This window comes from Alligator mississippiensis, chromosome 7 (assembly GCF_030867095.1).
Source record: "Alligator mississippiensis isolate rAllMis1 chromosome 7, rAllMis1, whole genome shotgun sequence".
Taxonomy (NCBI): Eukaryota; Metazoa; Chordata; order Crocodylia; family Alligatoridae; genus Alligator; species Alligator mississippiensis.
In genome coordinates this window covers 2298667-2440761 of record NC_081830.1, presented here as the reverse complement: position 1 = coordinate 2440761, position 142095 = coordinate 2298667, and the positions used below count along the sequence as shown (strand labels likewise).

Here is a 142095-nt window from a genome sequence, read left to right as displayed (position 1 = left end):
GCAATCTCTTGCCTCCCTGCATCCTAAGGTGCCCAGTCTGGCTCACTGGGACAACTGAGCAAGACAGAGAAGCTCAGGGCCTTCTCAGAGATCCCATAACTTGTGTTGTGAGGGGGATTAAAGCACAGCACAGCTCTGCTGTTCTGCTAACATCTGTACAGCTCGGACTGTTTACATCTGGGCTTCTCCTTCTGAGCTGTGCAGGACTCCAGGGAACGAGTCCCAGGAGCCTTCAGAAGAAAACTACTGAAAAATTGCCGTCTTCCTTCACTCCTTTTCTACAAGGCGGGGTTGAAGTCAGCTGTGCATTCAGAAACCTGGTTGGATTCACTTCAGTCGTTCAGTGACAGAGGGAGCAGAGAAAGACCTCCGAGTTAGCTGTGCTGCTGGGGACCTAGACTAGTGGTTGGTGCAGAGGAGAGCTGAGAGATCAACTGGACAAGAGCAAAGGATCTCGGCAGGGGAAGCCTGAATGTGACACAAGACACGAGGAAACTTCCACAGAAACAATTTCAGTAAGTTTTCTGCATTGGTGAAGTGTCCTGTCTTAGTAAGATGCAGAGGAGATATTAAAACATTAAAAGTTGGAAAACCTGGCTACAGAAATCATTCTGCATTTTCTGTATAATAGAGTCAAAGCTACAAGAGCAAACAAAGATATTTTCAATGTTTTTGCTATTAATGCAGATAACGTTATGTAGCATATTGGAAGTAGGGTGGGAAAAGGAGAGGGGTGGGATTGGGACCTCTAAGGAATTAATCTTTTTTGTATAATATCTTTTATTTCATACATATTTGTTTCCAGCATACATTTTCTAGGTGAGATCTATTGAAAGCAATAGATTTTCAGATTTAAAGCAAAGGAAAAGAATCCGGAGTTGTGGCTGGGTTAACATTTTCTTCACTTTCTAAAGGAATATCAAAATATTTTATTTTATGTAGGGTCTTGCCATGAAAAAATCATTTATTAAAATCAAGTATATCATGGGAAGAAAACTGGAATATTTCCATTCTTAGCATGAAATTTGGAGACATTATTGATGGGAATATCAAAGCCACTGAGTTTATTACTCTCCTCCTTACCCCTGCCCTTGTTCTATTATACCCAGGACTTGCACGGCGCCCTGGGAAGGAAGATGCCCAACTGGACCACTGTAACCGAGTTCCTCCTCCTGGGCTTCTCGGACACTCGGGAGCTGCAGATCTTATACTTTGTCATCTTTCTGGCAGCGTACCTGGCAGCTCTGGTGGGGAACCTCCTTGTCCTCACTGTTGTAACTATGGACCACCACCTCCACAGCCCCATGTACTATTTTTTGGCAAATTTGTCCATCCTTGACCTTGGGACCATCTCCGTCATTGTCCCCAAGTCCATGGCTAATTCTCTCTTAAACACCAGGACAATTTCCTATGCTGGATGTGTGGCCCAGGTCTTTCTCTTCTTCCTCTTCTGTACAGCCAATCTTGCATTCCTCACCATCATGGCATATGACCGGTACGTTGCCATCTGCAAGCCACTGCATTATGAGATAATAATGAACAGGAGAGCTTGTGTCCAGATGGCTGCCAGTGCTTGGGCTGCTGGTGCCATGTACTCTGCAGTGCACACTGGGAACACCTTTAGTCTCCCCTTCTGCCACTCAAATATCATCAACCAGTTCTTCTGTGAAATACCCCAGCTGCTCAAGCTCTCCTGCTCTGACGCATACCGCAGGGAGCTGGCAGCTGTTGCCTTCAGTGTGTTTTTAGCTCTAGGCTGTTTTGTTTTCATCGTTGTGTCGTATGTTCAGATCTTCACCGCGGTGTGGAGCATCCCCTCGGAGCAGGGCCGGCAGAAAGCCTTCTCCACCTCCATTCCTCACCTTATCGTGGTCTCCCTGTTTCTTTCCACTGCCGTCATTGCCTACACGAAGCCCATCTCTGACTCCCCGTCCCCTCTGGATCTCCTGGCAGCTGTTCTGTATTCAGTGGTGCCTCCATTGATGAATCCGGTCATCTACAGCATGAGGAACAGGGAGATCCAAGCTGCCCTGAGGAAACTGCTCCACAGGCTGATCCACTCCAACAACAATATGTCCATCTTTCTTTCATGACTTTCCTTCTCTTATATTTTTGTTTTCTAATTTACACATGAAATTAGTCTTTTTTCAAAGTATTGTGTGAATCTTGCATATTAAAAATGAAGGTGGTAGGTTAATTCTGTAACTTTGTAAGGTCAATGACTTGGATTTTATCATTTCGGTTGACACTGTTGAAGTGGGAAAGTAATGTTTCACGCATCAATTTTACTCTCTTTGCACCCTCTAAAATATATCCCATCAATTGCAAGATAATGAAGAATTAAAGAGTTTTGTTTACTAATTGATACAATCAATTATTCAGATGACAAACTATACAGGCAAATCTCCAGATGATGTGAAACTGGAATGAAATGCAAACACTTTAGGGGGCAGGAATAGAGTTCAGATGGATGCAGATAGATTGGGGAGCTGGGCTTGAAACAATAAGATGAAGGCCACGAAATAAATGCAACGTTATGCATATAGGAGAGAAGAATCAAAAGCACGAATACAGCCTGGGTTACAATTCCTGGGTGGTATCATGGTTGAAAAGGTGGGTCACAGACTCAATATGAACATGGAATTTGATGCAGCTACAGAAACATTAATGCAGTTTTGGGTTGCAACAACCGGAGTATTAGATGCAAAACAGGGGTGTAGGTTGTAGCCTTGTGGGTCTAAGGACACTGAGAACGAAGCATCTTTAGCTTGCAGAAAAGGCAGTTAAGAGGGAGTTCATAGCAGTCTTCTAATATCTGAAAAATTGTCATAAAGAAGTGGATGAATAACTGTTCTCCCTTCCTAAATAGGGAAGGATGGAGGGGGTTGGGCCATATGAGTCTTAGGGGTATTTCCAACACTATGATTCAATGATGATGCTCAGCATTATTGCTTCTGCTCTAGACTCACAGGTCCAAACATCTGCATTAAGCTAAGTATGGCATGAGTAAGGACTGAAGCTTCAATATGCCCCCTAACAGTTGTTTAACCTACATTTAACCTTTAGTTTCATTTAAATGCAAGTTAGGTAAAAATAGGATAATAAACTTCATGTGTGCACAGAGTAGGTTTTTGAAAACAAATTGGGAGGACGTTAGGAAAGTAAAGACTATATCATTACGAAATCCACCACAATTATGCAATTCCAAGTCACTGATGTCAATGCCACTGATAGTGATGTGAACAGATAATTAATCAATAAAATGTGGGTGCCGGCTCAGGTAGGAGAAGGGTATATATGGAAATACTTACACTGGAACAATTCCTAGTTCTTGGTGCCAGATTCTACTTCACTTTATGAGACGAAACTGTGTATATGCAGCCACACACGTACAGTTTTTGGCATTTGCACACAGTTTGGGCTTTCATTTCACTCTGTGATGAAACAGAATTGGCTGCCATTAGTACCTAGTGTAGGACCTTCCTAGTCTTTAGCCCTTGCATGCCTTCACACCCTGCCTCTCTCAAAGCCGACCTGCTGTACCTTGGATTTAATACTCTTTGGTTAAATGGAAGAACAGCACCTATCGGAATAGCTGTTGCTCTGACTAGCAATAAAGGCCTAGGGCAAACGCTGGATAGAATAAGCAGAGAGACTCTGGAGGAGTTGAGTTGGGGACCTCTAGACAGTGGTAGTCTCTGTAAGACGTTGGATCAGAAAGCTCAGAAACAGTGGCTGAGTGACTTTATTCAATTCATAGACTCAGCTGAGGCTGGGGTGTGTAGAAAGTTCAGATTTGTAGTGTTTCAGCAACTTGAGATTTTTCAAATCAAAAGCTCCTGGAGGCTGCACTTTTACACCAAATTATCCCTCCACCCCGGTACTGATAGTGCTTCTTCATAAAATGGTGATTTTGAAGAAAAGACATGTATTGTGAAAAGTATGTGTTTAGCAGAGGACATTTTTATAAGAAACTCTTTTTGAGGCTTAAATTCTAAGCCCCACGGCAGAGATTCAGTCTTGCCCAGCAACACCAGAATTACAATCCCACCTCAGTCATTGCATCCAGATTTTGTTTTATGTGTGTGTGTGTGTGTGTGTATTTATATATATATAACTGAACTTATGCCCACAGATAAGGATTTTTGTGGAATTTCTTTATAATCAAAACCCCATATTCTCAGCAAGAATACTTTCCACTGACAATTTTACAGCACTTAAAGACAGACAGTACTGACCACTTGTTCCTGAGCTGTTTCTGATGTGAGATTCCCTCCTGTTATATTTGTAACTCTTATTCTGGCCATTATCCTCCTCCTTCCTTCACAGGCCTTGCACAATGTATTGAAAATGTCCAACCAAACCACCATGACTGAGTTCCTGCTCCTGGGCTTTTCTGATATTGGGGAGCTCCAGATCTTACACTTCGTTATCTTTCTAGCAGCGTACTTGGCAGCCCTGATGGGGAATCTCCTCATTATCACAACTGTGACTCTTAACTATGAGCTTCATTCTCCCATGTTCTTTTTCTTGATTAATTTGTCCATCGTGGACCTTGGCTCCATCTCAGTGACCGTGCCCAAATCCATGTCTAATTCCCTATTGAACACCAGGTTAATCTCCTACTCTGGATGTGTTGCCCAAGTGTTTTGTCTCTTCTGGTTCTTGGGAGCAAACGTACCCCTTCTCACGGTTATGGCATATGACCGATATGTTGCCATCTGCAAACCACTGCATTATTGGATAATAATGAACAGGAGAGCTTGCATCCAGATGGCTGCCTGTGCTTGGGCTGCTGGTGTTATCAACTCTGCAATGCACACTGGGAACACTTTTACCATATCTTTCTGCCACTCAAATATCAACCAGTTCTTCTGTGAAGTGCCCAGCTGCTCAAGATCTCCTGCTCTGACACATACCACAGAGAGCTGGCAGCTCTAGCCTTTAATGCGGTTTTAGCTTTAGGCTGTTTTACTTTCATCGTCGTGTCATATGTTCAGATCTTCACCACGGTGTTGAGAATCCCCTCTGAGCAGAGACATCAGAAAGCCTTCTCCACCTGCATTGCTCACATTACTGTGGTCTCCCTGTTAGTTTCCACTGGCGGCATTGCGTACACAAAGCCCATCTCGGACTCCCCGTCCCCTCTGGATCTCCTGGCAGCTGTTGTGTATTGTGTGGTGCCTCCATTGATGAATCCTGTCATCTACAGCATGAGGAACAAGGAGATCCAAGCTTCTTTCAGGAAACTACTGCAAAGGTTTTGAGGAAACTACTCCAGAAATAATAGGTCCATCATTCTTTCTTATAAAAAATAAGGTGGTGGTCTAAATTTTGTAGCATTGTAAGGACAATGATACTTGATGCAAATCATTTTGCATTGACACTGTTGAAGTGGAAAAGTATTATTTCATGCATCATTTCATGTTTCTTTGTCCCACCTAAGATAAATCCCACCAATTGCAAGGGCATCAAATGATAAAAAATCATTGTAATTAGCATTGGAAGGGACCTCTGGGGGGGACCACAGTTTGCCTGTCTGGTGGTCTGTGGCTACTTCCAGTCTGGCATCCGACCATACCGCAGACTGGCGGCCAGAGCCCTGGGACTGAGAACCCCTGAATGAAGTCTCAAAATTATGAAGAATTGTAGAAATGATTTTACTAATGGACATAATCAATTATTTGGAGACACAATGGATAGGCAAATATCCTGATGAGGTGAAGGCGGGATGAACTGCAAACACTTTATAGGATAAGTATAGATATGGGTAAATGGGGAAGATGGGCTAAAAACAACAGGGTGAATTGTAAAGAAATAAATGCAAGGTGCTGCACCTAGCAAAGAATTATTAAAAGCCAATATATAGGTTGGATTATAAATGGCCGGATGGCAGCAGTGTTGAACAGGATCCAGGGAGTCTGGTGGATTACGGACTCAACATGAGGCAGCAATTTGATGTAGATGCAAGAAACTGAATGCAGTTTGGGGCTGCCACAACAGATGCACTAGATTAAAACATGGGAGGTGGCAGTGGCCAGTCTACATGGTGCTGGTTAGGCTTCATCTGAAGTCTTTTGCGAAGGTCTGGGCTCCGCATTTTAAGAAGGAATATGGAGAAGTTAGAGGAGTTCAGAGATAAGTGAAAGAATGATAAAGGGCTGGAAGGCAAGTCATGCAGGGAGAGGTTAAGGGAACTAGGCATACTTAGCTTGCAGAGAAGGCAATGAAGGAGCAGATCATAACAGTCTTCAAATATCTGAAAACCTGCCATGAAAAAGAGGGTGAACAACTATTCTCTCTTGCTGCATAGGGAAGGATATCTAGCTTCAGATTACAGCCAAGTAGATGTAGCTTAGACTTTGGGGGAAAAGCACCCTTGTTTTTAGAACAGTGAGGAAGTGGAATAGACTTCCCGGGGAAGTCGTGGAGTCTCCATCATTGGAGGTTTTCAAACAGAGGCTGGATAGGCATTCATCAGGGATGTGTTAGGAGTGCCATTCCTGCATTTGTACAGGGGGTTAGAGCACATGACCATCGAGGCCCTTTCTAACCCTTTGACTTTATTATTTTAATATAATAAAAGGCGTTGTCTCTGTCTGTCTGCAAAGACTTTGCCCTATTTCTCATGTGCCGGTTAGCTGGGCCGGCTGGGTGGCCAGGGGCAGGGCCAGCTGAGTTAAAACAGGAGCCCCTTTGCTGTGCCACCTTTTCCTGAAGCCCCTGGTGCGGTGGCTCCCCCGACCCCAACTCCACAGAAGCAAAAAAATAAATCAATTGACGTGAGCACTTTAGATATGGTGGGGCCAGCTGAGGAAAAGTGGAAGCCCCTCTGTCATAGTGGGGCTGGAGCTGAAGCAGGCGGGGGAGCGGGGTTCGACTTGAACTGGGGGAGAGGGGAAGCACGGTCCGACCTGAAGGGGGCAGGAGGGAGCGAGGGGGCGGGAGGGGGTTGGACCCAAAGTGGGGGAGAGGTGGAGCAGGGTCAGACCCGAAGGGGGTGGGAGGGAGGGGATAGTGTGGGGTTGGACCTGAAGAAGGGGGGAAGGGCAGAGGCGGGGAGCAGGGTTGGACCCAAACTGGGGAAGGGGAAACTGTGTTGGACCTGAATGGTGGGGTGGGGGGCAGGTTTGGACCCAAACAGGGGCAGAGGAGGGTGGGGCTGGGTTGGATACAAACTGGAGATGAAGCGCGGGTGGGGTCTAACTTGATCCAGTGGGGAGGGGGGAAACTAGGTTGGACCCAAACCAAGGTGAGGGGAGTAGGGCAGGGTTGGACCCAAATGGGGTGAGGCAGGGAGTGGGGTGGTGTCGGACCCCCATCATTCTTGTTGGGCAATTTGCTAGTTATTATTTTAAATGAATTATTTAAAATTGATGCATGCCAGCATATTGTTGGCCCTGCTGGCTACAGCATCGCACTGCCGGCTCATGTTCATACTGTGGTTAATTATTACCCCCGGGTCTGTGGTGGAAGTGATGGGGGATATTCAGTCCTGCTGCCTGATGAGAGGCAGCAGTTGCACAAGCACCCATGTCACGAGTTTTGCCTGTCAGCAGCTAGGGGTGCAGGGCCCCAGAGCCCCCCTGCACCGATCTCCTTGCCAGCTGGCAGGTTTCATGGCCTCAGCAGGGGCTGGCAGGCCTGCAGCTTTCACCCTGCTGCGCCCTAACACAAACGGTGTCACCCATGTCATGAGTTTTGCTTGTCCGCAGCTAGAGGTGCAGTTCCCCCAGACCCCTGCACCTATCTCCTTGAAACATGGCAGGATTTGTGACCTCAGCAGGGGCTAGCATGCCTGCAGTTTTGACCCCGCTGTGGCTTAACACATACACATGACATGAGTTTTGCTCTCAAGACTTTGAGGTGCAGTTTCTCTGAACTCCCTGCACCTATCTCCTTGAATTTTGGGACATTTTATGACCTCAGAAGGGGCTACCACTCCTGCAAGTTTCATCCAAATCATGCCATAAATGACAAGTTATAGCCTGTTTCAACCTTCCCTACTATATCTTATGGGCGAAACGTTGAAAGAGGGTTGAAACAGCCAAACGTTTTGACTGAACGGAACGGAACAGTCATTTTGACTCGAAATGAGTATCGAAATGGAACACTGTTCCATCAAAACGCTGGTCGAAATGCAATGCTGCCACTTCGCAGAGCCCTAATATTTAGTAGAACTGGATGCAGCTCATGATCTTTCGGGCCTGATCCCTCAGGGAAGGGACAGACTTTGAAAAAGCCTGAGCCTGAATTGACTCAATCTTTGTGGGTTAGTGTAACCTGGCTGAACTAAATCAGTTCGTAACCCAGACAGACCCCCCAGAAGTGGCTCAGGCTAGAGCAGCCCTCCCTCTCTTCCACAGAGCTGAGCTGAGGGAGGCGTGGCCAGGCTCTGGCAGGACACGCCGATTATTTCCCCCTGCTCCTGAGCTGCCCGGCAGGCAATGTTTATCACCCTAACGCTGTGTTTCTCAGACCATTAAGAAAACAAAGCCTCTCTCCATTAACTAATGCAGCTCTTCTTAAACAGCTCTTCCAAGGCAGGAAATTAAGCTACTTGTTGATTAGCTCCTAAAAGCTTGTCTGCCTCTGTCATCTGTTGTAGATTCAGTCCTGTGGCTCTAGCAGTGAGCGGGCACAGGTTTCTTTCTTCTTAGCTCAAAAAAGTATATATAAAATTAAACAGCAATGCAGGTAGCAGTGTACGTCTCCAGTGCTATATGCAGTGCAGTATAGAGATGCACAGGCTAGCTATAAATGAAGTAAGCAGGGCACTGTGTCACCTTAGAGACTAAAGCAGAGAAGCATGGGCTTTTGTAGGCTACAGCCCACTTCATCAGATGCTATTCATATTTGTAGTACATAATGAAGTAGGCTGTAGCCTACAAAAGCTCATGCCTCTCTGAATGAGTTAGTCTAGATTCAAAACCACTACACCAGTAGATACCTGTGCAAGGTTATTCTGTTTTACATCAGGGAGAAATAAAATCTTCAACTGTAAGTGCCAGAAGCTGCAATTACACAGCCGTTGACATGCCATCTAAGTGAGTAAAGAGACATAAATTTAGCCATAAGCCTTCTTTTGCCTACCTTCTAGGTGCCTGGCCTCTTACCCAGAATGCACAAATCTATTATAAAAGTACTAAATTAAATGTGCAGTAACCACTGTGCATTAACAACTGTAGCCATGTCCCAGTGTGGCCTGTTTTGGTCAATGCTGTAGCACAACCTTTGTACAATTTGGACACACACTGAGCAATAGTTGTATTAATCTATAGTCCAGTGAGGCCTACAGCAGGTGGTCAAACTCCTTTTCTCCTGCTTAGGCTAACATTTGCCAAGCTGTTTAAGGGATGTGGACAATAAGCTCTCATTAGCTGTCATGGTACTTGGGCTTCCAACTCTCATAGGTATCTCAGAAAAATCTTAGCTTTCACTGTAACAGCATATTTACTTCTAAAATCTGCATGAAGTTTAGGAGGCCTGCTGCGTAGCGCTCTCCTCTACTTATACCCAAGACAAGGAGCTCTGACTTCCAAGTCTTATCACTTCTGATTTAACAACTGGGCACTAGCGCATTTTTTAATGGGGAGTTTAACACAGACATCCCTGACTTCCCATCCTGAACCTGCCCTAACCCTTCAAACTCAACCCTCTACCATAGGTCACGGTGGAAGCCAGGGCTCCTGGTAGAGAACGCCCCCATTTCTAGGGGACGGCACGTACTCCTCTCCACAAGCTCAGTATGGATACCAGACTAGCTCTCTCTTGCTCAGGGATCTTGTTCTAACTCCTCATCAGACCCATAAAACAGGAGTTTACTCCTCCACCCTCCTCGAAGGCTGGCCAAAGGCTGTAAATACCCTGCAGATGTCAGTTCCCAGCCCAAGGACTTTTCCAAGGTGTGTTGTTTCTGCTTATGTTTAAAACTTGCTACCTAAATAATAATGGTAAGGAAGATGTATAACTGCACATGTGTTGTCAACTTTTAAATGACTTCTTGAGACTGAATTATCATGGTCTATTAGTATGGAGATTGCAGAGATAATTGTGAGAAGTTACAAGTCAAGAACCAAATGCCGAACTGGGGAACAGATTAAAAAATTATGAGTCTAGTTATTATGGCAAAAGAATAATTCACAGGTATGCACCAAGAGCAAGCCAAACCAGGGTCAGGAAACAGATCTGCATGGAAAATTCAAAGCTAAAACCTAGAAACAAGTCAAAAACACAATCAGGAACCAGAACAGGCATTGATGTTGCTAAAACAAAAGCTACTCACAAACTGAAAACTAGAGCAATGACTAATGAGGCTCAGGTGCTGGAGGGGTTTCTTAAAAGCAGCCCCATAACCAATCAGAGGGGGTCAGCTGACCGTGATTAGTAGTAACTGGGTCAACTGCACTATAAAAAGGCTGTGGGGAAAAGCCTCTGTAAGCTTTACAGAGGTAGCTTACACTGCAGGGCAGGGTCCTTACATGAGTGATCTGCCTTTCAGAAGTAGTAGCTTTATTCATCTTATCTAGGAAACCTTGGGAGGATTTTCAGCATCAGAGTTACTAGGAGAGTACCAAATAAGAGGAAGAATAGGGAAAGATGTCCAAGGCTTTACTGCTTGAAATTTGACCCACTTTCCTTGCCTCTTACAAAAAAAAAAACCACATGAAGAGGTCTGAGATGGGACTGGCTAAGGATATATTTTTCAGTCAGAGGCACCTACATTTGCAGTTACAGCCCAGGCTGGTGATATGAAGTCATGAGTCTTGGAGCATAAATTGTGCCGTGTTCTGCTAGAGATGCACGATTGATTCATAAGTGTGGAGGAAGATGCTGTGTAATCCTCTTGACGATGCAGGAGAGATTTGGTTAGGTAGATAATATTTAGTGTTACAAACTTTCTAAAAGGCTTTCCAAATATTGGCTGTGGTTTTTAGAGGAGCCTGGAGCTGTTAGCTGCCCACCTCCATTGCAAGTCAGTGCAAACCTGTTCTCCAAGTCACTTAGGCTGTTTCAAAAACCCTAATTGGTCTCCTCCATGCTCCAACACCTGGCTGATTTTAATCATTGCTTCTAGTGCAGGAAGCTTGCTTCCCAGGTCTCTGAAGAAGCTACAGACACATAGTGTTGGACTGATCTCAGTTTAAAATTCAAAAGTATGTTGAAGTGCAGAGATGATTTAGGATTTTATGAGCTGAGAAAACTCATCTATGAACATTTTGGATGCCACAGGAATGCAAACTTGCACTCCGCTATCCAAGCTAGCCCTTAGCTCTCTAAGGACTAAGGTTTGCAAAACTACGTAGGATTGCAATGGTTGGACTAAGTAGGAAAGGATCACTCAAAGCATCTGTAATTGCACTGATTACCTGATTCCTTTTAATGGCTAGCTCTTTCTCTCTCCTTCTCTCTGCACTTGGCTTCCCATCCACTGAGCAAATCCAAACTAGAAACAAAACTGGGACTGCTTTCTAAGACCAGAGGATCGCACTTAGGTTTATATCTTTCTGCTTGCATACCCCATGTCTATCTGCTTGTACACCCTTTATCTGTCTGAATGCATACCCCTTAGCTAATCATATGAAGAATGTCAATCAATCCAGACATCATAAAAGCTCACTAGAGGATTTCATTAGGAAGGGTTTGCTGAAGGAAAAACTCTAAAATGTAATGGCCTTTGATGTGCAGATGTAAGACTAAAAAATCTAGCAGCCTTTCCTGAAGAAAATCCAGCCTTACACCAAAGACATCAGTTGCTGGGAATCTACCATTTACCTTGATAGTGTATTTCAGTGCTCAATCATCCTCTTAAAACACATATACCTTATTTTTAATTTGAGTTTCTCTGAATTTAATTTCAGTTTTCAGCCATAGTTCTTCCAGATGGGTTTTTCTCATGTGTTAACATTGCCTCCCTCTGATGGTGTTCAAATTCTGATAACAAGCCTCTTCTCAGTTTTCTTATAAATGAAAGTCATTTGTCTCTCAAATGCAAATTTCTGGATAATTCTTACACCTGCTTTTCTATGCACTTTCTAATTTTTCACTACCCCTGCAAACAACTAGCACTCGCACACCCTTTAGATGTTTTCAAAATCTGATCTCCCTTTAATAACCTTCTTCTACTTGCAAATACAGCCAAGCATTTTAATTGATTCCAGCCTCTCTGCTTAAAAAGATAGCTTCTTGCTCAGTTCACCCATTCTCCATGTTGTATTCAGAGTGTGATTTTTTTTTCTACACTGAATGATTTTTTTTTCAAATTTTTTAAGCATGTAGGAATAAGAGCCAGCATTACTCCATTTGACATGTATGCATATATGCAATGAAAATAAATGTTCATTCATTTCCAGTCACTCAGATTACTCCAAATATTTTGCATGAGGGTCACTGGGGGCTACAGTGGGAAGCAGGTAAATCTGCAAAGGGGTCACAGAGAGCAGAGATGGCCATGCATATTCCTGCCCTGGAGTCACCACTGCAGAGAAGGAAGGCAAGATGTTTGCCCGTAGAAAACAAAGTAGATTGTGTGGGGATGAGACTTTGTCCTCAGTACTGACTTTGTGAGTCTATAAGCAGGAAACTTGGTTGCTGGCAATGATGAAAAAGAGGAGGAGACACGGCTCTCTTGGATCTCAGTCTGAACTCACACTCTGGGTTTGGACTAGCACAAAGGGTTAACAATGTATTTTCATCGATCACGTTTAAAGGATTTTAACATAGACCTCAGAGACTATCCTGCACTCAGTTCAGGCAGGGTTTCAAAAGCAGCCTCAGAGTTAAGTGATAGGTCATCTAGTCAACCAAGTATTGAAAGCCTTGCATTTGAAAGCTTTATTCCAATTGCATAGTTGATCCAATAAAAGATACCAGCCTAAGAAATCCTTGCCTTCCGAACAAAAAAGCAGTTGCTCCAAATGGAAATGTCAGAAGTGTCTAAGAGAATTAGAAATACGAGTTCTTTCAGCTCTCAGCGAGACTTGATCACCTAGCATCCACACGGTTTCAAAAACCCTACCATCATCTTCTTCTATATTATTGGTGACCAGCCAGATTAGATAACTATATTGGTAAGAGGTTTGGATATGGGATGGATAGACAGACCGACACAAAGACCATGTAGATAAATTGGCATGAAACCAGCCACACTAAGTTGACAGCTACAAATTGTTTCTACCCAAATGTAACCTAGTTTTAGAGTCCAGGTAGCTTTCCCCCCACAAGTGCCATGTCAATTAAAGCTTGGACATTATTTCAGATGCACACCTTCACATTTGCTCTCTTTCTACTGGGCCCACATAGCTCTCGGTCTCAGTTCCCCAGCTTCCTGGGGCCAGCTTCAAAAGGAGAGACAGAGGGTCCCCTGGAAAATGCCTGATGTGTAATTACTAAAGTGCTATATGAGAAGTTAGGTCTATGTGGGTTCAAACCTCATCGGGGCCAGGGGGCTTTAAGCCTGTCTCTGGCTTCCTAGGTGAACCTCCTAACCACTTGGCTTTCCTGGCTAAAACATGGGACAGTCCTTGCCCACTTCTAGCTCTCCAAAGTGTAACACCAGCTGCCTACAAGTTTCTGATTGTCTAATTTCTCAGGCTCGGGCACTGTCTCAAGGGACATGCATGTGCCCAGCCAATGTATAGCCTGTTGCTGGAGAAACAGAACTGCAACCTGCACACAAGCACATTTCTGGAGCTTACATGGCTAAAAAGACTGCTAGTTCGATGTCCAAAGGGAAACAGAATTACACTCTTCATGTCCTGGCAACACCCCCACCCCAAAGTTGATTCATCCAGAAGTATAGCATATTGATACCTCATTGATTCCTCCAGAAGCATAGCACATACATTCAGATCCTGGCAATGCTGAAATCCATGGTGCATCTGGGCTTTGATATCAGTGGGACTACATTTTGGAGTCCATCCTTTGGTGTTGCTATATCTCTGTGGGTAGTGAAAGGCTTCCATTTTCTGTGGTATCTGGTTACTCCATAAACAGTATTATATATAACTTCATATAATTTTTTTCTAGATATTTGCATAGCCCTCCTCACCCTAGTGTTTGCTGCCTTCTGTGTCACAGCACCCTACAAGTTTAGCTTATGCTATTTTACACATGAAGAAACTGAGGCACAAGATTTGAGAGAGATTAAGATTTGAGATTAAGAGTCTAGTGAAAAATTACAATGGAAGATAATGACTTCATTTGAGCTACACATATCCAGCCATGTGGCCTTTTAGACTTTAATACATTTATTGCTTATATCCATCTATCTCCTATGGCTTTTGACCACCATGTATATACTGGAGCTATTGATTCCAGTATTTACACCAGTCAAGTTACCTAATTCCCTTTGGTTTATGTGGAGATTTTTGTGAAGCCTAAGATCCTTGAGCACCACATTTCTAATACATTTATTTTGAATCTTACTTTTAATGGTCATTGGACAGCTTTCATTCCCAGGGAGTTCATTGAGAAATGTGTTTGTATGTCTATTTTATATACGGCATATCTAGAATAGCTCTGAGCTTCCTAATAACTCCGAAATTATGACTCATCCTCATTCACCACTCACATCACCAGTATCTTTCCCATTCTAAAGCAATAGCTCCTTCCATCCAGTTTCTATTCCAGTTGCTTATGTATCATTTCTTACCCTTTGCTGCCATCTGGGGATCCTTCAAGGCAAGAAAAATATGCTTGATATTATCTATATTTCCTGTCTTTTGTCTGTACTATTTCTCTGTGATCAGTTCCCAAAAGCTTCCAGTTGATCTGTCCACATGCCAGACTAGTGGGAGCTCACTACCCACTTGGAGTCGGGAAGGCTCCCTGGTGTTACCGCATCCAAGGGTTTCGCTTTATTCTTATTAATTCATCATCAAACATCGCATGTAGGCCCAAATCTTGGTAACCCCACACTCAAAGGAAAACTAGCTCTGATTTCAGTGGGATACGGTTTTGAAATTGTTTGGGGCTGCAATATTCTCTAAGTATCAAAATGCTTCCCATCACAGGTATCTCTATAAACAGTGATACATTTAACCACACATCATTCACAAGACGTGGGAAATATCTTCACTAGGGAGCTACATAGGCTTCCTCCCCTGCAATAGCTATGAACTCTCTTGTCACAACGTTGTGCTATGGTAAAGTGAGGCTACTGTCCCTTGTCATAGATGGAGAAACTGAGGCACAGGCAGATTAAGGGACTCCTGAAAAAGACCAATGGAACTAGAAAGCTTTTAATCAGTTGGTGATCAGGCCTATTGCCTCCACAGAAGCCAAATCTACCTATACCATATGCAGATGCGCTTCCACTGATTGCAGTGCAGCTGGGTCTGATTTACATCCACTGGGGACTTGACCCATTGATCACAACTTGACATGGCCAATTTAGACCAGCTAGAGATCTGCCTTGCAGCCATGAATGCCAAATGTGGTCATAACTACTTAGGGGGTCTAAGTACATACTTCCTATTTATTTTAATGGGAAAATATCAACCTGTGCATCATGTTCAGACGTAAATATTATTACCATTGAATTAAAAAGAATAGAGGAAGCTCAGTAGGATGACCCATACTACCTTACCCATCGGGGGCAACTTGACATGCGAGCTGTTCATTTCCTTCCTTCTCAAACTTTAATCTATACTCCCTGACTTGCTTTTCATACCAGCCCCAGAAGACTTCCTCAGACCTGCATTTCCCAAATTACTTTTTATTCTAACGACTCCCAGTGGGACCCATCAAGAACAATCGATAGCTTTGTTTCTGTCACAGCCCTTAATGCCCAGAGATTTGCCAGATCTCCCTGCAGTGCCCCTGGCTCCTCGCCCCAGCACAGTATTCCTTGGAGCGCCCATTAAAGCGCATGATGTTATAATGAAGGATGTGGGCTCCTACAATTCTCTGGAGCAGCAGGTCCTTCACTGCTAATTAGAGAGATTTCTTTTTAGAAGGTGCGCTGCTGAAAGCGTTGTTGTTAATGATAATTGGAACTTTTTTTTTTTAACTGAAAATTTTATTAGTTTTATCCAAATGAAAAAGTAAAATTAACATGTTTCAAATGAAATGGATGAGAAAGCTTTCCAAGTAGGGGTCTGTCACTCCAGATCTTTGATTAGATAGATAGAAACAGATGCAACCTGTTGGCCAATATGTTCTTGCCACTTCCCTTGACCAGTGACAAGGGGCTAGGAGGCTTTGCTTGATCTTTAACACTCTTCTGGGGATGGCTATGGTAGTGGTTACAGTTGCATTGCAAAACCTTGCTAGGTTCATTTCCCATTTGCTTTCTCTCTAAACAATTAGCTATACCGTCATGAAAACTTTTCTTTAGAACTAACAAAACAAACCAATGATATTTAAAAAATGAATGCAGTGCTCCTGACATTGAAAATAGCCGCTCTGCAGCCCCTGCCCAATGAAGTTCACTGTGCAGAAAGAATGTGTTCATAAGCCTTGGGTGCAGAGACATGAAGAGAGAGAGACAGATAAACAGAGAGAGAGAGAGAAAAAAAAATTTTTTTTACATCAATGCAAACTATTAATAACAAAAAGTGATGGCCCTCCCAAAGAGCCAAGAATGAAATACTTGTCGGTAATAAAAACACTCATTTGACCAAACATTGAAACCTGAATAGAAACCACTTAATATACAGAATACAGAATTCTTCAGTATCTGCTTAATGAACTCGAACTGCACAAGAAGTGGGTTCGTTACAAAATTGGAACGATACAGAGAAGATTAGCATGGCCCCTGCGCAAGGATGACATGCAAATTCGTGAACGCAAATTCTTTCTTTCTTTCTTTCTTTCTTTCTTTCTTTCTGTCTCTTGCTTCCTGGTCTGGGCACATTTGGATCTAAACACTTAGCTTTATAATAAAATGTGGACTAGTTTGTGTGATGCTGGGCCACTGAAGAGGCACTCTGCAACCCAAGTGGTGCACAGAGGTGCCCATGGCCAAGACCCCAGCTGCCACCGGAAGCCACTGGTTCTCTTGATGATGGTACCCTGCACAGCGTGTGCCAGGATGTGTTGGCTTACCCTGCTCTTGTTGGCACTAGGCATCACTTCCAAGTCATGTCAAGCTATTTTTAATACAATCTCTGCTGCAGTCAGGGCAGGCAGCAAAGACAGGGATGTGGCACACTTCTACCATGCGTGAGAACAGTGCCTTCCCAGACAGGATCTCAAGGCAGATCACCTGAGTTGTAGCGGGGCACAGGGAGGGACAGCAGAGCGCCAGGCCTGCCACTCCCATTGCTGTCCACCACAGGAGAAACAGGCAGTGATAGAGGTGGTCTGTCTAGTGAGCTGCCACTGGGGAGGACTTGTGGTGTGCAGAGGTGGGCTTCTAGTAGGGAGGAAGGAGCAGAGGCACCTGTTGCTTTTAGGCAGAATTTGGGGTGGGTTGGACCCTCCACTGCAGCTCTCTTACTCCCTACCTCTGGCCTGCTTGTGAGAGGCGACAGCCTAGAAATGAGATAGTAAAGCCACTCTGGGGATGTCCTGTCTCTCAGAGGTGCTCTTAAGACTGCTTGGAAAGTGGTATGAGCATACACACCATTATAATAACTATGGTAAAAGTTCCTACATAAAATAGAGGAGAATGTGGCTCCATTAGGTGTGCAATGGGTGTGAATCAGTGGTTCTCAGCCCCTACTGTGTGTGTGCAGCTGCCCACTCATAGCTGCTCATCTTTTGCAATTTATATCCATGACTTGAGTCATGAAGGCTACCACACTGCCTCACAGTAGCTGTTACAAGCCATTTCCCTTGAGGAAATGGTTACCTCTGACTAGACATGGACACACTACACCTTCACCAGTGTAATTACCACTGCTATGTATTTCAACCTGATTGCCCCTGCAGTATTCCTACACAAGATTCAAACAAGTTACACAAATGTAGGGCTGTGCATCTTGTGGTTTCTTGTCTACACCAGCATAAGGCAGGTGACTGATCGATGCATCCTACATGTCTGATCCCCATAAAAATTCATCTTTCTAATACACTGCTTCAGGGGTATATGGTAGCACAGAGTGCCAGGCAGAAAGAAGTTATATGCTTCTACAAATCTATGGCTTAATAAAGTAGTTTCCAAACTGTGGTATATGTACCACTAATATTGCAAATGGACATGCGGGTTAGATTTTCACCTGAACAAGTCTTATTGTATTTAGTCTAGGGTACAGCAGGGGTTTCCCCTGCCCCCAGCACCTTTTATTTGTGCTGTTGAGATGCTTGTGCAGAGACTGAGGTGGGAGGGACACAGTCATTAAGGGGGTTCATAGATTTCTAGGGTCGGAAGGGACTTTGTGGATCATCGAGTCCGACCCCCTGGTCTAGGCAGGAAAGAGCGTGGGGGTTGAATAACCCCAGCTAGGTGCCTGTCTAGTCTTTTCTTGAACACCTCCAAGGTAGGGGAAAGCACCACCTCCCTTGCACGCCCATTCCATATTTTGGCAACCCTCACCCTAAAGAATTTCTTCCTGATGTCCAATCTAAATCTACTCTCCTTTAGTATGTGGCCATTATTCCTAGTAACCCCCAGGGTCCCAGTGCCAGGTGGGTGAGAGGAAGAAGTGAAAGAAGTATTGTATATGGATGATATCAATGTCATGGTAAGGGACAGACTGTGCTCTACCACTTGTTCTTTGGAACAAGTCTGGAACAGGCCTGGCCATGCCCCCGCGCCTGGCACTGCAGTAGCAAGGGGGGAGCGCCTGGTGGACCCCGGCTCGGGTCCATGCTGGTGAGACAGGGAGGAACGTGTATTTCTTAGCTTGCGGTCGATCTGGTATTCTCATTTCATGAATGAGAAGAGATGATGAGAAGCATGGCACTTCATACCCCTAGGAAAGTGGGTACTTTTTGTCTGTTATCTTGTTTGCATATCATAGTAATATATACCACTTTTCCTCTATAGATCTCTAAGCACCTTACATTCCCATGGGGGACTTCAATCCCCCAGACATCTGCTGGGAGGGCAACACAGCAGCGTACAGGCAATCCAGGACGTTTCTAAAGAATGCACAACTTGCTACTGCAAGAGTTGGACAGACCAACTAGGGGCCATGCTCTTTTTGACCCGCTGGTCACAAACAGGGAAGAATTGGTGGGGAATGTAGTAGTGCATGGCAACTTGGGCAGCAGCAACCATGAGATGATTGAATTCAGGATCATGAGGAAAGGAAAGGAAAAGAGCAGCACATTAAGGCCCCTAAACTTGAGAAACATAGACTTTGACTACCTCAGGGAACTGATGGACAGGATTCCCTGGGAGGCCAGTCCGAGGCGGGAAAGGAGTCTAGGAGAGCTGGCTGTATTTTAAAGAAACCTTATTGAGGGTGCAGGAACAAACCATCCACGTGCACAAGGAGACTAGCAAGCATGGCAGAAGACCAGCTTGGCTTAGCAGAGAACTATTTGGTGAGCTAAGACACAAAAAGAAGCTTATAAGATGTGGAAATGGGGACAAACAACTAGGGAGGAGTATAAGAGCATTGCTTGGGCCTGCAGGGGTGAAGTCAGAAAGGGACCAATGCCACTGGAGTTGCAGCTAGCTAGGGAGTTGAAGGATAACAAGAAGGGTTTCTACTAGTATATCAGCAACAAGAAGAAGTTCAGGGAAAGTGTGGGCCCACTCCTGAATGGGGGAGGCAACGTAGTGACCGATGGTGTGGAAATGGCTGAAATAGTCAATGCCTTTTTTAACATCAGTGCTCACAGGCAAGATCAGCTCCCAGACTATGGCACCTGGCAGGACAGTTTGAGGAGAAAAAGCAGCTAATAGTGGCAAAAGTACAGTTTAGAAACTTTTTAGAAAAGCTGGACTTGTACAAGTCCATGGGGCCTGAAACAATGTACCCGAGGGCAGTACCATAGCAAGGGAGGGGGTGAGTGGGGTGACTGCTCTGGGTGCTGAAGCGAAGGGGGGATAACAAATACTGCCCAGCTGGGGCAAGGCATGGGGAGGAGCTGCGAATGGCTCATTTGGGGCAGCACAAGAAGTGGGGGGACAGCTCCTACCACTGTGCGCCCCCGGGCAAGTCCGGGGGGCACGTGCCCCCTGGATCTGTGCACGGGGTGAGGGCGGGCTGCATCTGTGGGCTTGCCCAGGTGCCAAATTTCTTTGCTACAGCACTGACCAAGGGTGCTGAGGGAGCTGGCTGATGTGCAGAGCTGTGCAGAGAAACAGTGTTGCCTAGGTATTTGAACATGGCGGCGTCAACCCCAAACTTGTACTTCTAGAAAGCACTCAACCCACAGGGGTTAGAGGCTGGAGAAGGAGACAGCCCTCCTGAGTTCTCATAGGACCTCTGGATGTCATCTACTCCAGCCCTCTGCTTGACTAGGTTCATTGTTTTCCACAGCAAATCTCTGTCTAGCCTTTTACTCAAAGTGCACAGGCAACACGCATCCTACGAAGGATGGCAAACCCCACCGTGGTCCTTTCCATTTGACCATAACTTGAAATTCCTTTCTGCTTCCTAATATAGGGATCTGTCTGATCCTGACCCTACAGCTAGTGACCTTGGGATATTAGTCCGAGCAGGAACTTCACCACACTCAGTCAAAATCCAGAGCCTTGGCTGCAGCCAACACCCAAGGCTGCTAAATCTGGCAGAAAAAAAAACAAAACACCTGTAGCAAAAGGAAGAGAAATCAAAATCCTTGCTGATCCCATGCAGCAAACAGCAAAGACAAGAGGAATTGGAAATAACCAGAGAAGAACATGGATGTAGCTATTCCTAGATCATCCCTGACCAGTGCTTATCCATCCCCTTGAACACCTCCAATGATGGAGATTGCACAACATCCCTAAGCAGTCTAGTCCGCTGCCTCATTGGTCCATCAGTGAAGAAGTTCCTCAGATCCCCAATCTAAACTTTCTTCACTGGTATTTCAGATTCTCTCTCTTGTCCCCTTCTCTGCTCCCCTCTGTCCTGCTTCCCCTCAGCCCTTGCCCCCATGCCTTCAGTTGTCCCATAGTAACATGTCTGTGGACATCATCCCACCTGTCCCCCAAGTTGTGGTCGTTACGTGTCACTCTTATCTGCCCATCTACCACATTGTTCCCTCTCTTTCCACATGCATCCACCTGGGCTTGATGTGCTCTCCTCCATTGCAGTACTTAGTGTATATCTTTACATTTCTGTTTGCTCTTTATTCCTGTCTCACTTCCTAGGGAAGTCTTGGTTAGCGTCGAAACCCGATAACAAACCAAGGGATTGGCCCCATGTACAAGACAAATGTGATAAATTGTAGACTAATAGAAAATTAGGGCTGGAAGCAGTGTCTGGAGGTCTAGCCCCTTGTACAAGGCACGATTATCCCTATCCAAACTACCCCATACAAAACCTTTTCCTAACCTGTTTCTAAAAGTATGCAGTCACCCGGTCACACCACTACAACACATATTGCTCACAGACACCAAAACCACCATACTCTGCCACAGGTAAAACTGGGAGATGAAGACTGTCAGCATCTTGCGGCTGCAAGGGTTTTAAAACACATTTATGAGATGCAAATAAGGCAGCCATGCCCCCTATTCCAGAGGAAGGACCCCCACCCCAACACGCCACTCCAAATCTCTGCCAATCTATGTGGTTAGATTCCTTCCTTCTCCCAAATTTGGTGATTGTCATGATGACCCTGGGTGGATAGGGAAAACCCTTTATCCTTGGCTGCAGTCAACACCCAGGGCTTCTGAGGAAAGGAGCATCAAGGAAAAGGTGTTCCCTGACATGTGTAGCAACAGGAGTGGGGGGGGGTCCTCCCCAGACCCTTGTTGCAACTATCAATGCCCAGAAACATTGGCCCACTGATAGACACAGCCTGAGCTAGAAGCCAGAGTGAGATCCTCTGACGTGCGGTCAGCAGTAGCTCAAATGAATCATGACGGTAACTTCTGGCTTCACAATCTGTGAATCCAGGGGTGTTTGCCCATGGCCTCTGCTTCTGAGCTGTGCAAGGCTCTAGGGACCGAGTCCCACAAGTCCTTATAAAAGATGCATAGACAAATCACTGCTCTGCAGCTTCAGTCCTTTTATTCCAGGAAAGTTGCAAGTCAGCTACACACAGAGCTCTTCCTCAAGGAGAAATGGTTTTGATCTCCTCCTCTCAGTTCTTTCACAGAGTGAGGGGTGGACAATGCGGTGAAGCCTGTACATCTGGCATCTAGATAGTGCAGTGATGGGGGAACGCGAGACTGGATATAGTAGGATGGTTAGTAACCAAGCCGTCCTAGCATTCAGGAACCTAATGTAGGAAACTAAAGACAAAACCATTAAGATGAGCACAGTAAGTAATATATTCAAATCAGTATTGTTTGAGTGTTAAGCCAGAGGAACATCTGGAACAGAATTATGAATTATTGTTAAAAATTCTTTAGGAGCTTTATTCTCCATTGAATACAATTTCTACAGTTTGTCAGAAAGGTTAAACGTATATGTACATGTATGAAAAATGGAGTTTCTGTCCTGAAACTATTACCTTTACTACAGTACTATAACTGAGGGGGGCAACCAGGGCAGCAGACCCAGGCACTGCCTTTGTGGAGGGGGGAAAAATAGCTATGACCACAGGTCAGCACCGTGGCAGGAAGAGCTGCCCTGTGCATCACAACTTCCCTGGGCTTGGAGCTGCCCTGCTAGCATATCTTCCTTTTCTGAATAACCCCTGAAGTACTAGGAGTAATACAGCTTCTTGGCCACTGTGAATGTTTAAACTCAACAAATGAAAACTAGGTCAATATTTCTGAAGTAGATGGGTTACAAAATGTAGAGCAGAACTGAAGGAACTTGATAGCTCATGCTTGTATATATTTCTGAGATTTGCCGCCAGTTGACAAACAAATGACAAAGCTAAGTGTGCAATCTTTTGGCATGGCCTTTTTGCCTTCATAACTTCATGCTCAGCTACTTGTGGGTCAGACTCAGGCACTGACATTCATGAAACGGTAGGATTTGAACATCTCCAATGATGGAGATTTCAAAACAGCTCTAATCAGTCTAGTCCACTGCCCCATTGGTCCATCAGTGAAGATGTTCTCCTTAATACCCAATCTGAACCTACTTCACTGGTGTTTCCGATTTTCTCTCTTCTCCCCTTCTGAACTCCCCTTTGTCCTGCTTCCCTCCAGCCCTTGCCCCCATTCCTTCAGATCTCCAATGTTAGCATGTATGTGGACATCATCCCTCTTTTCCCCCAAGCTAAGGTCAGTATGTGTCAGCCTCACCTGCTCGTCTCCCACTTGCTACCATGTCCTTGGTCCCTCTCTTTCTACCCATGCCTCCACCTGGGCTTGTGTGCTCTCCTCCACTGCAGTACTTAGGATGAAAGAGCAGACAGTCCACTGAAAACTTCTCCATTTTCACAGACATGGGAAATGCATAAGGTTTAATCAGGGGGCATAACAAGGTCTTTGCAAAAGCACTAGGACAATACTTCTCCTGCCCACCTTTTGGATGCAATGTGATGATATTCTGAAGTGAGAAAAAAATTTCATGAAAAATGTAGTCACTTTAGAAACCCTTACCTTTCATCAGAAAACTGCCTTTCAATTGAAAATAAGGAGGCCCTCTAAAAATGAAGTTATGCACAATTGTAGACAGAAATAGTGGGGGGTTTCTCTTGCTTCCTCTTCTCCTGACACAGTCATTCCCTTTCCCTCCACAGGCATCCCAAAAGGCACTGTGGATGATGACGTCCAATTGCACTGCCGTGACTGAGTTCCTGCTCCTGGGGTTCTCCGATGCCCTGGGATTGCACATCTTGCACTTGGCCACTTTTCTAATAATATACCTGGCAGCCCTGGTTGGCAATCTCCTTGTTATCACGCTCATAGCCATTGACAGCCACCTCCACACCCCGATGTACTTCTTCCTCCTCAATCTGTCCATCCTCGACATCGGATCCATCTCTGTCATTGTCCCCAAATCCATGGCCAATGCCATACTGAACACCAGGCTGATTTCCTATTCTGGATGTGTCACCCAACTTTTTATCTTCCTCTTTTTCATTGCAGCAGACCTCGCCATCCTCACCATCATGGCTTACGACCGATACATCGCCATCTGCAAACCACTGCACTACTCGACAGTGATGAACAGGAGAGCTTGTCTGCTAATGGCAGCCACGGCCTGGAGCGCTGCTCTTCTGAACTCTGCCCTGCACACGGGGAACACCTTTAGGCTGCCCTTCTGCCACTCCAACATCGTCAGCCAGTTCTTCTGTGAAATCCCTCAGCTCCTTAGGATCTCTTTCTCAGAGGTGTTTACTAGTGAAATTCAGATTCTCATCTTTAGTGCATGTTTAGGTCTTGTTTGCATTGCGTTTATATTTGTGTCTTATATTCAGATATTCACTACTGTACAGAGAATCCCCTCTGAGCAGGGCCGGCATAAAGCAGTTTCCACCTGCCTTCCCCACCTCATTGTTGTCACCTTGCTGGGTAGCACTGGGATGATTGCATATATGAAGCCCACATCTGGGTCCCCATCAGCTCTGGACCTCATGGTGTCTGTTCTCTATTCCATGATCCCTCCCATGATGAATCCGGTCATCTACAGCATGAAAAACAAGGACATCAAAGCAGCACTGTGGAAACTGGTGAGATGGAGGTGGTTTATTCCAAAGAAAACGTCAGTTATTCTGCAGTGACTGTGGTTTTACAGACCATTTTTATAGGAACAGAATTATTAATACAAACTTACTCCACCAATGTCAGTAGTGGAGCTTTAATAGAAACAATCAACTGTGTTCTTCATACAGATTAACTGAACCAATGTCAGTTGTGCTTCTGTAGGTTTACACCATTTAAAATAGTTTATCTAATTTTCAGCTTGTCTCCCTGAACTAGTTGGTCTCTACGATACCACTCTGTCCTAGCTAGTCTTCTTGTATCTGTTCAATTTTATCTTTGATGCTGAGACTGTCATTTGTTAGAGCGGTATTGCAACACCTTGTACATACCTTCAATGTTTGTAAGATTACCTTGTGGAGAAGATCACTGGATCCTTCTCTTTTCTGGATTAAAAAAGTTTTCTTGAGGTTTGACTATTCGGGATCTGGAAGGAGGGTATGAGAAGGTTTACAAGGGAGCGATAATGGTTTTTAGATAGTAGGTGTCAGTCATTCCTCAGGTGCTGGGGCTTTCAGTCATGCTTTCCTTGTACGGGTTGTAAAAGAGCGCTAAGGGTTTTACTCCACACAACACTGAAGAGATGGAAATGATTTCCTGTAGGTGTGTACACACTAGAGCTCCTGTGCACGTCATGACTGCAGTGATGCTGGATTTTAGCTGTCCTTGTATTCCACTATAGGGAAGCTCTAGCTAGTTAAACCTGGGGATTTAGGCAGCTGATTTAAGTATGTCAAGCCCAAATGACGTTCATGCTCCTACTCCCTAAATCCTTTCAGGACCAGTAGTATCTACTTTCACCTTCCCAACAAGTGGCCTATGCCAGTAACTTCAGTAAAGGAAATAGTGTGGCCTTGTTTAGCATGGATGTGAAAGGAAACCCAATAGAGACCGCAATCTGTTACCATACAACTGCATCAAAACTGGGACTTCTATTCCATGGGAGATCTTGCAAGGTATAAAATGTGTTTTTCTTTCTAATTGGAAAGAATAATCAACATTTCCCAGAATTCCCCAGAAAACAGCATCATCCAAAAGAAAAAGATAGGAGAAAAATATCAGCTCAAGTTATTTACTAAGGAGAGTTTAGGAAACTCCAGAGCTGACACCTAAAAGGGAAATTGTGAAAGTAATGAATAGGGTTATTTTAAGTAATAGTAACTCATACTGTTGGGCAAACATCTTGGACATGTCCCAGTCACCATGAGTTTGCAAAGATAAAGGCCAGCGGCTCCGTAGTCACACAGAGGGATTACTGGGACTCATCCAATACTACTGACTACTACCTCATGCAGCTCATCTGTGTGGACAAGCATGATACGGCCGGGGGAGATCCTGAGCAGAACAAATGGGATTACAGGGCCCTGGCTGCAATGGTGAAAGGTTAAGGGTCTCGGGTGGTGTTTTCCTTGATCTTCCCAGTCAAGGGGAAGGGCCCAGGCAGGAGCACATGCATCCTGCAGATGAATGAATGGATGTGCCGATACTGTCTCCAGCAGGGTTTGGATTCAGTGACCATGGGATGTTGCACCTATAAAAAGATTGCAAGGCAGAGATGGGATCTCCCTGACAAAAAGAGGGAAGAGCATCATTGCAGAGAGGCTGCATAACCTAGCGAGGAGGGCTTGAAACTAGCTATGCATGGGATGGAAACCAAAGCTATGATGTAAATGTGGAAGTGGGTGAACTGGAGGAAGCCGAAACAGAAGGAGACAACAGGGAAAGCCTTCTAATTCCTCTTGAGAAAGTAGGATAATCAGTTATCTCATGTGTCTGTACATGATTGCATGGAGCCTAGGAAAGAAGCAGGAACACCTGGAAGTCTTCGCTCAGGTTCATGCTTCACTCAGGTGCCATGCTTCATGGCACCATGACATGACTGGAATAACAGAGACTTGGTGGGAGTTCACGTGACTGCAGCACTGCCATGGACGGGTATAAACTGTTCAGGGAGGGCAGGCAGGGGAGAGGAGGAGGAGGAGTTGTGCTATATGGTAAAGAGCCCCATGATTGCTCAGAGCTCCCGTATGAAACTGGAGACCAGGCCTGTTGAAAGTCTCTGCGTTCGGGTTGGCAGGGGTCAAGAAGGGAGATGTCATGGCAGGGGTCTGCTATAAACCACCAGGCCATGAGCAGGAGGTGCATGATGTTTTCTTCAGACACCTCAGAGAAGTTTCCTGATCACAAGCCCTGGTTCTTATGGGGAACTTCTTTCACCCTGACACCTGCTCAGACGGCAATACGGTAGTACACAGGCAATTCAGGAAGTTTTTGGAAAATGTTGCTAAGAACTTCCTGGAGCAAGGGTTGGAGAGACCAACTAGTGGCTGTGTTCTTCTTGATAAGCTGTTCAGACACAGGGAAGAAGTGGTGGGGAATTTGGTAGAGGATGGCAACTGGGGCAGCAGTGCCTACGAGATGATTGCAGGCAGGAACCTGAGGAAAGGAAGGATGGAGAGAAGTGGAATAGGGAAAACAGACTTTGGCTCCATCAGGGAACTCATGGGCAGGATGCCAGGGGAGGCCAGACAGATGGGGAAGGGGCCCAGGAGAGCTGGCTGTATGTCCTTCCCCTCCTTCCCCCACAAGTCTATCCCCATCTGACTCATCAGTAAACTTCCTTCTGGCTCACAAATGTAGGGACTGGCAGATCCTTGAGAGGACAGGGAAAAAAAAAACATTTATCCAGGGCTGCAACCAACACCCAGTGCTGCTTGGAAGGCAGGGTTGTCGGGAGATGGGGGCCCTCACAGTTAGCAAACAGGAAGGGAAAAAAAATCCTCTCGTCCCCATGTGGCAACGAGCAAAGCCTAGAAACATCGGCCCACTGATAGACGGAGCCTGTTACAAGCCACAGCGAGATCCTCTGACATGTGGTCAGCTGTAGGTCCAATGGGAGACTCTGGACAGTCCTTCTGGCTTCAATATCTGAGAATCCAGCGTGTTTGCCCATGGGCTCTGCTTCTGAGCTGTGCAGGGCTCTAGGGAAACAGTCCCACGAGACCTCCCAACATATCCATAGACAACTCACTGACTGCGACTTCAGTCCCTCCATTGCAGTACAGCTCCAAGGCAGCTGCACGCCCAGCTCTTCTTCAGGGACTCATCGTTTTGGATCAACTCCTCTCAGTTCTCCTGCACAGTGAGGAGTGCACAACCCCGAGAAACCTGCACCCCTGGCATGTAGATAGCACAGTGATGGGGGGCAAGAGATTGGAGGCAGGAGTAGATGGTCAGTAATCAAGCTGCCCGAGGATTTAACGTAGGAAAATGAAGACAAAAACTTTAAAAAGAGCACAGTAAGTAACATATTGAATTCCATAATGTTTGGGTTTTAATAGAGAGGATCTTTTATACAAATTATAATGAATTATATTTAAAATTATTTCAGAACTTTATTTCCATTTAATAAAATTTTGACAGTTGTCGTAAAATGTATGCATGTCGGTATTCATGTGAAAAATGGCATATTTCTGTTCTGAAATTTTTACCTATTCTACCGTAATGTGAGTGAGCGGGAAAGCAGGACAGCAGACAAAGGAACTGCCTTTGTGGAGGGGGGAAATAGGCATGACCACAGGTCGGCAGCATGGCAGGCAGAGCTGCCCTGTGCATCACAGCCTGCCCTGGGCTTGGAGCTGCCCTGCTAGCAGGTCTCCATCTTTATCAGTAACCCCTGAAGTACCAAGAGTCACCTAGTACGATGACAGCCCATTCTTATATACATTTCTGAGACTTGAAGCCACTTTGAACACACAGCCTTGTGCACATCCTGCCAGCCATTTGATGGCAATCTTCCCAGGTGACTTGGAGCCCGCACACAGCCAGCATTTTAAGCACTATGACCCTAGGAAAATGGAAATACTATGGGATGACCTTTTTGACTTCTAATTTCTTGCTAAGCTGCTCATGGGTAAGATTCAGGAACCGGCATTCATAAATTGATAGGATCTGGGGTTGTAATGATTCCCTTTTCCCACGTCACATGGACTTGCAATGGATCAGCCCCTGATGTGAACGGGCATGGCCCCATGGACTAGAAAGGAGCTGGAGCGGTTTATGCCAGTGTGACAGTGCACTGACACTTTCTCCACTTTCACAGACGTGGGAAATGTATGAGCATGTATGAGCAATGTGTGAGTGGCAGTGACAAGGTGTCGGCAAAAGCTCTGATAAAATACTTTTCCTACGCACTTTTTCAATGAAATGCCACAATAATCCAAAAAATGTTTTAAAATGTGTCATGAAAAATATAGTCACTTTGGGAACACTGATTTCTATCAGAAATCTCCTTTTCAACTGAAAATCAGGTGGACCTCTAAAACAATCAAGTCAAGGAAAATTGTGGCCAGGAAAATGGTGTTCTTTCTCCTACTTCCTCTTCTCCTGACCAGAGTCATTCCCTTTCCCTCCACAGGCATCCCAAAAGGCGCTGTGGATGATGACGTCCAATTGCACCGCGGTGACTGAGTTCCTGCTCCTGGGGTTCTCCGATGCCCTGGGATTGAAGATCTTGCACTTGGCCACTTTTCTAACAATATACCTGGCAGCCCTGATTGGCAATCTCCTTGTTATCACGCTCATAGCCGTGGACAACCACCTCCACACCCCGATGTACTTCTTCCTCCTCAACCTGTCCATCCTCGACATCGGATCCATCTCTGTCATTGTCCCCAAATCCATGGCCAGTGCCATACTGAACACCAGGCTGATTTCCTATTCTGGATGTGTCACCCAAGTTTTTTTCTTCCTCTTCTTCGTTATAGCAGACTTCACCATCCTCACCATCATGGCTTACGACCGATACATCGCCATCTGCAAACCACTGCACTATGCGACAGTGATGAACAGGAGAGCTTGTCTGCTAATGGCAGCCGTGGCCTGGAGCGTGGCTCTTGTGTACTCTGCCCTGCACACGGGGAACACCTTTAGGCTGCCCTTCTGCCACTCCAACATCGTCAACCAGTTCTTCTGTGAAGTCCCCCAGCTCCTTAGGATCTCTTTCTCAGAGGTTTTTACAAGTGAAATTCAGATAATTATCTTTAGTGCATGTTTAGGTCTTGTTTGCATTGGATTTATATTTGTGTCTTATATTCAGATATTCACTACTGTACTGAGAATCCCCTCTGAGCAGGGCCGGCATAAAGCAGTTTCCACCTGTCTTCCCCACCTCTTGGTTGTCGCCTTGATGGCTAGCACTGGGATGATTGCCAATATGAAACCCACATCTGGGTCCCCATCAGCTCTGGACCTCATGCTGTCTGTTCTCTATTCCATGATCCCTCCCATGATGAATCCGGTCATCTACAGCATGAGAAACAAGGACATCAAAGCAGCTCTGTGGAAACTGGTCAGATGGAGGTGGTTTATTCCAACAAAAATGTTAGTTATTCTGCAGTGACTGTCATTTCAATGAACATCTTTATAGAAACTGAGCTGTTTTATAACTAGTCCACTCCACCGGTGTCAGTAGTGGAGATTTATAGAAACAACCAACTGTGTTATTTATACAGATTTAGTTAACTAATGTCATATGTGTTTCTTTAGGTTTACATCATTTTAAATATCTAATTTTCACCCTATATCTCACTGAACTAGTTAGTCTCTAAGATACCACCCTGTTCTCGGTAATCTTTTTGTATCTGTTAAATTATATCTTTTTTGCTGATATTGTCATTTCTTAGTGCACTGTTGCAACAGCTTTCATGTACCTTAAACATTTATTAGGTGCCTTGGTGGAGAATATCACTGGATCTTTCTCTCTTCTGGGTTTCAAATCATAAAGAATAATCCGCATTTCCCAGAATGCCCCAGAGGACACCATTCTCCAAAAGAAAAAAAAAGAAGAAGAAAAATATCAGGTCCAGTTAATTACTTCTGAGACTTTAGGTAACTGTCCAGAATTGACACCCAAAAGGGAATTTTGAAAGGTATGAATCAGTTAGTTTGACTCCTACTGTTGGGCAATTTGACGCTAGTTCAGGCAACGTGGTTTTCATACAAGAAACAGAAGCAAGGAGAAGTCTTTGTCCTTCTGAAAGGCAGAGAGGTGGCACAATCTCCTTCTTTGGAGGGTCTTAAGACTTGCCTGGACCAAGCCATGGTTGGCATGACCCAACTGGAGACAGTCTTTCTTTGACTGCAGGTATAGGGATTTGTCTGGCCCAGAGTGGTAGGGCAAGAGTCTCTAGCTTATGATCTTGGGGCTTTAGTTTGAGCAGGAGCTGCGGCATATCATTCAAAATCCCTAACCTTGATTTCAGCCAACACCCCATGCTGGACTAGATGACACCCTGAAGTCCCATCCATCCCTACTATTTTATGCTTCTATAATTATATGAGAGGAGTGGTGTTGTAAAACTCTGAGGGATGTTTTTCCTGTAGCCTACACTGCTCTAAACCAATGACTAATCATTGGGAAGGGCCCAGATGGGAGTAGATGCATCCTGCAGATCACTGCATGCTATGCAGATATTGTCTCCAGCAGGGTTTGGATTCACTGACCATGGTATATTTCACCAATAAAAAGATAGCAAGGCAGAGATGGGATCTCCCTGACAAAAAGAGGGAGTTATTTACTTCTGACGGATTAGGTAACTGTCCAGAATTCACGCCCAAAAGGGAAATTTTGAAAGTAATGAATTGGTTTATTTTGACTGACAGTGACTCCTACTGTTGGGCAATTTGAAGCTAGTTCAGGAAATGTGCTTCTCACACAAGAAACTCAAGCAAGGGGAAGTCTGCATCGAGCTGAAAGGCAGAGAGGTGGAACAATCTCCTTCCTTGGAGGGTCTTAAGACTGGGCTAGACCAAGACATGGTTGGTATAATCCAAGTGGAGATTTTGCTTTAAGTTTTGCTTTTAGTCGGGGTTGGACTAGATGACCTCCCTAGGTCCCATCCATCCCTAATTTTCTATGCTTCTATTATTGTATGAGAGGAGTGGTGTTGTAAAACTCTGAGGGATGTTCTCCCTGTAGCTAACGCTGCTCTAAACCAGTGACTCATCTTCGGGTCATAGAAAATTAGGGTTGGAATGGACCTCAGGAGATCACCTTGTCCAACACACTCCTCAAATCAGGGCCACTCGCATCTTGATCATCTCACTCAAGACTTTGTATAGCGGGGTCTTAAAAACCACCAAGGATGGAGCTTCCACCACCTCTCTGGGTAACCTCTTCCAGTGCTTTACTACCCTCCGGATAAGATTTTTTTTCCTAATATCTAAACTGAACCAGAGACCACTTCTCCTTGTTCATTCATCTGCCAGCACTGAGAACAATTGGGCTCCATCCTCTTTGTAACCACCCTTGAGGGAGTTGCAGGCTGCTTTTAAACATCATCTTGGTCTTCTCTTTCCAAAATAAATAAGCCCTTTTCCTTCAGCCTCTCCTTTTACCTCATGTAACCTGACCCCTTATCCATTTTTCCTGCCCTCCAGTAGACTCTCTCCAGGCTGTCTAAATCCTTTCCATAGTGGGAGGCCCAAAGCTGGACACCGTACTCCAGATGTGCTCTCACCAGTGCCAAACATGGGGGAAGAATCACTTCCTTTGATCTTCTGGTTATGCTCCTGCTAATGCAGCACAATTACCATTGGCCTTCTTTGCACCAAGGGCACAGCATTGGCTCATATTCACTTTCTGATCCACTTTAACCCCTAGGTCCTGCTACTTAGCCAGTCAGTCCCCAGTCTGTACCAGTGCATAGGATTGTTCCATGGTATGTGCAGGATGTTGCACTTGTCGTTACTGAACCTCATGAGACTGCGTTTGCTCCAATCCTCCAATTTGTTGAGGTCTCTCTGAATCATAGCCCTGCCCTCAAGCATATCTATTACTGCCCCCAGCTTGGTGTCACCTATAGACTTGCTCAGGGTGCGCTCTCTGCCATCTTCCCAGTTGTCGGCAATGACATTGAACACAACTGGTTCTGGACCCAACCACTGGAGCACTCCACTTAATTCTGGCTGCCAGATAGACATTGAGCCATTGATTACTATCCCTTCACTTGTATCCTCAAGCCAGTTTTCTATCTACCTCACAGTCCATTCATCACCCCCATACTTCCTTGGCTTGCTTGTTAGAATACTGTAGTACACCAAACTGTCATAGACTGTCATTAAAGGCCTTGTGAAGGAGACAATATATCATGTCCAGTGCTCTCTTTGCATGCACACTGGCACTCATGTTGGTCATGCAAGACTTGTCCTTGGTGTACCCATGCTGACTGTTCCTAATCACATTTGTCTCCTCCAAGTCCTTAGATATTGATTCCTTGAGGACCTGCTCCATGATTGTTTTACAGACTGAGGTGTGGCTGACCTGTGTGTAACTTCCCAGATCCTCCTTCTCCCCTTCTTCACTTTCTTGAAGTTGGGCAGTATTTTTGCCCTTTTCAAATATCTTGGACATGCCCCGGTCACCATGACTTTTCAAAGATAAAGGCCAGTGGCTCTGTAGTCACACAGAGGGATTACTGGGACTCATCAAGCCCTCTGACTACTACCTCATGCAGCTCATCTGTGTGGACAAGAATGGTACGGCCAGGGGTGATCCTGAGCAGAACAAATGGGATTACAGGGCTCTGGGTGCAATGGTGACGGGTTAAAGGTCTCGGGTGGTGTTTTCCTTCATCTTCCCAGTCAAGGGGAAGGGCCCAGGCAGGAGCACATACATCCTGCAGATCAATGCATGGCTGTGCAGATACTGTCCCCAGCAGGGTTTGGATTCAGTGACCATGGGATGTTACACCAATAAAAAGATAGCAAGGCAGAGATGGGATCTCCCTGACAAAAAGAGGGAAGAGCATCATTGCAGACAGACTACCTAACCTAGTGAGGAGGGCTTGAAACTAGCTATGCCCTGGGATGGGAACCAAAGCTATGATGTAAATGTGGAAGTGGGGGAACTGGAGGAAGCACAAGCAGAAGGGGACAACAGGGGAAGCCTTCTAATTCTTCTTGAGAAAGTAGGATAATCAGATAGTTATCGCACATATCTGTACATGACTGCATGGAGGCTGGGAAAGAAGCAAGATGAACTGGAAGTCTTCACTCGGTCATGGCACCGTGACATGATTGGAATAACAGAGACTTGGTGGGAGTTCACATGACTGGAGCACTGCCATGGACGGGTATAAACTGTTCAGGAAGCGCAGGCAGGGGAGAAGAGGAGGAGGATTTGTGCTATATGGTAAAGAGCCCCATGATTGTTCTGAGCTCCAGTATGCAACTGGAGACCAGGCCTGTTGAAAGTCTCTGCGTGAGGGTTGACAGGGGTCAAGAAGGGAGATGTCATGGCGGGGGTCTGCTATAAACCACCAGGCCATGAGCAGGAGGTGCATGATGTTTTCTTCAGACACCTAAGAGAAGTTTCCTGATCACAAGCCCTGGTTCTCATGGGGAACTTCTTTCACCCTGACACCTGCTCGGAGGGCAATACGGTAGTACACAGGCAATTCTAGAAGTATTTGGAAAATGTTGCTGAGAACTTCCTGGAGCAAGGGTTGGAGACCAACTAGGGGCTGTGTTCTTCCTGATATGCCACTCAGACACCGGGAAGAAGTGGTAGGGAATTAGGTTGAGGATGGCAACTGGGGCAGCAGTGCCTATGAGGTGATTGAGGGTGGGATCCTGAGGAAAGGAAAGATGTAGAGAGGTGGAATAGGGAAAACAGACTTTGACTCCATCAGGGACCTCCTGGCTGGATGCCCTGGGAGGTCAGTCTGAGGGGGAAGGGTCCCAGAGAGCTGGCTTTGTTTAATGGAAACTTTACTGAGGGCACCAAAGCAAAACTTCCCAATAAACATGGAAGCAGGCAGGCATAGCAGAAGACCAGCATGGCTTAGCAGTGACCTCTTCAGTGACCACCAAAGGAAGCTGCAAGAAGAGGACACTTAGATCAATGACTAGGGAGGACTACAAGAGTATTTCTCAGGCCTGCAGGGATGAAATCAGGAAGGGCAAAGAGAGCTGAAGTTTCTGCTAGTTCGGGGCATGAGGGGTAACAAGAAGGCTTGTCCAAGTATGTCAGCAACAAGAGGAAGATGAAGGGAAGTATGGGTTCCTAGCTGAATGGGGGAGGCAAGCTAGTGACGGATGATGTGGAAATGGCTGAAGTGCTCAATGCCTTTTCTACCTCAGTCTTCACAGGGAAGGTCAGCTCCCAGACTACTGCACCGGGCAGCACAGTTTGGAGAGCAAGTGAGCAGCCAACACTGGCAAGAGATCAGTTTAAGAGCTACTTAGAAAAGCTGCATGTGTACGAGTCCGAGGGGCTGGACACGAGGCACCTGAAGTGTGTCGGGGCGCTGGCTGATATCCAGAGGTGTGCAGAAAAGAGCAGGCTTCCTCAGGTATATGAACAAGTTCGGGGAAGTCCCAAACTTGTAGTTGTAGAAAGCACCCAGATCACAAATGTTAGAAGCTGGAGAAGGAGACGGCTCTCCTCCCTTCTCACACAATCAGGGGAAGTAGACCTGGAAGGGACACTGGGATGTCATCTACTCCAGGCCTAAGGGCAGAAAAGATGGCATACAATCAGTGGAAGTAAGGGGCTGTCATCAAGGAGGATGGCACCTCGGTTGCTCGGGACTGCAGGGAGGCAGCTAGGAAGACCAAGGCAGAGATGGAGCGAGGGCTGGCGACCAGAATTAAAGATGACAAAAAGTCCTTTTTCAAGTCCATAGGGAGTGAGAAGAAGGCACCGGGTAATGTGGGGCTCCTACAGGACAGGCTTGGCAATCGAAACCTGGACAAGGACCAGGGGATGGCCCCTTGCACAACACAAATGTAATAAATTGTAGACTAATAGAAAATTAGCGCTGGAAGCAGCGTCTGGAGGTCTGGCCCCCTGTGCAAGGCACGATTATCCCTATCCAAACTACCCCATACAAACCCTTTTTCTAACCTGATTCTGAAAGTATGCCGTCACCCTGTCATACCACCACAACACAGGATGTACAAAGAAGGCCGCATCCCCGCCCCATTACAGAGATAGGACCCTTATCCCCCACAGGTCTCTACCCATGTGTCTGTACAGTAAACTTCCTTCCTGCTCCCAAATGTGGTGATTGGCAGGTCCCTGGGCAAACAAGAAAAACCCTTTACCCTGGGCTGCAGCTAACACCCCGTGCTGCTGAGGAAGGCAGGGTTGTCGGGAGAGGGGGGCCTGCCAGCGTGAGCAACAGGAGAGGGGGAAAATTATTGCCGTCCCCACGTTGTAATTAGGAAAGCCTAGCCACATCGGCCCACTGATAGACGCAGCCTGTTACAAGCCACAGTGAGATCCTCTGACATGTGGTCAGCAGTAGGTCCAATGAGAGACTCTGGACAGTCCTTCTGGCTTCAATATCTGTGAATCCAGCGTGTTTGCCCCTGGGCTCTGTTTCTGAGCTGTGCAGGGCTCTAGGGAAACAGTCCCACGAGACCTCCCAACATACACATAGACAACTCACTGACTGCGACGTCAGTCCCTCCATTGCAGTACAGCTCCAAGGCAGCTGCACGCCCTGCTCTTCTTCAGGGACTCATCGTTTTGGATCAACTCCTCTCAGTTCTCCTGCACAGCGAGGAGTGCACAACCCCGAGAAACCTGCACCCCTGGCATCTAGATAGCACAGTGATGGGGGCAAGAGATTGGAGGCAGGAGTAGATGATCAGTAATCAAGCTGCCCTAGGATTTAGCATAGGAAACTGAAGACAAAAGCATTTAAAAGAGCGCAGTAAGTAATATATTCAATTCCATAATGCTTGGATTTTAATAGAGAGGATCTTTTATACAAATTATAATGAATTAAATGTAAAATTATTTAAGAATTTATTTTCCATTTAATAAAATGTTGACAGTTGTCATAAAAATTATGCATATCGGTATTCATGTGAAAAAAGGGATATTTCTGTCGTGAAATTTTTACCTATTCTACCATAATGTAACTGAGTGGGGAAGCAGGACAGCAGCCCAGGACATTGCCTTTGTGGAGGGGGGAAATGGCCATGACCACAGGTCGGCAGCATGGCAGGCAGAGCTGCCCTGTGCATCGCAACCTGCCCTGGGCTTGGAGCTGCCCTGCTAGCACGTCTCCATCTTTATCAATAACCACGAGTGCCAAGTGCCAAAAGTCATCTAGTTTGCTGGCCACTGAAGATTTTCAAACTAAAGAAATAAAGAAAAGGTCAAATATCTTTGAAGCAGATGAGTTACAAAATGTAGGGAACATTAAGGGACGATGACAGCCCATGCTTATATACATTTCTGAGACTTGAAGCCACTTTGAACACACAGCCTTGTGCACATCCTGCCAGCCATTTGATGGCAATCTTCCCAGGTGACTTGGAGCCCGCACACAGCCAGCATCTTAAGCTCTATGTCCCTAGGAAAATGGAAATACTATGGGATGACCTTTTTGACTTCTAATTTCTTGCTCAGCTGCCCATGGGTAAGATTCAGGAACTGGCATTCATAAATTGATAGGATCTGGGGTTGTAATGATTCCCTTTTCCCAGGTCACATGGACTTGCAATGGATCTGCCCCTGGTGTGAACGGGCATGGCCCCTTGGACTGGAAAGGAGCTGGAGCGGTTTATGCCAGTGTGACAGTGCACTGACACCTTCTCCACTTTCACAGACGTGGGAAATGTATGAGCACTAGTGAGTGGCAGTGACAGGGTGTGACAGGGTGTCGGCAAAAGCTCTGATAAAATACTTTTCCTACGCACTTTTTCAATAAAATGACACAATTATACAATTTTTCTTTTTAATGTATCATGAAAAACATTGTCCTTTGGGAACCCTGATTTCTATCAGAAAACTCCTTTTCAACTGAAAATCAGGTGGACCTCTAAAACAATCAAGTCACGGAGAATTGTGGCCAGGAAAATTGTGTTTTTTCTGACACAGTCATTCCCTTTCCCTCCACAGACATCCCAAAAGGCACTGTGGATGATGACGTCCAATTGCACCGCCGTGACTGAGTTCCTGCTCCTGGGGTTCTCCGATGCCCTGGGATTGCACATCTTGCACTTGGCCACTTTTCTAACAATATACCTAGCAGCCCTGATAGGCAATCTCCTTGTTATCACGGTCATAGCTGTTGACAGCCACCTCCACACCCCGATGTACTTCTTCCTCCTCAATCTGTCCATCCTCGACATCGGATCCATCTCTGTCATTGTTCCCAAATCCATGGCCAATGCCATACTGAACACCAGGCTGATTTCCTATTCGGGATGTGTCACCCAAGTTTTTTTTGTTGCCTTTTTCATTCCAGCAGACCTCTTCATCCTCACAGTCATGGCTTACGACCGATACATCGCCATCTGCAAACCACTGCACTATGCGACAGTGATGAACAGGAGAGCTTGTCTGCTAATGGCAGCCGCGGCCTGGAGCGCTGCTCTTCTGTACTCTGCCGTGCACACGGGGAACACCTTTAGGCTGCCCTTCTGCCACTCCAACATCGTCAACCAGTTCTTCTGTGAAGTCCCCCAGCTCCTTAGGATCTCTTTCTCAGAGGTGTTTAGTAGTGAAATTCAGATTCTTATCTTTAGTGCATGTTTAGGTCTTGTTTGCATTGTGTTTATATTTGTGTCTTATATTCAGATATTCACTACTGTACAGAGAATCCCCTCTGAGCAGGGCCGGCATAAAGCAGTTTCCACCTGTCTTCCCCACCTCATTGTTGTCACCCTGCTGGGTAGCACTGGGACGATTGTCCATTTGAAGCCCACATCTGGGTCCCCATCAGCTCTGGACCTCATGCTGTCTGTTCTCTATTCTGTGATCCCACCGATGATGAATCCGGTTATCTACAGCATGAGAAACAAGGACATCAAAGCAGCTCTGTGGAAACTGGTGAGATGGAGGTGGTTTATTCCAACAAAGATGTCAGTTATTCTCCAGTGATTGTGGTTCCACTGAACATCTTTATAGAAACTGAGCTGTTTTAATACTAATTAACTCCACCAGTGTCTGTAGTGGAGTTATTATAGAAACAATCAGCTGTGTTATTCATACAGATCTAGTTAACTAATCTCATTTGTGTTTCATTAGGTTTACAGCATTTTAAATAACCTCTCTATCTAATTTTCACCCTATATCTCACTGCACTAGTTAGTCTCTAAGGTACCAGTCTGTTCTCAGTAATCTTTTTGTTTTTGTTAAATTTTATCTTTGATGCTGATATTGTCATTTGTTAGTGCACTGTTGCAACGGTTTTTATATACCTTAAATATTTATAAGATGCCTTGGTGGAGAAAAGCACTGGATCTTTGTCTTGTCTGGGTTTAAAAGTTTTCTTGAGGTTTGATTTTTTGAGATCTGCAAGGAGTGTATGAGAAGGTTTAAAAGGGAGTGATAATGGTTTTTAGATAGTAGGTGCCAGTCATTACTCAGGGGCTGGTTCTTTCAGTCATGCTTTCCTTGCACGGGTTTTGTAAGAGTGCTAATGGTTTTCTTCCCACAAGACTGAAGAGATGGAAATGATTTCCTGTAGGTGTGTACACACCAGAGCTCCTGTGTACATCATGACTGCAGTGATGCTGGATTTTGGCTGTCCTTGTATTCCAGTATAGGGAACCTGTAGATAGGTAAACCTAGGGATTTAGGCAGCTGATTTAAGTATATCAAGCCCAAATGATGTTCTCACTACTAGTCCTTTAATCCTTTCAGGACCAGTAGCATCTACTTTCACTTTCCCAAGAAGCAGCCTATGCCAAGAATTTCAATAATGCAAATAGTGTGACTTTGTTTAGAATGGGTGTGAAAGGAAACTCAGTAGAGACCCCTATCTGTTGCTGTACAACTGTATTGAAATTGGGACTTGTATTCCTTGGGAGATCCTGTCACGGTATGAAATGTGTTGTTTTTTTCAAATCAGAGAGAATAATCCACATTTCCCAGAATGCCCCGGAGGACAGCATCCTCCAAAAGAAAAAAAAATAGCTGAAGTTTAGGTAACTGTCCAGAATTGACACCCAAAAGGGAATTTTGAAAGGTATGAATCAGTTAGTTTGACTGATAGTGACTCCTTCTGTTGGGCAATTTGAAGCTAGTTCAGGCAACGTGGTGTTCACACAAGAAACAGAAGCAAGGAGAAGTCTGCGTCGAGCTGAAAGGCAGAGAGGTGGCACAATCTCCTTCCTCGGAGGGTCGTAAGACTGGGCTAGACCAAGCCATGGTTGGCATGAGCCAACTGGAGACAGTCTTTCTTTGACTGCAGGTATAGGGATTTGTCTGACCCAGACTGGTGGGGCAAGACTCCCTAGTTCATGATCTTGGGGCTTTAGTTTGAGCAGGAGCTTCAGCATATCATTCAAAATCCCCAAACTTGATTTCAGCCAACACCCAATGCTGGACTAGATGACACCCTGAAGTCCCATCCATCTCTAATTTTCTATGCTTCTATCATTATATGAGAGGAGTGTTGTTGTAAAACTCTGAGGGATGTTTTCCCTGTAGCTAATGCTGCTCTAAACCAATGACTAATCTTAGGGTCATAGAAAATTAGGATTGGAACAGACCTCAGGAGATCACCTTGTCCAACACACACCTCAAAGCAGGGCTGCTCTAAATTTCATCATGTCACTCAAGGCTTTGTCTATCTGGGTATTCAAAACCTGCAAGGATAGAGCTTCTACCACCCCTCTGGGTAACCTGTTCCACGGCTTTACCACCCTCCTAATAAGATTTTTTTTTCCTAATATTTAAACTGAACTCAAGACCATTGCTCCTTGTTCAATCATCTGCTACCATGGAGAACAACGGCGCTCCATCCTCTTTGTAACCACCCCTGAGGGAGATGCAGGCTGCTATTAAACACCATGTTGGTCTTCTCTTCACCAAACTAAATGAGCCCAGTTCCTTCAGCCTCTCCTCATAACTCATGTAACCTGGTCCCTTAACGATTTTTCCTGCCCTCCAATAGACTCTCTCCAGTCTAGCTACATCCTTTCAGTAGTGGGAGGCACAAAGCTGGACACAGTCCTCCAGATGTGCTCTCACCAGTGCCAAACATGGGGAAGAATCACTTCCTTTGATCTTGTGGTTATGCTCCTGCTAATGCAGCACAATTGCCATTGGCCTTCTTTGCAACAAGGGCACAGTGTTGGCTCATATTCACCTTCTGATCCACTTTAACCCCTAGGCCCTGCTACTTAGCCAGTCAGTCCCCAGTCTGTACCAGTGCACAGGATTGTTCCATGCTACATGCAGGATTTAGAACTTGTTTTTACTGAAGCTCATGAGATTGTATTTGGTCCAATCCTCCAATTTGTCCAGGTCCCTCTGAATCATCGCCCTGCCCTCTAGCATATCTATTACTGCCCCCAGCTTGGTGTCATCAGCAGACTTGCTGAGGGTGCGCTGTATGCCATCTTCCCAGTTGTCGACAACGGTATTGAAAATAAACTGGTTCTGGACCCAACCCCTGTAGCCACTCCACTTGATACTGCCTGCCAGATAGACATGGAGGAAGGGGTGGGGGGACACCTGGTTCTTACCTATCTAACCATGAGTTGAAATTCCTTCCTGATCCCAAGTGTGGGGTTTTGTCTGACCTAGACTGGTGGGGCAGACTCTCTAGCTCATGATCTTGGGGTTTAGTCTGACAGGAGCTTTGGCATATCAGTCAAAATCCCCAACCTTGATTTCAGTTACCACCCAATGCTTCTAAAGGGAGAAGAAACCCCCCACCCCATGACACATGTAGCAAAAGGGGTGGGGAGAAAATCCTTCCTCATCTTGGGCAGAAAACAGCAAAGACCAGAGGAATTGGAAATAACCAGAGACGAACATAGATGTAGCTATTCCTAGATAATGCCTGACCAATGCTAATCCATCCCCTTGAACACCTCCAATGATTGAGATTGTACAACATCCTTAATCAGTCTAGTCCGCTGCCCCATTGGTCCATCAGTGAAGACGTTCTCCTGATAACGAATCTGAACCTACTTTATTGGTGTTTTGGATTTTCTCTTTTCTCCCCGTCTCTACTCCCCTTTGTCCTGCTTCCCTCTGGCCCTTGCCCCCATTTCTTCACATCTCCAATGTTAGCATGTATGTGGACATCATTGCACTTTTCCCCCAAGCTAAGGTCAGTATGTGTCAACCTCATCTGCTCATCTACCACTTGCTCCCATGTCCTTGGTCCTTCTCTTTCTACCCATGCACCCACCTGGGCTGGTGTGCTCTCCTCCATGGCAGTACTTAGAAAGAAAGAGCAGACAGGACTCTAAAGAGAAACACCATCTCATTTCCTAGGGAAGTCTTAGTTAGAGTCCAAACCTGGGAGCTGACCAGGGGATGGGCCTATGTACAAGGCAAGTGTGATAAATCACAGGCTAATACAAAAGTAGGACTGGAAGCAGCTCTGGAGGTCAGCCCCCTAGTCAATGCATCATCTTACCTATGCAAGCTATCCCTTATGAAACCTTGTTTAAACTGTTTGTAAAACGATGAAGACACCCAGTCACACCACTACAAGGCATATTGCCCACAGTCACTAAAATGATCAAAATTTCCTGCAGGGAAAAGAGGGAGATGAAGACTGTCAGCATCCTGCTCCTGCAAGTGTTTTTAATCACATTCAGGACATAGAAATAAGCCACCAGCCCACTCCACCCCATTACACAGAAAGGACCCTCATCCCCCATAAGTCTCTACCCATGTGTCTCTACAGTAAACTTCCTTCCTGCTCCCAAATGTGGTGATTGGCAGGTCCCTGGGCGGACAGGGAAAACCCTTTAGCCTGGGCTGCAGACAACCCCCCGTGCTGCTGAGGAAGGCAGGGGTGTCAGGAGAGGGGGGTCCTGACACTGTTAGCAACAGGAGAGGGGAAAAATTACTCCCAGCCCGACTTTCCAAAGCCTAGCCACATTGGCCCACTGATGGACACAGCCTTTTACAAGCCACAGCGAGATGCTCTGACATGTGGTCAGCAGTAGGTCTAATGAGAGACTCTGGACAGTCCTTCTGGCTTCAATATCTGTGAATCCCGCGTGTTTGCCCATGGGCTCTGCTTCTGAGCTGTGCAGGGCTCTAGGGAAACAGTCCCACAAGACCTCCCAACATATCCATAGACAACTCACTGACTGCGACTTCAGTCCCTCCATTGCAGTACAGCTCCAAGGCAGCTGCACGCCCAGCTCTTCTTCAGGGACACGTCGTTTTGGATCAACTCCTCTCAGTTCTCCTGCTCAGTGGGGAGTGCACAACCCCAAGAAACCTGCACCCCTGGCATCTAGATAGCACAGTGATGGGGGCAAGAGATTGGAGGCAGGAGTAGATGGTCAGTAATCATGCTGCCCTAGGATTTAATGTGGGAAACTGAAGACAAAAACATTAAAACAAACACAGTAAGTAATTTATTCAATTCCATAATGTTTGGATTTTAATAGAGAGGATCTTTTATAGAAATTATAATGAATTATTTAAAATTATTTCAGAGCTTTATTCTCCATTTGATAACGTCTCTACAGTTGGTAGAAAAAGTAAGCAGAGAAGTATTCGCATGAAAAATAGCAGACTTCTGTCCTGAAATGTTTCCCATTTCTACAGTAATGTAAGTGAAGGGGGAAGCAGGGCAGCAGCCATGCCCTGTGCATCACAACCTGCCCTGGGCTTGGAGCTGCCCTGCTAGCATGTCTCCATCTTTATCAGTAACCCCTGAAGTACCAAGAGTCATCTAGTTTGCTGGCCACTGAAGATTTTCAGAATAAACTAATAAAGAAAAGGTCAAATATCTTTGAAATACATGACTTACAAAATATAGAGACCATGCAGGGATGTTGACTTATATATATTGCTGAGACTTGAAGCCAGTTTGAACACACAGCCTTGTGCACATCCTGCCAGCCATTTGATTGCAATCTTTCCAGATGACTTAGACCATAAGATGCTGGCTGTGTCTAGGCTCTATGTCCCTAGGAAAATGGAAATACTATGGGATGACCTTTTCGATTTCATAATTAAATGCTCAGCTGCCCGTGGGTAAGATTCAGGCACCGACATTCATGAAATGATAGGATCTGGGGTTGTAATTATTCCCTTTTCCCACATCACATGGACTTGCAATGGATCTGCACCTCACGTGAACTGACATGGCCCCTTGGACTGGAAAGGAGCTGGAGCGGTTTATGTCAGTGTGATAATACACTGACAACTTCTCCATTTTCACAGACGTGGGAAATGTCACTGCCACTCACTAGTGCTCATACAAGGTGTCTGCAAAAGCTCTAATAAAATACTTTACCTGTTTGCTTTTTGGCTGCAATGCCTCTATAATCTGATTTTTTTTTTAAAGTATCATGAAAAACTTTGTCACTTTGGGAACCCTGATTCTTATCACATAACTCCCTTTGAACTGAAAATAAAGCAGACCTCTAAAAAAATCAAGTCATAGACAATTATGCATAAGAAATATGGGTTTATTTGTCTTTCTTCCTCTTCTCCTGACACAGTCATTCCCTTTCCCTCCACAGGCATCCCAAAAGGCACTGTGGATGATGACGTCCAATTGCACCGCGGTGACTGAGTTCCTGCTCCTGGGGTTCTCCGATGCCCTGGGATTGCACATCTTGCACTTGGCCACTTTTCTAATAATATACCTGGCAGCCCTGATTGGCAATCTCCTTGTTATCACGCTCATAGCCGTGGACAGCCACCTCCACACCCCGATGTACTTCTTCCTCTTCAATCTGTCCATCCTCGACATTGGATCCATCTGTGTCATTGTCCCCAAATCCATGGCCAATGCCATACTGAACACCAGGGTGATTTCCTACTCGGGATGTGTCACCCAAGTTTTTTTGGTCTACTTTTTCATTGCAGCAGACCTCGCCATCCTCACTGTCATGGCTTACGACCGATACATCGCCATCTGCAAACCACTGCACTATGCGACAGTGATGAACAGGAGAGCTTGTCTGCAAATGGCAGCCACGGCCTGGAGCACAACTCTTCTGTACTCTGCCGTGCACACGGGGAACACCTTTAGGCTGCCCTTCTGCCACTCCAACATCGTCAACCAGTTCTTCTGTGAAGTCCCCCAGCTCCTTAGGATCTCTGGCTCAGAGGTGTTTACTAGTGAAATTCAGATTATTATCTTTGGTGCATGTTTAACTGCTGGTTGCATTGCGTTTATATTTGTGTCTTATATTCAGATATTCACTACTGTACTGAGAATCCCCTCTGAGCAGGGCCGGCATAAAGCAGTTTCCACCTGTCTTCCCCACCTCATTGTTGTCACCTTGCTGGGTAGCACTGGGATGATTGCCCATATGAAGCCCACATCTGGGTCCCCATCAGCTCTGGACCTCGTGGTGTCTGTTCTCTATTCCATGATCCCACCAACGATGAATCCGGTCATCTACAGCATGAGAAACAAGGACATCAAAGCAGCTCTGAGGAAACTGGTGACATGGAGGTGGTTTATTCCAAAGAAAATGTCAGTTATTCTGCAGTGACTGTGGTTTTACAGACCATTTTTATAGGAACAGAGTTATTAATACAGACTTACTCCACCAATGTCAGTAGTGGAGCTTTAATAGAAACAATCAACTGTTATTAATACAGATTAATTGAACCAATGACAGTTATGCTTCTGTAGGTTTATACCATTTAAAATAATTTATCTAATTTTAAGCTTGTCTCCCTGAACTAGCTGGTCTCTAAGATACCACTCTGTCCTAGCTAGTCTTCTTGTAGCTGAATTTTATCTTTGATGCTGAGACTGTCATTTGTTAGTGCACTATTGCAACACCTTGTACATATCTTCAATGTTTGTAAGATTCCCTCGTGGAGAAGATCACTGGATCGTTCTCTTTTCTGGATTAAAAAGTTTTCTTGAGGTTTGACTATTTGAGATCTGGAAGGAGGGTATGAGAAGGTTTACAAGGGAGTGATAATGGTTTTTAGATAGTAGGTGTCAGTCATTCCTCAGGTGCTGGGGCTTTCAGTCATGCTTTCCTTGTACGGGTTGTAAAAGAGCGCTAAAGGTTTTCCTCCACACAACGCTGAAGAGATGGAAATGATTTCCTGTAGGTGTGTACACACTAGCGCTCCTGTACACGTCATGACTGCAGTGATGCTGGATTTTAGCTGTCCTTGTATTCCACTATAGGGAAGCTTTAGCTAGTTAGACCTGGGGATTTAGGGAGCTGATGTAAGTATGTCAAGCCCAAATGACGTTCATGCTCCTACTCCCTAAATCCTTTCAGGACCACTAGCATCTACTTTAACCTTCCTAGCAAGTGGCCTATGCCAGTAACTGCAGTAATGGACATAGTGTGGCATGTTTTGGAATGGATATGAAAGGAAACTCAATAGTGACCGCAATCTGTTACCGTACAACTGCATCAAAATTGGGACTTATATTCCATGGGAGATCTTGCAAGGTATAAAATGTGTTTTTCTTTCAAATCAGAAAGAATAATCCACATTTCCCAGAATTTCCCAGAAAACGGCATCTTCCAAAATTAAAAGATAGTAAATAACTTGAGCTGATATTTTTCTCCTAATGAGAGTTTAGGAAACTGTCCAGAACTGACACCCAAAAAGGAAATTGTAAAAGTAATGAATAGGATTATTATAAGTGATAGTGACTCACACTGTTGGGCAATTTGAAGCTAGCTCGGTCAATGTGCTTTTCACACATGAAACAGAAGCAAGGAGAAGTCTGTGTCGAGCTGAAAGGCAGAGAGGTGCACAATCTCCTTCCATGGAGGGTCTTAAGACTAGGCTAGACGAAGCCATGGTTTGCATGACCAAACTGGAGAAGATTTTGCTTTTAGTTTTGCTTTTAGTTGGGGTTGGACTAGATGACCTGCTGAGGTTCCTTCCATCCCTAAATGTCTATGCTTCTATTACTGTATGAGAGGAGTGGTGTTGAAAAAATCTGAGGGATGTTCTCCCTGTAGCTAACGCTGCTCTAAACCAATGACTAATCTTCGGGTCATAGAAAATTAGGGCTGGAATGGACCTCAGGAGATCATCTTGTCCAACACACTCCTCAAATCAGGGCCACTCACATCTTGGTCATCTCACTCAAGGCTTTGTATAGTGGAATCTTAAAAACCTCCAAGGCTGGAGCTTCCACCACCTTTCTGGGTAACCTCTTCCAGTGCTTTACTACCCTCCTGATAAGAATTTATTTTCCTAATACTTAAACTGAACCAGAGACCACTTCTCCTTGTTCATTCTTCTGCTACCATGGAGAACAATAGGACTCCATCGTCTTTGTAACCACCCTTGAGGGAGTTGCAGGCTGCTTTTAAACATCATCTAGGTCTTCTCTTGCCAAAATAAATAAGTCCTTTTCCTTCAGCCTCTCCTTATACCTCATGCAACCTGGCCTCTTATCCATTTTCCCTGCCCTCCAGTAAACTCTCTCCAATCTGTCTACATCCTTTCATTAGTGGGAAGCCCAAAGTTGGACACAGTACTCCAGATGTGCTCTCACCAGTGCCAAACATGGGGGAAGAATCACTTCCTTTGATCTTGTGGTTATGCTCCTGGTAAAGCAGCACAATTGCCATTGGCCTTCTTTGCACCAAGGGCACAGCATTGGCTCATATTCACCTTCTGATCCATTTTAACCCCTAGGTCCTGCTACTTAGCCAGTCAGTCCCCAGTCTGTACCAGTGCATAGGATTGTTCCATGCTACATGCAGGATTTTGCACTTGTCGTAACTGAACCTCATGAGACAGTCCTTCTGGCTTCCATATCTGTGAATCCTGCACGTCTCCCATGGGCTCTGCTTCTGAGCTGTGCAGGGCTCTAGGGAAACAGTCCCACAAGACCTCCCAACATACACATAGACAACTCACTGACTGCGACTTCAGTCCCTCCATTGCAGTACAGCTCCAAGGCAGCTGCACGCCCAGCTCTTCTTCAGGGACTCATCGTTTTGGATCAACTCCTCCCAGTTCTCCTGCACAGCGAGGAGTGCACGCCGCCAAGATATGTGTATCCCTGGCATGTAGATAGCACAGTGATGGGGGTACAAGAGATTGGAGGCAGGAGTAGATGGTCAGTAATCATGCTGCCCTAGGATTTAATGTGGGAAACTGAAGACAAAATCATTAAAACAAACACAGTAAGTAATTTATTCAACTCCATAATGTTTGGATTTTAATAGAGAAGATCTTTTATAGAAATTATAATGAATTATTTAAAATTATTTCAGAACTTTATTCTCCATTTGATAACATCTCTACAGTTCTTAGAAAAAGTAAGCAGAGAAGTACTCTCATGAAAAATAGCAGACTTCTGTCCTGAAATGTTTCCCATTTCTACAGTAATGTAAGTGAGCGGGGAAGCAGGGCAGCAGCCATGCCCCGTGCATCACAACCTGCCCTGGGCTTGGAGCTGCCCTGCTAGCATGTCTCCATCTTCATCAGTAACCCCTGAAGTACCAAGAGTCATCTAGTTTGCTGGTCACTGAAGATTTTCAGAATAAACTAATAAAGAAAAGGTCAAATAACTTTGAAATACATGACTTACAAAATATAGAGACCATGCAGGGATGTTGACAGCCCTTGCTTATATATATTTCTGAAACTTGAAGCCAGTTTGAACACACAGCCTTGTGCACGTCCGGCTAGCCATTTGATTGCAATCTTTCCAGATGACTTAGACCATAAGATGCTGGCTGTGTCTAGGCTCTATGTCCCTAGGAAAATGGAAATACTATGGGATGACCTTTTCGATTTCATAATTAAATGCTCAGCTGCCCGTGGGTAAGATTCAGGCACCGACATTCATATAATGATAGGATCTGGGGTTATAATTATTCCCTTTTCCCACATCACATGGACTTGTAATGGATCTGCACCTCACATGAACTGACATGGCCCCTTGGACTAGAAAGGAGCTGAAGCGGTTTATGTCAGTGTGACAGTGCACTGACAACTTCTCCACTTTCACAGACGTGGGAAATGTCACTGCCACTCACTAGTGCTCATACAAGGTGTCTGCAAAAGCTCTGATAAAATATTTTACCTGTTTGCTTTTTGGCTGCAATGCCTCTATAATCTGATTTTTTTTTAAAGTATCATGAAAAACTTTGTCACTTTGGGAACCCTGATTCTTATCACATAACTCCCTTTGAACTGAAAATAAAGCAGACCTCTAAAAAAATCAAGTCATAGACAATTATGCATAAGAAATATGGGTTTATTTGTCTTTCTTCCTCTTCTCCTGACACAGTCATTCCCTTTCCCTCCACAGGCATCCCAAAAGGCACTGTGGATGATGATGTCCAATTGCACCGCGGTGACTGAGTTCCTGCTCCTGGGGTTCTCCGATGCCCTGGGATTGCACATCTTGCACTTGGCCACTTTTCTAACAATATACCTGGCAGCCCTGATTGGCAATCTCCTTGTTATCACGCTCATAGCCGTGGACACCAACCTCCACACCCCGATGTACTTCTTCCTCTTCAATCTGTCCATCCTCGACATCGGATCCATCTCTGTCATTGTTCCCAAATCCATGGCCAATGCCATACTGAACACCAGGCTGATTTCCTACCCTGGATGTGTCACCCAAGTTTTTATCTTCCTCTTCTTCTTTGCAGCAGACCTCGCCATCCTCACCATCATGGCTTACGACCGATACATCGCCATCTGCAAACCACTGCACTATGCGACAGTGATGAACAGGAGAGCTTGTCTGCTAATGGCAGCCACGGCCTGGAGCGCTGCTCTTGTGTACTCTGCCCTGCACACGGGGAACACCTTTAGGCTGCCCTTCTGCCACTCCAACATCGTCAACCAGTTCTTCTGTGAAATCCCCCAGCTCCTTAGGATCTCTTTCTCAGAGGTGTTTACCAGTGAAATTCAGATCCTTATCTTTGGTGTATGTTTAGGTCTTGTTTGCATTGCGTTTATATTTGTGTCTTATATTCAGATATTCACTACTGTTCTGAAAATCCCCTCTGAGCAAGGCCGGCATAAAGCAGTTTCCACCTGTCTTCCCCACCTCATTGTTGTCACCTTGCTGGCTAGCACTGCTCTGATTGCCTATATGAAGCCCACATCTGGGTCCCCATCAGCTCGGGACCTCGTGGTGTCTGTTCTCTATTCCATGATCCCACCAATGATGAATCCGGTCATCTACAGCATGAGAAACAAGGACATCAAAGCAGCTCTGTGGAAACTGGTGAGATGGAGGTGGTTTATTGTGACAAAGATGTCAGTTATTCTCCAGTGACTGTGGTTCCACTGAACATCTTTATAGAAACAACCAACTGTGTTATTATTACAAATTAATTCCACCGATTCCCATTTTGTTGCTTTAGCACTACACTATTTAAAATAAGCTCTCTATTTAATTTGAAGCTTATGTCTCCCTGAACTACTTAGTCTCTAAGATGCTGCTCAGCCCTAGCTACTGTCTTGGTGTCTGGTGAAATTCAGCTTTGATGCTGATAGTGTCATCTCTTACTGCACTGTTGCAACACCTTGTACATAACTTCTATATCTCAAAAAATCCCTCTTGGAGAATATCGTGAGATCTTTCTCCTTTTTGTGTTACAATATTTTCTTGAGGTTTGCCTATCTGAGATCTGGAAGGAGGATAGGAGAATGTTTAAAGGGGAGTGATAATAGTTTTTAGATAGGAGGTGTCAGTGAGCACTCTGGTGCTGGGAGTCTTAATCAAGATTTCCTTGTACAGGTTTTGCAAGGGAGCTAATGGTTTCTTCCACACCATGCTGGACACAGTACTCTACCTGCGGCCTGACCAAAGTGGCATAGAGGGGGAGCATCACCTCTCTGGACTGGCTTGAGATGCACCTTTGGATGCATGACAAGGTACGGCTGGCCTTGCTGGCTGCGGTCTGGCATCGGTGGCTCATGTTTGTCTTGGAGTCAATAAAGACTCCAAGATCCCTTTCCACCTCTGTGCTTTCAAGAAGGGAGCTCCCCAGCCTGTATGTGTGCTGTGGACTCCTCCTCCCAAGGTGCAGCACCCTGCATTTGTCTACGATGAACCCCATCCTATTCTCATCTGCCCACTTTTGTAGTCTGTCTAAATCTAGTTGCAGCCTCTCTCTCCCTTTGAGTGTGTCCACCTCGCCCCACATCTTAGTGTCATCAGCAAATTGGACAGCGTGCTTTCCATCCCCTTGTCCAATTTGGGCAATTTGCAGCTAGTTCTGGCAATGTAGTTTACATACAAGAAATAGAAGAAAGGGAACTCCTATCAAGAGCTGAAATGGAGAGAGGCTGTGGAACTGCCATCCTTGAAGGTTTTTAACACCTGGATGGACAAAGTCATGGTTGGCACGATCCAATTGGAGACGGTCCTTCTTTCAGCAAGGGTTTGAACTAGAAGACCTCCTCAACTTCCTTCCAAGTGTAATTGTCTATGTTGTCTTTCTATGCACTTGTCCTTACTGAACCTCATGATATTTCTTTTGGTCCAATCCTCCAGTTTGTCGAGGTGTCTCTGAATCCTAGCCTACCCTCCAGCATCTCTACTACTCCCCCCAGCTTGGTGTCACCTTCAAACTTGATGAGGAGTGACTCCATCACATCTTTCAGGTCTTTGATGAAAATATTGAAATAGGCCCCAGGCCGAACCCTAGGGACAGTCCACTGGATATCACCTGTCACCTAGACAGTGACCCATTGATTACTACCCTCTGAGCTGAACCAATCAGCCATTTTCAATCCACCTCACAGTCCATTCAACCCATACTTCCTTGGCTTGTTTGTAACAATATTGTTGGAGACTGTATCCAAAGGCTTGCTGAAGTCCAGGTATAGAGCATTCAGAGCTCTCCCTACATCCATAGGGACAGTCATCTCTTCCCTCAGGTTGGTCAGGCATGACTTGCCCTTATTGACTCCATGCTGACTGTTCCTCATTACCTTTGTCTCCTCCAAGTGCTTACAAGCAGATTCTTGGAGGACCCACTCCATGATTTCTCCAGGGATGAGGTGAGGACAACTGTTCTGTAGTTCCCCAGATCCTTCTTTTTCCCTTTCTTAAAGATGGGCACTATACCTGCCCTTTTCCAAATATCCAGGACTAAAAACCCCAAAAGAAACTTAAAAGAAGTGAAAATGTGGAGAAATGGCAAGGGAGGAGGGTAAGAGTATTACTCAGGCCAGCTGGGATGAAATCAGGATGGGCGAAGTGCTGTTGGAATTGCAGGTAGCCAGGGATGAGGAAGGAAACAAGAAGATTTTCAACAAGTATGTCAGCAACCAGAGGAAGACCAGAGAAAGTGTTGGTGCCCTGTTGAGTGGTGGAAGCAACTTAGTGACCTATGATGCGGAAATGGCTGAACTGCTCAATGCCTTTTTTGACTTCAGTCTTCACAGGCAAGGTCAGCCCCCAGACTCTTGCACTTGGCAGCACATTTTGGGGAGAAGATGAGCAGCCAATACTGGCATTACTTCAGTTTAGGGTCTGTTTAGAAAAGCTGGACCTGTACAAGTCCATGGGGCCAGAAACAAATGCACCTGAGGGTGCGGAGGGGGTTGGCTGATGTGCAGAGCTGTGCAAAGAAACAGGCTTCCTCGGGTGTTTGAATGGAGAGGTGGCGGTCCTAAACGTGTAGTTGTAGAAAGCGCCCAAACCGCAGGTGTTGGAAGCTGGAGAAGGAGACGGCCCTCCTGAGTTCCCCTACAATCAGAGAAAAATAGAGCTAGAAGGGACCCCTAGATGTCATCTACTCCAACCCTCTGCTTGAAGAAGGACCATTGCTATCCAAAGGCAAAACCTGTCTAAAATGTTACTAAAAGTGCACAGCAACCCCCTTCCATTGGAGGATGGGAAACCCTGCCATGGTCCTCGCCATCTGACCATAAATTGAAATTCCTCCCTGATCCCAAATACAGGGATTCATCTGACCCTGAGTGGAGGGTCCTGATACCCAATCTAAACCTACTTTTACCGGTGTTTTGGATTCACTCTCTTCTCCCCTTCTCTTCTCCCCTCTGTCCTGCTTCCCCCAGCCCTTGCCCCCATTCCTTCACATCTCCCATAGTACCATGTAAATGGACATCATCCCACCTTTCCCCCCAGCTCCGGTCATTTTGTGCCACCCTCATCTCCTCGTCTACCACATGCTGCCATGCCATTGTACCCTCTCTTTCCATACCTGCATCCTCCTGGGCTTGTGGGCTCTCCTCCATTATAGTCCTTAGGAAGAAAAAGCAAAGAGAACTGGAAAGATGAATACCAACTCGCTCCCAGGAGACATCTTAGTTAGAGTCCACATTGGACAGTAGACCAGGGGATGGTCCCATGTACAAGTCAAATGTGATAAATCACAGAGTAGCACAAACGTAGGACTGGAAGCAGCTCTGGAGGGAGGTCCAGCCTCCTGCTCCAGGCAGCATCTTCCCTATCCAAACTATCACATATATAACCTTATTTAAACTGTTTTTAAAACCATGCAGTCTCCCTGTCACACCACTACAAGGTATGTTGCCCACAGACACTATAACCACTGAAATCTGCCACAGGTAAGAGAGGGACATGAAGCCTGTCCGTGTCCTGCTGCTGCAAGGGGTTTAAAACACCTTCAGGAGATGCACGTAAGGCAGCCATGCCCTGTAGTACAGAGCAAGGACCCCCGTCTCCCCACAAGTCTCCACCCATGCCACTCTGCAGTAAAATGCCCTCCTGCTCCCAAACGTGGTGACTGGCATGACTATGAGTGGCCCAGGGGCAGGGAGGGTAGATCTTTTAGGTGTGGCTAAATACTGCCAATTAGCAGCCAGTACTATCTGCTTGTGAGAAAAGCAGGGCTGTGGGGTGAGGCAAAGCCTGACACTTGTAGCAATGGGAGGGAGGAAAAATCCTTACCAGCCCCATGCGGCTATTAGCAAAGCCCAGAAACAGTGGCCCACGGATAGACACGGCCTAAGTTAGAAGCCAGAGTGAAGTCCTCTGACGTGCGATCAGCAATAGGTCAAATGAGAGAATCGTGACAGTCTTTCTTGGCTTCAAAATTACAGATTTCATAGACATTCGGGCTGGAAGGGACCTTGTCAGATCATCGGGTCCAGCCCCCTGCCCAAGGGGCAAAAGTAGGGGCAAAGGATCCCAGCATGATAAGCATCCAAATGTTTCTTAAAGGTGATCAGAGCTGGTGCTTGCACCACCTCGGGGGCAGTCTATTCCAGTGACTCGGTGAATCCGTGTCTAATCAGTGAATCCAGGGGTGTTTGTCCCTGGTCTCTGCTTGTGAGCTGTGCAAGGCTCTAGGGACCGAGTCCCACGAGCTCTTAGGAAAGATGCATAGAGAAATCACTGCGCTGACGCTTCGGTCCTTTTATTCCAGCAAGGCTCCATGTGAGCTACAGCCAGAGCTCTTTCTCAGAGAGAAATCATTTCGATCTCCCCCTCTCCGTTCTCTCATGGAGTGAGGGGTGGACGACTGCGAAACCCGTGCCCCTGGCATCTCGACAGTGCAGTGATAGGGGGACAAGGGATTAGATACAGTAGAAGACAGGCAGTAACCAAACCGTCCTGGCGTTCAAGGATCTAATGTAGGAAACTGAAGACAAAACCATTAAGACGAGCACAGTAAGTCAAATATTCAATTCAACAAAGTTTGGGTATTGAGGCAGAGGAACATTTGAAACAGAAATATAAATTACAATTAAGAATTGTTTGAGAGTTTTATTCTCCATGTAGTCACATTTCTTCAGTTTGTCAGACAAGTAAAGATGTTTTTACAAAAAGAAAAATGCAGATTTTTCCATTTTGTACACTAGTATAACTGAGGTGAGTGACCAGGGCAGGAGCCCCAGGCAATGCCTTTGCAGACGGGTGCAGAATTAGACCTCTCATCTGCATCTCAACATCCCTGGGCTTGGAGCAGCCCTGCTACCATGTCTCCCTTTTTATCAATAATCCCACAAGTACTAAGGATAATTTAGTTTCTTGCCCACAGAGGGATTTCAGCTTCAGCAAATAAAGAAAAGATGATCTGTTCAGATGATCAATCATGATCAATTTTTTTTTAAATAGATGAGTTACAATACTTGAAGCAAAACTGGGGTCTTGATAGCCCAGGCATATACATATTTGTGAGACTGCTTTGCAATCAAGTGGCTGGCAGGACGTGAACAAAGCTATGTGCAATCTTTCCAGATGACTCGGAGCTTAAGACATTGGCTGTGTCCATACTATATGTGCCTAGGAAAATGGAAATACAATGGCATGGCCTTTTTGACTTCATACCTTCGTGAGCAGCTCCTTGTGGGTCAGACTCAGGCACCAGCATTCATGAAATGGGGTTGTAATTGTTCTCTTTTCCGAAGCTATCTCATGGAACGGACCTGAACCTGATGGGGACTGACAGCTCCTTGGACAGCGGAGGAGCTAGGCCAGTTTCTGCCAGTGTGACAGTGTGTCAGTGCACTGACAAATGCCAGTGTGACAGTTTATGCCAGCTTATTCCAGTGCACTGACAAATTCTGCATTTTCACAGACATGGGAAATGTGTCCGCTCTAGTCGGTGCCAGTGACAGGGTCTCCACAACAACACGGGCAAAATACCTTTCCTGCCCACTTCTTAGATGAAATGCCACAATATTCTGAAGTGACAAAAACAGTTTCTTAACAAGTATGTTACTTTAGGGGCCCTAATTTTTCATTTAAAATAACCCCCAAAACTGCCTTTCAACTGAAAATAAAGTGGCACTATAAAAAAAAATAAGACATGCATGACTGTGGACAGGAAAGCTGGGGTTATTCTCTTGTCTGCTTGTGTCCTCACCACAGTCATTCCCTTTCCCTCCACAGGCATCCCAAAAGGCGCTGTGGATGATGACGTCCAATTGCACCGCGGTGACTGAGTTCCTGCTCCTGGGGTTCTCCGATGCCCTGGGATTGCACATCTTGCACTTGGCCACTTTTCTAACAATATACCTGGCAGCCCTGATTGGCAATCTCCTTGTTATCACACTCATAGCCGTGGACAGCCACCTCCACACCCAGATGTACTTCTTCCTCTTCAATCTGTCCATCCTCGACATCGGATCCATCTCTGTCATTGTCCCCAAATCCATGGCCAATGCCATACTGAACACCAGGCTGATTTCCTATTCTGGATGTGTCACCCAAGTTTTTTTTGTTGCCTTTTTCATTCCAGCAGACCTCTTCATCCTCACCGTCATGGCTTACGACCGATACATCGCCATCTGCAAACCGCTGCACTATGCGACAGTGATGAACAGGAGAGCTTGTCTGCTAATGGCAGCCACGGGCTGGAGCGCTGCTCTTCTGTACTCTGCCCTGCACACGGGGAACACCTTTAGGCTGCCCTTCTGCCACTCCAACATCGTCAACCAGTTCTTCTGTGAAATCCCCCAGCTCCTTAGGATCTCTTTCTCAGAGGTGTTTAGTAGTGAAATTCAGATTCTTATCTTTAGTGTATGTTTAAGTGCTGGTTGCATTGTGTTTATATTTGTGTCTTATATTCAGATATTCACTACTGTACTGAGAATCCCCTCTGAGCAGGGCCGGCATAAAGCAGTTTCCACCTGCCTTCCCCACCTCATTGTTGTCACCTTGATGGTTAGCACTAGTATGATCGCTTATATGAAGCCCACATCTGGGTCCCCATCAGCTCTGGACCTCATAATGTCTGTTCTCTATTCCATGATCCCTCCAATGATGAATCCGGTCATCTACAGCATGAGAAACAAGGACATCAAAGCAGCTTTGTGGAAACTGGTGAGATAGAAGTGGTTTATTGTGACAAAGATGTCAGTTATTCTCCAGTGACTGTGGTTCCACTGAACATCTTTATAGAAACAACCAACTGTGTTATTAATACAAATTAATTGAACCAATGCCAGTTGTGTTCCTTTAGTTTTAAATAGCCTCTGTATCTAATTTTAAGCTTGTGTCTCCCTGAACTAGTTGGTCTCTAAATGCTGCTCTGCCCTAGTTATTGTATTTGTGTCTGTTGAATTTTAGCTTTGATGCTGATCCTGTCATTTGTTACTGCACTGTTGCAACATCTTTTACATACCTTCTATATCTCCTTTAATCCCTAGTGGAGAATATGACTGTTTCTTTCTCTGTTTGGGGTTAAAAAGTAGGGCCTGGATGATTGGACTGTGAGGTGGATAGAAAACTGGCTGTATGGTTCAGGTGAAGGAGTAATAATCAATGGCTCAATGTAGCTGGCAGCCAGTATCAAGTGGAGTTCCCCAGATGTTGGGCCTAGAACCAGTTTTGTTCAATATCATGATTGACGACTGGGAAGATGGCATAAAATGCTCCCACAGCAAGTTTGCAGAGGACACCATGCTGCGGGGAGCAGTAGACACGCTGCAGTGTAGTGCTAGTGTTCAGAGTGAACTAGAGAAATTGGAGGATTGGACCAAAAGAAATCTCATGAGGTTCAACAAGGACAAGTGCAAACTCCTTCGGACGGAGCAGGCCGGTGCTGCTTTGAGCAGGGGGTTGGACAGAAGTGACCTCCTGAGGTCCCTGCCAACTCTAACTTTCTATGACTCCATGATTCTGTGACATAATCTTGTGGTAGGACACTGGGTGCCTGCCACTTTAAGGGCCGAGCCAAGCAGCCAGCAGGTGCTTAATTGCGGCAGCCATTTTAGATCCTTGGCTGCCTATATAAACAGGGCAGTTTGCTGCCAGCTGGCAAGGCAGTAACATTGCCTGGCTGCAAGGCTGCTTGGAGATAAGGGAGGAGCTGTAGGGGATGGTTTGGAGGCTCCTGGTCTTGGGTGTGATCTTAAACCGCACCCTGCCGGGTGTGGGTGTCCTGGTGGGGCTCGGAGTGGTGTGGGAGCCCCCAGGAGATACCAGGCTCGTTGCCTTTCACTGGGGAGGTGAGTAGGCGTGCCTAAGCCCCAGCCTTCACTTTCAGGTGGGCCATATAGCATCAATGTAGCGTAGGCCAGGGCAGCCTCCCACATTAAATAAGGTTTTAATTAATTAGCAACAAGGCATGGCGGGTGAGACAGGTGGGCAGCGTGCCCAGAGGCAGGTGGGAAACTCGCCCTGTGGCTAGCTAGGGACTCCCACTTTGCCACACATCTATATACACTACCACATGACTCTGGGGCACAGATACTTGATCCGTAAGGTGCTGGAACATAATGGCTGCCTACGGGTGTCCAGATGGCACGTGTTTGAAACATAAAGCAGCCCTAGGATGTGATGAACTGTTCTCTTGAGCCTTTCCTCCTAAGGTACTTACCAATAGCCCTTAGAAGAAGGTTAGAGAAAATTGAACAGGACCAGTACGTGGCCACTTCAGATTGATCTAACATGTTCTGACACCTTCAACCCAGGTCACTGGATACAAGTTAAACTTTTTCCAAACATTGCTATTTCATTTTCCCATCTGATGCTTTAAAACAGTATCAGTAAGGGAAGCAGTATGGAAAACTGTGAGGCACAGGTGAGAGAACATTTTGGGAACGGCTAGTTCAGTTAGTCTTCCTTATGCTAACTCAACCTAACTTAACACCATTAAAGGCCTGCTAAAATGATTGTGGTGCAGGATAAAAGGATTCAAACTTAACAGGAGGTCTACACTGTGTAGGGTACCACTATGGGGCCAACCCAAGGTTTCTGGGTTGCCTAACTGGTTATTTTTGTGTGTAACCAAGTGAAATATTTTAGTTGGTCTTTAATGCTAATACTTGTTTTCTCAAGTACGTCATGATTGGTTTTGAGGAAATTAAAACATCCCTTGATGATTGCTGTTTCTCCAATCACTAATCCATTGTAGAGGTGTCATACATGAGAATATAATTATTTTGGAGTTGAGCCTTGTATTTGGAGCAGGGTTTCAGTCTTTGAACTGCGCATGAGGAGTCAATTGTGGACCCTCACCTCCCCCCCGCAACTCACAGACCTTTTTTCTGAGCACAAGATTGGTTACCTTGAAACATTTCAGTTAAACTGAATTTAGGAGTCAAAATGGAATGGCACCTATAGGCATGTACTACCCCTCCCAGAGATCATACAACAACCACGCAAGTGTCATTGTGGCAGGTGAATGCATGTGTGTAATTGCCCCTTGGTTGCCCTTTCCTTTCTCCTCCTTTTTCTGGCAGAAAGCTAACCTTTTTAGGAGCCCTCTCTAACAGGAAGCCTGATCAGTTGTTAAATGAAGTGTCCCTAATAAAACTATACATGCTTCCTGATTTCCTGAGTTATTAATATAGAAAAGATGGTGAGAAAAAAGGAAAGGAAAAAACAAACAAGGAAATGACTGGAGTAATCACATTGAATATGATGTTGGGATTTGTGTGATTTAATATGACAAATAATGATGGGTGGAAAAAAGAGTGCACAAAAGACTAGCTCAGCCACAGTCACTGAGGGTGAACTTCTATTCCCTTCTTGGTATGTAGGCAACCTGATTTGGTGATATACATGACAGATGGGGCTGTCTAAGGGCAAAAAATGCCGCTCAGACACAGGTTGGCATTTATTCGTGGATGTGTAGCTCTCCATGCATGGCCAAATAGTGGTGCAAGTTGGACAGGTGCAAGAGTAGCTCAGGCCTATGTGCACACCCCTTGTGCATGCATAACGGCTTCAGACACTTGTCTGTCTTTGAGCCCGTAGAGGAGAGGCTCTGGCACTCATCCAGGGAGCTTGAGTTCCTGGTTTTTAGGCCTTCCTTGGTCATGGGGGATTTGGACCCTGGCTTTGCCAGTCTCTCATTGCACTACTATAACTATTATAACAGCCATTCCCAATGCTGCTTTTCAAGATGAGCTGCTAATACAGTGATTGATAAAGATGGATAGCGGGCACAATATGGGATAAAGCTTCCACCTCAGTGGGAGCAAGGTTGTCGGCTATAATCTAGGGCCTTCCCTGCTCAGGCTAGCGGCCATCTCTCCAGATCACGCGCTCTGGCTTGTTCTCTTTCTTCTTACTTGAGGTATTTCCTCTATGGCTGCCCAAGGGGCCATATTTGAAAAGGAGTATTGGGGAAAGGGCTGGACAGTGTCTGGCCCTTGGTGTAGTGGTTAGACTACTGTTGTGGGGGGTCAGCGATGCCCAGATCCAAACACCTTCTTCTTGAGGAGGACCCAAGATCTCTGGCTGCCCTTGTAAGTGCCCTAGCCACTCGAGCCCACATCTTTTCACTTAAATACTTAAACAAGTTTTGTTGCTGGCTCATATGCCCAGTTTGTGAGTATATAGTCATGCATTGTCATCCACACACCCCAGGTACAGCATGCCAGCTTGCACATCAGTGGTATTTTTGGCCTTGGGTGCCCATGTAGGCAACCCAGTTGGTACACTTAGGGTGATGTTACTCTCTCCTGAAGGTCTAATTCTTTCAGTTTTTCAAAACAATACTGTTATTGTCAAACTCCAGATCACTAATTCTCATGTCCCTGATGCATTGCATTCAAGGAGATCTTGCTCTTTCATATAATTGATTCAGTTCGAAGGAAAGCGAGACCTTTCTTTTCTTTCTGACGGATACCAGACACACGGTACCTGGAGCTCAGGACGGGAGCCCATCCTTGACATTTCACTTTGTAATTTTTAGCTTCTGTTACCCAGAAGGTGGAAGAGTGCTTGGGGGGGAAAAACGAGTGCGAGTGCGATTGTATGTCGAGCCTTGAACATGTGGGTGTCTGAACAGGGTTTCAGTGTGGATTTTACTTGGCAATCTGCCTAAGTTTTGTTTTCACTTGCATGAATGGAAAAACTGAATCTACTTCCATGGCTCTCATGTGGCTTGCTTAGGAGTTGTAACTCTTCAGCTAGGATGATGTCTATCCATGTAGGAGGGCAAGCTGACAGAGGGATCTTGTTGATTTTATGTGATGTTGAGATCTTCTGTGTTTCCAGATGTTGGGGATGGATTTGCTTGTGCAAGAAGAACTCGCATCTAACAAATCACTTCTGGAAGCAAGCTTGTGCAATAGAGGGAAAACTGTTTTATTCTGTGGGAACTTTCTCAAACTATCCCCCCTTCCCCCTGCCAATAAAGACAGTAGCAAATAAATATTTAAAGACATTTAGTCATATATGAATGCTCACAATTCCCTTCAAAAAGCGCTGAAATCTGTGTGGACACTGCAGTCTCTTAGAATTGAACCCCGCCATGTTATTTTTAAAGTGGATATTTTAGGGAACAAAGGGATGCTTCTTGACAATGTAACTCAGACACAGCTCCTGTTCTTTGTATTGCTTTTGCTCTTGTATCTCGCCCTCCTGACTAGGAGCGCCCTCCTCCGGGTCACAATTTTTGCTGACCAGAGCCTTCTCACCCCCATGCACTTCTTTTCTTGGAAATCTACCTTTTCTTGACATTTGCTATGCAGCCAGTATAGTGCCCAAGATGTTAGCCAGATAATTCTTCCAGCGGTGCTCCTGACGGCCTGCTTGATGCACCGGTAGCCGCGCACATGGCATGATGTCTCCATTGCGTAGGGAAAGCAATGCTGCAGCTGGAATAATGTCTAGAGGCCCCCAGAGAAATTCAGATGTCTTGACTTGCAGATCTCATAGTAGGATTGAAGGATAAATCTTTTGTTCGTAGATTTTAATGTTTCAAGGCAACCGTGACCATCAGCTCCCTGCTTAACGAAGATCAGATGATTCCACTGAGCAAGTTCTGCGTACTGTAAAAAAACATATTTATTGTGTATTGCATAGAAATCGTTTGTATATGTGGTCACAACTCATACAGCTGCTTGGAGGTCCATTAGTAATGAAAGGAAATGAAACGCGTTTTTTTTATAATTATGTAGATGCTATTACTGAGTTATGTGATAAAAAGTTGAAACTCTTCTGTGACTTTAAAAAAAGTAGATAAATATTGCTCTGATGGTCCACCTATTTCCTTGCGCATGTATGATCGACTGTCATTTGAAACCTCTGTGTCTAGCTGAACACGTCCATGTATCTCAAGACTGCAGGAACATTTTAATGTGAACTCGGAGAAAAGCATGAAACCACGTACAGAGCAGCCTGAGACGCAGGGTGTTACACTGGGAGCGGGAGCCTCCAGAAAGGAGTCTTTATTTCCTTCCTTCTGGCCCCAGACTCCACCAGGGAAGGGGCAGATGAACCCACAACTCCAAGTGCCTGAAGAAGTCCCATAAGCACCAGGTGATGCACTGGACAGGCCTGGGGAGATCTCCATCGCTGCTGCTGAAGCTCGTCCAGTAGCTAGAAAGGACTGCGAGAGTCCAAGCGCCTTGCATTCATCTGATTCAACAGAAAAACAAAATAAAAAATAGACATCCCTTATTGATAATGATGAAACTGCTTATTTGGGCCAGTCCAAATGACAGAGTTAAAGAAAAAGGCGGGGGTTGGAGCACATTGAAGTGTGAAAGAAATGTTGCTTTCAATGAAAGTGTTCTTTTTCCATTTTCTTGTACCATCTACGCATTTCCCGGAGCCTGACAAAGGGACTTTGATCCCGAAAGCTTGCAGAAAAGGACAATTTTCTTACCATTTTCCAGTTGGTCTAATAAAAGGTTTCATTTTGGAACCACGAGTTCTGGTTTTTGTAGTTTTTTCTATTGGCATTTTGTTCTACCTTTCTGAATGAAGCGTAAGTCTCATTAGTATTTTAACCTCTCCTCTCCCATCAACCTGGAAACCAAGTTTGAAATATTGAATTTACAGTGAGATGTCTATTCCATTTCCTAACCAGCTTTACATTTACTTTTCAGCGGTTGGATGCATGTGGATATCTGGTTTCCAAAGGAGATCTGAAGGAGACACAATTATCAGTGGGGATGCAGCCCACCGTACCCAGAATTAAATATGCACCTGTCTTCAACTCATTTATAAGCCTCAGTGTGGAGAGTGTTGTATTTCCTTGGTTCCTATTTAATTTTCTTTCAGTCTGCACATGATCAGCTGGGTGTCATGGGTTCAAATCCCACCCTTGCATGGTGAGCCGGTCTCTGGGGCCAGTTCTTTACTCGCAGGGCTCCCCGACTCTTTCATTGCTGTGGCCAGAGGCGCCGAGTCAAGAGGCCACATGCACCCTCTGGAAGATGCTCTCCGCTTTCCCCAATATCTCCTAACCCCATCTTTCATACCACGAGGCCAGAAAGACTCGCAGCTGCTTGAACTCCACTGGTCCGCTCCGAATCAGGCCCAGAAAATACTCTTATTTGCTATCACGTGGAATTTGCTCCAGGAAAGTGGCATCCTCCAGCACTAAATAAAATGGAACTGGAAACCTTGGCTAGTTTGTGAGGATTTGTTTCATGGTTCCCCCAATTTTTTACCTTGTTTCCTGCCTCCTGTGCTGTTGGTGGGTCCAGCAGAGGAGCTGCTGTGGGTTTGCAGGAAGAGGGTAACTTCACTGATGAATGCAGCAAAGGAGAGGCAGGGAAGTGCATCAGCCCAAATGCAGAGCCCCTCAAAGCCCTTGCTCCTAACTAGAGCCAGCTGTATCCAACCAGCATGGTTACAAGCCTCTGAAAGAGCCACTGTCCCTCTTTGGCTCTGACCACAAGTGTCCTGCTTGGCCTGTTGCAAACCCAGTTAGCTACCAGCTCTTGGGTGCCCCCAGCACTTCCCTTCCTCCTGCTGGGCATCCCCTAGACCCAAACTGCAGCTGTGCAGCTCATATGAAACCAGCAGCAAGTGCTGCAAGCCCTTCTCCTGCTCAGCACACAGGATTGGGCGCACTCGGGGGCAAAGCTCACCTCGATGTCAGGGTGCAACTGAGCCTGGTTTTGGGGGGCTCGCACAGAGCTTCAGCAGCATCAGTCCCGACCTGGAGCCTTTCCAGTATCGGTCTCACCTAGTCACTGCCGGGTCACAGCTTGGCCTGAGCCCCCAAATTGAAGCACCCTGCCCGTGGCACCGGTAGAGCACCCAGCACTGATGGTTTGCACTGGGCTGAATGCTTGCAGCGGGGATTGGGGCTCCCGGCCTGCAGCACTGTGGCTGGCCCTGCACCCCTCGACAAGAGCAGGAGGCTTTCTGAGCCCAGCTGGAGGGGACTAGTAGCCACCCACAGCCTTCATGTTGGAGGGATTGAGCTTGGGGAAGTCGTGAACTCTGCACTGGCAGAGACCCAGGCACCTCTACGTCATATCCTTGCCCCAATAGTCCTCAGTCCCAGTGGTCCTAAAAGGGGGCGCAGCACCCTGTTAAACTATCACCCCTTCAATACCCCGTGCATCCAGTTCTGGGGCACGGTGCAGAAGCAGTTTTTGAAGGTAACAGCACTGACCTGCTCCTTGCCTCACTCCCTTCTTGTCCTTAAGGAAACATCCCAAAACGGATACTGCACCACCCCCATCCCACAGAGCCAGGTCTGATCATGCCCCAACTGCAGGTCATAGCTGTGGAGGATGCTGAGCCCTACACACCCCCAGTGCCTGCCTCGCAGCTGCGTCTCTGCCTAACCATCCTAGGGCAGCATAATCCAAACCTACCCAGTTATTTGGTAGTTTAGGGAGAGCTTGGACCTTGGTCCTGAAGATGCATCCTCAGGCCCATTTTGTTCTGTATTAAAAAGCACCCACACCGTGCCATTAGAAATAAGGAGCAGGACGTATACTCAAGGCATTCAGAGAAAAGTCTGAAACAAATCGACTAAAAAAACACCAAGAAACTCACAGTTTTCTGAGCATTTTCTTTTTATTGGGACCATTTTTTTCTCTTTTGAGACAAGGGACAGCTGAACTTCAACAGATTGCAGCCACGCACCACAACTTCACCGTACATTATTTTTTATTTTCTCAAATAAATCAGGACTGATTTCCTACAGTGCATTTACAGTTGTCAATTGGTGACTAGGCATCACCTGTCACATTATTTTACCATTTTAAAATCAGAACAGGACATATTTTTATTCAACAAGACAGATCAGATCAGTAGACAAAATGAAAAAGTTTATTATTCCTCCAGCCAGCTCACAACAGGAACGGGTAATGGCCAAGTCCTCTCAGTGTAGAAGAACACCAGGCACAAGGTGAAAAGCTTTTTTATACTGTTTATTGTTCGACTGTGCACATCCGGTTTGACGCTAAGCACGCCAACTACCGCTAGGATCATTTGGACACAGGAGATCTTCATGTATGGGGATGGAGATGAACCCTTTCAAACACCCATGGAGCTTCAACTTACAGACGCAACCAAATTGCACCACAAACAGCCTCAAACTGGCCCCACAGCCTACGGCTAAAGCAAGCTACAGCCAAGCCACTAACCGAACTGAGCACAAACCTGCATTTCCACACCAACACTGACAACCCAACCCAGAAAACCCTACACACTGCCTTCAGTCACAGCTATTTTGATCAACTCCTAAACTAGCAACAGCAACCTGCAAAAACCTAGACCGCCACATATCAATACACGCAACTAGCACAACACCTCAACCTCACTGCCTACAAATCAGGGCCAACCAAATACACACAATGCCTCAACCTCACTGTCTACAAATCAGGGCCAACCAAATACGCACAACGCCTCAACCTCACTGCCTACAAATAGGACCAACCCAAGACTGAGTCCATGGTGCAACTTGAAGCGTGCAGCAGCTTGCTCCTAACTGAATGTTTGAAAGTGTAGAGATGCACATGACAGTCTCCATCTGTACATATCTAAGCATACATTAAACATGTATGTCTCTTCCTCCTGCCCACACCAACCCACACTTGTTGTTTCTGAGCTTTCTTGTCCTGCTTTCTGTTCCTTCTTCTCCAGCTGCTCTTCAGGGACCTGCAATAGTACACAAGACAGAAGTGGAGTTGGCTGGCAACGAACTGCACACACCACTAAAAATATACACGAACGTAGCTCACGGCGCCCATTATACTCTTGAGCTTGGTGACCTTTTGAAAGAAGCGGGGTGCGCGACCGGCTTCCTGCTTACAGGGAGGTCCCACTGCTCCAAGGCTCCCTCAGCCACATTTTGGCTCTTACGTGACTGCGAGCTAAGGGCAGGGAGGTCACTGTGTCCAGAGTCCCTTTCCTTCGCACCCTTTTCCCTGGCTGACTACCTCCCACCTCACACCCTGTCCCAGGCTTTGTCCTTGCAGTGCTGGGAACACTTGGTGGTGCAGGGGGAAGTCAATGCAGCCTGAGTGCATATCGAGCAGCTGCAGCTTCTCTCTTTTCAGCCCTGCCGTGAAGGGGTTCCTGCAGCCTCCCTGCAATCCCTAGGTAACCCCTCTGCTCAACCGCACAAAGTAGCCTAAGATTTGGAGAAAGCAGGGCAGGAGACCTGTGCCTTGCTTATAAGCCAACAGACCCAGGACGTCCTGGCACTTCAAGCTTTCCATGGCTCACATACCCCAAGTCTTTACCCAAACTCCCTCACCTTTGTCTCCCCGTGGGCTGGCACTGTTTTCTGTCCTGGTTACACGTTAACTCCTATTTGTCTGTTGTCTTCTCTGCTTCTTCCTCTGGAGGCAAAAAGGAGGAGACAGAAACAGGATGTCAATCAGCACGATGGAAGATGGGTCTGCAGGCCCCTATTTCTCTCCCTCTCTTATCCTTACCTGGACCTGTGGCCACTGTCCTCTATCCGTGGAAAGTGGGGAGGGCAGACGTCTGTGGTCTGGGCTGCCGACACCTGGGCCAGCCAGGAGCAGAGCGCGACGGGCCAGGACTCCGGACAGAAGTGCTAGGACGGCACCATGAAGGTGACCACAGACACCGGCAACCCTGCTTACAGGGCGGTGCTCCTTGCACACAGCTGGCTGCGGGGCATGAAGCCCAGAGAAAACCTGTAAAGCCCTGAATGCCAGCTGACGGGTGCATCAGGCAGTCTCAATCAGGGCTCAAAGCAGCCTCGTGTCTGGGGACACAAAGCCCATGACTTCAGCCACCCATCATGGCTGCCACGGAGCCCAAAGGGCTGAAAGAGGCCTCCTCCTCCAAGGTCAGAGGGGCTGGGGGGGCGCAGCCCTGTTTACAGGGTGTCAGAGGAGACCATCTCAATGGTGCCAGGAGCAGCAGAGCAGAGACCTGGACCTGAGTTACAGGAAGGTCACGAAGCCTCAGGGGTCCCAGCGCGCCCAGTATCCTCCACAAGCCTGCAACCTTCCCTGCAGTCTGTGGGGATCATCTGTGGCCAACCTCACCGAGTGGGATGAGACCCAACCCGGAGAATCAAGGGGGCCTGGACCCTGCTTACAGGCTGCAGGCCGGGGTCGGGGGCGCAGAGCAAGGGCTGGCCAAGTGCCAGGGCACTCGTCCCCAGGGACTCGGCTGGGGAACACGTGGCTGTCTCTCAAGGAGGGCAGGAACTGCAAGAGCTACCAAGTGCCCGAAGGACCCCAAAAAGAGGGGGTCTAAGGCCTGTACCCCGAACTACAGGGAGGCCGTGTGCCCAAAAGTATTAGAGAGGGGGCCTAATGCTCCCCGAGACCAAAAGGCCTGGAAATCCGTCCCCCTAGGTATGGAGGTGGGAGGAGAAGGCTATGAGGACGCATCTCGCCCCTTTCCCAGCACTGGGAAGAAAATAAAGTACGCTGCAGCGATTTTAACAACAAAAAGAAAATAACAAACGCTTTCGCTCCCAGGCGCTCCTCTCTCCCGCTCTCCACACTCTCACAAGGGTAAAAAGTGTTCCCAGGCTGGAAAGGAGCTCGATGCTGCAAACTGCTTGACCTCGAGCCTTACACTGAAAATCCTCCTCCGCTCCCAGGGGGTGACGAGGCTGAGACCGGTGCCCTCGTTACAGGGCCCGGCCCGCCTGGCTAGTCAGGCTGCCCACGGCGGGCAAAAGGGAGAGGACCACAGCCCTGCTTACAGGGCGGGCCGTCAGGCCTGGCAAAAGACAGGACTGTCCCCAAAGGCACACTGTGACCTGGACCCTGCTTACAGGGCAGGCCACAGCTCTGCAGAACCCAAGTGTCCAACAGGATGCACAGGACTCGTACCCTCGTTACAAGGCACAGTCCGTGTGACTAGCCACGCTGCCCAAGAGGGGCAAAAGGGAAAGGCCCATAGCCCTGCTTACAAGGAGGGCCACAGCCAGCCAAAACACAGAGCTGTCCCCAAAGGCACATTGAGACCAGGACCCTGCTTACAGGGTGGTCCACTGCTCTGCGCAATCTAGCCCTCCACCAAGAGACACGGGACTCGCACCCTCGTTACAGGGCATGGTCCATCTCACTGGCCACACTGCCCACGGCGGAGAAAAGGCAAAGGCCCAGAGCCCTGTTTACAGGGCGGGTCGCCAGGCCGGGCAAAGGACAGGGCTGTCCCCAAAGGCACGTAGAGACCTGAACCCTGCTTACAGGGCAGGCCACAGCTCTGCAGAACCTAGGCGTGCAACAGGATGCACAGGACTTGTACCCTCGTTACAGGGCACAGTCCGTGTGACTAGCCACGCTGCCCAAGAGGGGCAAAAGGGAAAGGCCCATAGCCCTGCTTACAAGGAGGGCCACAGCCAGCCAAAAGACAGAGCTGTCCCCAAAGGCACATTGAGACCTGGACCCTGCTTACAGGGTGGTCAACTGCTCTGCGCAATCTAGCCCTCCACCAAGAGACACGGGACTCGCACCCTCGTTACAGGGCATGGTCCATCTCACTTGCCACACTGCCCAAGACAGGCAAAAGGGAAAGGCCCACAGCCCTGCTTACAGAGGGGGCGGTCAGGCCTGGCAAAGGACAGGGCTGTGCCCAAAGGCACATAGAGACCTGGGCCCTGTTTACAGGGTGGTGCACAGCTCTGCACAATTTAGCCCTCCACCAAGAAACGTGGGACTCGCACCCTCCTTACAGGGCACAGTCCATCTCACTTGCCACACTGCCCAAGAGGGGCAAAAGGGAAAGGCCCACAGCCCTGCTTACAGGCGGGGCCCACAGCCAGACCAAGGACAGGGCTGCCCTCAAAGGCACATTGAGACCTGGACCCTGCTTACAGGGGGGTCCACAGCTCTGCGCAATCTAACCCTGCACCAAGGGACATGGGACTCGCACCCTCCTTACAGGGTGGCCCAGCTGTCTGGATGTGGAGTGCCAGGCATAGATGCATGAAAAAGGACAGGTGCCTGGACACAAGGATCAGAGAGGAGGCCACAGGCTTCAACCCAGACCACGGGAAGGTCATCAAGGTCTGGGGTCTAAGGAATTTGCCGTCACCCCACGAGACTCGGCTCCAATATGCGAGGCTGCCCTGCAGCACAGCGCTGCAGACTGCTCCGGCTGCCTACGCCAGTGGAAAGAGGCTACGTCCACCCTGCTTACAGGGGCTCCTCTCCGACTGGCTGGGAACAGCAGTGGACTTTGACTCCCAATTACAGGACGTCCAATGCTAGGAACATTCAAACTGCCTGTCATTCTTACACGGTAAGACGCACCATGCACCCTACTCACAGGAGGCTGCGCCCCTGGCAGTCATGTCTGGCAGCTGGCCCGGGCCCCGCTTACAGGGCGGCCCCACTGCGCAAGACCGACTAGATCCACACTCAGTACAAAGGAGGTGGTGGTGACACACGCCTTGCTTACAGGGTTGTCCACTTCCACCCGACTGCCACACAAGCGCAACAGCATCAAACGCACAAGCTCGTTACTGCGTTACAGAGAGCTCACGCAGCCAAAATTTGGCTAATACATGACTGATACTTGAAGGCAGGGAGATCACTCTGTCCAGAGTCCTTTCCCTTTGCATCCCATTTTCCTGGCTTTCCGCCCTGGTGTGGTTCGCCCGCTGCTCGTCCATCTGGCAGCTGCAAAAAGGAAAAAGAAAAGAAATAAGGACCCACCCCCGACAAAGAAACCGAAACACAGTCTGGGTGTAAAGCATGGGGTCAGAGACTGAGACAGGGAGTTGTAATGTCTGTTTGGTCCTTCCCTGCCACCCCTGTGGAGCCGTCTTCTGTTCGACAGCGCGGCGAGAAGGAATCTCTCCCTGTTCAGCTCCCAAAGACTAGCTCAGCTGGAAATGGAAAGCCATGGGCCACAAGCCGACAGGCCCAACTCGTACCACATCACAAGACTGGCAGCACAAGGCACCTGCAATCCTGCTTACAGGATGGTGCCCGCCCCCCCCCCCGCAAACACCAGCTGCCATGGCACAAGGCTGACCGAACGCTGGTTGCTCAGGCGGTGCGGTTCAAGGAAACAAGCATCCGCACACGTGGAGGACAATGGGCAGAAACTACAACTCCCCTGACAGCAAAGTCAAACCCCTCAAAGGACCAAAAAAACATTCAAAACACCTGCATTCAAGTTGGGGACGTAACCAAACCCCAGGTAACAGCAGTGAGTGGGGGAAGGAACGACTGCCCGCTTGCGGCTGCCAGGCCGAACCCAAGCGACAGCAAGCTCACAACGCCCAGTGTCCTAAAGAGCTTGCTGCCTTGGAAAAGCAAAGCGGACGTGACATGCCTCTGGTTTACAAGATGCTCAGTACTCCACCTAAAACTTATCCGCGTATGACAACATCAGGAGCTAAGATGCAAATCCTGCTCCTAAGAAGGTGCCAACAAACCAGACTTCCAAGGCCCCCCGATCCCAAGGTCTATGGCTTGGCAAAGGGACCAAAAATAAATAAAGAGAAAAAGAGGGGCTGCATCAAAACTCCCTTACCTTTGCATGGTTTTCCTCCCTCCTTGTCTGCTGACTCCTGCTTGTGCGCCATCTTTCCAGCTGCTCCTATCAGGGCCTATAGTAAACAGAGGCAGACACTGCATTTAACTCGCCATGTTGAAAGACAAGTCTATGGGCTGCAACTTCTCTCCCACTTTAAGCCATACCTGAATCTGGTGCCAATCTGTCCTCTATCCGTGGAGATGGGGGACGTCACATGTCTGTGGTGTGGGCCGCCGACATCCGGGCCAGCCAGGAGCAGAGCGCGACGGGCCAGGACTCTGGACAGGAGTGCTAGGACGGCACCATGAAGGTGACCACAGACACCGGCAACCCTGCTTACAGGGCGGTGCTCCCTGCACACAGCTGGCTGCGGGGCATGAAGCCCAGAGAAAACCTGTAATGCCCTGAATGCCAGCTGACGGGTGCCTCAGGTGGTCTCAATCAGGGCTCAAAGCAGCCTCGTGTCTGGGGACACAAAGGTTATGGCTTCAGCCATCCATCATGATGGGCACAGAGCCCAAAGGGCTGAAGGAGGCCTCCTCCCCCAAGGTAAGACAGGCTGGGGGGGCACAACCCTGTTTACAGGGTGTGAGAGGAGACCATCTCAATGGTGCCAGGAGCAGCAGAGCAGAGACCTGGACCTGAGTTACAGAAAGGTCACGAAGCGTCAGGGGTCCCAGCGCACCCAGTATCCTCCACAAGCCTGCAACCTTCCCTGCAGTCTGTGGGGATCATCTGTGGCCAACCTCACCGAGTGGGATGAGACCCGACCCGGAGAAGCAAGGGGGCCTGGACCCTGCTTACAGGCTGCAGGCCGGGGTCGGGGGCGCAGAGGAACCACTGGCCAAGTGCCAGGGCACTCGTCCCCAGGGACTCGGCTGGGGAACACGTGGCTGTCTCAAGGAGGACAGGAACTGCAATAGAGCTACCAAGTGCTCAAAGGACCCCAAAAAGAGGGGGCCTAAGGCCTGTACCCTGAACTACAGGGAGGCCGTGTGCCCAAAAGTATTAGAGAGGGGGCCTAATGCTCCCCGAGACCAAAAGGCCTGGAAATCCGTCCCCCTAGGTATGGAGGTGGGAGAAGAAGGCTACAAGGACGCATCTCGCCCCTTTTCCAGCACTAGGAAGAAAACAAAGTACGCTGCAGCGATTTTAACAACAAAAAGAAAACAACAAACGCTTTCGCTCCCAGGCGCTCCTCTCTCGCTCTCCACACTCTCACAAGGGTAAAAAGTGTTCCCAGGCTGGAAAGGAGCTCGGTGCTGCAAACTGCTTGACCTCGAGCCTTACACTGAAAGTCCTCCTCCGCTCCCAGGGGGCGACAAGGCTGAGACCGGTGCCCTCGTTACAGGGCCCGGCCCGCCTGGCTAGTCAGGCTGCCCACGGCGGGCAAAAGGGAGAGGACCACAGCCCTGCTTACAGGGGGGGCCACCAGGCCAGGCAAAGGACAGGACTGTCCCCAAAGTGACAGAGAGCTGGACCCTGCTTACAGGGCTGTCCACTGCTCTGCGCTATTTAGCCTTCCACCAGGGGCACGGGACTTGCACCCTTGTTACAGGGCGGCCCAGGGGTCCAGACGTGGAGTCAGACACAGATGCATGAAAAAGGACAGGTGCCTGGACACATGGGGAGAGGAGGCCACAGACTTCAACCCAGACCACGGGAAAGTCATCAAGTTCTGGGGGCTAAAAAGTTGGCTGTCACCCCATGACGCTCGGCTCTGGTGTGCAAGGCTGCCCTGCGGCACAACGCTGCAAACTGCTCCGGCTCTCTAAGGCCAGTGGAAGGCGGCTACGTCCACCCCGCTTACAGGGGCTCCTCTCCGACTGGCCAGGAATAGCAGTGGACTTTGACTCCCAATTACAGGATGTCCAGCGCTAGACATTTTTTCTCATGTTAGAAAGCAGCACGCACCCCACTTACGGGTTGCTGTGCAATTGGCAGCCAAGTCTGACAGCTGGCCTCGACTCTGATGACAGGGTGTGGCAGTGCTGTGCAAGACCACTAACCAGATCCACGGCCTTCACAAACATGGTGGTGGGGACACACCTCGATTACAGGGTTGTCCGCCTTCCACCTGACTGCTGCAAAAGTGCAACATCAAGGGCAGAGACTCGTTTCTGAGTTACAGGGAGCTCGCCCAAAGGCTCACAAAGCCCAAATTTGGCTAAGACATGATCGAGACCTGAAGGCAGGGATGCCACTCTGTTCAGAGTCCCTTTCCTTCACATCCTGTTTCTCTGACTGGCTTTTCTCCTACCTCGCCTCTTCCCTGCTGCTTTCCCCATCCGCGTCTCCTTCCCGTTCTTCCGAGGCCTGCAAGAACAGAGACCCAGACGGGCTGTAAGTGAACAGAGCCAGAGCATACATCTAGCAGCCATAACCCTTAATGCACTTAGTATCCTCTGGAAACTTGCAACCTCCCCCATAATGCACAGGCAATACAATACCTCTGGCCAACCTCAGAAAGTAGCCTCAGACAAGCAGTAAAGGCAGGGTACCTGAACCTTGCTCCCAGACTAGGGGCACGGGAAATCCCACCCCAAACCTTCCAAATCCCAGGTGTGCAACTTAGCAATGAAACCCATGGGGTGGACACTCCCCATGTCCAATTTCTCTTACCTTTATCTCCTGTTTGGCTGGCCTGGCCTTCCTCCCTCCTGGTCAGCTCGCTGCTGCTCGCCTGCCATCCCATCTGCTTGTCCTTCCTGGGGCGATGCACATCGACCCTCAAAGGGGACCGGTCTCGCGGGATTCGGGGCTGCAGCCTCAGGTGGCCGGTCCAGGCAAGCGATGTCTTCCATCAATCCCTTTTCAGCAAGGGATTCAGCATCCTGGACGACCAGCTCGGACACGCTCAGCACACGCTCAGGACACACACAGTGGTTACAAGGGAACCACTGCAGAAATTAAAGGGGGCAGCGGGCGGGGAAACTTGGATGTGAAGTAACAGGAAAGGAGATGAGAGAAACAGCGCAGCGGGGAAGAATGAACTTGGAGATGAAAGGCACCAGACACCAACCAGGTGCCTGGCAGATCAATTTTATTAGTCCATTAAATAGCAGGCAGCCTCACACCTGCTTTTGCGCTGTCTTCTTTGCTGGTTTTCTTCGGCGGCACCCCCTGTGCTCGTGCTTCCCCATGGGATGGCCTTGAGAGGGCACAAGCCCCCTCAAGTGACCACCAGTGCTTGACCGCCCACAGAGCTAGGCAGCACCACACCGTAGCTCGGGCTTGGGGGTGTGAAAGACTGTCAGTGCTTGACCCGTTTGCGAGCAGGGCAGCACCACACCGCAGCTCGGCAAGATGACCCCGAGAGCAGACAGCAGCGACCTCCAGGCCCTCGCCCACTGCAGCCCCAAGTGATGCCTTAAGAAGGGGCCGCGGGCCAAGCCCGACAGACCTGGCCCGCTGCCCCCCCCCAAAGGCAGGAAATGAGAACTACAGGGGTTCAGACCAGACCCACTGCCAACCCGAATGGTATCTTAAGGGAGGGCAGCGGGGGCCTACGGACCTTGCCGCTGCCCCCCACAAACGACACCCTAAGGGAGGACTGCGGGGGCCCTCCGGCCCTCCCCACCGCGGACCCAAACCATGCCTTAAGAGAGGACCGCGGGCAGAGACAAACCAGCCCTGCCTGCCGCCCCCCAATGACACGTTAAGGGGGCAGTGGAGCTGGCTACGGACCTGAGCCTCCGCCCCCCTGAATGACACCTTAAGGCAAAGCTGCGGCCGAGGCCCGGGGACCTCGCCCACTGCCCCCAAATGGTGCCTTCAGGGAAGGACCGGACGCGTGCAAGCCCGGCCGCTGCCCACCCCGCGGGTCACCGGTGCTTGACAGGTGCTACGAGCCACGCAGCACCCACGTGGCTCGGGACGTCACTCCCCACAGCCTTTCACAACCCTGGGCCTGCAGAGGGGCCGTAGGTCCCCAGCTGCAGCCCACGTGCCCCGCCCCCGCCCCGCCCACCCCGGCACAGAGCGGGCAGGGGGCTCCGCCTCACCTCCTCGGGGCGCCGCCGCCTCTTCAGGTCTTCCGGGGTTAGCGCTCCCCGCCGCAGGCCAGCTGTTCTCCGCCCTCCTCGTGCCGCGGTGAGGCAGGCGTCGCTGCCGCTTCAGGGCGCTTCTGGGGTTACGGCTCCCCCCCGCTGGCCAGCTCTACCAGCTCTTCTCAGCCCTCCTCGTGCCGCGGTGAGGCAGGCGCCGCTGCCGCTTCAGGGCGCTTCTGGGGTTACGGCTCCCCCCGCTGGCCAGCTCTACCAGCTCTTCTCAGCCCTCCTCGTGCCGCGGTGAGGCAGACGCCGCTGCCGCTTCAGGGCGCTTCTGGGGTTACCGCTCCCCCCGCTGGCCAGCTCTACCAGCTCTTCTCTGCCCTCCGCCGCCGTCCGTCACCGAGTCCGCCCGTGTGCGCGGCACGCGGACTTTTATTCTTTCTGGAGGCCCCGCCCCTGATGGGGGACCAATAGGAAACCTCGACGGAGGGGGTCAGTCCCCCTCAGCGATACTTCGGCACCTTGTCTCTGGGGCACGTGGGGGGAAACTTTCCTCCTGCCGTCTCCTGATTGGCGGGGAGGGACACGCCCCAGCCAATCAGCCCGTGCCGTTTTGCTGCAGCTCACGAGGCCGCGGCATGCCTGCCACGTGCGCGGTCTGGCGGGCTCTGCGCGGCGTCACGTGGTGTCTGGCTTTGCACGCTGGCTGAGGCGCCCGGCGCGAAGCGGGCTTTGCTGGGGTTTGCCGTGCTTCCTGCCGGGCTACCGGTCTTGAGGCGTGTTAACATGCATGGACACACACATCATCTGTAACTACCCGCATGGATCCCCTCTGCTTGCGGGCACGGCCGCGCTGCTCTAGCGCACTCATTGCCACGCACCGCCGCCGGTTCCAGTTTCCCGCCACTCCCGCCCCGCTCCTCTCCACAACGCGCCTGTGCGGAGCAACCCCGCGGGTTCTTCCCGCTCTTCCCGCACCGCGGGTTTTCACTGCTTTTTTCCCGCTTTTTTTCTATTTTTAAACAAGGCGGTGAGGGGGGGGTGGGGGGGGATTCCGTGCAAATGTTGCGGGCCGGAGAGCCCCCCCCACCCCCCGGCCCGGCCCCGCTGCCTCAGCCCTGCCCGCGCTATGGGACCGCGAAGGATCGCAGGCGGACCAATCGGCGCACAGAACGGCATCCCTCCCAGCCAATCGGCGCACGTTTCCAGGCGGCAGAGGCTCCTGAGGGGACCCGGGCTGGGCTGCCCCTCCGCGCCCCTCACGCAGGCACCTGCGGGGCTGAGACTGGCGGGAAGGGGCAAGCACAGCGCTGGGACACTGCACCCTGGGACCAGGGCTTTCTTTAATAATGAAAGGCCCTCCCCTTTCCTTTCTTTAATAATGAAGGGAACATCACTAGCAAAGTTCTCGTTTCTGGAAGCTGGCTCCTCCACTGACCCCACCGACGCTGCAGGACACTCCCCCCCCACCCACCCCCCAAAGCGGGTAGGGAGCACTAATAACCCTTTCAAGCTGGCGGAGGTTTCCATCTCCACTTTATTGAAAAGCAAAAGGTAATTTTTGAACAAAGTGGCCCGCCCGAGAGCATTTCCCAGGTGTGATGCAGAGCAGACATGGATTCGAGCTGGTGTCAGCACTCAGCAACGCTCGTCCTTGTGCTGGTAGTGCGATGCACGGTGACCTGTCCTGGCCCCACAGCTGTTGCTACCAAGATGGGGGCGGGGGGGTATTTCCAGGCCCCTAGACATGCCTTGGCACTTCCCAAGTGTGTCTACACAAGACACTTATTGCACATTAGCCTAATAATACTGTGCAGTAGCTTGTCATGGCAAAAAACATGCTATTTATGTGCAGTCTTATTCAGGTAACGTGCAGTTAGTGTCACTAAATAACTATGTGCCAGTGCTACTGCACTGTACCTTTAGTGCATTTAGTTAGTACTTTATTAAGAAAGTACTAAAATAAATGCACAGTATCTAAGGCGCATTAATGAACCTGAACCACCACAATGCAGTGTGCTGTGTGACACTCACTTCAAGCGAACATCTCACACAGGCTTCTCAGGTCGAGTGTCAGGATCTTGTTTCCTTTGCAGTGACTTGCACCGAGGCTGTAGTATGTTTCCAGGTAGATCCCGGGGTTGAAATCCATCTGATAAACTTCTCCCTCCCTGAAGCTAGATGGAGCCTCCACCTTGCACATGCAATAATTTTGGGTCCCGCCCTCTGGGTCAGCTGTACTGCTAACTTCCCCGTCCACTGTTGTAACCCTTTCCTATGCTGCCAGATTGCAGTCCTCGCCCTGCTGCTCTCATGCTGGAGCTCTCGGACTGAGAGGCTTGCAGAGACCAGAGGTGATAAACCCAGAGCTGAAGCTGCCAGGCACGCGCTGGGGAGGTCTCGGGCTTTCTTTGCCCTCGAAGCTGTGGTGACTGTTCTGACAATCCTAGATACACCCACTGGATAGATTGCTTGCAAGTTTGGGTTTTCTTAAGGGGGAAAATGGACTGAGACAGTGTATTTCGGAGCTATACAGTCATAGAAACCGAGGGTTGGAAGGGAGCTCAGGAGGTCACAGCCAGTCCAACCCCTGCTCAAAGCACGACCCTCCCCAACTACATCATCCCAGCCAAGGCTTTGTCAAGCTGGGTTTTAACACCTCCAAGGATGGATACTCAACCCCCTCTCTGGGTAAACTGCTCCAGTGCTTCATCACCCTCCTAGTGAGAGAGTTTTTCCTAATATCCAACCTCAACTTCCCTTGCTGCAACTGGAGCCCGTTGCTCCTTGTCCTGTCATATGTCCCAAATGAGAACAGTTCAGCTCCATCTCTTTGCAACCCCCCAGCAGGGAGCTGAAGGTTGCTATCAAATCCCCTCTCGGTCTTCTCTTCTTCAGACTAAATAACCCTTAGCCTCTCCTCTCAAATCATGTTCCTTAGCCCTCCAACCATTTTTGTTGCCCATCACTGGACTCTCTCCAACTTGTCCACATCCTTTCTGCAGCGGGAGTCCCAAAACTGGACACAGTATTCACAAGTGATTCCCTTGTAAAACTGCTTCAGCAACTTTCTTAAGGACTGGATACAGAGGCTATGGGACGAGTGTTACTATAACAGCGTGCTGGGGCTGCGAGCTATTGCTGGGGGGTGTTGGAGGATGGAAGTGGCCTACAGATGCCTGTGAGGGTCAGGAAAGCAGTGACACGTGGGATTGCTGAATACTTGTCAAAACTCATCCCTCTTCCAGCACCGCAGCAGAGGACTGTAGGACAGGGCATCGTTCCCTGCTTTTATCATCCTTGTGAGTAACTGTGGGCATCGCTCCCTGTGTTTTATCATCCTCATGAGTAACTTTTCATGGCAGCAAAGTGAAGCAAAGTCAGCAGGAGAGGGATTCATTTTGGCTGTAGGAGTGCAACTCACTAAACCAGGAGGGAGATGCAGAAGTCTCTGAGCTGCCTAGGGATGCCTGTGAAGTAGGCACTTGGTAGTTAACACGTGACGGCATTTTTCTTGATGTATCACAGGCTTCAGAACAGGACGGAGAAGAAACTGTGCCCTGTGCGATGGGATGGGTTGCATTGGGTGGGTGAGATACATTGGTGAAGTGGCATGGGAACTGCCCGCTGGGACAGCAAACAGCGCTATAGCTCGGCTCCAGATAGACTGTGCTGGGGGCACCTAAGGGCTGGCAGCTTTCTCTGGGTTTGCTTCATGCCAAACAGGGCTCCTGGTATTAGATGAGTTAGAAAGCAGCAAAAAAAAGCAGGGGGTGTTGCAAAATATCTCCTCCAAACTGGCAAAAGTTTCCAGTTTTGTTTTACTGATTCGTAGATGAGAACCCCATGCAGAAGTAGTTTGCATGTTATACTGAATACGTGTATTTTCTATGCAAGAGTTAAAGCGGACTATTGTGTTTCAGGCAGGTGTAATTAGTTCTAAGAAGATGACCTAATTGATGATTTGATTGTTTTCAATGCAGATCAGAGGGCAAATCACTCTCCACAAGAAACAACAAATACCATCCGACCCACAACCCACTTCCTGTCCCTTTCCTGGCATTGGTGCCTCCTATTATCAAAGACTGGGATCAGACAGACCAGGCATTGGACCGAAAACCACAGGGCACATCTTGGGTGCCCATATACAGTGCCCTTCCAGACGTGGTGAAAGGTTTGTCAAGAGCTTGAGGAACCCAGGGCCTGAAAAGATCTGGACTGGCATAAGCAATCCATGATTAGTACATGTGGAAGCAACACCCTGGCCACTCTCAAGGCAGTTTTCACGTTGCTCCTGTTGTTCAGGGTCAGAAGACACTAGCATCACACCTGAGAGTCTGCGCTCCTCTCCTGCCTAGTGAGGACTTCCATTCGCATGCAAATGCTGCAATTTCTCATTTTTTAAGGAGATGTTTGTATTTTCACAGGAAAGGGTGAAACACATTTTAAGCAGGAATATATACATCATCTTGGGCATAATGTAGCTTTTTAATTAATTTAATTTCTGTTTTAGAGGGATCCTTTTGTGTCCCACTTATTCTCCAAGGGACTTAAATCGCTTTCTCTTTGCGGGCGACAATGAAGTACATCCCAGAGAAATGGCAGATTTCCTGCGTGGTGTTGTCGTCCCTGGAGAGGACGTCAAACTCCTGGATGGCAAAGCCAGTTGCACTAGGCGCCCCCCTCAAAAATTCCTCTGTCAGAACCAAACAGAAGAACTTTTTGGGACCGACCATGTAGAAACTGGTGCCCAAATCTCCGCTCAGCACCAAATGCCCCCCTGGCTTTAGCAGAGAGCTGATGTTCCTCAGAGCGGCGCGGTACGAGCTGTGGTCTTTGCAGGCAGCTTCCAAGCACAGCGATGAGACCAGGCAGTCGGCCGGAGGCAGGACAACGGGATCCAAGGGGTTGCTTTTGTGGACATCACATTTTAGGATGCGTTTGATGGCTCCTTGTAACTTCCCCTCTTTCTCAGCCCATTTGTTCCTAAAGAGAGAAGAGGAAAGAGAGAGAGGAAAGCAAGAGGTTATCTATTTTGGTGTGTTTTAAATGCCTCCCCTGGGATACAGATCTGAGAAATGGGCACGTGGGTTTTGTGTCTCTGATTTCCATTCCCTTGGAGAAGGATTTAATAAAGGGGGGAGCTTTGAAAGCCATTTTGCCCCACCCTCCCTGAAATTTGGGTGGATTCTCACAGGCAGGCTTAAACCCACGGGATTTCGATGGCAGTTCGGTACCTGTCTCCCTCCAGCTCACACATGTGCTGCACCACCGGAGTCCAGTCAAATGCTCCGGGCTCGTTCTTCAGCAGCTCCTGGCAATTTTGATCTATATAATCTGAAGCAATGATCTCCTTAAATGACTCGCAGGCAGAAAGCAGCTGGTAAATGGTGGGTCCACTGCCAATATCAATCAGGGTGTGGCCTGTCACAGCACCTGGTTGGGGTTAAAGAATGGTTCAAGATGATCATCACCTCTTCCCCATGCTGCATGCCCTCCAGCAGAGGCAGGGGACAAGCAGCCCCGCTAAAGCTGCAGCCTTTCCTGGTTCTTGCTCTGCTTTACGGGTGCTCCTTCCTTTCCAGGGGCTGCAGAAATTAACTGATAAAGAGCCAAAACAAGGCACCACAGTGCTTGAGTTTTAGCAGTTTCTCCTCCCTGCTCCCCCTGCACTCAGCCTCTTTCCGTTCATAAACCATACCCAAAAACATGATTTCTTTTGCACCTAGGTGAGCATTTTTATTCAGCATTATTTCATAAAACCAAGTGCCTCCAATCCCATCGCTGCACCCTGACTCTTGCAACCCCCTTTGCAAATGCTATGAGAGAGGCCAGTCTCTAGGTTAACCCTGCCTGCCTCTGGGCTTACAACACCTGATATTAATAAAGCAGCGGTGTGTGTCTGGGCAGAGCTGCACTTGCAATCCCACAGGCATATCCCACTTACTTCCCCATATCCGATTCCTTCAAAACCCTTTAGTTCAAGGGATGGCTTCATAACAGTCTAAGGAGAAGGGGAAATCTGCTATATAACCATCTGCTCCAGGACAGCGAGGGCGCTGAATAGCCTCTCTTCTCTGCTCACGGATCTCCAGGCACTTTAGGCAGGGCAGGAGTTCACAACATCATGCCTTGCTTAAGGGATGAGGACGAGCAGGGGGCACAGAGAGCTGACACAACTGCTCTAGAGTCCAACAGGAGGGTGGTGGTGTGGACACGGGACATCATTTTCCTAAGTAAAGTCCAGTGCCCGACTCTTTGCAGGCAGTGCATGAGAGGGGAGGGTGGGAGAAGCTCTCCAATGCTCTGCTCCCTGTTCAGAGGCTAAGCATGAACACTTGGCATTTTTGCTGTGCTTTGTAGCTGGAAAGCCCTTGGGAAAGCACTTGCACAAAAGCTTGTGGGCAGCAAGACAAACTTGGTGAACTGCCCAAGAACTGTTTGTCGCACGACTGAGACACTTGTCTCTAGCAACTGCAGACCACAAGCACATCGCACGAGCAGTGCAACCTCCCACCCCGTCTCCTCTCCGAGTGCCTAGCTGGTCGTGCCCCTGTCTGGCCAAGGGAAGACAAGAGTGCCCAGGGCTTTGGGAAGGACCTACCAGAAGTGAAGGTTTTGCAGTAGTGTTTCAGGACAAATGTGAGGAACTCATCCCCCAAGGTGCCTCCTCCGAACTTGAAGTATTCCAGGTACGCCGTGGGCTCGAACTCTGCCTTGTAGACCTCCCCTCCCGTGAAGGCAGCCATGGGTCTGCTCTGCCCTGGCTCTTCCCTGGCTTTGCTCTATTCTTGCCTGAGTCTCTTCTTGGGGCTTGTATCATCCCATCTACACTCAGCCTTTTAACCCCTTTGTGCCCTTGACACTGAAAAGCTGCTTGTAGCTTGTCTAAACCTCAAAGGGTCACTTTAGGGCTGCAGCCGGCTGTTAACAATCCCCACTTGCCCTTTGAGCCCAAGGGGGAGGACACCCCGGGGTTGCAGCGGTCGCAGAGTGATGTGAATAGTTAATGGCTCAAGGCCATCCCGTTAGCTGCCCCCTCTGCAGCATCACAGCATATGTATATGTATATGCACAGCAAGGGACTTCTGACCCTTGGCCAAATTCTCCATCATGGACATGAGAGCAGCAAGGAGAGAGAGCAAGTTCATACAAAGATCAACATCAGCAGCACAAAAGCTCTCTTAATGCCTCACTGCGGCATTCGTGTGCTTCATCTGATGTGTGAGAGGAGCCGGAGAGACTCCCCAAGGCTGTTGATCCCAAGAAGCCCAATGATCATGGCAAAGGAGCCTGGAGATCTGAGTCTGATAGGGTAGGATACAGTGCCCAAGAATAGCCCATGGAGGCAAAGCGCCTGTGCTCAGGAGTAGCCATGAGAGGTGAAGTGCCTGGGAGAAGCAGGCAAGCCTGTGTCTCTGGGTTTGTGGTAATTGATAGTAACAAAACAATACAACACGATTTGCTAGGGCTCCCATTTGCCGTCTCACAGCTAGGTAAACAGCATTAGAAATAACATCTCATTTCCTTCACAATAACAGACGAAGGAGGGCATTTGATTTTTTAATGCGGTGCTTATGGAGAAGCTTCGCCATCAAATATTATCAGGCTTATCTCTGCTACCATCATCTCCAGCACTAACATGTTCTGGATTGAATTTGGTTCATACCTTGCCATGTAAATGGCTCTCCGTAAATGGAACTTACACGTACGGTGCATTTCTTTCCCCTTGGCTTCCCTCTCCACACCCAGCCTTGCACCCTGTATTTGTTTAAAGCTTACAGGGATGCGAGACCTGAGCTCAGCCGCAGCAGAGACTGGTGAATGCCCTTGCTTATGTGACTGTGCAGAAGTGCAGGAGGCTGGCCGCCTTCTTTTAAACCTTCTTTTAAATCCCATTTGCTTTTGGATCAGGAGGGAAGAGCTGCGGGGCCCAAACAAAGATCTTGGGACAGGTAACACATCCTGCAAAGTCCTCTGAGGGGTCGATAGCTGCATGCCCTGATATCTGGGGGAAATGCAGACACACCAAGAGCATCCTGAGACATGGCCCTGTGCCTGTCACCACCATGGTATTGGGGACCTGAGCCTCCCAGACTGGGCAAGGCACCGAGATGCTTTTGTTGTCATTAGGGGTGTAGGTTGTAGCCACGTTAGTCTAAGGACACAGGCAGACAAGGTTTTGGGGGTAAGTCTGATATCTTTTAGAATATCAGAAAACTCTTCTTTGCAAGCTTTCAGGTACAAATAATACCCTTTGTCGGGCTGAGGAAGTGTCTGCAGATGGTCTGTGCTCTTCCTGGATGAAGTAGTAAAGCAGCCAGAGGCTCGCAGTTTGGATCGCTTGCAAGCACTTTAAGCACCGAGGGCCTTTGTCCTCAAAAGCCTTTGGCAGAGAAGACCATTTTGGACAGAGCCTTTTGGACAGAGAAGACCATTTGGCTGTGGGGCCGGTGTTACTCCAATCTCCAGGCAAGACTGCAGGCTGGTTTATTTTAGGTGCTGATGGATGGGCCCACTTTAGTGATCAAGTGCTCCCATCTCGGCTCATTTCAGGCTTGTGGCACTCTCTATAGGTAGATGGCTGAATACTCCCAGTTGGACCGGGATAGCACAGCACGTCCCCTTGCAGGCGGAGGGGAAAATCTGCCACGTCCTATTGAGTTCTCATCGTGCTTTCTCTTTTCGGGCCACGAAGAGGCAGCAAAGGCTCATGTGAAACTCCACTGCTCCTTGTTCTGTCATCTGCCCCCACTGGGAACAGCCGAGCTCCATCCTCATTGCAGCCCCCTGCAGGGAGCTGAAGCTGAGCGGCAAGGACAATTCTGCTGCTGCTTGAAGGCACCTTGCAAAGAGGAGAACAGGTTTGTGCATGCACCAGTTGGGAAGGGAATTGTTCTTGGGGAAAAAATTCACCAGAAGCCTTTATTTTATTCCTTTTACTCTCAGCTGCATGAAGGGATCTTGCTGCCACTTTGGCTGTGCATACTTATGTCCAGGAGAATACCCACAGGCCCTCCTCACCCAGTACAGAGGTAACGAGGGTCCTTCATCCGTTCTTCTCCCAGCTGCCAATGCAATTGGTGCATCCAACCCAGGCTGTGGGCAAGTTGGGGGTCAGGGGAAAGGTGGGAAAATGTGGCACCATGGCTAATTTCTGCTTCCAAACCCCTGAGATGGCTCTGCCCGCGTTGGGGGCCAGACAGACCAGTCTGCATGTCCCAGAGTCTGATCAGCACCAGGTCAAGAGGTGCAGCCGACAGTGTTGTCACCACCAGAGCTTGCTAGCCTGGTGGGGAGAGTGCTGGCTTGGAGGGTGGGAATCATGGGTTCAATTCCCACCCTGGTATGATGAGCAAATATCCTTTGTAAGTTGGTGTGGGGGGCGAGTTCTTTACTCCCGGGGCCCCTGACTCTTTCATTGCTGTGGCCAGAGGCATCGAGATAAGAGGCACACCTGACAGATGTCCAGGAAAGAGAGATTGCTGGCCTGGTGGGTGAGGTGCTACCTTGACATGCTGGTGGTATGGGTTCTAGTCCTGTGTGTGTCTGGGCTGGTGAGTGAGCCCAAGACCCATGGCCTGGGTGCCCCCCTAGCTGTGCTGTTTGAGCGCACAGCAGCTGGGGTTGGCTCCATGCTGCTGCTCAGCATGACTTTGTTGGCGCAGGACCTTTTGGAGGTCACGGAGAGGTCGCCCGGGTCTGGGGGCGTCCAGTTTTGGCACTCCAAATGTACACGTACAGTGTACAGTCGTCCACTTCCGCATTACTGATTACGTATATGCCTTTTAGTCTCAAAAAACCAGGAGCCAGTGGTCCTTCTACATTCACATGGACAACTGGACATGTACACCGGGAGTGCCAAAACCGGACGCCCCCCCCAGCGACCTCCAAAAGGTCAGGTGACAACAGTAACCAGCAGCCTAAGTCATGCTGAGCAGCAGCCAACCCCAGCTGCTGTGCACTCAAACAGCACAGCTAGGGGGGCACCCAGGCCTTGGGCTCACTCAAGATGACTCACCAGCCCAGACACACACGGGACTAGAACTCATGTCTCCAATGTCGCGCCTCACCCACCAGGCCAACAAGCTCTCCTTCCTAGAGACCTGTCAGGTGCGCCTCTTGACTCAGCACCTCTGGCCGCAGCAATGAAAGAGTCAGGGGCCCCAGGAGTAAAGAACTGGCCCCATAGATGAGCTTACAAAGGGTACTCACAGTGACAGGGTGGGATTTAAACCCATAAGACCAAGTTTCTACACCAGCACCTCACCCACCAGGCCAACAAGCTCTCCTTCCTGAAGACCCGTCGGGTGCGTCTCTTGACTCGGTGCCTCTGGCCGCAGCAATGAAAGAGTCAGGGGCCCCAGTAGTAAAGAACTGGCCCCAGAGACCAACTTATCCATAGCAGGGGTGGGATTTAAACCCATGACACAAAGCCTTTAAGGCAGCACTCTCCCCACCAGGATAGCAACCTCTCCTAGCCAACATGCTCTCAGCCGCACCTTTTGACCCAGTGCTTCCGGCCCCAGCAATTAAAGGGACAGCAAGCTGGCCGCGCTGCAGTACTCACAGTGCCAGGGCTCGGGCAGAGGTGCAACTGCAGCCAAATCAGGTGGAGAGAGAGAGAGAGAGAGAGAGAGAGAAAAAAATAGTGCAGGGTTTTTTTTATCTCTATATTGCGCTCTCTCTCTCTCTCTGTGACACAGGAGGGAGACAGCTGGAGAGACCAAGGGTGCGCCACAGGCCTTGCGCCCCAGCCCTCCCCGGGAGCTGGTTAAATAGGGGGTTGTGTTCCTGTATTAATGCGGACCCTAGGACCATCTCAGACTCCTCTCAAACTTCCCTTGCTTTACTTAGCCAAGGGGTCGTCATCACTGCACCCGCGTGAAGCGGGGACCTGTTACATGGAGCACCTGGTGCGTGGAAGAGGGGTGCAGACTGAGACTCAGGGCAGAGCCACAACAAAAAAGGACCTTGGGCAGGTAAAGTGGGGCTTCGGTTGCAAGCCGGGAGCCTGAACCCTATACTGTTACCCGAAAACCCAGACTCAGCTGCTGCCCAACCCTGGAGGTGACCAGACATCAGGGCCTCCTCTATCTCGGACCTTAAGGCTTCCCCAATGGCAACAGCTGCGTCTCAGTGAAGGCTGAAAAGTTTCCCAATCTTACCCGACCAGCAGCCAGGCGCCCAACTCCCCTAAACCCGTCAGCATTCAGAATATAAGCCTATCCCGCAGGCAGCCCCACCGCCCCCATGGAGCAGCGCCGGCTCACGCCGCCCCGCACCCCTTCTCCAGCCCTGCAAACACCACGTCCCACAGGCCGGGCCCGCCACCTCCGCGGCTCCCGGCTCAGCCCTGCCCCGAGCACGGTTGCCTTTCCCCTGCGGATTGCCAGGTAGAGCTGGCACCACGGAACGGTAGCACCGAGCAGGGGTTTTTCCTTCAGTACATTTTTTGGTTTTGATGTGGATCAGCCAAAAGCAAAAGCAGCTTTGTATCCTATGTCAGTCAGAAGCCTCCACTTGGTCAAATGCATTTTTGTTTCAACGGTTTGAAAATATTCATTCCCTCCCTCCAGCCAAATGTGCTGGGAAACGTGCTGACCGTCACTGACTCACCATTTCCCCAATAATTAAAATAAGTAATATGCCTGAAAATAAATTCGAAATGAATTTAAAAATTATATGTTTTAAAAATATAATGGCAGTGAGAAAATGTGTCTGGCTCCCTCCCAACTCAGTGGCCCCTCAGGGATGAAAATCGGGAGACATGGCTGAAAGCCCGTGGACATTACATTGAACAGGCATGAGGGGCGGAAACCACAGCTGGACTTCAGGGACTCGCGAAAACCTGGAGGCGACTGGGGATGGACACAGGCATTCTCCTTCTCGCAAGGGGACAAGCGCATCTTCCCCCTGCCGTGACCCAGCCCGGTACAGAAAGAGCACCCACCATGCTAGAAGAAGAAGCAAGACGCGTACCAGAGCCATTCAGAGACTACGGTCTGAAACACTGGAACTAAAAAACACCAAGAAGCTGGGAAGTTACTCCTAAGTATTTTACTTTTATTGGGACCAGTTTCTTTTTTTAGACAAGGATCGGCTGAACTTCCTCAGATCATACCAAAACATCACTCCTTCACCGTACCTTATTTTCTACTGCCTTTTCCCCAGACCTCTGCCACTGCTATAGCCTTGTCTCCACTGCCTTTTCTCCTGATCTCTGCCACAGCTATCACCTTATCAGGAGAAAAGGCAGTGGAGACAAGGTGATAGCAGTAGCAGAGGTCAGGAGAAAAGGCAGTGGCAATCAGGCGAAAGCAGTGGCAGAGATCAGGAGAAAAGGCAGTGGAGACAAGGTGATAGCTGTGGCAGAGATCAGGAGAAAAGACAGCGGAGACAAGGCGATAACAGTGGCAGAGGTCAGGGGAAAAGGCAGTAGACACAAGGAGATAGCAGTGACAGAGATCAGGAGAAAAGGCAGGGGAGACAAGGTGATAGCTGTGGCAGAGATCAGGAGAAAAGACAGCGGAGACAAGGCGATAGCTGTGGCAGAGGTCAGGGGAAAAGGCAGTAGACACAAGGCAATAGCAGTAGCAGATGTCAGGAGAAAAGGCAGTGGTGATCAGGTGATAGCAGTGGCAGAGATCAGGAGAAAAGACAGCGGAGACAAGGAGATAGCTGTGGCAGAGGTCAGGAGAAAAGGCAGTAGACACAAGGCAATAGCAGTAGCAGAGGTCAGGAGAAAAGGCAGTGGCAATCAGGCGATAGCGGTGGCAGAGATCAGGAGAAAAGGCAGGGGAGACAAGGCGATATCTGTGGCAGGCCACGGTTAGAAGAGAACAGAGCAAGGATGAAAGGGACCCTTGGCTTGGGGGACCAAGGAGACGGGCAAGGAGGTGCCTAAACCTCCCTGCTCTGCGACATGCACCAGCTGCACCAGGGACATGGCGCCAGCTGCCTCTAGAGCTGGATAAAAGGGGATGCTCAGCACACCAAGCTCCAGGGCCACGCTGCCCAGGCACAGCACCAACCAGGGCTCATCTGGGAGTTAAACCCAGGATCTCTCACATCCTAAGTAGGAATCATGCCCCTAGAACAACACGTCACATGCCTAGAATTGCTCACCTTTACCCTGCAAGACTCCATGTGACCACTGAGCACCTGAGCAGCAGCTGCACCACAGGCAGACCCTGCTGGCCTTGGCCTCATGCTGCAGAAGGGGGAGCAGACAGTGCAGGGGGAGCAGCAGCCACCCTCACTGCTGGGGCCTGGGGGTAGAGCAGCCCTCCCACGGTGGGCACAGGATCTGCAGACAGTCATAGAGGGCTGCACCAGCATGCTGCAGACTGCTATGAGACAAGAAAGCAGGTGGCCAGAGAGCATCATGTGGGACTACCTTTTAAAGAGTGATCCTAGCACGCACGCAGCTGTGGCTGGAGCCTCCACCTCCTGCTAGCTACGGCAGGGAGGCAGAGCAGGGCCAGAGGAGGCCTGGAGCAGGCTGCTCCCATAAGGAGGAAATCTCTTCCAAACGGATGCATGTGTAGACAACATCCCAGGGCTGGCTCATTGCACAGGACATTACTGAGCAGTAAACCCAAATAGCATTAATTGCATGTGTAGGCAGACCCTGTGACTTATGAGGGACGACTTGTGACTGAGTACAATGATCTGACAAGGTTTGAATAATGATTGGTTTTAGAGTCCAGAGTTCCAAAAATTATCCCACCAACTGCCTTAAAGCAAGGAAATAGTGAGATTTGAACTCCCAAGCCCAGGCCTCTACACCCTGAGCTACAGAGCCATGCCAAGTGCAAGACATAGGCCCTGCTGGGATTTGAACCCAGGATCTCCTGTTTACTAGACAGGTGCTTTAGCCAACTAAGCCACAGGGCCTCCTCTCCTTGGGTCAAAATCATGGGAATTTCAGCTGTGTTATTCAGGGTTTATGTCAGGACATCAGTTTAGCTCATTTGTGTCCCTACAGGAGCCTGATGATCAGGGTTTTCCATTTTCCATGGAAAAAAAAAATGGAGTAAATTGTGAATTTACCTTTTACCAGAGGCAAATGTGGATTTCTCGTTTTACCAGGGAAGCCCGTGAATTTTGCAGTTTTGCCATGAGCTCCCTTTAGGCTGGCACAGTTCATATTTGCCAGGAGCTGGCAGGGAGCTGGAGGAGGGCGGTACAAGCACATGGCCCCAGGCAGCCCAGAAAGCAGGTCCTGATGGGGGGTGTAGGAAAGGGTGGTATTGAGCCCCCATAGGGAGGAAAGGGGTAATAGGGGTAGTTGGGGAAGGCGGGGACTGGGGCTGCCCCACTGTTCCCTGCCATGCTGGGTCGTGCTCCCTGGGCTGTGGCGGTCCCAGGGTAGGGGAGCAGGGTGGGAGCCTGAGCCCGCAGGCTGTGCCCACAATGTGGATAGATCTGGGGGGTGCAGGTCCGCCCTGCCTCCCAGGGAGTGCGTGCAGAGCCAGAGAGCTGCCACCCCCTCCGCCCAAGGACACAACCTGCCCTGCGCTCAGATCCGGCGGGCACGGGTTCCCCCTGCCCCCTGGGCGTGCATGCAGCAGCGGAGAACCAGCCTCCCGTGCCCAAGCCCACAGCAGGCAGGCAGCAGCGGGGAGCCGGGCTGCAGAAGCTGTGACCTCCTGCCTCCTTGCCCAACTCACAAGCTTCTCCTCTTCTCCTTCCCTCTTCTCCTCTTCACACACCACACCAGGTAACAAGGCCGCACACCTTGCCACAAGAACGACTTCAACCAGGGAACTTCAAACTGGGCAGTCAAGGCTCTACCAGCTCAGTGACACCGCTTCTAGGAAAGAAAGAGCATCCCTCTCGGCTCAAGACCGTCAAGCAGGCCAGCGAGCAAGTGAAAATGGTAGCAGCCAAGCATTTCTATCGGCTTCACCGCGTGGTGGAGCTTGCACACGGCCCCTCCAACTGGGCTCCAGCCCCTGGCACAGGTACCGCCTGCCACATCTCCACACCGCAGGTTCTGCACCAACCGAACTGTGCCCTGAAGTCGCCTTGCTCAAGGACACTCTTCCCAGACGACAGCTCCCTCACCCACACAAAAGTACTCACCTGTCCCGGTGGAAGGCACTGCCTTCTGAAAACCCCCACAGCCCAACTTGATGCCTCGATGGCCATCGTCACCCAATACTATGAGTTTGGGGGGAGCAAGGAGGTGTCTAAATCTCCCTGCTCTGGGCCATGCACCAGCTGCACCGGGGAAATGGCCTCACCTGCCTCTGGAGCTAGATAAAAGGGCTGCTCAACACACCAAGCTCCAAGGACAGGTGGCACAGGCACAGTGCTAAGCAAGGCTCATCTGGGAGTTGAACCCAGGACCTCCCACACCCTAAGTGGGAATCATGCCCCTAGACCAATGAGCCAGATACCTATAAAGGCTAACCCTGCCCTGCTGCATTTCAGACCCTGCGACACGGGTCCCTCTTGTGCCATGGAAGCGCTGCCGGATCTCCGAGCTCAGGCTTCCAAGCTGTCTTTCCTTGGTGGCTCTTCCCACCATGGCAAGCTCTGAAGAGTTGCTCTCGCCTTTGGGCAGAAGGCCAGAAGGTCCTGTGCAGCCAGGCAGGACTTGAAGGGGAGGCAAAATGCCAGGGGCCGGTAGCCCCAAGAGATGCACTGGGAGGTCAGGCTTGGGGTGGGCAGGAACGAGCCAAGTGGGAACGAGGGCCCCGGCTCAAGACGGGTGTAGTTGCACCAGGCCCTGCCTTCTGAAAACCCACATGTCCCTGCTTGAAGCCACGATGGCCACTGTTCCCCACCAGCTTGGGGAGCCAAGGAGATGGGCAAGGAGGAGGAGGTGATGCTGGGTGGGTGATCCCCGCTCCCCTGCAGCGCTGCCAGCCCCGGGGACCCGCAGCTGCCCCTCATCCCCGCCCTACCACTGCATTACACACACGAGCCTCCACTTGGTTCCTTCTCCCCACTTCCCAGTCCTTGAATCCCTGTTCCTCAATCCCAGTATATTATTCCCAGCTCCCAGTTCCTCATGGAGGGACAGATTGCTGGTTTTGTGAGATAATCCTGTCCAGCAGCAACTGGAAATGGCCCCACCTGGATAAAAAGGGACCCCTCAGCACACCAAGGAGATTAAGCAGGGCTCGTCGAAGATTTGAACCCGGGTCCTCCTGCATCCAAAGCAAGAACCATGCCCCTAGACCAACGAGCCATATACTTAAGTGTCTCATGCCTGCCCTTCTGTATTTTAGACCCTTGTGACACAGGACAGACCTCAAGAGCAGGGCTTGGGATAAGTCCTCACGGGTGTGGGGCTGTTCAGGCTCTCTCACACCTGTAGTATCAGGGCTCAGCCCTGTTACAAGGATGTCCTGGAGGACACCACAGACCTCCAGGACAGCTTCCTCAGCAGTTGCTCTCCACTCGCCATCCCCACCGACAGCGTGGATGGTGGCTGTGGGCAGTGCCTGCTCACCGCCTGCTGCTTCCCACTCTTCCCCCCACCTCCCACTGATGTTACCGTGACCGCCTGCAATGAAAATGGTTTGGGGGCTGAGGCACTGGGTGTATTTAGTTTGGAGAAGACTGAGAAGGGATTTGATAGCAGCCTTCAACTTCCTGCAGGAGGGTTGCAAAGAGGACAGAACTGGACTGTTCGCAGCAGTGACAGACGACAGAACAAGGAGCAATGGGCTCAAGTTGCAGCAAGGGAGATTTAGGTTGGATATTAGGAAAAGCTTTCTCATTAGGAGGGTGGTGAAGCCCTGGAACAAGTTACCTAGACAGGTGGTGCAATCTCCATCCTTGGAGGTTTTTCAGGCCTGTCTAGACAAACCCCTGGCTCGAATGATCTAGTTGAAGTGGTCTTGCTTTGAGCAAGGGGTTGGACTCGATGTCACCTCCTGAGGTCCCTTGCAACCCTTAGTTTCTATGGTTTTATGACAGCATAACCACATGCAGAGATACAGACTGGGGAGTGACTGGATAGGCAGCAGTACAGCAGAGAAGGAGCTGGGGGTTACTCGACCATAAGCTGAATACTCACCAGCAGTGTGCTTTTGGTGCAAAAAAGGCCTACAGCATCCTACAGTGTTCTGCATTTTCCGTTTTTATCGAATTCACCGATAAATTACCTGATTTTTTGTAAATTGAAATTATTCGGTATTTATTGATTTACCCCTGATTTTCAGTTCACTCAATAATATTTTACCTGGTATTTATTTGTATGAAATGCCCTCCTGATAGCTGGTTTTGTATTGCAGCACTCCAGCTGAAGCAATTCTTCAATGTAAAACTCACTCCAGACACACGATGGAGCCAGTCAGATTAAACCATGTTAATGTTGCACCATGATTGGCTCATGTGACATAAATAGGCACTTAGTGCTTCCATTTAATGTGGGGCTGAATAAAAACATACACAGGGAAAAAAAGTAAAAGATGGGTAGAAAGTGCAAATCTCTCTGTGACTACATCTGTGAAAATCAGTGTTTCGAAGTTTTCAAACAGAGGAGACAGGAAGGTGGAGAGGCTGCATTGCACTGCAAGTACTGCAGCATTTAAGTCAGCTCTCATGCCGGAAGGGGAAAAGAACATGTAGAAAGAAAGCAACACATTCAAATTAAAGAAGAATGTGAGATTAGGGATAAACGGGCCAAATCTGAAGGCTTTAACAAGGCATTAATGAGAAAGAGAACCCAACACGGCTGCGTTAATGAAGGTGTGCATGCTGTTTGTTTTGCTGGGCAACCGCTGTTTCTCATGCAGGGACCGATTGGTGACTTTGGGAGAGAATCCTGTCCAGCAGCAACTGGAAATGGCCCCACCTGCCTCTGCAGTTGGATAAAAGGGACCACACAGCACACCAAGGGGGTTAAGCAGGGCTCGTCCGGGAGTTGAACCCGGGACCTCCTGCACCCAAAGCAGGAATCATGCCCCTAGACCAACGAGCCATGCACTGATGTGTCCCATGCCTGCCCTGCTGCATTTTAGACCCTTGTGACACAGGGCAGACCTCAAGGGCAGGTCCTGGGATAAGTCCTCACGGGTGTGGGGCTGTTCAGGCTCTCTCTCACCCGTAGTATCAGGGCTCAGCCCTGTTACAAGGATCTCCTGGAGGACACCACAGACCTCCAGGACAGCCTCCTCAGCAGTTGCCTTCACCACCCCAAAGACAGGGATGACGTAGCTCAGGCTGGTGCGTGTGGCCAAGTTGAGCAAAGCAATAGCCCACTCCCATAAGGAGCAGGCTACTCCCGTAAGGAAGAGATCTCTTCCAAACGGATGCATGTGTAGACAACATCCCAGGGCTGGCTCATTGCACAGGACATTACTGAGCACTAAACCCAAATAGCATTAATTGCATGTGTAGACAGACCCTGTGACTTATGAGGGACGACTTGTGACTGAGTACAATGATCTGACTAGGTTTGATGTTTAAATAATGATTGGTTTTAGAGTCCAGATTTCCAAAACTTATCCCATGAACTGCCTTAAAGCAAGGAAACAGTGAGATTTAAACTCCCAAGCCCAGGCCTCTACACCCTGAGCTACAGAGCCTTGCCAAATGTAACAAAGGAGGGCTTGTTGGGTTTGAACCCCAGACCTAACTGTTTACTAGACAAGTGCTTTAGCCAACTAAGCCACAGGGCCTCCTCTTTAAGAGGTAAAATCATGGGAATTTCAGCAGTGTCATTCAGGGCTTATGTCAGGACATCTGTTTGGCTTCTTTGTGTCCCTACAGGAGCCTGATGATCAGGGTTTTCCATTTCCCTCGGAAAGAAATGGAAGCCCGTGAATTTTGCAGTTTTGCCATGAGCTCCCTGCAGGCTGGCACAGTTCAAATTTGCCCAGAGCTGGCAGGGAGCTGGAGGAAGGCAATACATGCACATGGCCCCAGGCAGCCCAGAAAGCAGGTCCTGATGGGGGGTGTAGGAAAGGGTGGTATTGAGCCCCCATAGGCAGGGAAGGGGTAATAGGGGTAGTTGGGGAAGGCTGGGGCTGCCCCACTGTTCCCTGCCATGCTGGGTCGTGCCCCCTGGGCTGTGGCGGTCCCAGGGTAGGGGAGCAGGGTGGGAGCCTGAGCCCGCAGGCTGTGCCCACAATGTGGATAGATCTCGGGGGTGCAGGTCCCCCCTGCCTCCCGGGGAGTGCGTGCAGAGCCAGAGAGCTGCCACCCCCTCCGCCCAAGGACACAACCTGCCCTGCGCTCAGATCTGGCGGGCACGGGTTCCCCCTGCCCCCTGGGCGTGCATGCAGCAGCGGAGAACCAGCCTCCCGTGCCCAAGCCCACAGCAGGCAGGCAGCAGCGGGGAGCCGGGCTGCAGAAGCTGTGACCTCCTGCCTCCTTGCCCAACTCACAAGCTTCTCCTCTTCTCCTTCCCTCTTCTCCTCTTCACACACCACATCAGGTAACAAGGCCGCACACCTTGCCACAAGAACGACTTCAACCAGGGAACTTCAAACTGGGCAGTCAATGCTCCACCAGCTCAGTGACACCGCTTCTAGGAAAGAAAGAGCATCCCTCTCGCCTCAAGACCGTCAAGCAGGCCAGCGAGCAAGTGAAAATGGTAGCAGCCAAGCATTTGTATCGGCTTCACTGCGTGGTGGAGCTTGCACATGGCCCCTCCAACTGGGCTCCAGCCCCTGGCACAGGTACCACCTGCCACATCTCCACACCGCAGGTTCTGCACCAACCGAACTGTGCCCTGAAGACGCCTTGCTCAAGGACACTCTTCCCAGACGACAGCTCCCTCACCCACACAAAAGTACTCACCTGCCCCGGTGCCAGGCACTGCCTTCTGAAAACCCCCACGGCCCAACTTGATGCCTCGATGGCCACCGTCACCCAGTACTATGAGTTTGGGGGGAGCAAGGAGGTGTCTAAATCTCCCTGCTCTGGGCCACGCACCAGCTGCACCAGGGAAATGGCCTCACCTGCCTCTGGAGCTAGATAAAAGGGCTGCTCAGCACACCAGGCTCCAAGGACAGGTGGTGCAGGCACAGTACTAAGCAGGGCTCGTCTGGGAGTTGAACCCAGGACCTCCCACACCCTAAGTGGGAATCATGCCCCTAGACCAACAAGCCAGATACTTTTGAGTGCTAACCCTGCCCTGCTGCATTTCAGACCCTGCGACACGGGCCCCTCTTGTGCCATGGAAGCGCTGCCGGATCTCCGAGCTCAGGCTTCCAAGCTGTCTCTCCTTGGTGGCTCTTCCCACCATGGCAAGCTCTGAAGAGTTGCTCTCCCCTTTGGGCAGAAGGCCAGAAGGTCCTGTGCAGCCAGGCAGGACTTGAAGGGGAGGCAAAATGCCAGGGGCCGGTAGCCCCAAGAGAGGCACTGGGAGGTCAGGCTTGGGGTGGGCAGGAACGACCCAAGTGGGAACGAGGGCCCCGGCTCAAGACGGGTGTAGTTGCACCAGGCCCTGCCTTCTGAAAACCCACATGTCCCTGCTTGATGCCACGATGGCCACCGTCCCCCACCGGTGTGGGGAGCCAAGGAGATGGGCAAGGAGGAGGAGGAGGAGGTGGTGATGCTGGGTGGACGATCCCCGCTCCCCTGCAGCGCTGCCAGCCCCGGGGACCCACAGCTGCCCCGCATCCCCGCCCCACCGCTGCATTACACACACGAGCCTCCACTTGGTTCCTTCTCCCCACTTCCCAGTCCCTGAATCCCCGTTCCTCAGTCCCAGTGTCTTATTCCCAGCTCCCAGTTCCTCATTCCGTTTCCAGTCCCTTATTCATTCCCAGTTTCTTATCTCCAATTTCCATTTCCTTAATTCCCCAATCCTTAGTCCCAATTCCTTATCCCCACTTTCCAGTTCCTTATTCCCAGATCCCAGTTCCATATTCCCAGTTTGCAGTTCCTTATTCCCACTTTCTTATCCCCAGTTTCCAGTTCCTTAATCCCCATTCCTTACTCGCAGTTTCTTATTCCCAGCTCCTTATTTCCACTTTTCAGTCCCTTGCTTCCCATTCCTTATCCCCATTTAACAGTTCCTTAATCCCCGTTGCTCAGTCCCAGTTTCTTATTTCCAACTCCAAGTTCCTCGTTCCCAGTTTCCAGTCCCTTATTTTCCTTTCCTTATCCTCTTTCATTTCCTTATTCCCAGCTCCCAGTCCCTTTTTCCCAGTTTCTTATCCCCAGTTTCCAGTTCCTTATTCCCAGTTTCTTATCCCTATTCCTTAATCCTTGTTCCTTACTCTCAGTTGTTTATTCCCAGTTTCTTATTCCCAGTTCCAAATGCCTTTTTCCTAGTTTTCAGCTCCTTATTCCCAGCTCCCAGCTCCTTATTCATAGATCCATAGATTCATAGATGTTAGGGTCGGAAGGGACCTCAATAGATCATCGAGTCCGACCCCCTGCATAAGCAGGAAAGAGTGCTGGGTCTAGATGACCCCAGCTAGATGGTTATCTAACCTCCTCTTGAAGACCCCCAGGGTAGGGGAGAGCACCACCTCCCTTGGGAGCCCGTTCCAGACCTTGGCCACTCGAACTGGGAAGAAGTTCTTCCTAATGTCCAGTCTAAATCTGCTCTCTGCTAGCTTGTGGCCATTATTTCTTGTAACCCTCGGGGGCGCCTTGGTGAATAAATACTCACCAATTCCCTTCTGTGCCCCCGTGATGAACTTATAGGCAGCCACAAGGTCGCCTCTCAACCTTCTCTTGCGGAGGCTGAAAAGGTCCAGTTTCTCTAGTCTCTCCTCGTAGGGCCTGGTCTGCAGGCCCTTGACCATACGAGTTGCCCTTCTCTGGACCCTCTCCAGGTTATCCGCATCCTTCTTGAAGTGTGGCGCCCAGAATTGCACGCAGTACTCCAACTGCGGTCTGACCAGCGCCCGATAGAGGGGAAGTATCACCTCCCTGGACCTATTTGTCATGCATCTGCTGATGCACAATAAAGTGCTATTGGCTTTTCTGATGGCTTCGTCACACTGCCGGCTCATGTTCATCTTGGAGTCCACTATTCCATTAGAATAGTGACTCTAGTCTATTATTCCCCGTTCCTTACTCCCAGTTCCCAGTTCCTTCTTCCCAATTCCTTCTTCCCATTTCCTTCTTCCTGGTTCTTTATCTCCAATTTCCAATTCCTTATTCCCAGTTCTTTATTTCCAGCTCCAAATTCCTTATTCCCAGTTCCTTTTTCAAAGCCAATCTGTAGCTAACAAAAGCTTGGTAATCATGAATTAAAGACTGTAAAGAGAGAGAATGCCAACTTCAGCCTCATTGCAGGCAGCAGGGATGGTGGCAGGGGCCCTGGTTTAGGGAGCAACATGGCAGTGAGAATCCCTTTGTAGTGGGTGGAAACAGTTAATCCTCTGGTTTCGGGTTCCTGGCAGGATGTGGTTTGGTTAGATTAATTTACGTCCTCCTCCCCACTCCCCACAGTCATCCTATATGCCTCACTTTCCCTGGTGGCCTCTCTCATTGTGATACCATGGGGGAGAACAGCTTAACATTGCCCTGAACCAGTCCTGAAAGGGGGATTTGGGGTTCTGGGTTTTTTTCTCCATTTGCTAGAGACATGGTCATCAAGAACAAACTGTTTGCATCTAAAGAAATTGCTTATCTCATTCCTTAGGTCATCAAGAACAGACCACTTTCATCTCAAGCATAGGTGATGTGTAGGGGGGGCACAAGGGGGCACGTGCCCCCCCTAAGTTTGGCCACCACTAAAGCCACCACCGGATTTTGTGGGCAGTTGCTGCCCACCCCCCCACCCCCCCCAGGGCTCGCTGTTGATGTGGCCACCAGCGGCTGCAGGCAGTCCCCGCTCTCCACTCGCCATCCCCACCGACAGCGTGGATGGTGGCTGTGGGCAGTGCCTGCTCACCGCCCGCTGCTTGCCACTCTTCCCCCCACCTCCCACTGATGTTACCGTGACCGCCTGCAACGAAAATGGTTTGGGGGCTGAGGCATTGCGTGTATTTAGTTTGGAGAAGACTGAGAAGGGACTTGATAGCAGCCTTCAACATCCTGCAGGAGGGTTGCAAAGAGGACGGAGCTGGACTGTTTGCAGCAGTGACAGACGACAGAACAAGGAGCAATGGGCTCAAGTTGCAGCAAGGGAGATTTAGGTTGGGTATTAGGAAAAGCTTTCTCATTAGGAGGGTGGTGAAGTCCTGGAACAAGTTACCTAGAGAGGTGGTGCAATCTTCATCCTTGGAGGTTTTTCAGGCCTGTCTAGACAAACGCCTGGCTCGAATGATCTAGTTGAAGTGGTCTTGCTTTGAGCAAGGGGTTGGACTAGATGTCACCTCCTGAGGTCCCTTGCAACCCTTAGTTTCTATGGTTTTATGACAGCATAACCACATGCAGAGATACAGACTGGGGAGTGACTGGATAGGCAGCAGTACAGCAGAGAAGGAGCTGGGGGTTACTCGAGCATAAGCTGAATACTCACCAGCAGTGTGCTCTTGGTGCAAAAAAGGCCTACAGCATCCTTCAGTGTTCTGCATTTTCTGTTTTTATCGAATTCACCAATAAATTACCTGATTTTTTGTAAATTGAAATTATTCGGTTTTTATTGATTTACCCCTGATTTTCAGTTCACTCAATAATATTTTACCTGGTATTTATTTGTATGAAATGCCATCCTGAAAGCTGGTTTTGTACTGCAGCACTCCAGCTGAAGCAATTCTTCCATGTAAAACTCACTCCAGACACACGATGGAGCCAGTCAGATTAAACCATGTTAATGTTGCCCCATGATTGGCTCATGTGACATAAATAGGCACTTAGTGCTTCCATTTAATGTGGGGCTGAATAAAAACATACACAGGGAAAAAAAGTAAAAGATGGGTAGAAAGTGCAAATCTCTCTGTGACTACATCTGTGAAAATCAGTGTTTCGAAATTTTCAAACAGAGGAGACAGGAAGGTGGAGAGGCTGCATTGCACTGCAAGTACTGCAGCATTTAAGTCAGCTCTCATGCCGGAAGGGGAAAAGAACATGTCGAAAGCAAGCGACACATTCAAATTAAAGAAGAACGTGAGATTAGGGATAAACAGGCCAAATCTGAAGGCTTTAACAGGGCATTAAGGGAGAAAGAGAACGCACCATGGCTGCGTTAATGAAGGTGTGCGTGCTGTTTGTTTTGCTGGGCAACCGCTGTTTCTCATGCAGGGACCGATTGGTGACTTTGGGAGAGAATCCTGTCCAGCAGCAACTGGAAATGGCCCCACCTGCCTCTGCAGCTGGATAAAAGGGACCACTCAGCACATCGAGGGGGCTGAACAGGGCTCATCCGGGAGTTGAACCCAGGACCTCCTGCACCCAAAGCAGGAATCATGCCCCTAGACCAACGAGCCATGTACAAACATAACCCATGCCTGCCCTACTGCATTTTAGACCCTTGTGACACAGGGCAAGCACATGGCCCCAGGCAGCCCAGAAAGCAGGTCCTGATGTGGGGTGTAGGAAGGGGCGGTTTTGAGCCCCCATAGGGAGGGAAGGGGAGATAGGGGTAGTTGGGGAAGGCGGGGGCTGGGGCTGCCCCACTGTTCCCTGCCATGCTGGGTCGTGCCCCCTGGACTGTGGCGGTCCCAGGGTAGGGGAGCAGGGTGGGAGCCTGAGCCCGCAGGCTGTGCCCACAATGTGGATAGATCTGGGGGGTGCAGGTCCCCCCTGCCTCCCGGGGAGTGCGTGCAGAGCCAGAGAGCTGCCACCCCCTCCGCCCAAGGACACAACCTGCCCTGCGCTCAGATCTGGCGGGCACGGGTTCCCCCTGCCCCCTGGGCGTGCATGCAGCAACGGAGAACCAGCCTCCCGTGCCCAAGCCCACAGCAGGCAGGCAGCAGCGGGGAGCCGGGCTGCAGAAGCTGTGACCTCCTGCCTCCTTGCCCAACTCACAAGCTTCTCCTCTTCTCCTTCCCTCTTCTCCTCTTCACACACCACACCAGGTAACAAGGCCACACACCTTGCCAGAGGAAGGACTTCAACCAGGGAACTTCAAACTGGGCAGTCAAGGCTCTACCAGTTCAGTGACACCGCTTCTAGGAAAGAAAGAGCATCCCTCTCGCCTCAAGACCGTCAAGCAGGCCAGCAAGCAAGTGAAAATGGTAGCAGCCAAGCATTTCTATCGGCTTCACCGCGTGGTGGAGCTTGCACACGGCCCCTCCAACTGGGCTCCAGCCCCTGGCACAGGTACCACCTGCCACATCTCCACACCGCAGGTTCTGCACCAACCGAACTGTGCCCTGAAGTCGCCTTGCTCAAGGACATTCTTCCCAGACGACAGCTCCCTCACCCACACAAAAGTACTCACCTGCCCCGGTGCCAGGCACTGCCTTCTGAAAACCCCCACGGCCCAACTTGATGCCTCGATGACCAACATCACCCAATACTATGATTTTGGGGGGAGCAAGGAGGTGTCTAAATCTCCCTGCTCTGGGCCATGCACCAGCTGCACCAGGGAAGTGGCCTCATCTGCCTCTGGAGCTAGATAAGAGGGCTGCTCAGCACACCAGGCTCCCAGGACAGGTGGTGCAGGCAGAGTACTAAGCAGGGCTAGTCTGGGAGTTGAACCTAGGACCTTTTACACCCTAAGTGGGAATCATGCCCCTAGACCAACAAGCCAGATTCCTATGAGTATTAACCCTGCCCTGCTGCATTTCAGACCCTGCGACACGGGCCCCTTTTGTGCCATGGAAGCGCTGCCGGATCTCCGAGCTCAGGCTTCCAAGCTGTCTTTCCTTGGTGGCTCTTCCCACCATGGCAAGCTCTGAAGAGTTGCTCTCCCCTTTGGGCAGAAGGCCAGAAGGTCCTGTGCAGCCAGGCAGGACTTGAAGGGGAGGCAAAATGCCAGGGGCCGGTAGCCCCAAGAGATGCACTGGGAGGTCAGGCTTGGGGTGGGCAGGAACGAGCCAAGTGGGAACGAGGGCCCCGATTCAAGACAGGTGTAGTTGCACCAGGCCCTGCCTTCTGAAAACCCACATGTCCCTGCTTGATGCCACGATGGCCACTGTCCTGCACCCACTTGGGGAGCCAAGGAGATGGGCAAGGAGGTGCCTAGACCTCCAACTGCACCAGGGAATGGCCCCACCTCTCTCTGGAGCTGGATAAAAGGAGCCACTCCACACACCAGGGTCCAAACACAGGCTCCCCCAGCAGAGCGCTGAACAGGGCTCATTTGGGGGGTAAATTCCCACATCCTAAGTGGAAATTATGAAGGAAAAGCCCAGTCACACACCAGCAAACACCTTTGTCAGAACCAGGAGCTGGGACTGGCCCAGTCCAGTCACAACTTCAAAGAAAATGGTGTAGGGCAAGGGCCCCCACTTGCCTGAACAGGGACTTGAACCCTGGACCCTCAGATTAAAAGTCTGAAGCTCTACCAACTGAGCTATCCAGGCCCAAGTTTCAGGTGGTCCAACTCTTCTTTCTCTGAATTTTCATCATGGATACTGCCCCTCCACCTGGGCAGACCTTAACTTATATAGCTCTTATGACCTCATTTACCTGGTCCAACGGAGGCCAGCACCTGCTGGCTGCTAGCCAACCAATTTGAAATGCATCACTGGTTCCTGGGTAGACTGGCATTGCTGAGAACAATAGGAAGCCCCTCACCCAGGTGCGTGATGCCAGTCACGTAGGCAGAGGAAGCAGGTTTCCTGTCTCCCTCAGGAATGTATCCAACTCAGGTTACCTAAAGGGATGGGATATTTGCCCTCTGCAGACACCATGCGAACCAAATTGTCACAGAGCAGAGTTTTTGGGGAGAGACAGAAGTGGCCTTCTGCCATACCTGCCGGACCTGCTTTCTGGGCTGCCTGGGGCCATGTGCATGTACCGCCCTCCTCCAGTTCCTTGCCAGCTCCTGGCAAATTTGAACTGTGCCGGCCTGCAGGGAGCTCATGGCAAAACTGCAAAATCCACAGGCTTCCGTGGTAAAATGAGAAATCCACATTTGCCTCCGGTAAAAGGTAAAATCCACGGTTTACTCCATTTTTTCCGTGTGAAATGGAAAACCCTGATCATCAGGCTCCTGTAAGGACACAAATGAGCTAAACTGATGTCCTGACATAAACCCTCAATGACACGGCTAAAATTCCCATGATTTTGACCAAAGCATAGGAGGCCCTGTGGCTTAGTTGGCTAAAGCGCCTGTCTAGTAAACAGGAGATCTTGGGCTTAAATCCCAGCAAGGCCTGCTTTGTTACATTTGGCCTGGCTCTGTAGGTCAGGGTGCAGAGGCCTGGGCTTGGGAGTTTAAATCTCACTGTTTCCTTGCTTTAAGGCAGTTCATGGGATAAATTTTGGAACTCCTGACTCTAAAACCAATCATTATTCAAACCTCAAACCTAGTCAGATCATTGTACTCAGTCACAAGTTGTCCCTCAAAAGTCACAGGGTCTGTCTACACATGCAATTAATGCTATTTGGGTTTACTGCTCAGTAATGTCCTGTGCAATGAGCCAGCCCTGGGATGTTGTCTACACATGCATCCATTTGAAAGAGATCTCTTCCTTATGGGAGTAGCCTGCTCCTTATGGGAGTGGGCTATTGCTTTGCTCAATTTGGCCACACGCACCAGCCTGAGCTACGTCAGCCCTGTCTTTGGGGTGGTGAAGGCAACTGCTGAGGAGGCTGTCCTGGAGGTCTGTGGTGTCCTCCAGGACATCCTTGTAACAGGGCTGAGCCCTGATACTACGGGTGAGAGAGAGCCTGAACAGCCCCACACCCGTGAGGACTTATCCCAGGACCTGCCCTTGAGGTCTGCCCTGTGTCACAAGGGTCTAAAATGCAGCAGGGCAGGCATGGGCTACATCAGTACATGGCTCGTTGGTCTAGGGGCATGATTCCTGCTTTGGGTGCAGGAGGTCCCGGGTTCAACTCCCGGATGAGCCCTGCTTACCCCCCTTGGTGTGCTGATGTGTCCCTTTTATCCAGCTGCAGAGGCAGGTGGGGCCATTTCCAGTTGCTGCTGGACAGGATTCTCTCCCAAAGTCACCAATCGGTCCCTGCATGAGAAACAGCGGTTGCCCAGCAAAACAAACAGCACGCACACCTTCGTTAACGCAGCTGTGTTGGGTTCTCTTTCTCATTAATGCCCTGTTAAAGCCTTCAGATTTGGCCCATTTATCCCTAATCTCACATTCTTCTTTAATTTGAATGTGTCGCTTTCTTTCTACATGTTCTTTCACCCTTCCGGCATGAGAGCTGACTTAAATGCTGCAGTACTTGCAGTGCAATGCAGCCTCTTCACCTTCCTGTCTCCTCTGTTTGAAAACTTCGAAACACTGATTTTCACAGATGTAGTCACAGAGAGATTTGCACTTTCTACCCATCTTTTACTTTTTTTCCCTGTGTATGTTTTTATTCAGCCCCACATTAAATGGAAGCACTAAGTGCCTATTTATGTCACATGAGCCAATCATGGGGCAACATTAACATGGTTTAATCTGACTGGCTCCATCGTGTGTCTGGAGTGAGTTTTACATTGAAGAATTGCTTCAGCTGGAGTGCTGCAATACAAAACCAGCTATCAGGAGGGCATTTCATACAAATAAATAACCGGTAAAATATTATTGAGTGAACTGAAAATCAGGGGTAAATCAATAAAAACCGAATAACTTCAATTTACAAAAAATCAGGTAATTTATCGGTGAATTCGATTAAAACAGAAAATGCAGAACACTGAAGGATGCTGTAGGCCTTTTTTGCACCAAGAGCACACTGCTGGTGAGTATTCAGCTTATGCTCGAGTAACCCTCAGCTCCTTCTCTGCTGTACTGCTGCCTATCCAGTCACTCCCCAGTCTGTATCTCTGCATGTGGTTATGCTGTCATAAAACCATAGAAACTAAGGGTTGCAAGGGAACTCAGGAGGTGACATCTAGTCCAACCCCTTGCTCAAAGCAAGACCACCTCAACTAGATCATTCGAGCCAGGGGTTTGTCTAGACAGGCCTGAAAAACCTCCAAGGATGAAGATTGCACCACCTCTCTAGGTAACTTGTTCCAGGGCTTCACCACCCTCCTAATGAGAAAGCTTTTCCTAATACCCAACCTAAATCTCCCTTGCTGCAACTTGAGTCCATTGCTCCTTGTTCTGTCGTCTGTCACTGCTGAAAACAGTCCAGCTCCGTCCTCTTTGCAACCCTCCTGCAGGAAGTTGAAGGCTGCTAGCAAATCCCTTCTCAGTCTTCTCCAAACTAAATACACGCAGTGCCTCAGCCCCCAAACCATTTTCATTGCAGGCGGTCGCGGTAACATCAGTGGGAGGTGGGGGGAAGAGTGGGAAGCAGCAGACAGTGAGCAGGCACTGCCCACAGCCACCATCCACGCTGTCAGTGGGGATGGCGAGTGGAGAGCGGGGACTGCCTGCAGCCGCTGGTGGCCACATCAACAGCGAGCCGGGCGGGGTGGGCAGCAACTGCCCACAAAATCCGGTCGTGACTTTAGTGGTGGCCAATCTTAGGGGGGGGCACGTGCCCCCTTGTGCCCCCCCTACACATCACCTATGCTTGAGATGAAAGTGGTTTGTTCTTGATGACCTAAGGAATGAGATAAGCAATTTCTTTAGATGCAAACAGTTTGTTCTTGATGACCATTTCTCTAGTAAATGGAGAAAAAAACCCCAGAACCCCAAATCCCCCTTTCAGGACTGGTTCAGGGCAATGTTAAGCTGTTCTCCCCCATGGTATCACAATGAGAGAGGCCACCAGGGAAAGTGAGGCATAAAGGATGACTGTGGGGAGTGGGGAGGAGGACATAAATTAATCTAACCAAACCACATCCTGCCAGGGACCCAAAACCAGAGGATTAACTGTTTCCACCCACTACAAAGGGATTCTCACTGCCATGTTGCTCCCTAAACCAGGGCCCCTGCCACCATCCCTGCTGCCTGCAATGAGGCTGAAGTTGGCATTCTCTCTCTTTACAATATTTAATTCATGATTACCAAGCTTTTGTTAGCTACAGATTGGCTTTGAAAAAGGAACTGGGAATAAGGAACTTGGAGCTGGAAATAAGGAACTGGGAATAAGGAACTGGAAATTGGGGATAAAGAACCAGGAAGAAGGAAATGGGAAGAAGGAATCGGGAAGAAGGAACTGGGAACTGGGAGTTAGGAATGGGGAATAAGGAACTGGGAGCTAGGAATAAGGAGCTGGAAACTGGGAATAAGGCATTTGGAACTGGGAATAAGAAACTGGGAATAAACAACTGAGAGTAAGGAACAAGGATTAAGGAATGGGGATAAGAAACTGGAAATAAGGGACTGGAAACTGGGAATAAGGAACTAGGAATAAAGAACTGGGAGCTGGGAATAAAGAACTGGGAGCTGGGAATAAAGAACTGGAAACTGGGGATAAGGAACGGGAAATAAGGAACTGGGAATAAGGGACTGGGAGCTGGGAATAGGGAAATGAAAGAGGATAAGGAAGGGAAAATAAGGGACTGGAAACTGGGAACGAGGAACTGGGAGTTGGGAATAACAAACTGGGACTGAGCAAGAGGGATTAAGGAACTGGAAAGTGGGGATAAGGAAGGGAAAATAAGGGACTGGAAACTGGGGCTAAGGAACTGGGAGCTGGGAATAAGAAACTGGGACTAAGGAATCAGGGATTAAGGAACTGGAAACTGGGGATAAGAAACTGGGAATAAGGGACTGTAACTGGGAATAAGGAACTGGAAACTGGGGATAAGGAAGGGAAAATAAGGGACTGGAAACTGGGACTAAAAAACTGGGACTAAGGAATGGGGGATTAAGGAACTGGAAACTGGAGATAAGAAACTGGGAATGAATAAGGGACTGGAAACTGGGAATGAGGAACTGGGAGTTGGAAATAAGAAACTAGGAATGAGCAACAGGGATTAAGGAACTGTTAAATGGGGATAAGGAATGGAAAGCAAGGGACTGAAAAGTGGAAATAAGGAGCTGGGAATAAGAAACTGGGAGTAAGGAATGAGGATTAAGGAACTGGAAACTGGGGATAAGAAACTGGGAATAAGGAACTGCAAACTGGGAATATGTAACTGGGATCTGGGAATAAGAAACTGGAAAGTGGGGATAAGGAATGGAAAATAAGGGACTGGAAACTAGGAATAAGGAATTGGAACTAAGGAATGGGGGATTAAGGAAATGGAAACAAGAAACTGGGAATGAATAAGGGACTGGAAACTGGGAAAGAGGAACTGGGAGCTGGGAATAAGACACTGGGACTGAGGAACAGGGATTCAGGGACTGGGAAGTGGGGAGAAGGAACCAGCTGGAGGCTCGTGTGTGTAATGCAGTGCTGGGGCGGGGATGCGGGTCCCCGGGGTCAGCAGTGCTGCAGGGGAGCGGGGATCGCCCACCCAGCATCACCTCCTCCACCTCCTCCTCCTCCACCTCCTCCTCTCTTGCAGGACTCTCCCACCAGGCTTCCCCCAGCCCAGCCCAGCCCAGCCCAGCGCAGCCCAGCCGTGCCGCCCCAGCCCGGTGGGTGCAGCGGGGGCTTGGCGGTGCGGGCTCCCAGCCGGAGGACGTGGCTCGGAGGCGGGTGAGTCGCTGCAGGAGGGAAGCGGTGTCCAGGGCAAGGGAGAAGAAGGGCTTGCTGCCCGGGGAAGGGAGCAGCCCCAGCCCCTGGGGCGGGAGGCAACTGCGGGGGGTCTCTGGGAGGCATCGGACAATCAGGGGTGGCAAGGCAGGCACCGTCCCCTCCTACATCCTCCCAGTCTAGGCTTTGTCCAGCTGGGCCTTAAAAACCTCCAAGGATGGAGATCTCCCCGCCTGTCTAGGCATCCCGTTCCAGTGTTTTCCTGTCCTCTTAGTGAGCCCGCAGCTGCCGGAGAGCCGGAGGACAAGCCCATGCGGGAACAGTGACATGCACCCCATTCCCAGTCCTGGTCCCCTCATGCCAGTGTGGGACCCTGGGAAGGGATGCCTCCCCAGGGCATGCTGAAGAAGCTGGCAGCACCCCAGGGTGTGTATGTGGTGATGGTGGGGGGGATGGCACAATGTGCAAGCATCACAGGTCCCAGCCCCGCTCCTTGCCCTCCAAAAACAGCACTTCCCCCTTAGTAGGGTGCAGAGCCCATGGAAAAGGGGGGCAATTTGCAAAGCTGCAGCCTGAAAAGAAAGTGGCTGGGGGAATCCTTGCTCAGAGCAGCTGCCAGGACCCGCAGAAGCAAAGATGGCTGCGGCAGTGGGGGAGCAGAGCAGAGAAGGAGAGAGACAAAGCAAAGGCAGCAGTCCCTATGCACAGAGCACTCTCGACTTCCCCCGGCTCAACCCCCCCAAGAAACAACCGCACGATTGCACCGGTTCCAACAAAAGGAGCAGGTTCGAAATCAAGCTAAAGAGACGTCTGCTCCTACTCCGGGAGGTTATAAAATACAAGAGCTTTCCAGGATTGCCACAAGTGACATGAAGGAAAAGGAAAGTGTTGCCTCCTGCCACTTCTCAGAGCAGCGGATCGAAGATATAGAAAGGAATCCTTGTTTAAACCCATATTCCAACGTTGAGGACAGCAGCATGTTATCAAGGAAGCAAAGCAAGGGTGTAAAATAAAATTGGAGAAACTGAACTTAACGGAAACCCCCCTGGAGAGATGAAATGGAGAGAGGTGACATTAGAGAGACTCTGGCAGAACAGGAGGGATAGGCAGATATAAGGTTTTTCACAATACTGTTCTGGTTTGGGCTCTCCATTATAGACCTTTCCTATCCAACCAAGCTGTGAGAAAAATGTTCATCGAATCGTAGAAAATTTGGGTTGAAAAGGACCTCAGGAGGTCAAATCTGGTCCAACCCCATGCTCAAAGCAACACCATCCCCAACTACATAATCCCAGCCAGGGCTTGGTGAATCCCAGCCTTAAAAATCTCCAAGGATGGTGATTTTGCCACCTCCCTAGGTAACTTGTTCTAGTGTTTCACCACCATCCTAGGGAGAAAGTTTTTCCTATGTTTTTTTTTCCTGTGCCCTTGCTCAGTCTCACTCAGAAACTCAAATGCGTCTCTAGGAAGATGAGACCCCAGGCAGGATTCAGTCCTGGAGCTCAGGAGACAGGACATCTCGGGAAGGGGAACAGCATAGGGAGTGTTATTATCGATGATTTTTTGTGCCTAAGACTGTAGACGAGAGGTGCTCCAAACATGTGGAGTATTTCTTGCGAGTCCCAAGTCAGTCCACACATGCAGCGTTACTGCGCAGTAAGGCATCTACACATGTGTTACTGCTCAGTAACTAACCAGGCATAAATCACCATAGTATGGACATGCACATGTAGACACGCACCCATACTGTGCAGTAATTTAGATCTGGTCTTTAGTTCTTATTGCCCCTGTTGTGACCTGTCATCCCAGCTCTCTGCCCCATTCCTCTCTGTCCTCCACCTTGCAGAAGACCTGGGAGCTATAGATTTTCCTAGCTACAGAGATGAGCATGAATGCAAATCCTGGATGAAATCAAACAGCTGCCCAAACTTAACAATGCCTATTATGTTGGCACAGGTAATGCAACCCAGTTTGTACAGCGCATAAGGGAGCGATGCCATCATCATCCCATTTTGCCTTCTTTTATTCAGCAGCTTCGTGGGCCAGGTTCCCATTTACAGCAGGGTGAACTGAGAGCATCTTTTTAATTCAGGCCTTATGGAGACATGTGACAAGTGACCTTATCTGATCTGCCACCGTGCTCCCTTCTCAGGAATAAATGTTTCAGATCGAAAAGCACAACACTCACCAACCTACTCAGCCCATTGGAAATCCAGTGCATAACAGTCACCTTCAAAATATATAGCACAAAATCCCGTTCTGCTCCCTCCTATTATGGGAACCCCCAATCACAAGGCAAACCAGCCCTTCCCCTAAACAATCAGGAGGGTCATCTCGAAGTGGAAGGGTTTTTAGGAGTTTTAAACTTCTGCTATGTTCAGGAAAGATGAATTCAAGATCTAAGAGGTACACGGAGGAGCTAAAAGATGATGGGAGAAATGGAGTCGCTCTTACAAGGGGAGACCCAAAGCACTTGGCTGGTTTGGTCCAGCCAAATGGAGGCTGAGAGCAGAGACAATTGCTCTCCATAAACACATCAGAAAGGGAGAGCAGATGTTGTAAACTCAAGAATAGTTTTAAGGTCCCAGAACAATCGATTAAAAATCAGCACCAAATGAATTTGGCTGCGAGTTAGGACAGGGTTTTTGACCATCAGTGGAAGGAGTTTCTGGAGTAGACCAGAAGAAAGAGAAGGGTGGCAAGACCTTATCTGCTGGAAGACGAAGCTTGATGGGAATAAAGTTGTACATCATAATTGCTTCAGCCCTCCCTGCAGGGAAATGGACATCTCAGGTAGAGAACTGCACATTAACCCGAGGGACATGAACACCGCCTACTGAAGAGGGAATGCAGATTCCCTATGGCCTGAGCTGGTACCTCTCCTTGTAAAATCAACCTGAAATCAGGAGACAAGGGCAACATGGCATTCACAGTCCATGCACAGGAGAGAGCGGCTGCCGCTGCGGCGCCTGGCTTAGATGCAGACCCTTGACCGCAGCTCTGCAAACTCCCCAGTGCTAGCTGGGGGGAAAGTGGGGAACATATGTTGGGGGGGGTCTCTTCGGTCCCTGCTTGTTTAGTTTAATTTAGCTACTATCCCTCCCCACCTCCCCAGCACAGGGTGGGCCTTGCTTCTGGCTGGAGTAGTGGGGCAGGGGATGCAGGACTGGGACTGAGTCCCCATCACGTGACCACATCACTGTGCTTTCTCTTTTCCCACAGACAACCCAGGAGGCAGGATTCTGCCAACAAGCCCCAAGTGAGAGGTGGGAGAGTCAGCTGGCAGACATGTCTATTGAGGTGCAACCGGCACCACTTGCGCACCTCCTCGTCCCAGCACTTGTGCCGCCTCCAGTGAAGATGGAGGAGCAGGACCCAGCAGGCTCTGAGCCAGGGGCAAGGAGATTCCCTCATATTATCCAGGCCAGAGAGTCGCTGACATGGGCAGCGCCAGCACAGGTCAAGCAGGAGCCACAAGACGAGCCAGTCCGGCGCTGGGAAGTAAGTAGCAGGAGGAGTTGTCTTCCTACCATGCTGGCCCCAGTGACCCCATGGTTATCAAACAGGACATTGGGGGACAACCCCTCATCCCAATCTGGAGACTTCTGGAGCTTATGCTCCCAGGAGGTCAAGGGGCTGCGGGAGGCTTTTGGCTGCTTGCAGAAGCTCTGCCAGTGCTTGCTGGAGCTACAAGGCTGCAGCAAGACACCGATCCTGGGGCTGCTGGGACTGGAGGAGTTCGTGGCCATCCTGCCCCATGAGATAACAAGCTAGGAGCGGGGATGCCGTGCGGAGACCTGTGTCAAGGTGGCGGTCCTGGCTGGGGCAGCTGAAGGATGAGAAGCTCCAGGTTATATCATTGAACAGTGATTATCTTTTTTTTTTTATACCAGCTCTGTCACTATATACCTGGAAGATGTTCCTTTCCACTCCTGTCTCTCCCATTTCCCAGCTTCTCAGTGCAGTTCATGTTTTCTCACCAGGTCACAGTGTGCAGGAAGATCAAGGAGGTGGCCTTGGACAAGATGATACCTTCTGGGGCATTGAGGGAACCTTTTGAGTCTTGGATGAAGGGGCTGAAGATTCGTTCTGGGCATGTGGAGGAGGCAGGATGGTGTGAAACCCCAGGGCCCCAGGATGATCTTCCTCATGTCCCCCAAGAGAAGTCTCCATCCCACCAGATGTCAGGTAATGTGTTGCATTCAGGGCAGGGGCCTTGACAGAGATACTGAGGGACCCTTGCCTGTTCAGCACCTGGAGTGAAGGGCTCGAATCACTTACTGCACCTCTCTGCTGCAATATGGTCTTGATCTCCATCACTGAGCATGCCAGATGCGATAGCAACAGCCAATGGAAAGTGTTAGGAACTGGGGCACGGGCACCCCCCGAATTGTCCTGCCTCCCCAGTTGAGGCTGAGTAGGTCTGGGTCTTCACTCCGGTCCCATTACAGAAGAGTCCTCTACCTTTGTAGAGCCGGACGGATGCCAAGATATCCGCTGGTGACCAAACTACCTTCCCGACTCTGGGCCCTCAGGGCACCCTCCACACTGCCCCACTTTGATGGGATTGATGTGTACCCATGGGAGGCTACCCCAGAGCCCAAGTGACCCCAAAAGAGCTGCACTTGGCCTAGCTCCTTCTACTTGTAGGACTGGGAAGTCCAGCTTCATGCCCACGGACCCTATGCTCTCTTCCCTCTCATGTCCTTGTTGCTCCTAGCTGGCCCGTGTCCTGGCCCCACTGACCTTATGGATGCTAATTGTAGCCCCCTTGACCCTAATTGTGGGCTTCAGCCTCCCCCATAGCCACAGCCATGCCTTGCTGGGTTTATTCTAGGTTCATTCACTGGACCGTCTGACCTTATCTGCCTACCTCTTCCCTCACTGTCAGGTCCCTGGGACTGTCAAGGTCATATTTATTTCTCTAGGCCCTTAAACCCATCTTGGCTTTAGTCATCTCAGCCTCCAGCCACTCTGCCCAGGCTTTAGCCCTCTCATCTGTAACCTGTCACCAGGCCTCTGGCTCTGCCTTGGCTCCAGTCCCCCTGCATCCCTGCCCCATTGCAGGACTCAAGAAAAGGCGCCTTACTGTAGGCACACCCCAGCTTAGTCGAATAGCTGGGCTTTCCCTGTACCAGCAGCGCAGGCGCTAACCTGTGGATTCTCCTCTCCTTCCAGCAGGTGCAGGGAGCCCGAGCCAAAGCCAGGAGCAGCTTACCAAGGAAGGGCATGCAAACCTGGAGCTGTTGGGAACATCCCCAGGAAGCTTGGGAAGAAGGGGCTCCCCGAGACTCGAGCTGGGCCAACTGCACAAGAGGCAGGGCAGGCCCCCAAAGCGGAAGGAAAATGTGGTGGTGAGCAATATACCCATTCCATTAGGGTGGAAGTGGACATGAGCTTGGAGGGTGGGTTGCAGGGAAGGCTTGAAGAAGACAAGAGACTTGAAGAGCCACAAGAAGCCGATTTGGTACATTTTGGAGACTCTGGGCCTGGGCCCACGTGCAAACTCTTAGCTCCCTCTGCTATTAGAGGGGGTCACCAAGAGTCTTGAGATAGTCCCTGCAAAACCAGGGATGGGAGTCAGGGTCAGAAGTTAATAACAAGTGCTGTGAGGGGGGGCACCAAGCAGAGCACACTGGCCAGTATCTATAGACCCTCAAAGAAGTCCAAGGAGCCAGTGGATGGGACAGGAAGAGCTGCAAAAGGGAAAGGGGCCGAATCCAAACCAGTTCAGTGGGGAGGGCCTCAAGAGGGAGCAGGAGCTTGCTGCCAGGTGTCTGTGGGGACAAGGGTCTAACATAGATGCCTCCATTGCCCCCAGCAGGGCTTTCAAATAGAAAAAAAATAGTGTTACAACTGAGATTCCCAAGATGCCTATGATGTTCTTGCTAGTTTACAGAGGAGGTGGTGCCTGGAGGCTGGGAGTACTTCCTCTGGCACTCCCCATTTCTGGCTTTGCCCTTGAGCTGCTCAGTCCAAATTCAGCCCTGGGGGTCTCTGTGCTTCCTTCAAGGTGCTTTCCCTTTAAGGCAGCACCTGCTAAAGCCTCTGAGCACTTTTTGAGACTTCAGCCGAACCCACCTCGATCCCCTTTTTCTCTGGCTGAGCCCTCAGGTCTGGTCTGCTGCCTAGGACCTCAGCTCCCAAGCCTCAGTTCTAGCCCACTTCTTTTGGCATATGCCCAGACCTTGGTCCTAACCCAGCTCACTCCCCTTGCCAGCTTGGCAGGACCTGATGCCCAGAGTACCCAGAGACCCTGTTATGTGGCTCCAGTCCACCCCTACAGCTACAACCCAGTCCTCCAGTCAAACTCAAACACGAAGCACTAACCTAACTGGTCCTCCAGCAGCACCCGGTACCTCTCCTGCATGGCCTGACTCCAAGCTGCAACCAGTTGCACTGGGAGCTCCTTTCTCTGCAATAGCCAGGGTCAGACACACTCTTTCCATGACCAGATGCTGGGTTTACTGAGCTCCTTCTGCTCCTATGACCCCATTTGGTGCTCCTATGGCCCAGGTGCTGTTGATTCAGTCATTAGCAGCCTGCCCTTTTGCAGCCCATGGCTCATGTCACACAGGCAACTCATACCTGCTGGCCCTTTGCCCTCTCTGCAACCTGCCTCAGGCTATGCTCTCCCTTCCTAGTAACAGGGGAGAGGTTTCCTATTACAAAAGCAAAGGGAGACCTGTGGCACTGCCCTGCTTGTCCCTTATGCCAACTGAAGGAGACCCTGGCACGTGCCTATCGTCCATGTGCCAGGCTGCAGTATGCCAGTGCGTCCTATGGTTCTGGTGCCTAGGTTGTAGCTATGTTGGTCTAAGGACATTTGTGGGCAGAAGTGGGCAGAAGTGCAGCCAAAACCTTAGGCAGACAAGGTTCTTTGGGTAAATCCGGTATCTTTTATTAAACCGACTCAAATAGTTGGAAATAAAATTCTTCTTTTCCTAAAAGCTTGCAAAGAAAAATTTTTTTCCAACTAGTTGAGTTGGTCTAAGAAAAGATATCAGATTTACCCAAAGAGCCTTATCTGCCTAAGGTTTTGGCTGCACTTCTGCCCACAACTTTTCTTTTGGTTAGTCCCCATCCATGGCTCCACCAAGTCCAGGGACCTCCCGGTCAACCTTTGCCTGGCGCCGGCCACGTTTGCCATCTGTTAGACAAGGAAGGAGACCCTGGCTGAGGGGTACCTGGGGAACTGTGAGGCTGTTTTCCTGTCTCTCTTCTGCACACACCTTTGGGCATTGTTTCATTGAGCGGCATCCACTGGTACCTTGAACTCATTTGAGAGACAATGGGTTTTGGGAGGTGTCCTCCCTTGAGCTTTCATTATAAACATATGGCCCATGCTCCCATCCCTATTTTCTCATTTGTTGCCCCCCAGAGTCACTTGTTACATGGTCCATGTCCAGGAACTGGGGGGAGCTCATTGTTTCTGTGTGGGTCTAAGGTGACAATTAGGCCTGAAACTGCCTTACAGGTAGATGTCTGGTGGAGAAGAAAAAATCCAGGGGTCCCTCTATACCAGGCAGGGGGCTTTTCCTGTGAGTCCCTGCCATGAAAACAGCTTCCCCACGGGAGATTCAGAGCACCTACATCACATCATTTCTGCTGGTGTGGTTAGGACGGCAGCTCTCCCATTGTAGACACAAGATGTGCCAAAAGAGGGAGGACGTAGCTGCACCGACCAGCTGGATGACATGGGCTGAAGCAAATGCACTCCTCTGTTTGCAAAGCCCTATCCATACCACGGTCTTTTCTGGAGCAGCTGTCAGCTGAGGAGTAGGAAGCTTGACATCCCTACTTGGCACAGCTAAGCTGGCAAATCTAGGTTGTGCAGAATAAGGTTCAGGGTTTTGGGGGCTGGAGGAGGAGGCTAAAGCGCAAGGGGCTGAGGGTGTCATCTTTGTGTCTGCAGCTCCTGGAGGCCTTTGAGGACGTGGCCGTGTATTTCACGCAGAAGGAGTGGGCGCTGCTGGACGATGGAGACAAGGCGCTTTACCGGGACCAGATGCTGAGGAATTACCAAGCCCTCGTTTCCCTGGGTAAAGCTCTGGTACTCGTTTCTCCCCAGCACTCTGCGAGATGATAAATGTCCTGTTTCTCTCTGTTTTTCAACTGCCTTATCCTCGTGAACTTTTAGCTGGTTGTTTAAATCCACGTCCTTGCAATTGCACTGCCATTGTGTAGGCCTCTCATTTCATATTTTCATATCCTCCTTTCTATTGTCCAGCCACCTTTGCTTGCAGCTTTCTCTTGGTGTAACGTCTAGAGCTTCAGCGTTCAGCCATTTTGTTGCAGGATGTTCTCACTTTATCCTCTCAGCACGTCAATAGTATCTCCCATTCGTTGGGCATAAATATTTGCCAGCAACCATTTGGTGGGGATTCTTCCATCTTCTTCACTCTCTTTCCTATTCCGTCCCATCCAAACCCATTTCACAGCCCTAGCGTACACATTTCAGTACAGTCTAATCCCTTTTCTTTTAGTTACTGTCCAGCATAATGTAAGATATGATAGCATCTGCTGCTAGAAATCCTGTTTTTTTCCATTTCCTCATCTGCTCCTCTAGTGAGATTTGAACATGCGATGGACCCCAGGTTCTTCTAAGATGGAGACACCCTTAAGTTTCTTTCTATGAGCATCTCCAGCTTCTTTATCTTCACAGGCACAGATTCTAGCTTTGCTATCTTTACTTGAAGGCCTCTTTTCTTAAGCTCACTGCCACTCTATAAAGATTTCTGGTCCTTCTGCTAAACTGTCTCTGCATTTTGGAAAAGCATCTGCAAACTTCCTATGACCCACAGTGCAGATCATACCATTCTTCTCTAGGAGCACCCATCACTGTGATAAAAAGAAGTGGTCTGAGTGCAGAGCTGTAGTAAAAAAACAAATTTTCACTTCCAGAAGAGTTTTATTGCCGGTGCTTGTTCGGACGTGTGTCAAGAATCTGCTCAAATGCTTTTTTTCTGAATCCAGGTATCCAGGTTGTAGCTGTATTGGTCTAGAGGCAAAAGGAATCAGAACTCATGGTAGAGGTGATATCTCTTATTAAACCAACTCAATTTTTGCAAAAAAACCCCCAACCAAAACAGGATTTTTAATTTTGCAATTAAAGGTTTTTGGGGTGTTTTTTGCAAAAAACGAGTTGGTCTAATAAAAGATATCACATTTACCACGAGTTCTGATTCCTTTTTTTTCTGAATCTCCAAAGTCCACATGTAGCTGTTTATTATTCTTTACAATTTTCTTGAAAGGAGGATTTCTTGCACTCTTTTCTTTCTTAAAAGCAGACTGATTGTGGCTGGTTTTTATGGTCTGCTTGATTTGGGTGTAATAATTTCTCATTCATTTTCACTGAGTGGCTAGGTAACTTTGTTTCCATGTTACTGAAGCATTGGTAATTACTACCTTTCCCTTTGAACAAAAATTATATTATATTTAGTCAACATTCATTTCAAATCTTTTACGCTGTATGGATTTCTATACTAAGTACAGTAACCACCATTTGCCTTCATCTCTTAATGCAAATGCTTTTGTAGAAGAGCCATTCTCTTGTACCCATCTCCTAATGCTTCCTAATCCATCTTCTAATGCTTCCACAAGCTGGCTATATTTCTAAAACTGACGTTTACCTATTTTTTTTTCAGTTTATTTACTATTCTCATGATTTTCACTGTGCTGTCAGCTAGAATTTCATCTTCATTTACAGTCTCAGTCAATGAAAATGTTCTCTGGGAGATCCTCCTTTCAATAAATTCTCAAATTATATTTTTCAGGCATGCAAGATTTGTTTTAGATCCTGTGTTAATCTCCTTTACCCATCACTAATAGCATTGGGTGCATGGTTATTCAAGTCCATTATGCATTGTGGATTTTAGGTAGGTTATCAATTTTTTTTTTAATTTTCTCTATTTTTTTTCAGTTCTTCTACGAGTCATTCAGTGCTGCTTCTCTCTGCTACCTTTTTTAAATACCTCTTCTCTTTTCTGCATGCAGGATTTGATCCAAATCTACTTTTGTCACTCTATAAGTTATTGTTTCTTTCATAGAGTCATAGAAAAGGGAAGGGACGGCCATGCAACCATATCTAGTTCAAGCCCCTGCTTGAGGCAGAATCCTCCTGCAAGTGAGTTATATAGCCCGATGGCCTCTGCAGGCAAGGTTTTGCTCGCTCTGGAGCTCCTTACCTAGTTGTCTCAGGTAATTCAGTCCTTAGTCCACAAAAAAGCCAACAAATGAACAAAATGAATCCCTCCTTCCCTGTCCCAAGCACTCAAAGAAGGGTCCTTCTGGCTCTGCCTCTTTGCATAGTAGCTTGGCTTGCTTCCTCCTCTCTCTACTTACTCTTCTGGAAACTTTGTAAAGCATCTAATGGGTCACTCACTTCCTTTGCAAATGGGCTTTCTCAACAGAAGTGATTGTTCCCTCTAAAGGGATAGACCCCAACCTGTTACACATATCTCCCCTCCGAAGTGCAATCGCTGACCCACTCTTCTATATCTAGTCCTCCTCCTTCCTGCAAGAAGAAGTCCTCATTGACTCGTGCAGTTCCTGGCTGATGGCGTATGTCAGAAGAGTAGGGCTGTAGTGGCAGGTACCAGTGCATCCATTTGGGATTGGCTTATCGTATCACATGTAACCATGTTAAGAGGGCATGGTCCATATGAAGAGCTAAAGGGGTCTTGAGGAGGTAATATCAACCACATACTTTATCAATCCTTCTCAATTACTGAGTATTTTTGCTCTCAGAGGTGGAGCTTTCTGCTCATGGACTGAAATGGGTATTCTTCATTCTCAAAGTCCTGAGAAAAGAGATCCAAGGCCTTGCTCCAAGGCATCTGTTTGTAGAACAAATCGGCAACTGAAATGCAGACCATGCAGCTCCAGGTGAGCATACAGTATTTTCTCTATGTCCCCAGAAACATCAGGACTTGCTGGAGACTACTTTGCTTCTCTGGGTGCTGTTTTGCACAGCGTATCTATTAGGAGGGCTGCAACTGCCAAGAGCTGTGGGATAAAGTTAGTGATTGCTTGCCAATCCCAAGAAGGTCTTAGTTGCCTTTGTGTCTTGAATATGGCAGACTCTACAAATGTCAGTGAGAGGCTTAATCTCCCCATTGCCTAGCGCACATCCCAAATATGTGGTTTTCCTACAGCTGAGCAGGCATTTTGTGGGATTTGCTATGGGACCTGCAGATATATATACACACACAACACAGATCTATAGCTATATCTATATCGATATAGATATATAGAGCTATAGATATCTATAGCTCTATATATCTATGTATATATATCTATATATATCTATTTATCTATGTATATATATCTATATCTATATCTATCTATATCTGTAGATATAGATAGAGATATAGAGATATCTATAGAAATCTGTCTATATTTATATATACCTATACCTATATCTCTATCGATAGATAGATAGATAGATAGATAGATAGATAGATAGATAGATAGATAGATAGATAGATAGATAGATAGATATCAATGTTGGATTTGACACAAGGATAGTAGCAGATGCCCCTTGCTCCTGAGTCCTATGAGTTGACAGTACTCAAAAATACCTTCAGATCTGCACCAGTTTAGGATCTTCCCCTTTGGTCTCCATAATACCCCTGCCACATTTCAGTGTCTAATAGATAAGATACTATGGCCATACCAGGAGTATGGGGTGATTTATCTTGAAGTTGTGGTGGTATTCACTGGTACATGGAAGGGACTTCTCCAGTGGGTTAGGGCAATGCTACAGCAACTTTGGGATGTAGCATTGCCCTATCCCATAGATAGATAGATAGATAGATAGATAGATAGATAGATAGATAGATAGATAGATAGATAGATAGATAGATAGATAGATAGATAGATAGATAGATACCACTATTATAATGCATTGACCCAGGGTATTGAGTAGGAATAAAATTTTAACTCTGCATTCAGCTTACAGAATTCAATACAAAACCTGATCATCTTTCCCATTTTGGGAACCAACATGATCAGGCTGAACCATTCACTGATTGATTCCTCAGTCAACTCATACATAGGATATTCTGCACTTCCTTCTTTATCATCTCCCATAGTCATTTGGGTAGTTGGGAGAACCCCTTTTGGATGGGAAATTTTGGTTTCAGGATGATTTTAAAATTAATCAGGGTGGTCTTCCAGGGCCAAGTTGTAAACACATCTGGAAATTCCTTCCACAGGGCTTTTGCCTCCTTTCAAGCTGTGGACAAGCTTTCGGTCAAAACAAACTTGCTGGTCAGGAGTTGAATTGTCTTTTCCATAATTCTGGTATTTGCTGGTAAAGCAATTGAGGCATTCAGTACTTCCTGGGCTCATCAGGGCTTCTTGGGCTCATCAGGGTTTCAGAAGATTGACATAATTATATATATGAAAAAAATCCTTCCCAAATGCATTTGGCATCTATAATTCTATTATTATAAGCAGACTGCCAGTTGACTGTGTTACATAGCCCTAGCATTTGGATAGCATATAATAGGTTCTGTTATAATCTCACATTTCATCTTTCCCCTGATATTCTCATTCTTTATAACATCTCTGGGACTAGCCCAAAGTCACCCCCTGTGATCACGCGCTTATCAGGTGGACAAGCTGCTATGATTGCCCCTATAGTTGTTATAACAGTATCCTTCTGCGGGCAGTGTTGATATGAATTACCTTCTGTCCCCTATACAGATGTTCATTATCATCAGTTTATCATTGACTCTTTTTAATTTTCAAGACTTGTCATTGCAAACCTTCCTGAAGAACAACCCCATGTCCTCCTCTTTGCCTGGAATTACATCCATGAGCATATTCATGGTCTCTGTCTTCAAGTCAGGATCTTCAAGATATATAAAAGCTTTCTCTTTCTTGTTTCTAGTACATCAGAGCACACTTTCCCAGTTGCTTCTGTGAGTTTTATATACTTTTGTCTGGTTGAGGCTTTATAGTTCATATGACTATCCTTCTGCTTAGGGCCATCACCTGTTGAAGGGTTTTGCTGGTAGTGCCTTCTTTTTCATCCTCAATGTACACCTTACGTTTTCCTGTAACTTGCCATGCGAATGCTTGAGTTTGTTGGCTTGTTCCCCAAATCCCAACTGGGCACTAAATGGGCAATAACCACCCTTTGCACACTCCCCTAAACAGGATATCGAGGTCCCACACCAGCCTTGATCAACCGCATCCAACAAGGGGAGATGGAGCTCTGGGTCTGTGATGATAAGGACTATGGAGAAAAGTCGTCATTGGAAGGCCTTTTCCCAGGTGAGAGTTGACTATTCCCCTCCCCAACTCTTTGCTGAGACCTTCTTGGTTCCTAGGATGAGTGGATGAGCTTGAAACCCTCAACCCTTCCCTGAGCTGTTGCCTCAAAGTCCTGGCCACAAACAGCTTGCCCTGATGTGTGTTGTACAAGCAGATGTGTGTTGCCACTTCCTGCAGTTCAGTTATTTGGAAAGAGGAAACTGTTCCCTTCTTCCCTAGCAAGGGCTTTTGCAGCACAAAATCCAACTTCAACTCTTTGGCAATGTCTGCAACATCTCCTCTCTTTATCCTGCGTCCCAGGCACCTTGGCAAGGAGCTGTGTCACAGCAGGGGTTGGGGGTCTGCCCAAAAGGAAGTCACGAAATGTTAGGGTCAAAGCCTAGCGCGCTGTCTCAGTTAGATGTACAAATCATGCATCTCTGGGACACCGTGAGCTGGGATTTCCATGTTCTCCCAACATTGTAAGAGTTTATACCCCAGCTGGAGCTGGCCATATATCTATAATACCCTCAGGCAGGTTTGAATTGCCCCATTGCATTTAGCTTGATCAGCAGACGCTCTGGGAGGGTTGTTAAAGACGGGGCTATAGAGAGATTGGCACTCTGCTACCCATTGGTGCTGGTCCTATTCTTTAATTGCAGTAGGAACTGCCCTATGTAACAGGGTTTCACGGGGGAAGAAATGTAGCGTCCCATCAGTGTTAAGTGTCTATCCACAGTTGGAATTTACATTTTTTGTATGCTTAGGAGGATATTGTTTCCAGCAAAATTGCCCACTTTCTGCTTCATTTTGCGGGGGACACAAATATTACAAACTGAGCCCCAAGACCCAGAGTCAACTTGGACTTGCACCCCTTGTTCTCCCCGAGTAGCCAAGGCCCAGCCACGCTCTTAGGCCTGTCTCAACACAGGGCAGTGTCAGTGATCTCCCTTTGGCAGCTGGACAGGAACTAATTTCTGGTCTCTTTTCTCCACCCAGCCGGTGCTGGGATGGTGAGCAGAGCTGAGCAGCAGTCTCTTGAAGAAGGGCCTGCAAACCTGAACCTGATTCGAGCCACAAACCAGCTACCTTCCCAAGAGGGGCAGAGAGCACCTGCAGCCCGAATGATCCCTGTGTGTAGGGAAGGATTTGAGGGGCAGAGAGACTTGAAGACCCAGGAGGGAAGAGCTGACAGCGGGGCTGACTCGTATGAATGCGGAGAGTGCGGCGAGAGCTTTGGGAGCAAACAGGAGCTCAGGGGGCATGGCATAGCACACAAGAAGGAGCACCTCTGCAATGAGGGACGGAAGAGGTACCGCCCTAAATACTGGGTCAACAGGCACCAGCGAGCACACGTGGGGGAGCACCCCCGCCTCTGCTCTGAGAGTAGGAAGACCTTTGTTTCTCTCCAAGACTTGCGAGTCCACCAGCGCGTGCATACGGGAGAGAAGCCGTACCACTGCACCGAGTGCTGGCAGAGCTTCACCAGGCGGGATTACCTTCGAGCGCACCTGCGGGTACACACAGGGGAGAAGCCTTTCTTGTGCACCCAGTGCGGGAAGAGCTTCACTGAAAGCTCACTGCTTACAAAGCACCAGCGCATCCACGTGAGGGAGAAGCCCTTCTCCTGCACGCAGTGTGGGAAGAGATTCACCCACCGCTCAACGCTCAGAAATCACCTGCGGGTGCACACGGGGGAGAACCTCTACCACTGCCCCGAGTGCGAGAAGAGCTTCACCCGGTGGGATCACCTCCAAGCACACATGTGCGTGCACACGGGGGAGAAGCCGTTCTCGTGCACCCAGTGTGGGAAGAGCTTCACCCAGAACTCAGCACTCACGCAGCACCAGCGCGTGCACACGGGGGAGAAGCCATTTTCTTGCAGCCAGTGTGGGAAGAGCTTTGCCAGGCGGTATTACCTCCACGTGCACATGCACGTGCACACAGAAGAGAAGCCCTATGACTGCACTAAGTACAGGAAGAGTTTCACCAAGCAGTATCACCTCCAGGGCCACCTGCACGTGCACCCGGGGGAGAAGTCATTCTCCTGCAGCCAGTGCGGAAAGAGCTTCACCCGAAACTCAACGCTCACCAAGCACCTGCGCGTGCACACCGGGGAGAAGCCATTTTCTTGCACCCACTGTGGGAAGAGCTTCAGCAGGCAGGACCATCTCCAGAGCCACCTGCGCGTGCACACGGGGGAGAAGCCGTTCTCTTGCACCCAGTGCGGGAAAAGCTTCACCGAGAGATCTACGCTCACGCAGCATCTGCGCGTGCACACGGGGGAGAAGCCCTTCTCCTGCAAGGAATGTGGGAAGAGCTTCACCCGGAGCTCGACGCTCACCGCCCACCAGCGTGTGCACACGGGGGAAAAGCCGTACCGCTGTGCCCAGTGTGGGAAGTGTTTCCATACGAGCTCCACCCTGACCAAGCACCATCAAAGCCACAGGGACCAGGCACTTGCATTCAACAGGGACAGCTTCTGCCAGCTCCTGTCTCATCCTCCTTCTGCCGTGGAGAGCGGGGTCCTACACCTGTACTGGAATGCCCCCAGGTATCCCTCCTTCAACGAGGAGTGTCCCAATTGGCCTGTCGTAGTACCTTGTTGTAGCAGCTGGGACAGAGAAGACAACAGGGTCAGGACTAAATGATGGAGAACAACTGGCAGAGGAGATAAAATCCAGGGGTCAACCCCCCCCCCCCCCACCTTAAAACAAAGTTCCCCTGAAAACTTGATTCATCTCGTCCCAGGCTACCATGAGTACACACACCAAGGGGATCTCTCACTGTTTCTTCCTCTAGTATCTTAGGACATTATTATTTCGATCCATTTTTTACCTGCCTAGTTTACCGCATCAAGTTCCACATCAACCGAGCCGGTCTCTCCCGACTGGATCGTTTTGGATGAGACACTCATTAAAGATAATAAAGGGAATATCCGTGCATTAATTCTCCTCAATCATTCATTTCTTTTCTTGTTACCTTCCAGGACAGACTTGGCCATGGAGGTAACTTTACTTTGGGGTGGAGTTCAGGAATTAACCCATTCTTACCCTTTTATTGGAGACCTAGCCTCTGGCTCAGAAAATGGGAACCCAAGCTCAGGGTCCCTCCTCCTTCCTCGATTCAACCTAAACTGGATGCAGTTCTGCAGAGAGGCCCTTCTCCCATGCCCCAGCCTTTCCCCAGTCTCCTCAACACCTCTGCAACTCAGCCCTATCTGTAGGCTCAGGTCAAATGTAGCGGCTTCTTAACCTGGCAAGGGAAATCCTATGTATCTGTGTCCAAGAAGGCAGTTTTCCTGAACCGCTTCACAGGAGAATTGCTCTTCTGGCGTGGTTCAGTACCCGGCTTTAAGCCCAATTTATGGAAATGAGAGTCTCCTCCTTTGCTTGCTCCGAGAGTCTTATGTCTGAGGGCAAGCAAAACTCGGGGGCATCCGAACACCAAGCCTCCGGGCTTGGGCCTGCAAGTAGGATGCCCGCCAAAGTTATGGAAACATCTGAAGCCCCAAGTGTGGGTGGAGGAAGTTTGCCAGGAGTACGGCCACGTACGGTTCTGGACTCTTGCATACGGAATTAATTTGAGCTAATTTGGCCGCAGATACAAAAAAATAGATCAGTCTGTAGGTTCTAGCTAGGATGAGACCCATGCCACCTGGGTGTGTGAGACCAAGCCCATGGCTCACAGCACTTTGCTGTCTCCATGGCCCTGCCAGTGATCTCCAGCTGGCTCTGCTCCTCTGGGGACTTTTCCCTCCGTAAAGGCAAAAGTGCAAGCCTCAGGGAAGTGCAGCGAGGCAGGCCATGTCCCCAGTGCCAGCTGGCAGGGTCTGGTCAGCTGAAACAGTGCAAGAAGTGCCCTGGGGTCAGGGCAGCCAGATCTTTCCAGAGTCCAAGTCAGCATGGGTGTCAGGCTCAAGACCACCCTTGTCCTCTGGGTCGCAGCTGTCCATTCCAGCTCCTAGCTTTGCTCTGCCCTGGATTAAAATTGACCCATCCCATCCCAGGGTTGAAAAGCTTACAAACCACGCGGGGAAACTGAGGCACGCACAGAATTCGGTTCTGCCGTATACTCTGAGGTGCAGGGGCCGGTACATAGTGCGCCGGGCCAGAGGGTGATGACGAGGTGCTGCATGGAGGAGACATCCCTTTGTAATGTGGGAGCTGATACACGCTGAGGACAGGGCAGTGATGGGCAAGGACAGGGTCAGTGCCTTGCCCCTCTGCAGAATTTATTCGTTCCCTTTCCCCCCTGTAATAAACCCTGTTCAGTTGAATATTGCTTGTGATTAAGGAAGTTTCGTCACATTAGGATACCCAGTGAAAATTTACTTTCCCAGGTGTCTACATGGGGATTAAGCCACATTTGGAAAGTTAGTGTTAAACACTTACACTTGAACATGACCCTTGGCACTTCCATCCAGTGCCTGGCAGAAGGGTTACATGTCAAATAGGGAGTAGCATGCAGTGCATAAGGTTTCGACTCCATCTAAGGTTTTGTCTACAAGACAGTGGCCATGTCTACATGCATTGACGATGCGTAGGGGGTGAATGCGGGTGCACGTTCACCCCCTGAGCTTGGCGGTGCACCGACGTTGCTGGTGGTCACCGCTTGCTACCCCCTTGCCTCTCCGCTGACACTGCTGGTGACATGTGCGGGCAGTCTCCAATCGCCGCTAGCTGCCGCTGACACTACTGGCAGCATCTGCAGGTGGTCCCTGACCACCGTTTGGTGCTCATCACCTTGCCCTGTCCGTGCCACTGAGCCGCCTGCGGGAGCTCCCTGCTCACCACCGCCATGCCCCTGCTGCCAACGTTGCTGCCACTACCTGCAGGCAGCCACTGTGTGCCCCCAGCCCCCAGGGGCACACAGCGTTCATGTCTACATGTTCATTAATGCACCTTAGATACTGCACATTTAGTTTAGTACTTGCTTATTAAAGTGCTAACTGAATGTACAGTAAATAGGGTTACTGCACAGTAGTGCTGGTGCAGTTATTTTGTGACGTTTACTGCACATTAGCCTAATAGCACTGTGCAGTAGGCTATTAGCATGGTTTGTAACCCTCACACTCCTGTTCAGTGTTATTAAGCTAATGCACAGTAAACCTCTCATGTAGATGCAGCCAGTTACAGCACTTTAGTTACACTGGGATACATAGTACCTAAAGCGGACACAATAGTGTAAGAGTGATATTATAGCTATGGTAGTCCAGAAATTCTGTGAGAGGCAAGGATTTTGTAGGGTGATATCTTTTATTGGACCAACTATGTAGTTGGAATAAAGTTAGAAAAAACTTTTAGACTTTCTTCCATGTGTTTCTGATGATAGGAAGTTAGGCACACGTGAAGCACAGCATAGGGGCTGAGAGAAATTCTCAGGTGTACCAGACACACCCCTAGCAAAAGAAAAGCAGTGGATTGACTTGAGGATTAAGGCCTAGCAAAAGGGGGAAATGGGGCTCAGTCTTATCTTCCTTGTATAGAAAGAATTCAGGGGTTGGATAAATTATAATGGGCCGTAAATCCAATACCAGTGTTTAGTCCTTTATGGGAGGTGATAATAGTAATGACACTGGGGATCTGCTGGAAAATTAAGCATTTCTTGCCAAAGCAAGGCTCTCTTCCACTTGGTGCCTATGTGGCAGTGGAGAGTTTGCTTCTAATACTGAGTTGTGCAAGGTTGGGGGACTGTTTGAAAGCCAGGAGAAAAGAGGCTAGGAATATTTCTCTCAAGGTCTGATATGTGTCCAGCATAGGCTGTAGTTGTTTGATGGTTTTTCTGCTTGGTTCCAGTGTGACCACTGGGAGTGTGGGCACGCATCCATTTAAAGTTGTTTTATGCACATACAGTCACTGTATTGCTGTCTGGAAATGGGATAGATCGATTTTTATTAGTCATCTTCGCCCGGATAGTCACACTGACTGTAGTGTCACCTCATACTAGTGCAGTAATACTAGCACAAGTTGTAAGTGTAATCTAGGCCCAAGTCAAACTGTTTAGCAGAAACTGCCCGTTTCCACACTGCATTGCTGAGGCATATTTGTTCATTGCTCAAATTCAGCTGAGAGTTGACACCAACATTTGTTCACATCAGGGACGCTTGTAAACTCTGTGAAGACTATTGGGTCAAGTCACATTTTTTCTCAAGCTCCTTGCCGGGCGATCTGAATCGCATGCTGTTCGTTTTGCTTCTTGCCTGTATGCCTCCACAAGCTACTGTGTCTTATACAGCCATAGAAAATGAGGGTGGGGAGGGATCTCGGGGGCTCACATCTAGTCCGACCCACTACACAAAGCAGAGCCATCACCAGCTATCTCACCCTAGCCAATATTTTATCTAGCCAGGACTTAAAGCTCCAAGGATAGAGATCCCACATCCTCTCTGGGTAACCTGTTCCAGTTCTTTACTGTCCTCCTATCGAGAGAATTGCTCCTAAGATCTAGCCTAAACTTCCCTTGCTGCAACTTGAGACCACTACCCCTTGTTTAGTCATCTGTCACCACTAAGAATAGTCCCGCTCCATCCTCTTTGTTGACCAGAGGTGGGGAAAGAGCCAGAGAGAAGGGGAGCCCTTCTGGGACCCAGAAAGGGGGTCAGACTGAGCCATTAAATAATAGACACACAAGGGGAGCATCTACATGTGCCATCAGGGGGCAGCAATACACTGCAGAGCTTATTGCTTTGCAATATATTGCTGTCTGGAAGCTCCCTGGCATGCATCTGCACATGCGCCCATACTAGAGCTCGTTAAGCCGGGCCACAGCAGCCCCAGCTAGCAGCCTGCCAGCTGCTCCAGCTGGGCTCAGTATACTGCAGAGGGGCTGACTGAGGCATAAGGGTGCATCAATGTGGGGCTGGACAGCAGGCAGCCCCTGCACTGAAGCTGCCTTGTGCCCCCACCAGCTGGTCAGCATCTGCACATGTGGCACTGCACATAAAAACCCCCTCCTCAGCAGGGTAGGACTTGTATTTGCATGCACCCTAATAGGGGCACATGTGTAGACACTAAGACACTTACTGTGCAGTTCATTAGCCAACAGCACGGCATAGACATGCCCAAGTAGAACAAAACTGAGAGATGGAAGTGCCTGATCCTTCCCTTTTCTCCTGGTTTGTTTGTTTTTTTGGCAGGATAAAACATCATCTCTGATTTATTTTGAACAGCAAGGTGCAGCAGGAGTGGACCTAAGGGGACCAGCTGCAGACTGAACCCCACAGGCACCTACCAGACTCATCCTGCCCCTGGCAATAGCAAAGTTAAAGGGTCTTTTTGCTCCCCATAACAGGCCCTCCTAACACCTGCTACCTGAGAGGTAGGAAGCTAAGATGAACTTTTACAATCTCTGCTCTTTTCGATGCCTGATGAAGGGTGCGTGTGCCCGGAAGCTTGCAGATGCATACAGTGATTTGCTTGCAAATGTCGAGTTGGTCAAATAAAAGCTATCACTCGTTCCACGAGTTTTGATTCCTTTTGCAAGGAAGTAGTCAGCTGCAGAGTAAGCAAGCAGCCAGGTAAAATATACAGCGCTAAAAAAATCAGCAGGGGAGAAGATATGGGCTGTAATGCATAGTTTAAACTGCAGCACCTAGGGGCAGGCCTAGTACTGGGCTAATAAGACACGCCTGGCAAAGGAGAAGGACACTTGATCAAAAGTGGTGGAGCCCAGCCTACTAAACGCTTCATCCTGCAACCAGAGAGGTCAGTCTGGCTCTGATTCCTGCAGGCTTTCTCTCAGCTTTTTGTAGGCTAAGAGCACCTAGAGCTAGTAGTTGAGGGTGGAGACTTTTCAATGCACTGTGGGCAGGCACTCCTATGCAAGTCTACTCTAGTCCCCCAATGGGAGGATCTCACTTACAAGTTTTATTTTACAGAACCGGGGGATTTGCTATTTTGGCATTTTAGCTAAGGCCAAGCAAGATTCTGGACTTGAGGCTTGCACATAGGATGCTTACCATGGTTTGGGGAGTATCCGAAACCCCAGGCTGAAGAGTCTGGGAGGTAAGATGCTTGCCAGTGGCAACAGCATGCAAACCTGAGTGACTTGAGTTCTTGTCCGAGGATGGGACTTGGAATGGATTTGAGTAATTTGGCCTGAGACATAAAATTAAGAAAAAAAAGAGCAAAAAAACCCTAAGCCCCTGAGGGGCTGAGTGACGCACTGGGGCCAAGGGACCACCTTTTGCTTTACTTGGCAAAGCCTCAGCTGGAGTATTGTGCCCACTTCTGGGCACCGCACTTCAGGAGGGAACTTGACTGAGTACGAAGGAGGGCTACGTGCATGGTTAGAGGTATGGAGAAAAGGACGTACAATGAGAGGCTGAGAGACTTGGCTTCGTTCATCCTGGAGAAGGACTCGCAGAGGATTTGCTGGCAGCCTGGCAATATTTAAAGGGTGCATAACAGGGACTGGGAGACTGTCTATTCACCAGGGCTCCCCAGGGGAAGACCAGGACTACCGGTCATAAATTGCTATAAGACCACTTTAGATTAGACATAAGGGAAAAACTGCTTTACAACTCAAGTGTCCAGGGTCTGGAATAGACTCCCCCTAGAAGTGGCACAGTCACCTACTCTGGATATCTTCAAAAAACACCTGGATGCTCACCTTGCAGAATCAGGAAGGGCATTCAGCACTTGTTGGCCCTTCTCTATTTTTACCATCAAGCAAAGCTGCAAGGTAAGATAAGACCCTGCTGCCTTCCCACACTAAGATTAACCTCTCTTACTCTGAAGCCCAGATCCCTAGGGGGATGGGAAGGTTTCCCTTGGACTGGGGAACTCTCCTGGGGGTGCTCAGGTCCCACTCCAGGTGTCTGGGGGTATTTGGATAGGTCTCAGGGTAGAAAAGGAAGTCGCCTAGTCCAGTATTTCTCAACCTGTGGGCCATGACCCAAAAGTGGAAAGGGTCACACACAAACTTTAAAAATGAATTCTCCTTTAAAAGGGGAAAATAGGGAAAAGCGTGGTTTTTCCCTTGCAGGCTGACAGAATTGCAACTTGCAATGGGCTGCTTGGGACCCCCTTATCCCCCACCATGCACACCCCGCACGGGCTGTGGGTCAGGAGTGAGGAGCACGGGGGCAGGACCGGCCATCCGTGTTGCCAAATGGGTCCTGGTCCCGGGTTGCCAACTCTCATGACTTTTGGCGTTGTTCTTAAAGTCTGCACTTCAGGGGCATGAAAAAAAACATAGACTTCAGGAATGGGACTTAGCCCTTTCTTATGTCTATATGCACATATGTGCATGTAAGGAAGAGCCAAGTTTTTCACATTCCTGAAGTGCTGGCTTTAAGAACAGCGCCAAAAAATCCTGCAAGTTGGCAATCCTGTGGTCCGCAAAAGGTGGAGCACCACTGGTCTAGTCCAACCCCCTTGCTTGAAGAAGGACCAGCCCCAACTAGACTCCCAGGGGCTGGGATGGGGAGGGCTGCCCAGGCCCTCCTGGAAGCAGGACGTGGGGCTGAAGCTATGTGCAAAGAGAGAGAAGAGGTTTCCAGTGCCCGCCTCCACTTCTCTCCCCTCCTCCCTGGGCTCTGAGCCGCTCCCAGCCCCTGCTGCAGCTCCGGGGCCAGGGAGGACGTCTCTGCGGAGGGCTGGTGAGTGCAGGGAAGGAGGAGGGGGGCTGTGTCCAGGGAGGCAGAAGCTTGCTGCTTGCCCTGCAGGTGGGAGGCAACTCGGGTTGGGGCATGAGATAGCCCCAGGCAGCGCCGAGGGGCAGGAGGGGTCTGTGCCCTTCATCCCAGCAGGGTGCTCCTCACCTGGGAGAATGGGGCAGATTAGCCTCCCCGGTGCCCGCCCAACCCAGCCTGTGTCAGGGCAGAGCCGGGCTGGGCAGGCAGGTCACTGCAATTGCCCGAAAGCAGGAGGAAAAGCCCAGGTGGGAACAGTAGGCATTCAAGCCTCTTTGGGTAAATGCGGTGTCTTTGATTAGAACGACTACGTAGTTGGAAAAAATTGTTCTTTGCAAGTTTTGGGGCACAAACAGCCCTCTTTGGGCACGGCATCCCAGAGGACAGTGCAGTCAGCCCTTTCCCAGCCCCAGCTGGATAAGGGGAGCATCCCCAGGGCACAAGCTGGCCGTGTGAGCCTGGCAAACATCCCTGATCCCACACCCTCTTTGCCTCTAAAAGGCACCCCCCCCCCCACCACCCTTGTGCGGTGTAGAGCCCTTAGAGAGGGGCAATTTGCAAAACTGGGCTGATCTAGTTGGGGATTGTCCTGCTTTGAGCAAGGGGTTGGACTAGATGTGACCTCCTAAGGTCCCTTCCAACCCTCGTTTTCTATGATTTTTATGAGAAGAGACTGGCTAGGGAAATCCTTGCTCGGAGCAGCTGGCCGGACCTGCAGAAGCAAAGATGGCTGGTGCAGGAGGTGGGGGGAGCAGAGCAGGGTGAGACAAAGAACCCTTTGACCCGGGAGGATTTTTGCTGAGCTAATCTGAGACATCAGATCGCTGAAATCCTCCTCGGTGGCAAGGTTTTCGGAGGCTCTAAAAGGAGAGAAGGAAGCAGGGGTGGGGTTTAAACCCGGACATAAAGATGGAAGCAAACCTGCGGTGGGCAGGAAATCAAAAATAAGTGCGGATGAAGGGAGGTGGGGAAGAGAAAGGGCCTTGCAAAAGATTTAAAGCAGATGCTGCGCTCTCTGAGACAGCTGGGAACAAAGGAGCCACACATGGAGCACACAGGCTTCTCTGTGCTTCCCCCAGCGTGCAACGCCGACGAGAGGACGGGATGATCCATCGAGTCATGGAAGTGTAGAAAACGAGGGCTGGAAGGGAGCTCAGGAGGTCACATCTAGTCCAGCCCCCTGCTCCAAGCAGGACCAGTCCCAACTCCATCATCCCAGCTAAGGCTTTGTCTCACTGGGTCTTAAACACCTCCAAGGATGGAGAGTCCACCACCTCTCTGGGTCACCTGTTCCAATGCTTTACTGCCCTCCTAGTGAGAGTTTTGCTTAATATCCAACCTCAACTTCCCTTGCTGCAACTTGAGCCTATTGGTCCTTGTCCTGTCATATGTCCCACTAAGAACAGGCCAGCTCCGTCCTCTTTGCACCCCCTCTTTAGGTAGCTGAAGGCTGCTATTCAATCCCACCTCAGTCTTCCCTTCTGCAGAATAAATAAACCCAGTTGCCTCCACCTCTCCTCATAAGACGTGTGCCCCAGTCCCTGAACTGTGTTCACTGCTCTCCACTGGACTCTCTTGAATTTGTTATAGCGAGGAGCCCGGTTTGCACGCACGCACGCACACTGGATTCTGCATTCGGCTAGAGTAACTTCTCATCCTACTCTGGGACTTTTCAGGTACAAAGGCTTTCAGGAAAGGAAGGGGTTACTCACCAAACCTCACAGCACTAAATAGAAGATACAGATGGGGCTCTCCTTTTAAACCCATCTTTCCACATCAAGGGCAGCAATGCATTATCAAGGAAAGACAGTAAGATCTTACGATACTCGAAAAATTGAACTTAATGGAAATTGTTCTTTGGAGAATAAATGGAGATTGCTGCTGAGACTGCAGAAGTCAGGGGTACTTGTGCAGGACAGGAGGGAGAGGGGAAAGCCTTCCCCCCTTTCACATGCGTGGGATTTGCCTCTAGGGTTTTTCTCTGCTGTTTTTGTGGTCTAGGCTCTACATCATAGACCTTTCTCCCCCACCACCACTCCTAATATCAGGAGTGTCTTGTTGCAAACAAGTCATCTCGCTCTCAGTCACAATACGTCTCCAGGAAGGGAAAATACCCATCAGGATTCAGTCCCAGAGCTCTCCAGCAGCACAGGGAGTGTTGTCCAGAAACCACTTGGCCTAAGACAGTAAGTGAGAGGTGATCAAAACATGTTGAATATGCCTCGTGCAGAATTGTGAAACGTGCCTTTTTTAGTTTTCGGAGGCTCCTCTGACAAGTTCATGACGCAAGCGGCCCAAGAGACGCTTAAGGAGAAGTAGCCTAATAACACGGTGCAGTAGCAAGCTAGGCAAAAACCGTGCGGATACACTATTGTGCAGTAGTAGTAGGCCACGGCGCAGTAAGCATCATTAAAACCGTGCACCGGCGCTACTGCACAGGAACTGTAGTTACCGCGCATTTAGTTAGTACTTCATTAAGCAAGTACTAAACTAAATGTGCAGTAACTACTGCTCATTAATGAATGTGTAGACACACCCACTGAAGGGTGGGGGGAGGAATCTGTTCTGGCAACAAAAAATAATGCTTTTGGTTTTCCAATGAAAACGTAATTGTTTCCAGAAACTGTAACCCACAATATTTCAGTGACAAATTGAGAAACAACTATTTTAATGGGGGAAAAAATGCAGGAGTTTTTTCTTGCTTAAGGGTAGATGGTGCAAGGCTAAGACCTTATGGGCTCCCGTGCAATTAGGGGGCTCTGGGCTGAGTCCTGTCCCAGGCAGGGTCAGAGCAGCAGGTACCCTGAAGAGGAGGGATGGACTGGGGTTGAGGAAGGGGCTGTGTGTCTGTGGGGTGAGGAACCAGTGGGTTTCTGAGAAAAAGAGTGCTTAAGAGGAGTTTCCACACCGTTTGTGTAAGTTTATTTAGCGGGTAGCCCACATCCTTCTATTAAGAAACGTGCTAGTTGCCTTGCAAGTGAAGCTTGCTTGGTATCCCAGTGATCAGACAGTTCAGAGTCTTGTGGGAAGCTCAGGGGTGCAGCCCAGCAGTCCTCTTGCTCCCAAACTTTTAAATACTTTTTTGGCACTTGTCATTATTTCTACTATTATTATTTTCTACTACTGGCTATTTACAGAAATTGATTTTTTTAGGGTATTTTACTAAAACTTACTTGCATAAGTACATGCCTCCTGGCACACTTGTGTCACACTTTCTCTCCTTCTGCACATCTTCCTGTTGTCTTTGCCAATATTTATGCTTCGACAAAACTTTCAGCTTCTGCTCAGCTTTAACTAGATAACCTTTTAGCAAGTTGGCCTCCCATGGTACACCTCCCAGGAGAGGATGCTGGCAGGTGTGGATGGCTCCATGGAGGGGTGTTGTGGGAGCCGTTCCACTCCCCACGAACTGTGGCAGCGGTGGGCAGGCCATGAAACTGGGGCAATGGGTTGTGGTCCTGGCTCTTCCATCACGTGATATGTTTAAGTTTCATTATCTCCTTTCCCACAGGTGCTGCAGGAGACGAGACTACCAAGAGCCTCCGGTGTCAGAGCCAGGGTGGGGTTTCCACTGGCAGAGACGATGGCTGCCAAGTGTGGGATGGCACCAGTTCCAGACCCCACCTGTCCAGCCCTCACATCAGCCCCAGTAACCCTACATGTGGCTCCAGGGAACAACCCCTCTATCCCAGAGAAGCGGCGTCAGCACTTCAGGGGCTTCTGCTACCAGGATGCCAAAGGGCCACGCGAAGTTTGCAGCCGCCTGCGGGAGCTGTGCCGGGGCTGGCTGGAGCCCCAGCGCCACAGCAAGGAGCAGATGCTGGAGCTGGTGGTGCTGGAGCAGTTCCTGGCCGTCCTGCCCCAGGAGATGCAGAGCTGGGTGTGGGAACACGGTGTGGAGACGTGCGCCAAAGCAGTGGCCCTGGCTGAGCAGTTTCAGCTGGAGCAGATGGAGGATGAGAAGCTCCAGGTGAGAGCGTTTCACCCTGATCATCAATGCTTCCCTCCCCATCTCTCTGTGTGTCTGGGGGATGCTCCCGGCACCCCGGTAATATGTCTCGTCCCCAGGTAATAGTGGGTGTGAAGGTCCAAGAAGTGTCCTCGGACCAGAAGGCACCCACGGAGGCATTATGGGAGCCTCTTGATTCCTGGCTGGAGGAGATGCGGCCCCATCCTGCAAACATGCCCCAGGAGGAGGAAGGATGGGGTGAAACGCCAGGACCTCAGGATGAGCTGCCTCACGTCCCCAAAGTGAAGGCCCCTGTCTACCGGGAATCAGGTAATGGACCCTTTTGGGTCCAACCCCGCTTCCTCTCTCCCCCCACACCCTTCCAGTCCAAACCCGCTACAGCAGAGGGTTTCCTCAGCTGGCCCGCCACTTTTAAAATACTCTACCCAATTATTTATTTTTAATTTTTTTTTGCTTCTGTGGAGGTGGGTGGAAGGAGCCACCACACCGGAGGCTGCAGGAGATGGTGGCGCTGGTGGAGGGGCTCCCATTTTAACCCATCTGCCCCAGCCCCCAGCTGCCTGGCCAGCTGAGGAAACTGCATGCACAGTTGGGAAAAAGCATTGCAGACAGACAGACAGACAAAGCCTTTTATTATATTAGTATTTATAACCGAGTGGCTGAGGTGAGATGGGGCTCTGATCTCTCCTACTGGGCAGCCTATAGTTTGAGAGACTTGAAGTTTTTCACTGCATGTGTGCAGCACCCAGCAGAAAGATCCTTTTGTGTTGCTTGGGCCTCGTAGTTTTACCAATGCAAAAATTAATGATTGCGTTCCACTTGCCCCTCTCTCTCATCTCTGTTGTGAGCTCTGTGCCCACTAAGGGGCTGCTATAGGTGCCCAGGAAATGGGTTTCCCCGGTGTTATTTGGCTGCTTAATGTATAAGTTACTTGTGCGGCACGCTGCCCAGCACAGAGGAAACCTGTGTCTCATCGGCAGATGAAAGTTGCTTGGGTTTGTGCCCCAGACAAAAGTCTTCCCCGGGAGCAAGTAAGGAGCAAGTGGCTCTGTCGTTTCCAGCAGCAGAAAGCTCTCTTTTGCCCGAACGTTTTGATGGGATCAGTGCTCCAGGAGATCAGCTTTTCCTGTTTCACCGGTGTCCCCCTAAAAGCCCCGGTGCACACCCTGGTGCAAACTGACTCAGGGTTTCCCTTAAATTTTGGAACCTGGGAGCAGTTTTGTTCCCAGCGTGTCCTGGCTCAGGAAGCGATGTCCTTGCAGGCTCTGCCATGGTGTGATTGACCACTTGGAGCATGGACAGAGCCACTGGGACTTGTCTACACCCTCATGGCTGTGGAGGTCTGTTAGTAAGAGCTGTGGATCTTTACCTTTTCATTCTCCCTCTGCTCCCACATACTGAGACCTGCAACTGCCTTAGGGACAGGCCAGTGCAGGGGAAGGGCAGGGATTTCCCTGTGCCAGCAGCAGTGAATCTAACCTGTGGATCCTTTTCCCCATCCAGCAGGTGCAGAGACCTTGAGCAACACTGAAGAGCAGCCTCCTGAGAGAGGACCTGCAAACCCAGAGCTTCAGAGGACTTCCCCAAGGAGACTAGGGGAGAGGGGCTCCCTAATAGCTGAGCCAGAACAAGTGCAGAAGGGACAGGACAGACCTCCAAAGAAGAGAGAGAGTATACAGGTGAGCAAGGCACCATCTCCACGTTGGGTGTGGAAGTGCAACGGGCAGAGCCCATGAGGAGGCAGGAGAACTGGGGAGAGAAGTGGGGAAGCTGAAAGACTTTTTGAGGACTGTTAAATATACTGGAAGCCATATGTGACCATGGCAGTGCCACTTGCATGTAACTAGAGGGAGTCCCCAAATCTGAAATAGTTGTGTGTAAGGATAAAGCAAGCCAGTTGCTGTTTCACTTCCTTGGGGTTTGTGCATACTAATCCCCATCCCTTTGTACCAATGTCCGATGGAAATAAAGGACATTCCCAGAGCTGGCGCTATCTGTACGAGCCCCCTCCATGCCCATAGTTGTGACTTCTGCCCAAGGGAATCCAGACACTTGTGGTCCCAGGAGCTGTAATGTTATAGTCTTTGTACGCCGAGTTTGGCAACCACAGTTCCCTCTTTCTCCTGTTTCTAAACTCATTTTGCACTGAGTTCAGCCTGCCCCAAACTAACCCAGGCTATTGAGAATCCACATTCCCCCTTCCTGCCTCTACTTTCTCCTCTGCCTTTCATTTCCATTCATGAGCCACACACAGCAGGAATGGCTGTAGCAGGAAAGACATTGGCAGGGAGGTCCCTTGTGTTGTATGGAGCCACTCAATCCCACCCTAGACTCGAGGCTTTTCAAAGCTTTCGCCCAAAAGCCACCTGGGAAGCAAAGGCAGCCTCCTGACATCACTGTGCAAGGCCCAGGCGTGCCCTAGGGAGGTATCTGATGCAGATGGATAAACTCCTGGGGTGTGTCTACACATGCACATTAGTCTGATTTTAAAGCACATTAAGGGCATGTGTTCACACATGCACACTCTTAATGCAGCTTAAATATAATGATTTAAGGCTGTTTGAGCCTAAATTTGACACCTGCATAAAGCAGGTATCAAATTGAGGTGTGAATAGTTAAATCACATTAGTGAATGTGTAGACACGCTAATGCACATTAATGCCATGTGTGTCCATTGACTTGGGACTAACTTCAGTCCCAAGTCAGTCCGCACACCCATGTTAAGATGTGTTAGTGTGTGGACGTGTGCCTGGAGTCTCCCTTCCCAGTCACTGCCGTGGAAACAGCTTCCCCGGAGGAGGCTCTTGATGCCTGCACTGCAGGCTCTGCAGGTACAGAGAGAGTAGCTGCACCATCTCCAAGGAGGAGATGGGCTAAAACAGACAAATGAACTCCTCTGTCCACAATGCTCTATTAATATCACGTGTTAGCTGAGTAATGGGGAATGCTGCATCCCTACCTGGCTCACAAATCATTGTCACAGCATATGGCTCGGGGTACGGGGACAGGAGATGCTGAGTGTGTAACCCTTGTGACTGCAGCTCCGGGAGACCTTTGAGGACGTGGCCGTGTACTTCACGCAGAAGGAGTGGGAGCTGCTGGACGATGGAGACAAGGTGCTTTACTGGGACCAGATGCTGAGGAATTACCAAACTCTTGTTTCCCTGGGTAAAGCTCTGTTTATTATTTCTCCCTGGACTGATTTCAGCTCAATATTATTGTTTTCTCCATATTTTTTTTTTAAACAATTTTATCCTCATGAACTTTGGGCTAGTGGCTTAAATCCCCTTCCTCCCCAGTGCACTCTCATTGCTCACGTCTCTCTCACATTTCTATGTCCTTTCTTTATCCAGATGTTTGTGCTTGGGTTCTCCCCACTTGTCTAACTCCTGGTGCTTCCATATTCTGCAGCTTCTTTGCAGGATGGGTCTCCCTTTTGCCTTCCCAGCCTGTCCGGACTACTATCCCCAGTTCAATGTGCAGAAAAAATTGCCAAGAACTTTCCTAGGAATTTTTTTATGTCCTCACTCTCTTATTGCATCCTGTCCAAGTGTAACAATTCCCGGTTGCACATTTGAGTGCTGGGGTTTGGGCTGGGAAACTGCTCCCCAGCCTTGACACCGTGTGCCTCCTCGCTCCTGGGGGCCAGGTGGGGGCTGGCTCTGGGGAGCTGCTCTGCTCCCCAGCCTCTCCAGCTCCTCTCCTCCCTTCCCTTCACCCCTCCTGCAGCATAGGCAGCCTGGCTCCCCTCCACTGTGCAAGCAACACCTGCCCCTTCTCTCCCTCCAAACAAACCACACGCCACTCCCGTTCTCATTTAGTACTCACCGTTAGTATCTATTATTGCAAAACCCATTGCATGGGGATACTTGTTATTCGGTTGAGTGGAGTCCAGACCCGTGCAATGGATTTTGTACCTTTGGGTATGTTAACTGTTAGGGAGAGGCTGTGATCTTCCCCAGGACAGTGTTACAGGGGGAGGTGGGAACAAGAAGTGGCATGCTCATAGGTCGCTACACTTTAGAGGGAACATTTTCTGTAAAGCTTTTTTTTTTTTTAATTACTATTTTTTGTCCTCTTCCTAAAATCACTCTGTGTATCAGGAAGCTGCATGCAAACATCATAAAACCCGCAGTGCCGAGCATCTAAAGTCTTCTCCAGTGGTACCTGATGATCTCTTCAGGTCCCTTCTGACTTCAAACTACTACTATGAATCCTATCATTGTGATATAAAGAAGTCTAACATCTAACATCTATAAGTGGGCCAAGTGCAGAGCCTCGTGAGAACCAATTGTCTGCTCGAGAGTATTTTAATTAAGGGTGCTTGTTCTGGCTTGTGTGGAGGTTTGAGGTACTTCCCTTTTACTGGGTGCGTCTACATGTTCACTAATGCACCATAGTTACTGCGCATTAAGTTTAGTACTTGCATAACCAAATCCTAAATCAATGCACAGTAACTGGCACTAGTGTGAAGTAGCACCGGCACATGGGTTTTGGCAGACAGTCACTGCGCACTAGCCTAATACTACTGCACAGTAGCGTATTAGCACAGGTTTTGCCTGGCATGCTACTGCACAGTTTTGTTAGGCTGCTGTGCAGTTAGCGTCTCCTGTAGACGCACCCACTGGGTAGGGAACTTCTCTGCCAAGGTGCTGATCCTCTTCTCATGGATCACCCATCATTATGATAAAAATAAGTTGGCTGAGTGCAAAGCCCTGGAGAAAATTTATATTTCACTTCCAGCGGATCTGTCTTACGGGGGCTTGCTCCAACCTGCGTCAGGAACCTGCTCAAATACTTTTTCTAACTCTACAAAGACTACAAGTAACAGTTTAGTCTCTGTACTTTTCTTGAAAGTGTCTGAGGATTTCTTGTACTCTTTCCTTTTCTAAAATCAAACTTGTGGGCACTGTTATGCGTGCTCCTCTTGACTGGCTGCAATAACATTTTCCTATATTTTAGAAGAGTGGCTAAGTAACTTTCTCCCCTGTGCAGTCGTTCATTGTCATCGATCTGCCATTGACTTTTTTAGCTTCCACAACTCCTCCTTGCAAAATGTCAATGAGAATAAACCCATTTCCATTTCTTTGCTTGGAATTGTGCCATGATAAATTGTGTTATCCAACCAGGAGTGTTTTTACCGTCTCCCTCTTCATTTTAGTATTTTAAAAATAAAACCATAAAAAATTTCTCTACCTTTGTCATAAATTGGAAATCGCTGCATCTCTGCCCACCTTTGATGGTGCCACTGTGAGTTTTGTATTCTGTATATACTCCTGAATGAATTGTGCCTTTCTTTCTTTGTTTTCATATGACCATCCTTCCACTTATTTGAGCCACAAGGGCCTTAATTTGTTGAAGGCTTCTTCCTGTAGTGTCATCTTTTGGTTGCTAAATGTCCACCTTTTATATTTTCCTTTGACTCCCCATTAACATGTTTGAGTCCATTGCGTCTATTCCCTAAATCCCAATTCGGTAACTAAGCCTAACCATCCTTTCTACACTTCTCCCAACAGGGTATCAAGGTCCCACCCCAGACTTAATTTGCCGCATCCAGCGAGGGGAGGTGGAGCTCTGGGTCTGCGAAGCTGAAGAACCTGGAGAAAATACACTGATTGCTGGCCTGTCCCCAGGTGAGTGTTGATACTTCTCTCAGGTATACAAATCAGGTATACCTGAGGTGCCATGGCCTAGAATATCCATCCTGATTAGGTTGATATCCCAACCCAAGGTGGCCCTACCTGGACCGAATCCTAGAATAGAAGGACCAGAAGGGACCTGTAAGATCATCAAGTCTGGTCCCCTGCCATAGGCAGGAGGTAATTGGGCTCAAACGAGCTCAACGAGGTGCTTGTCCAGCCTCCTCCTGAACACCTCCAGGGATGACAACTGCACCATTGGGTTATGATCCAATTTAAATTGCCCTGTGGTAGCTCTCGTAGTCAGCAGAGCTCGTGATGGACTATCAAGGCTTGGACTGCAGGGAGGCTGGAGCTCTGCTGCTGGTCCTAATGTTTAGTATGAATTGGACCTTCCTTCCACCCCTGCAATGACACTCAGGGAAATAAAGGGCAAGTGCAAAGTCCAGCATGTAGGACAAAACAATCCCATGCACCAGTACAGAGTCGGGGCTGATGGGCTGGGCAGCAGCTCTGCAGAAAAGGACCTGGCGGGGACAGTGGACAATAAACTAAATAGGAGCCAGCAGTATGTCCTTGTCGTACAGAAGGCTAATGGCATCCTGGGCTGCATTGGTAGGTGTATTGCCAGTAGGTCAGGGGAAGTGATTATTCCCCTCTGTTCAGCACTGGTGAGGTCACATCTGGAGTCCTGTGCCGAGTTTTGGGGCCCCCACTTCAGAAAGGATGTGTGCAAATTGGAGACAGTCCAGCGGAGGGCAACAAAAACGGTAAGGGTGTTGGGAGACATGAGTTATGAGGAAAGACTGGGGGAATTGGGCTTATTGGGCCTTTGTACATGCCACAAAATCGGCCTTTAAAGCAGCTTAAATGCCCTTTTTAAGCTACTTGAATGGACCCGATGATCTTGCAAGGTCCCTTCCAGTCCTAATGTCTATGAAACGGTGATGCTGTTTTCACTCTCGGCAGCGTATTGAGCTTTAAATGACTTGGGTACATAGCAAGATAAAACACCTCCGGGGGTGTTTTCATTTGCTACCTAATGAAGTGCAGCAGCAGCAGAGGGAAGCACGGGCCCCGTGCAGCTCAGGGGCTGCGCGACCTGGCGGCAACCCAAGTAGACGGGCTCCACTTGGGGTGGGGGGCGAGCAGCAAGCCTGATCTTTTTTTCTCTTTTTTTTTTCCCCGGAGCATGCCTGCCTACCTGAGCTGTGCTGGGGCCTGGTGCTTACCTCGGTGCCTATAGTGCCCCCCAGGCCAGCTTGGGCTGGGTGCCAAATCTTGAACTCGGTGTGTCCGATCTTTAGGATTTTACTTGTTCTCACGGAGTAGCTAAGGCTCAGCCATACTCTTGAGCATGTTCCAGATTTTGGAAAGTTGGAAAGAGCAGGGTTTTTTCTCTCTGCCAGCTGAACAGAGACTCATTGCTGCCCTCCTTTCTCTACCCAGCAGATGCTGAAACACAGAGCAGAGTTCAGCAGAAGCCTCCTCGGGAAAGCCCTGCAAATCATAGCCCACTTCCAGCCAGAAACCAGCTGCCCGTTCAAGAGGGACAGAAAACAATTGAAACCCAAAAGAGCCCTGTGTGCAAGGAAGAATTTGAAGGACAGAGGCACCTGGTGATCCAGGAGGATAGGGTTCGCAAGGGGGAAGGGTTGTGTCTACCTAGAGAGAGCTTTGGAGACAAAGAGGAGCTCAGGGCCCCCAGGGGAACCCGCAGGAGGGACAAGACTTACCCCTGCACTGAGTGTGGGGCCAGCTTCCAAAATAAATACCATCTCATTAGGCACCAAAGAATGCACCTGGGGGAGCGCCCCCCGCTCTGCTCCGAGACGGAGGAGAGCTTTCTCCCCCTGAGCAATCTCCAAAGCCACCAGCCTGTGCACATGGGGGAGAAGCCGTATTGCTGTGCCAAGTGCAGGAAGAGCTTCACCCGGTGGGATAACCTCTGGGCCCACATGCGCGTGCACACCGGAGAGAAGCCTTTCTCCTGCGGCCAGTGCGGGAAGAGCTTCTCTCAGAGCTCCACGCTCACGCAGCACCTGCGCGTGCACACGGGGGAGAAGCCCTTCTCCTGCAGCCAGTGCGAGAAGAGCTTCACCGACCGATCAAACCTCATAAGGCATGTGCGCGTGCACACGGGGGAGAAGCCGTTCTCCTGCACCCAGTGCGGGAAGAGCTTCAGCGACAGCTCAACGCTCACCAGGCACCGCCGCGTGCACACAGGGGAGAAACCGTTCTCTTGCTCCCAGTGCGGGAAGAGCTTCAGCAAGAGCTCCACGCTCTCCACCCACCAGCGCATTCACGGTGGGGGGAAGCCGTTTTCTTGAACCTGGTGTGAGAAGAGCCTTACAAAGCACAGGGGAGAAGCCGGACCATTGAGCCAACTGTAGGAAATGTTTCTCTGCCATGCCAGCTCCCCCCTCACCGGACACCAGCAACGAGTGGACCTTTGCACTCAACAGGGAGCATCTTCTGCTAGCTGTGAAGTGGAGATGGGGGTCCTGCACCTGGGGTACCCCATCCTTCAATGGAGGTGTCCCAAGCCAGCTGTTGTGATAACTTGGAGCTGCAGCTGACACGGAGAAGACAAGAGGGTCACGGCTAAAGTGATGGAGCTAAGACACAGAGAAGATAAAAACCAGGGGATGCAATGCTAAAGTTCCCCTGAAAAGAGACCTCTTTGAACCATCCAGTCCGCAGCTCCCACATGGACGCCCAGCCAGATGTCCCTTCACTATTCCTTCCTCCGGCATTTTAGGACATTACCAGTGTGATCTGCTTTTTGACTTTCTTGATTATCCCGTTAACTTCCACATCAATTAGGAGGGCTCCCGTCCCACCACTTGGATCAGTTTGGATAACACATTCACTACAAAAAAATAAAGAGAATATCCATGAATTAATTCTTAATAACTTTGGTCTTGGGCAGCTCACAATCTTCCTTGGTTTTCCACCCTTTTGCTAAGTGCATTCCAGGGTAGGCCCTGCCATGAAGAAAGTTTTATTGGTCTGTGGGGAGGGGCTTTCAGATATGAACAATTTTCAAAATCCTTTGGGAGCCTCCCCTAGCCCAGATAATAGGAACCCAGCTACAGGGCCCTGACCCTCTCCTAGACCCAACCCACACCAGATGCAATTCTGCAGAGGGGTCCTTCTTCCGTGCCCCCAGCCTTGCTCTTGTCATCTCGGCACCTCTACAGCCAACCCTAGCTAGGATGAGACCCATGACTTATGGGTCTGTGAGACCAAGTCCTTGGGTCACGGCACCTATCTGTCTCCATGGTCCCACCAGTCAACTCCAATCTGCTTCTATGGTGACCTTTCCTACTTTAGGTAGGACAGCCACCTGTTGGGAAGGTCAACAGGGAAGGCCATGTCCTTAACACTAGCTGGCATATCCTAGCCAGCTCATACAGTATAGGTACAGACAATAGGGCTCAGGCCAGTGCTGCTTTCCCCATACGTCTGACCCCATTAGAGAGGAGCATGAGTCTGATGCTACCAAGGCCAAGGCTGGGGTTCATTGCACATCAATGTTTCTTTGCTTTCCCTCATCCACATCCAGCCCCGCTGGCTGGACTGGCCTGCCCACATCCTCCCTGTCTCAGTGAAAGACATAGCAACAACAATACTTTGCTGACTGGGGCCCACCTGCCCATCATTAAAGAGGAGAAGAAGCCTGGGGAAGAAGGGACATTGGAAATGGGTAGACCCCCTGGCTCCTTAATGATGATGCTGACTCTCCCAGTAGGGCTATGGGAAAGGCTGAGAGCAAATTGGCAGCCCCCTTATTAACGTGCCTCATAACTAAACCTGGTTTTCAACCCTAAACCCTGCTAATTTTGGATAGGGATGAGTCTGTCTTTCATAGACGTCCAAACTTTCAGGGTAGTTTCATATACCTGTGCCAGTGTTTCTTGCCTAAATCATACTTCAAGTCACTGGGGCATAGTC

The 142095-nt window shown here is 49.0% G+C and overlaps 3 protein-coding genes, 1 long non-coding RNA gene and 7 other non-coding genes across 11 annotated transcripts; 4 read left to right on the top strand and 7 right to left on the bottom strand.

Moving 5' to 3' along the window:
- Nucleotides 1-1136: 1136 nt before the first annotated feature.
- On the top strand, nucleotides 1137-2093 carry LOC132251477 (olfactory receptor 14A16-like). The gene has a single exon (XM_059731309.1). The coding sequence runs from the start codon at nucleotides 1137-1139 to the stop codon at nucleotides 2091-2093; it is 957 nt and encodes a 318-aa protein (XP_059587292.1).
- Nucleotides 2094-16701: 14608 nt separating this feature from the next.
- LOC132252002 (U6 spliceosomal RNA) lies at nucleotides 16702-16804 on the top strand. The gene has a single exon (XR_009463739.1). It is a non-coding gene; the product is annotated as a U6 spliceosomal RNA (small nuclear RNA).
- A 47428-nt stretch (nucleotides 16805-64232) lies between these two features.
- LOC132251624 (uncharacterized) lies at nucleotides 64233-74637 on the bottom strand. The gene is made up of 6 exons (XR_009463614.1): nucleotides 72787-74637; nucleotides 70329-72480; nucleotides 70162-70237; nucleotides 66120-69299; nucleotides 65939-66023; nucleotides 64233-65337 (listed from the first exon to the last, which is right to left on the bottom strand). It is a non-coding gene; the product is annotated as an uncharacterized LOC132251624 (long non-coding RNA).
- A 3895-nt stretch (nucleotides 74638-78532) lies between these two features.
- Nucleotides 78533-80938, bottom strand: LOC132251476 (nicotinamide N-methyltransferase-like). Its single transcript, XM_059731308.1, has 3 exons — nucleotides 80761-80938; nucleotides 79394-79592; nucleotides 78533-79142 (listed from the first exon to the last, which is right to left on the bottom strand). Exons 1-3 carry the CDS (start codon nucleotides 80903-80905, stop codon nucleotides 78707-78709), a joined length of 780 nt encoding a protein of 259 aa, XP_059587291.1. The 5' UTR covers nucleotides 80906-80938; the 3' UTR covers nucleotides 78533-78706.
- Nucleotides 80939-87981: 7043 nt separating this feature from the next.
- On the bottom strand, nucleotides 87982-88055 carry TRNAT-AGU (transfer RNA threonine (anticodon AGU)). The gene has a single exon. It is a non-coding gene; the product is annotated as a tRNA-Thr (tRNA).
- A 1430-nt stretch (nucleotides 88056-89485) lies between these two features.
- On the bottom strand, nucleotides 89486-89557 carry TRNAP-AGG (transfer RNA proline (anticodon AGG)). The gene has a single exon. It is a non-coding gene; the product is annotated as a tRNA-Pro (tRNA).
- A 2471-nt stretch (nucleotides 89558-92028) lies between these two features.
- TRNAP-UGG (transfer RNA proline (anticodon UGG)) lies at nucleotides 92029-92100 on the bottom strand. Its single transcript has one exon. It is a non-coding gene; the product is annotated as a tRNA-Pro (tRNA).
- A 6286-nt stretch (nucleotides 92101-98386) lies between these two features.
- TRNAP-UGG (transfer RNA proline (anticodon UGG)) lies at nucleotides 98387-98458 on the bottom strand. The gene has a single exon. It is a non-coding gene; the product is annotated as a tRNA-Pro (tRNA).
- A 1970-nt stretch (nucleotides 98459-100428) lies between these two features.
- TRNAK-UUU (transfer RNA lysine (anticodon UUU)) lies at nucleotides 100429-100501 on the bottom strand. Its single transcript has one exon. It is a non-coding gene; the product is annotated as a tRNA-Lys (tRNA).
- Nucleotides 100502-101924: 1423 nt separating this feature from the next.
- TRNAP-UGG (transfer RNA proline (anticodon UGG)) lies at nucleotides 101925-101996 on the top strand. The gene has a single exon. It is a non-coding gene; the product is annotated as a tRNA-Pro (tRNA).
- Nucleotides 101997-105420: 3424 nt separating this feature from the next.
- Nucleotides 105421-141040, top strand: LOC102568015 (uncharacterized). The gene is made up of 15 exons (XM_059731307.1): nucleotides 105421-105632; nucleotides 108852-109130; nucleotides 109613-109817; nucleotides 110808-110983; nucleotides 113545-113671; nucleotides 118797-118913; nucleotides 119892-121542; nucleotides 121882-121900; nucleotides 130572-130715; nucleotides 132041-132499; nucleotides 132598-132808; nucleotides 134003-134178; nucleotides 135541-135667; nucleotides 138016-138132; nucleotides 139588-141040. Exons 2-15 carry the CDS (start codon nucleotides 108918-108920, stop codon nucleotides 140466-140468), a joined length of 4623 nt encoding a protein of 1540 aa, XP_059587290.1. The 5' UTR covers nucleotides 105421-105632; nucleotides 108852-108917; the 3' UTR covers nucleotides 140469-141040.
- The last annotated feature ends 1055 nt before the right edge of the window (nucleotides 141041-142095 follow it).

What these genes read in the sequence shown, in the direction of transcription:
- LOC132251477 (XM_059731309.1), top strand. Translation starts at nt 1,137, where the DNA reads ATGCCCAACTGGACCACTGTAACCGAGTTCCTCCTCCTGGGCTTCTCG.
- LOC102568015 (XM_059731307.1), top strand. Translation starts at nt 108,918, where the DNA reads ATGTCTATTGAGGTGCAACCGGCACCACTTGCGCACCTCCTCGTCCCA. An exon ending in AGCCAGTCCGGCGCTGGGAA is followed by an intron (nt 109,131 to 109,612) that starts GTAAGTAGCAGG and finishes TTTTCTCACCAG; the next exon opens with GTCACAGTGTGCAGGAAGAT. An exon ending in AGCGGAAGGAAAATGTGGTG is followed by an intron (nt 110,984 to 113,544) that starts GTGAGCAATATA and finishes TTGTGTCTGCAG; the next exon opens with CTCCTGGAGGCCTTTGAGGA.
- LOC132251476 (XM_059731308.1), bottom strand. Translation starts at nt 80,905, where the DNA reads ATGGCTGCCTTCACGGGAGGGGAGGTCTACAAGGCAGAGTTCGAGCCC. An exon ending in CTGCAAAACCTTCACTTCTG is followed by an intron (nt 79,593 to 80,760) that starts GTAGGTCCTTCC and finishes AACCCCAACCAG; the next exon opens with GTGCTGTGACAGGCCACACC. An exon ending in TGTGAGCTGGAGGGAGACAG is followed by an intron (nt 79,143 to 79,393) that starts GTACCGAACTGC and finishes TTCTCTCTTTAG; the next exon opens with GAACAAATGGGCTGAGAAAG.